At 46.4% G+C, this 144,179-nt stretch overlaps 1 protein-coding gene across 1 annotated transcript; it reads right to left on the bottom strand.

Moving 5' to 3' along the window:
- Positions 1–47,159: 47,159 nt before the first annotated feature.
- LOC146808561 (vomeronasal type-2 receptor 26-like) lies at positions 47,160–105,398 on the bottom strand. The gene is made up of 4 exons (XM_085624009.1): positions 105,366–105,398; positions 98,926–99,046; positions 51,976–52,863; positions 47,160–47,338 (listed from the first exon to the last, which is right to left on the bottom strand). Exons 1-4 carry the CDS (start codon positions 105,396–105,398, stop codon positions 47,160–47,162), a joined length of 1,221 nt encoding a protein of 406 aa, XP_085480135.1.
- Between the last annotated feature and the right edge of the window lie 38,781 nt (positions 105,399–144,179).

Below are 144,179 nucleotides of genomic sequence, written 5' to 3'. Positions count from 1 at the left end.
ATATGGCATTGCCCGCAGTGCTTTTTCTATGTAGTTTAGTATGAATAGAGTTGTCCCTGATGTAAATTTCTGTGTCTAAAAACTGTGTGGACTTGTCGTTTATATCTGCCGTGAAATTCAGGTTTAGATCATTGACGTTTATAGTTTCAACAAATTTGAGAGCTGATTCTTTGTTACCCCTCCATATGACAAACACATCATCTATAAAACGCCACCATCTAATGACATGAGTGTCAAACAGCTCCTTGTGGGTGGCTCTGAGGACACGCTCCTCCCACCAGCCTACGTGGAGACAAGCGTAGCTGGGGGAAAAACATGCCCCCATCGCCACCCCGCGTAGCTGCTGGAACACTCCCTTGTTGAAAATAAAGAAGTTGTTTGTTAAACATATGTTGATCATGTCAAGTAACATAACATTATGTTGATAAAACATACTGGGGCGCTTAGATAAATAATATTGATTGGCAGCTATGCCATCGACATGTCCAATGCTTGTATATAAGGAACTAATGTGCATGACCAAAAAAATATATTCTTGATGCCATTCAATGGTTTGTAGTTTGAATAAGAAATGGTTGGTGTCTCGAATATATGAATCCAATTTTTCCACGTGTTTGTGTAGAAAGAAATCCACATATTTGGACATATTCTCTAGGAGTCCCTTTTGAGCTGATATAATAGGTCTCCCTGGGACTGGATTGATCATTTTATGTACCTTAGGGATAAAATAAATTACCGGGGTAATAGGATGATCATTTTTTTAAAAATCAAATTCATTTTTAGTTAGCAGTCCCATTCTTTTCCAATTGGATAGGTCTTTGAATACTTTTTCTTTGGTTTTTTTCAAGTCATTGAAAGTTGCTTTGACATAGCATTCATTATCTCCCAAATGTCTGTGTGCTTCCGCCATATACATTTGCCGTGGCCATAAGACAATGTTACCACCTTTGTCCGATTTGTTAATGATTAGGTCTTCATGTGCTTGAAGTTTTCGCATCAATTTGGAGTATTGTACTTCCTTATACTTTCTTTGTTTGTTTGTGCGTAAAGTTTTTAAATTCAATTTTTTTAGATCTTCTGTAACGCAGTCATTGAAAATATCAATCGCATCCCGGGGCATCATCGGGATAAATGATGAAGGTGGTCTGAAAGGTGTTGGGATAATTAAATTGTCTTGTATGCCCATTGCTAACATATCTTCTTGTGTTGTTTGTATATATATATATATATCTAAGTCCAAAAAGCACCCCATTTAGAAGAGCCAACTTGCAGGTAGAAAATCTTCGTTTTATTGTGCAGGAAAACAGTGCAGTGCAATGAAACAAAGTCCAAATAAGATTGTGTGCCTGATGCGTTTCATGCTCCTCGAGCATTTCTTCAGAGGCTTCTTTACACACTGCATGGAGCACCGGCCTCATTTAAATCATTAACACCTGCCCCAGTGGGCGTTGGCTCACCCAGAGCCTGCTGGTATTAGTAGTGCCAAATAACGCTACAGTGAGCTGCTCCTGTGCAATGTCAGTATTAAAAAGTTTAAACACCACAGTGGGTCTGGAAACTGTCACAAAGCCTTAGCGCTGCATTTTCAAACCTGCATCACGATCTCCCTGCCCTTGACGCTGCTTGCCAAATATCTGCAGCTCGGTCCACTTCTCTGTGGCAGGGCTCTTCCACGACCGGGATTCAGCCGTATTTAATCCAAGTCCAAAAAGCACCCCATTTGGACTTTGTTTCATTGCACTGCACTGTTTTCCTGCACAATAAAATGAAGATTTTCTACCTGCAAGTTGGCTCTTCTAAATGGGGTGCTTTTTGGACTTGTATATATATATATATATATATATATATATATATATGTTGAAAAAACTCCTGACAATCCCTACTTCACTGGAATCAGGCACGGACTACGGTGAGCTGATCTTTTGAAAGTGCTTTATTGCGGTTTAAGCCTCCAGCATGACAAGTTTCGACCGGGTTTCCCCAGTCTTGATCACATGACGTGCTTGAGTCAGAGACATGTTTTATAGTGACGTGAATCAGAGTAAAACACTCCCCCCATTCATCATAGAACTAGAAAACATTCTGCATTGTATTACAACTGCACAAAAAGATGTCACCATATTTGAATTACCAATGAAGGCTACCTAAATATAAACATTGGTTAATAATATCAAAACATCTCATTAAATGCCAACATGACACAATTTAGTGCAGTTAAAAGTAGATTGGTGTTTCTCTATATGTCTGAGGAGAGTGAGTGCAAATAAAATAAAGTGCTAGTGCAGAACAATTTTAGAACGTCAATAGTTAAAAATTAGCTATTAAAATATCATAGCTAAAAAAAACTAAATAAAATGTCTAAAACAGGTTAATACCAATGTGTAGTATATATATTTTTTCTCTTTTCTGTTTTTCGGATGCAAGTGCACATATATCCTTGAATTACCTAATAGTGAATTTGTCACAATACATTATGATTTGCTACTTTTAACTTTTTGTCCTCTGGGGGTCATCAACGTATATGGTAATAAGTTCAGTACTCTATTACTATATAATAGGTTCATCAATAACAGTCCAATAAAGTGCCTCATTAAACAGTGCATTACTAAGAGATACAGTACAGGGATAGTGATAAGTAAAGTAGTATGTGAATAGTTCCCTAAAACCGTTCAAAAGCTGAGCAATCCCAATAAAAACCAAGTGAAAACCATAATCGTAAAAACTGGTTTAAATATTGGGCTAAAACAAGGTCTTCTAAAATCAGATAAAAAACTAATATAGATACACACAATCAATAATAACGCATTTATGAACTTGCTGGACTAATGATTGAGAAACCAACTCCAATACTTACAGTTTATAAAAAAATTGTACATATCATCCCCTGTGTTTAATCCTTTAGGCATCTTAGTATCTAGTGATAAGATATACTGGGTTTCTTATTGGCGTAGCTTTTTCTCCCTGTTACCGCCCCTAGGTAGCCTCGGCACTGCATCGATGACAAAATATCTGAGGTTATCCAAGTTGTTGTTGTGGACTAACTTAAAGTGCAGTGCAACAGGGTAGCTGGGGTCTGAATTGACTATTGCACTCTGATGCTGCAGGATTTGATTAAATACCTGCAGCTTCGTGCTCCCTACATATTGTAGGTGGCAAGAGCATTCAAGGATGTAGATCGCAGGTAAAGGTTCAAGTTCATTGATATACTCTTGTTTATTGACCCCAAATTTACAAGCTCGGCAAGAACTGCATTTGTAAAAACCTGTTCTGTTGGATTACCAACAGAACACTGATGACATCTCAATACAATTTGTCTTACCTTAAACTGAATAAAAATTGTTTGTATAAAAAACACGGACTTGGGAAGCAGTTAAAGTGTGTGTGGCAGACAGGAGAAGCTCAGTGCTTTTCCTGCACTTGGATCATAAATGGTTGCGTTTACAGAATCTGCAGAACAATAGTAAATACCATTGGTTTTTCCATTGATTCACAACAAACGTAGATGTTTTTATTCGACCAACAAAGTGAAATATAATTCTAACAATATATGTACATTAAGGGCATTTTCGAAAGGGTGTAAAAAATGTGCCCTGTTTATTGCCCCAAAGTACCTCCATATGGCGTCAGCCATCTTATGAATGCCTTATAAAAGGCAGATAGGTCACGCATTAACACCCGCGCAGGGCAGTAAATGCTGATTTTGATTACAGTAAACTGTTCTCCAGACTCCTGGCAGGCCCAAGGACAATACAGACCTCCTTAACTGCACCCAAGCTCCTAGAAATCAGTCAAGCACTGCTTGGATGATGGTGAAATGGTCTGACCTACTGTGTTCTCCTCAGCAATAACAGCTGGCTTGTGGTCTGCTGGTGAGCTCTGGCTTTGGTGAGGATGGAGTCAAGCTAGGAACAGCTGGCAGTGCCCAGGTCAGGAGCTTGCATGCTGTCTTGGAACAGTTCTGGGCTGTTCGTCTCCTTTTGGGGTTGCTTTCTAACTAATGTGCAGAGTCTGTTGGCTCCATGGACTAATGCCAGCAATCAAGGGATCTGTGTTTAAACCCATGGTCACAGGTCTGAATCCTAGAGGGGTAACACAGCCTTTCAGCCAAATTAAACTGCTTCAAACTCAGCAACTACCAACTCATAATATTGTAATATCTTTTAGGAGAAAAGTCAATGAAAAGATGTTTCTTATTGGAAGAGCAGGCAGACTAAAAAAGCAGAAGCAACTCTGGCACAAATACTCAGACCCACCCTCTCTCCTTGTCTCCTTGCTCAAACACTCTCTTTCCAAGCATTCTCTCCTTCTCTCCTCTCTCTTTTCAATCTCTGATCATTTTCTCTCTACCTTCCCCCTCTTCGTCTTTCTCTCTAAGCCCCTCCCACCGGTGCCTGCAGCAAGGCACTTCGAGGAGGTAGGGAAATTGTCAGAGGCATCAATAGGGTCCTGGCCTTTCACAACTGGCCTCTAAGGGCCCCAGCCTCCTGGAGAATGTTTAATGGACTAAAAGGCCTGTGCGGCCACACCTTTCGGAAATAGAGTAGTATTGACAGTGAATACCTACCCACCCATCCTCTGACAGCTGCAAAACACACACCAACACTACTGCACTTTACTTCTTGACAAATAGAAATGCAAGTGTTCAATAGAGGTGAGAATGGACATCAGTTAATCACACCCTCAGGGACATCACTCACAGAGTCCTCACATTCTCTAGTATTATCGTTCATATATAAAATGTGACTTCCTATGCATTGCAAACCAAAGTAATCTTAGATCTCACAGCTGATCCAGTAATAAACTCTTCTAACACCTCACAGGCTATCTGCTGTAACATCTATGTATGTACTGTAATAATCTGTTCGTACCCCTCACAGGATTTGAGCTGTGATACTTCTATACATACTGTAATAAACTATTCGTACACTCACAGGACGTCAGCGCTGACATTTCTATACATACTGTAATAAACTCTTCTCACTCTTCACAGGATATGAGCTGTGACACTTCTATACACACTGTAATAAACTATTTGTACATGCACAGGACATCAGCTGTGATATTTCTATATAGTTTAGCACACTGTTCTAACCTCCCACTTGATATGAGCTGTGTAACCTCTGTATATACTGTTATAAACTATTGTGCTTACAGGATATCATATGTTACAGTACTATATGTTATTTAATAAACTGTTCTAGGTCCTTACAAGCAGGGGCGTACCTTCGGGGGGGTGGTGTTTGGGATGTTACACCCCCTACCAAAGTTATTATGTAGTAATAAATAGTTTGGTGGTCTTACACTCACAAGAGCTCAGCTTTCAAATTACTATACATACTGTAATCAACTGGTCTTAAACTCACAGAATTTCAGATGTGAGATTTTTACGCATCCTGTAATAAACTGGTCTTACACGTACAAAATCTCAGCTGTGACATTTCTATACATTCTTACCCCTCACAGGATATACTGTAATAAACAGTTCATCCTCTCACAAGATATCAGCGTGGCACTTCCATACATACTGTAGTAAACAGTTCATCCTCTCACAGGATACCAGCTGTGACACTTCTATACACACTGTAATAAACCGTTCTTACCCCTCATAGGATGTCAGCTGTGACACTTCTATACATACTGTAATAAGCTGTTGTTACCCCTCATAGGATGTCAGCTGTGACACTTCTGTACATACTGTAATAAACTGGTCTCACACTCACATGGTCTCAGCTGTGACATTTCTATAATACAATATTACATTGTTTGTACCCCTCATAGGATGTCAGCTGTGACACTTCTAAACATACTGTAAGAAACTGTTGTAACACTTCACATGATGTCAGCTGTGACACATCTGTACATACTGTAATAAACTGTTCTAACGCCTCACAGGATGTCAACTACCACACTTTTGTATGTACTAAATCAAGCTGTTCACAGCCATCACAAAATGTCAGCAGTGACATATTTATCCATGAAATAATAGGCTGGTCTTACCCTTCACAGGATATGGGCTGTGGCTCTTCTTTAAAGGTAATCTCAGGAGAAGAATATTCTGAGTGAACAATGAAGACTCCCCCTAAGACGATGTCCCCTTCTTTGGAATATGAGCTCTGCCTCCATGCCTTGAGGTTACACGCAGCTTGTTGAGCCCTCCCCTTGACACAGATGACAAGGAAAAGCACAATATGGGCACAGAGACCCATGGAGCTGATGATCGTCATTTGTCTCTTTAGATGTATATGTATGACAATCAGAAAGCGAGCCCTCTTAAATTACTGTTATTGAAAGATATTAAATAGAGGCCTCTTTCCCCAGAATCCTTTAGAAGGACATTTTTCTGCATCATCTCCGTAAATTGTAGTTAAGTCAAGAAATTTAGTTAGGTGAGTCTTCTGCTGACAAGAACTCCTCACGGGCATCTGAGTAGGCTTCTTGTACTGACTCTGCTGAGAAGCAACATTTGGCTTCACACTAACTTTGAAGGCTTTTTATACTGTGTCTTATGTCACCACTTCCACAGGGGGCTAAAGAAAACTGTATTTTCAGCTCACCGATTCCTACCCATGTCAAGCTCACAATCTGTTCCTTGACTCCCAAGTGAATAGAGCTGTTTTGTTAATAGGTGGGTGTATGTAATTACTACAATTACACGCACATTGTCTATAACTTTGGAAGGCTAAAGAGAACAGCTTTCAAGTATATAATTAAAGCTTATAATGTCCATCCATTTTATGATTTCTGATATTTTTCCATAAAATATGTTATTAGCAAAAAAAATTGCTTTTACACAGATGTTCCAAATATTTTTTCTAATGTTCCTTAGTTTCTAGCCATCCCAAAAATACAAGGGCCAAATCCACAAATCGTTCCCTATGATTAGTTATGTTAACTCCTGTAAATGGTATGAGTTCCACTTGAATATCGAGGTTTGATTCACACAACATTTTCTCTGCAGTTTTCAAGTCTAAGACATAAATACTGAAGGAAACCACGAGTAACTGCCTTACTCCCAGAAATTCATGTGGAAGTCACACCTAAGTCGTGAGTAAGCTTCATCTACTTACATAAAATCCTATGTCGGACCTGGATAGGGAGGTTTGTCTGACATCTAAACCTGGTGTAAGATCCATCTAGTATTAGAAAAAGCTTTGTGAATCGAGCACAATTTACCACATTCTTTGTATGTGGACATGATTTAGCAAAAATTTGGATGCCAGCACTTATTCCTTTACAAATTAATTACTGGAAATTTGCCTCCTTCAGCACATTACAGTTGGTTCTGGCGATCTTATAAAAGGAAAAAATCGAATGTATCATCAAACCAAACTTTTTCCTGCCATTCGTCCATGGTGTGAGAAGCTAAGACTGCCCTCCCAGGAACAAACACTCATAGTGCCTTCTACCTTTTGAAGATGCTTAAAACGTCCTCTATAGACAATTTTAGTCATGCCACACTATTAATGACTGTGAATCCATTCAATGCACTCTTTCTGTGGGGGTATTAATACTTCTCTTGTATTCTGTGTAAAGCATTGAGATATCTACAGGTTTACAGGTCTGCACTAAAGAAATGTATGCCATGCCTCCCACGCAGAAACTGTAACTAAATCACCAAAGAACACCTCACCTTCGCCCTCAGCTGCATTCCTCCCCCACTACGACAGATACCAACACAGCAACAAACAACCTTCACCAATGTATCGCCAACTTTGCCAACACTTGCGCCCCGTCCAGAACTCCGCCAGACGACACAATGCGAAAGCCAGCTGGTTCACCACAGACCTCTGAGAATCCAATCACTCTTGCCTACGACTGGAGAAAACATAGAGAAACATCAAAACCCTAGAAGCCCACTCCGCCTACAAGGCCGCAACCACCTCACACCACCAAATCATCAAATCAACTAAGAGAAAATGTATCTAAGACAGAATCCTCTCCAATGCCCACAATTCCAAGGAACACCATCAAACAATAATTCTCCAGACCAAACAGCGAAACTACCGACGTCCCTCCCTCCCAAGACCTCTGCAACAAACTCAGCTCCTTCTTCCACCACAAGATCAAGATGCTCTATGACCAAGACCACGTCACCAACCCAACACCCCCACCAGGTACACCATCCAGCTGACCCTTCTCACCTGGACCTCACTCACTACAGAACACACCGCAAAGACTATGGAGCACCCACTGACCCCTGCCCGCTACCTATGTTCCACAGCGGTACAAAAGGGGGTGGTGATGGACGGAGCATCAGAACCAATCAAACACTCACACCCAGTCAACAGACCTGGGTTTGATCCATCACCGTTCTTTAGCCCACTCTGCCACCCCAGTTCAGTCATGGCCATGTGCAAATCAGTCTGACCCTGTGCCTCATGGGAACAGTCCAGCCCGAACTGCCAAGCCATGCCTTCCCTGGACCGGAAACAAGCTTCCTAGGACCGGTTTCTGGCATTTCAGCCGTCTTCAGCCAGGCTTGCTTGCATCCAGTGGCAAAGTGAGCAAGGGACTCACGTCTGAGCATACCCTGCCAACTTATGGCGAACAAAGCGGTACAAAAGGGGGTGGTGATGGACGGAGCATCAGAACCAATCAAACACTCACACCCAGTCAACAGATCTGGGTTTGATCCATCACCGTTCTTTAGCCCACTCTGCCACCCCAGTTCAGACATGGCCATATGCAAATCAGTCTGACCCTGTGCCTCATGGGAACAGTCCAGCACGAACTGCCAAGCCATGCCTTCCCTGGACCGGGAACAAGCTTCCTAGGACCGGTTTCTGGCATTTCAGCCGTCTTCAGCCAGGCTTGCTTGCATCCAGTGGCAAAGTGAGCAAGGGACTCACGTCTGAGCATACCCTGCCAACTTATGGCGAACAAAGCGGTAGAAAACAGGGTGGTGATGGACGGAGCATCAGAACCAATCAAACACTCACACCCAGTCAACAGATCTGGGTTTGATCCATCACTGTTCTTTAGCCCACTCTGCCACCCCAGTTCAGACATGGCCATATGCAAATCAGTCTGACCCTGTGCCTCATGGGAACAGTCCAGCACAAACTGTCAAGCCATGCCTTCCCTGGACCGGAAACAAGCTTCCTAGGACCGGTTTCTGGCATTTCAGCCATCTTCAGCCAGGCTTGCTTGCATCCAGTGGCAAAGTGAGCAAGGGACTCACGTCTGAGCATACCCTGCCAACTTATGGCGAACAAAGCGGTACAAAAGGGGGTGGTGATGGACGGAGCATCAGAACCAATCAAACACTCACACCCAGTCAACAGATCTGGGTTTGATCCATCACCGTTCTTTAGCCCACTCTGCCACCCCAGTTCAGACATGGCCATATGCAAATCAGTCTGACCCTGTGCCTCATGGGAACAGTCCAGCACGAACTGCCAAGCCATGCCTTCCCTGGACCGGAAACAACCTTCCTAGGACCGGTTTCTGGCATTTCAGCCGTCTTCAGCCAGGCTTGCTGGCATCTAGTGGCAAAGTGAGCAAGGGACTCACGTCTGAGCATACCCTGCCAACTTATGGCGAACAAAGCGGTACAAAAGGGGGTGGTGATGGACGGAGCATCAGAACCAATCAAACACTCACACCCAGTCAACAGATCTGGGTTTGATCCATCACTGTTGGCAGGGTATGCTCAGACGTGAGTCCCTTGCTCACTTTGCCACTGGATTCAAGCAAGCCTGGCTGAAGACGGCTGAAATGCCAGAAACCGGTCCTAGGAAGCTTGTTTCTGGTCCAGGGAAGGCATGGCTTGGCAGTTCGGGCTGGACTGTTCCCATGAGGCACAGGGTCAGACTGATTTGCATATGGCCATGTCTGAACTGGGGTGGCAGAGTGGGGTAAAGAACGGTGATGGAACAAACCCAGATCTGTTGACTGGGTGTGAGCGTTTGATTGGTTCTGATGCTCCGTCCATCACCACCCCCTTTTGTACCGCTTTGTTCGCCATAAGTTGGCAGGGTATGCTCAGACGTGAGTCCCTTGCTCACTTTACCACTGGATTCAAGCAAGCCTGCCTGAAAACGGCTGAAATGCCAGAAACTGGTCCTAGGAAGCTTGTTTCCGGTCCAGGGAAGGCATGGCTTGGCAGTTCGGGCTGGACTGTTCCCATGAGGCACAGGGTCAGACTGATTTGCATATGGCCATGTCTGAACTGGGGTGGCAGAGTGGGCTAAAGAACGGTGATGGAACAAGCCCAGATCTGTTGACTGGGTGTGAGTGTTTGATTGGTTCTGATGCTCCGTTTATCACCACCCCTTTTTGTACCGCTTTGTTTGCCATAAGTTGGCAGGGTATGCTCAGACGTGAGTCCCTTGCTCACTTTGCCACTGGATTCAAGCAAGCCAGGCTGAAGACGGCTGAAATGCCAGAAACCGGTCCTAGGAAGCTTGTTTCCGGTCCAGGGAAGGCATGCCTTGGCAGTTCGGGCTGGACTGTTCCCATGAGGCACAGGGTCAGACTGATTTGCATATGGCCATGTCTGAACTGGGGTGGCAGAGTGGGCTAAATAACGGTGATGGAACAAACCCAGATCTGTTGACTGGGTGTGAGTGTTTGATTGGTTCTGATGCTCCGTCCATCACCACCCCCTTTTGTACTGCTTTGTTTGCCATAAGTTGGCAGGGTATGCTCAGACGTGAGTCCCTTGCTCACTTTGCCACTGGATTCAAGCAAGCCTGGCTGAAGACGGCTGAAATGCCAGAAACCGGTCCTAGGAAGCTTGTTTCCGGTCCAGGGAAGGCATGGCTTGGCAGTTTGGGCTGGACTGTTCCCATGAGGCACAGGGTCAGACTGATTTGCATATGGCCATGTCTGAACTGGGGTGGCAGAGTGGGCTAAAGAACGGTGATGGAACAAACCCAGATCTGTTGACTGGGTGTGAGTGTTTGATTGGTTCTGATGCTCCGTCCATCACCACCCCCTTTTGTACCGCTTTGTTCGCCATAAGTTGGCAGGGTATGCTCAGACGTGAGTCCGTTGCTCACTTTGCCACTGGATTCAAGCAAGCCTGGCTGAAGACTGCTGAAATGCCAGAAACCGGTCCTAGGAACCTTGTTTCCGGTCCAGGGAAGGCATGGCTTGGCAGTTCGGGCTGGACTGTTCCCATGAGGCACAGGGTCAGACTGATTTGCATATGGCCATGTCTAAACTGGGGTGGCAGAGTGGGCTAAAGAACGGTGATGGAACAAACCCTGATCTGTTGACTGGGTGTGAGTGTTTAATTGGTTCTGATGCTCCGTCCATCACCACCCCCTTTTGTACCGCTTTGTTCGCCATAAGTTGGCAGGGTATGCTCAGACGTGAGTCCGTTGCTCACTTTGCCACTGGATTCAAGCAAGCCTGGCTGAAGACATCTGAAATGCCAGAAACTGGTCCTAGGAAGCTTGTTTCTGGTCCAGGGAAGGCATGGCTTGGCAGTTCGGGCTAGACTGTTCCCATGATGCACAGGGTCAGACTGATTTGCATATGGCCATGTTTGAACTGGGGTGGCAGAGTGGGCTAAAGAACGGTGATGGAACAAACCCAGATCTGTTGACTGGGTGTGAGTGTTTGATTGGTTCTGATGCTCCGTCCATCACCACCCCCTTTTGTACCGCCTATGTTCCACAGGGCCAACATCGCACCCAAACTATGATGAATGATCAACTGCTCCCTCGAAACAGCCACATTCCCCGATGACTGGAAATGCACTGACGTCAAACCCCTCCTCAAGAAGCCCTTCGCAGACCCGACAGACCTCAAGAACTTCAGGGCCATCTCTCTTCTCCCATTCGCCACCAAAGTCATCAATATCCAGCTAGCACAATTCATAGAGACCAGCAACATCCTCGACTCCTCTTAATCCAGATTCCGCAGCAACCACAGCACTGAGACTGCCCTTATAGCCGCCACCGACGACATCAGCATCCTCCTCGACCAAGGCCACATTTTAGCCCTCATCGTCTTGCACTTTTCAGCAGCCTTCGACACCGTCTCCCACCGCACACTAGCTGCCAGACTCCACGACGTCGGCATCCAGGGAACTGCCTTAGACTGGATTCAATCTTTTCTCTCAGGCAGAGCCCAAAGAATAAGACTACGACCCTTCCTCTCTGAACCTACGGAGATCAGATGCGGAGCACCCCAAGGATCCTCCCTCAGCCCCACGCTCTTCAACGTCTACATGAACCCCTCACAACCATCATCAGAAAACATGAACTCAACGTAGTCTCATACACCGATGACACCCAGCCCATCCTCTCCCTCACCAAGGAACACAACATCACCAAGCACAGTTTCCAGGAACAGATGAAGGATGTCGCATTCTGGATTAGCAGCAGCTGCCTGAAGCTGAACTCGGAGAAAACAGAAATCCTCATCTTCGGATCCACCCTCTCCTCATAGAACAACACCCGGTGGCCCACCACCCTGGCAAACCCACCCCCCCTACGGACCATGCTCGCAACCTCGGCATCATACTCAACTCTTCACTCACCATGAACCATCAGATCAACACTGTGTCCACCACATGCTTCAACATCCTCCGCACACTCCGCAAGACCTTCAAATGGATCCCCCGACACCAGGAAGACCGTCACCCATGCACTCATCATCAACAGACTGGCCTACAGGAACACACTCTATGCCAGCCAGACTCGTCCTCATCATCCCACGAAATGACCACATCACCCAACAGCTCTGCAACCTCCACTGGCTCACCGTTGAAAAAAGAATAACCTTCAAACTGCTGACACATGCATATAAAGAGCTCCATAAAACCAGATACCAATACCTCAATGAAAAAATCTTCTTCTATGCCCCCTAGTGAAATCTCCACTCCGCAGACATAGCCCTAGCCACAGTCCCCTGCATCCACAGGGCCAGAGCGGGTGGTAGATCCTTCTCTTACATTGCAGCCAAGACCTGGAACGAAGTCCGCCTCTGCATCAGACGAAGCCCAACACTGCACCTATTCAGAAGGGATCTCAAGACCTGGCTCTTCCGATGACCACGGAGCTGCTCGAACCCCCCCCCCCCCAGGCACCTTGAGACCCTCACGGGTGAGTAGCACACTTTAAAAATTGATTGATTAATTACAATTTTTGTTTTAAGTTCGCAAATCATTTTAACCATAAATACTGCTTGTTTCTTCATTTTGAGAGCTACTGTTAATTTTCTCTTTACTTCTAATTCCTTCTTTGGGAGTGCACCATGCCTGCCTGGGATCCAGGGGACTCCTGGCAATCCAGTAAACTTGTAGAGCACTACTTGTCACCCTTGAGGGTATCCAAGCACTGGCAGGGTCCAGTTGATTAGCTGCTAGCCAGGTCTTTAGGGACTTTTGGAACTTTGGAAGAGATGAGGAGGTTCGTAGATGAAAGTATAGATAGGTAGGCAGGAGAAGGAGCAACATCCGCATCTGCTATATCCGATGCGGGGTGAGAATTAGAGAAAGGAATGCAGCGCTGAGGTGTCTGGTGGACTGATGGAAGTTCAGGTGGTGTCCGCAGTTGTGTATGGCTGGGCATGTGTGGGTCATGAGCTTGCCCTGCCATCTTTTCTGTAGAGAAAGCCAATGGAGTTCCCTGAGGCATGTAGCTTTGTCCAGGGAGATCCAGGTTGAGTCATGCTGCAGCTTTCTGTATGTTCTGTAGTCATTGGAGGAGGTTATCTGCTATCCCTGAGTTGAGAGTGTTGTCGTAGTCCAGTCGACTGGAGGTGAGGGTCTTAGTGATAGTGCACCTTGAGCTTCGAGGGAAGCCACTTAAAATATCTTACAAAGCAGGAGGAGGCGATGATGTTGACCTGAGTAATCATGGTTAGCTTGTTTTCAAAAATTATTCCTAGGTTCTTAGCGTGGTCAGTGGGGGTAGGAGTAGGTCCGAGTTCAGAGAGTCACCAGGATGTGTTCATTGGGGAGCTTTTGTTTAAAAAAATATGTGCCACTGTCTTGTCAATGTTGAGCTTCAGGCAGTTCTCCTTCCTCCTGTTGGCAACGTCTCTCATTCAGTTGTGGAAGTTGGTCTTGGTGCTGGTGGTGTCTTCGGAGAGGGAGAAAGTGAGTTGTGTCATCAGCGTAGGATATGGTGTTGATTCAGTGGGTCGTGGCAAATCTGGCCAGAGATGTCATATAAGTGTTAAAGAGGTTGGGGCTGATCTAGGATCCTTGGGGTACTACACAGATTAATTTCTGGGATTCGCAGGTGAATGGGGGAAGGCAGAGTTTTTTTAATTCTTCTGGTGAGGAAAGAGGCAGTCTATATGAGAGAGGCTCCCTGGATGCCTATGTTGTGCAGCCTAGTGATGGGTGTGTGGTGGGAGACCATACGGAACACCGCAGAGAGGTCAAGAAGGATCAGAGCTACAGTCTCTTCTCGGTCAAGTAGGCATTGGATGTCATCAGTAGCCATGATGAGGGCTGTCTTCATGCTGTGGTTGCTCCGGATTCCAGATTGCAAGGAATCGAGTAGGAGGTTCCATTCAAGATTTTAGGGGAGTTGTTGGTTCTTGGTAAGCCTGGGCGTCATGCTCCGCTTCGCCCACGGAGTGCACGTAGCACTGCCTGCTTCGCCGTTTACGAAGTAGGCATAGCAGGCAGCGCTACGCACACACACCGGCGTAGCAGAGCTGCCCGCTGCCCCCCAACCCTCATTTTAAAATAATTTAAAGGATGTTAAAAGTAAATAAAATACCTTACCTGCAGTGCGGCGTCCCTGGGCTCCCTCTTCCTGCTTGACGGCAACTTCTTCACTCAAATGCGCATGCACGGACGCCCTCGCATGCGCATGCGAAGAAGTTGCCGTCAGGCACGAAGAGGGAGCCCTGGGACACCGCACTGCAGGTAAGGTATTTTATTTACTTTTAACATTCTTTAAATTATTTTAAAATGAGGGCGGGCGGGCTGCGGGCGGCGCGTAGTGGCGCTACTCGGTGGAGCACTGCTCCACGTAGCCCCACTACGCCCACTACGCCCAGGGTTAGTTCCTGGCTTTTTCAAATAATTTGTCCAGGAACGAGAGACGGGAGATTGGTTGGTAGTTGTTGAGTTTGCTAGGGTCTCCCAATGGTTTCTTTAGTTTGGCGTTGACTTCTGCATGTTTCCAATCCTCAGGGGAGGTGAGCGAGGCAATTGAGATGTTGAACAAGGTGGTGAGTATGTGGGTGATTCTGGCATCACCTATCTTGAAGATGTGTTGAGGGCATAGGTCAGTTGGGACCCCTGAGTGGACTGAATTCATGATGAAGGCAGTGTCCTTTGATTTATTTAGTTTTTATATTTTAGTCCACCGTTTCCTTCAAAAAAGCATATAGGGGCTCGGTTAGAAGGATCAAAACAGGCAACCACTTTGCCCTCTCCCTACTGACAGGGGAGCGACCTTCAGCCATGTTGCACTCTGTACCAGCTCCACGACCCCTTTAGCAATTTATCTGAGGTGACTATATGGGATTTTTTTTTTGGGGCCTTCGTATCCCTACTTCCTTCTCAGGAGCTTTGCTAATGATGTGTTAATCATAGGACCTGTTTCTCAATATTCCTAACCTTACCTTAATGTCTCAGAGTTTTTGCAAGTCTTCCCAAATCTCCCAGAAATGTACTCTTTTGACCGGTGAGACCCTGCTATCTAGAAGATTTAGCCTCTGGACAGATAATGTCCAGTTGGTTCTTGTTGGGGGGGATTGGCAGTATCCATTTTAAACATATCTCCCATCTTGCTAACAATATCAACACAAACAATAGAGATTTTTGTTTCTTATAAATATTTACTGATTTATGGTTCCCATCTACTTCAACAAATATCACCATTGTCAGTCTTACCTTGATTTCTTTAACTAGTACTTCAGTGATCACCTTACCTACATCTTGCCAGAAGATCTCTATCAGAGGGCAACGCCAGAGCATATGAATATTGTCCGCCTTCTCTTCTCTGCATTTGAGGCACTTTCTTGCCTCCTGTGTCCTCAACTCTTTACAGCTGCTTCAGTGTCCAGTATGCCCTGTGTACTATGAAAAGATGATTTTTTTGAGAGGACAGATTTTATGGTTGACCAAAAAGAAATTGTTGACACTTGCCAAAAGTCTTCCATCTCCAGATTCAGCAGATCTCCACTAGGATAGAATAAGGTTCTCTCCCTGCCACTATCAGCATCCAGTACCACTTTGCAACTTCCTTCTCCAGATGGGATTTAATTAGTAGTTTTACTTTGCAATCTATACTTCCTTCCACTAAGTTCCCCTGATCTCATGCCCAGCTTGTCAATAATAATAATATGATGATAATGATAATATTTAAATATTAAATATTTAAACTTTGAAAGACATCCTTCTGTTATTCTCACTAAAGTTTCCAACAAAACAAATGTATTTTCCTGCCAAATTTGTCCCCACTTATGTAGTCCTGTTCGGCCAGGGGCACTGCCAACTTATCTAGAAGACATACTGGGTACCTGGGGAGTTTCAAATGGGTGCAGAGGTACAATAATATGTTATTCCAAGGGTCGGTCTTATTTGATGCCATGTTTTACACACAGCCCTCAAAATCTTTAGCCTGACCTTTTAAAAGTATTTGGGGTGGCCAAGTTTAAACAAGAAAAAGTCAGTCATCTCATAGATGTCCATTGTCATGGCTTTAAAGAGTGAAGTGTAGGATAGATTATCTCAAAGTAGAGATCTAAAAGTTGTGACTGGAATGCCAGACAATATAGGAGAAAATCAGGACTTGTAATCCCTCCATATATTTTCGTCCGGTGCAGCTTCCTCAAGCCAATTCTTGCCCCTTTAGCGGACCAAATGAAACTACTTAAATCAACTTGCAATTTTTAAAAAGCATCCAATATAATCTCTAGGGGTATTGAGTTAAAAATAAAAGTACACTTTGGAAGTATGGACATTTTGAATAGATTTGATCTTCCTAAAAATGTGGGCAGGAGGTTGCTTCAAGACTTTAATAATTTCTTGGTTTCGGCTTCTGCCTTATCAAATTTATTTTAACCAGTTTGTCAAGATCTTGTACCACCGGAATCCCTAAGCATATCATCTCCTGTTTCGCAAATCAGCTAGAGCATTGTGTATTCCACTCCATAATTTCCGTCATTTGTTGATTAAAGGAATACCCTGAGACGGTCCCAAACTCCTCTAGAGTATTCAAGATTTCTGGTAGAGACCTTTCCATTTCACTGGTGTAAATCATTAAATCGTCAGCATATAAAGACATCTTTTTTTCTCCCAACCTTTGAATTAAAATGAGCTGATATTTAAGTGTGCTCTTACTTTGTTTGACAGAGGTTCTATATATATTTAAAAACAAAGGTGAGAAAAGGCAACCCTGACGTGTTCCTCTTCTGATTTTTATTTGATCTGTAAGGTTGCCATTTACTAAAATCCTAGTAGCAGTGTTTTTATAAATAGCTATCACTGCTCTAGAAAATGTCTCCCCTTTTGCTTAATAGCCCATTGTAGGAAGGGCCAGCTAACCCTATCAAAGGCCTTAGCTGTGTCAAAAGTGAGACCCGTCAGGGAATTTATTTCGTCAATGACCTTGTCTATTGCTCCGATCAACTCATGTGTTAGACCATGTAATTGTCTCCTTCTAATGAAACCTTTTTGTTCTATATGTATTAGAGGCCCAATAATGCTTTCCAACCACTTTGCTAAAATCTGTTTATGGATCTTATAATCACAATTTAAAAGGGAGATCTGTCTATACGATTCACATAGCTTAGGGTTCTTGTTTGGTTTTAAAATGATACTGATCATAGTCTCCACCCGAGATTGTGGAAGTTCCTTGTCTCCTAAGAAGGCCACATTTATAATCTCACTTAAAAAAGGAGCCAATTCCTCTTTCAAAGCCTTGTATAATTCAGTTGGTTTTCAGGACTAGCGCCCTTCCCTTTTTTCAATTTGCTGATTCTCATTCTCACTTCTTCTATACTTATCTCAGCGCACAGAAATTATTTTGAGGTTACCGTTAAGCTTGGAGTGATTATTCCGCTAAAGTAGCTTTGTGACTGTCACTACAGCATCCTCGGTATACAGATTTTTGAAGAAATACACAAAAGCTTATCCCATTTCTACATCCACCGTGCACAGTTTGCCAGTTTATGGGTCTTGACTTTCTACAATGCTATTTCTGGTGAGTTCTGTTTTGGGTTTCCATGCCAACAATTTGCCACAACCCTCCCCATACTCATAGTGTGATAGCTTACTGGCCTCCCTTTTTTTTAAAATTCCATCCACCAAAAAACCTGCCAAACTATATTTTGCTTTCTGCAAGTGTCATTGGATTAAAGCCTGATTTTGTACATTTATGGAATTCTCTAGTTCCTTTGAGAGCTTTGCTATATTAAATTCAAGTTCCCCGATCGTGACTTTTCGCTCCCTGCTCTGTCTGATAGAGAGACAAATTCTATGTCCCCTTATAAAGGCTTTTTCAGTGTCCCAAACAATATGTAGCAGAGCAGAAAACTTATTAGTCTGAAAAAATTAATTTGTATCTTTTCTTAAAATGTCAATTATTTTCACCTCAGATAATAAGGCTCAATTTAAAGCCATTCTCTTTTGTGTAAGTATTTGGTGTAAGCTAATCTCCAGACTCATGGCTGAATGCTCCATAATATGCTCAACTTTTGTGACTTTATTACCGATCCTGTAATTTACAAGAAAAAAATCTATTCTGGGGGAGTGCCCATATTTTTTGTTATGAAAGGTGGATTTATTATCCTTACTTCATTTTTCCCTCCAAATATCAATCAAACCTATGTCCTCCATTATTCCTTTTATGAGAGCTCTCATCTTAGGGGTATTGACTGTGTCTCTAGAGGAGCATTTGTCCAAAACCGGTTCAATCAAGATATTAAAATCACCCCCCCCCAATATAATAGGGAAGTTTTCATCCAGGAGAAGGTTATATAATTCCACAAGTGGAGCTGGATAGTCAATGTTTTGCCCGTTGTAGCCCTTCACATCAAACCAATTTTCGTACACCTTAACTTCCCATCTCCCCTTTTTATCTGCAATGCATTCCCCATGGTTGCTCAAATATATTTTTTAAAGAGAACCGGCGAGCCTCTGCAAGGATTTGTTTCCGGGGCATACCCGACAGAGCCGGTCCGGTTAGGAGCAGTTTTGGGAGCATTACTCAGGGAAACCTAATCTTCCCAGGCACGAAGAAGCAGTTGTGTTTCACCACGCTTGATTAAACTAATGAAGCTGCATATGAATATGCGAGCTGCATATGAATACGACAAGGAAGAAGGGTGGAAGGAAACCTGTAGAGGCTGCCCCTAGGTCCCCTGCAACAGGAAGAAGATCAGGCAAAATAGGAAAAATCAAACCAGGCATAGAGGTAAGGGAGTCAGAGGTGGATACAGGAGGACAGGCAAATAGATATGCTTTTAGGAACAAACACATTCTAGATATTCCTAAAGGTACAGCTCAGACATTAAAAACACTGCCTCACCAAGATACTCCCATTTCACTGCCTCCAGTAAATAGGGTAAATAACAAACTCTAAGGGTGGACCAGAAGAAATCAGTACCACTACCAACCTCACAGGAGCATAAGGTGGTATGAGCCTTAGAGGGTCAGTACAACCAGGCAGCCATGGCTGACATACTTAGGAGTGAACAAGACGTAAACAAAAATAAAATATTGAAGACCTCAAATAGATTTCAAGTTTTGGCTTATAAGAGTTAGAGGGACAAACTCAGGGTTAGGAACTCATGACACAGCTCGAGGCCTCCCAGTAGGTAGGAAAGGGCTCACACCCAGAAATAGAAAAAATGACAACCTCCCTATTTAGCGAAATGAGGGAAAGGTTCAATACATTGGAGAAGAATCAGGAGAAGATTCAAGAATGTTTGTGAGGGCTTAGAGATCAAGATAAACTCCTTAGTGTTTGAAGTCTCTGTGGAAAAGCCTAACAGGGAGGTCACAATAAATCAAGAGGAAATCTTTTCTGTCAAAATGGGTGAAAAAGACCTATGGGAAAAGATTGAAGTGCTTGAGAATAACGCCTGAACAAACAATATTAGGATTCTAAACATCCCAAAAGGTTTTGAGGGGGACCACATAAAGAGGTCCATGATAGGTCTACTGAACAAATGTATCCCAAATTTTAAGATTGGTATCTTTGATGAGGACATACAATGAATTCATCGAGATCCTTCTCATACATTCCGAGCCAGGAAAGTACCCAGGAAAATGCTGATTCATATCAAAACATATGAACTGACAGAGAAAATACTAGCTGAGGCCATTAAAGCAGGCAGTTACATAAAGGAAGAGTGGTATTTTCGAATCAGATCAGATATCTCAAGAGCCACCCAAGACATGCAATGGGAGCTTGGCAAATACATTAAAGAATTAAGATCATTAGGAGCCACAGCCCAGATGCGCTTCTCTGCCACATTGAGAATAATGTGGAACAACAAAATGCAAAATATTAAGGACCCAAAAGAAGTGGAGATTTTGATTGAGCAAATTAAAGCACAACAAAAATAATTCCTTAAAGAATACCGGAGGGAAAGGAGAGTTTGAAGGGGTAGTTTCTTAGCAGAACTCTTGATGACATGTGGGAGGGTTCTCCAGGGTGGAGTGTGTGGGTCATGATCACAAAGTGTGTTTAATTTTTAGCACTGGGTGTCGGAGTATTTGGTAGAAAAAAAGAAATAATTAAAGTCCTCATTAACTTTGAGATTATTTGTAGGATTTATAGGGATCTAGGTAGGTTCTTCTTACCCTCCACTTTACAACCTAGGATAGAGCGATGATAGAACTAGCCAAAACCTAGGTCCCTCAGAATTGTAACATGGAATGTTAACGGCCTTAGAGTTGCTAGCAGATCACTGAAAATCTTCGAATATTGGAGATTATCAAATAGTGAAACAATAATAATACTTGAAATGCATCTGATGAAAGAGGAGAAGAGATTGTGTCCTTTGAGGTGAACTGGCTCCAATTGGTTAGTTGGATGTCTGTGGTGGTAGCAGGGTCATTGTGTTGCTTGAAGAAGTAGGTGACATTGGGCAGGGGTTTGAAGTTTCTGTAGATGTCGTGAAAGATAGTTGCAAGTTTGTTGCAGAGTTCCTGTAAGGGGTTAATGGTTGTTGCAGGTGTGGGTCTGGAGAATTCATTCACAATGCTGATGAGCTTTTTTGTTGCTATTGGAGCGTAATTTGATGTGTGAAGCTAAGGCCTTTTTCTTTGATTCTCTCAACTGTCTGTGGTAGAGGTTGAGGACCTATCTTGAAGACAGTCTTGACGGTCCTGTCCTTGCTGGTGCGTCATCTCCTTTCCAGTTATTTACACCAATGTTTAGTGGTTCTAAGGTCTTCAGAGTACCAGCTAGCCTGCTTAGTGGACCTTCTGTGCGTTCTGTTCCTGATAGGAGCGATGTCGGTCATGCAGTTGGTGATCCAGTTTTTGAATTTTCTGAAGTTCTTGTAGGTAAATCTTGTTGGAAAATGGCCCTCCTTGAAAGGTCACCCCAAACATTTTGTCTTCCTCCTCCTCTTTTTCTGACCATGTTTTTGTTGGCTTTAAGACTCCGAACATAGCCTTTCAAAACGTTTGCAGGCCTGCCACTGCAAGGCCTGTGAGTGCAGTTCACTGCCACTTCAACTTGGTATTTAAAACTACTTGCCAAGCCTTAAACTCCCCTTTAATTATGAATACGTCACCCCTAAGGTAGGCCGAAGGAAGCCCTAATAGCAGGATCATGTGTAAGTAAAAAGGTAGGACATGTACTTGTGTGTTTTACATTTCCTGATATTGACCAACACCCAAATTCATTCTTCACTACTATGAGGCCTACTCCTCTCATAGGCTAACATTAGCAATTCTTTAAAACACGTTGAAGCTTTAATTCCTGATCATGTTTTATATCCTTGGAATGGTAATGATAAATCCTCTTTATTGGTCAAGTTGGATTTAGCATTACTGTTTTAGAAATGCCATTTTTAAAAATGCTCTCACTGCTCTGTGGGCCTTGTAGCCTGTCTCTAATATACGTCTGGGCTGGGTGACAGCTACACTTTATTCATTCTCTCCAGACAGCCACAAACACAGGAAGGCTAGGTGTGGCTGAGTATCCATCTACATGCATCTGCAATCTGGTGGGCAGGAAAGGAGGATGGTGCTCGCACTTATACTTCAATACGTATTGGCCTGACCCCAAACAAAGGGCTAATTACCTCCCACAGAGAGCCTGGCAGACAAGGGCTGGGTTGGAAGGATATGTGTGCACTTCAAAGACCACTCTTTAAAGTCACCAACACTTCAAAGGCACTTTTGGGTATAAGTACTGGATCTCAGACCCTTTCAAATCAGACATTTCTGGAACTACAACTGCACTTTGTCAGAAGGACTGCTGTGCTGCCTAAATGACTCCTCTTTGGACTGCTGACCTGGAAGGCCTGCTGTTCTCTTGTGTTGCCATGCTGCCTGATATTCTCTGACTTTGCTGAAGTAGAGCTGGACTCTGCCTTTTCTCCAGGTGTGCTCTAAAGGCTTGGTGGCTTGCCTCCTGTTATTGAGACTCAGGGAAATCAAAATCTCTACTCTTGCTCCTGTGACTGGTTCACTGGAAGTGGACCCAGATACTTGCAACAGTAAAATTGATGCATCCCCTGTCTGCTAGAAGCAGAATCAACACATTCACCCTGTTGCAGGAGCGAAAATTGGAGTATTGCCTTAGGGGCCAAAGCAGCGTCACCAGAACTCCCGCCTTGACCAACCCATTGCTTCCACCACAGAAGGACAATTGATGATACCCTTTGACAAGTGTGGAGAAACCCAGCCCATTGGATTTGGAACAAACTTATCGCAGCTATGACATTTGTCTTCAGAAACCAATGCATCGCCATTCAACGTGTGAGTAAAATCAAAGCATCCCCTCGACCGCTGGAGTGATATAGATGCATTGACCCTGGCATCTCGTGTTTCTGACCAGGGTCAAGGTACTCTGTTTCCTGGGCCAGTGTGCCTCCTGTACCAGGCCCGATCTCCATCATGGTCAGCATGAACTGTTGACTTTGCCCCGGTCCAGTGTGACCTCAAGTAACCACTAAAGCGCAATATGTTTATAAATGCTATTTTTCACTTATTCTTTTAAAATTCATATCTCTACTTGTACTTATTGGATTTTTGTCTTTTTAGTCTTGGTTTGTTCATATACAATAGTCTTTTGTTCTAAACATGTGTGGAGTCTTTTTGTGGTGCATTCATTGTGTTACTGTGTGAGTGTGTTGCACACACACTTTACACATTGCCTCTTTAAATAAGCCTGACTGCTCTGTGCCATGCTACCAGAGAGTTAGCACAGGTATCTAGCTTGCCCTGACTAGAGAGGTGGGTCCTGCTTGGACAGGGTGTATACCTCTGCCAACCAGAAACTCCATTTGTAACTGTTCTGGTCTATGTTGTTGGAGGAAATGAGGTGGGTGGTGTTGAGGCCATTGATCCATGTGTCCTTTGAGACTTTGCTGCAGCTCTGAAGGGGGTGTTGGGCAGACTGGGGCTGTGAACTTGTGATGTTGAAGTGGATAATGGGGTGGTTCGTCTAGGTGAGTTCTGTGGTGTGGCTGTACCTGATGTGGTCACTGGAGGTGACGATGGGGTCTAGCGTGTGTCCTGCGATGTGCGTGAGGTTTTGGACTAACTAGGTGAGTCTGATGTTGATCATGCTGTCGAGGAGGTTGGTAGTGTTGATGTCACTGTGGTTCTCAAGATGGAAGTTGAGGTCTCTGAGGAATATGTAGTTGTTGGAGTCTATGGTGAGGGAGATGATAAAGTCAGCATTGAAGTTGCAGAAGGATGGACATGGTCCTGGAACAGGGTAGGCGTGGGTACCCCGATGGTTGTTTTTCTGTCTATTTAGAGCCGGAGGTTGAGGTGTTCCATGGCTAGTGTAATGTCGTCATTTGTGGTGGTGCATTGGATGGATTCCTTGTGTATGATGGCAATCCCTCCACTAGGCTTGTTGATACGGTTGCAGTGGGTGATGCTATATCCTTTGGGTATTGCGATATCGGGCGAGGAAGTTAAAATGCCCCACTTGACCTGCCATAACAGTATGAATGCCATGTTAAAGTCACCATTTTCAAAGATACCTCTAAATTACCACGTAGCAGGACAAACCCTCTTGGTGAAGGGGACTTTCATTAAATAGCTCTTCTTCCCACTGGCCCCACTGGTGCAGCCTCTTGTCATAAGCATTTCAGCAGTGGGGCAGAGACAAGATGGCGCCTGTGTGAATGGTTGAGTTGGCCGCTTCCCTGCCATTCGGGTACCAATGATGAGATTAAGGAGATTTCCCCCTAGAGAAGGATTTGACATTAAGCCCTTATGCAAGACGTGACTTACTGGCAGTGAAGGCCCCAGATCTCAGCTGTGATATAGGCATTGGAAATGGCATTGGCGACTGTGGTGTTGTCTGGTGTGTTGGCTGCTCACTGTGCCCTGCGGCTCACATCAGCATTTGCTTCGGCACCCAGAGGAGGAAGGGCCGGCAGGATCGGGTGGCACGCGTCTAGAGCCAACACCAACAAGAAGATGCCTCCCAAGGCAAACCGTTCAGTGCAAGCAAAGAACGCTGACAACAATGTTACTGCTTTGACAGCATCAGCATTGGGTAATGAACACAACGCAGTTTTTCAGCGCTCCAAGGCTGGGAAATCAGGAGCCAATACCATCAACATTATTAACACTAATATCAGAGCACCTGGGAAAGGGAGGCAGAGTTTGGCAGTTGCTAAATTGGGAGATGGAAAGATAGAAAAAGTCAATACCAAAACACTACAAGGAGAAAGTCAAGACCTCCATAATTGTCAGCAGTACCAACAAAAACAACAGCAGAGTATCACAGAGTTTTTTCCCGCTATCGTGACTACTGTTGGAAATCCTGCAATGGGAATATTAGGAAGCTGCAGCTCAAAGGACCCACAGAGTGACAGAGATAGCTTAGAGAAGACCAAGCTTAGGGGGGAATGCTCTGTAAGCAGTGTGATGTGAAAATGATGGCTGTAGGACACGCTGCACCGGTGAGGCCTCTGGTAAGCCCTATTTTTTAATCTGCTACGGGGGGTTTCTAGATATCCATAATCAAAAATATGTAGCTCCCCCCGCAAATACCACCAACAGATACTCCTAGGCACTGCTGTCTCAAGGGTGATGTTCACCCCTTTCATCATAAAATCACAGAAAGCGGCTTGGAGCAATATGGATGCTAGTGTTTTAGTTGAGGGGGCAACAGGCCTTAAGGGGCTGGAAGACTCTCAGGAGAAGGGGGACAAATTATTCTCACTTACAGATGTTCCCATATTAGCTCTACAGTTTCAGAGACTGGGAGTATTACTCAGTCATCTAGTACAAGCCCAGGTAGCCAGCAGGCTGGCCCTGAGACAGTGATAAGAGAGAAAAGACACTCCAGAAGGAGTAGAGATGTCCAGCCACTGGGATCAGCTGCAGAAAGAGCATCTAAACACGGGTCAAATACTAGCCTTAATTGGGATTATTCAGCCATGTTGAGAGTTTATCCCAAGCCTTTGGTGCAGGAAGATGCTGTTGCGAGACAAAGACAATACAAACGGAAGAGCCATATCTGAAACTGATTCATGAGTCAATGGGGAAAATAATCCACTGACAACTAAAAAATTCAAAGGGGCCGTTAGAAAGATGGCAAAAGCCTGCACAGATATGAATACAAGGCTGATGGCTGCAGAAGAACATACAGATAGTCAAGAAAATTATGTTGTTAGAGCTCAAACCCAGACAGAGGCGCAAGGTGCACAGATTACTAGGGGTGGGCGGAATTTGCGTAGTCGCGCACCGCAAAGCTCCGCAAAACAGTAAAAAATCTCCGCGAGCACGCAGAAATTCTGCGAACACGCGGAATTGCTTGTTCATGATGCTTTTTTGCTGTTCGCGAACGCTGTTTGCGTGCTTGGGGGAAATATCTCGCGAACACGCATTGTGAGAACGCGAACAAGCAAAAAATTCCGCGAAGCCGCGGAACGCAGAATTCGGGCAATTCCGCGTTCTCCGTGGAACCCGAAATTACCCAAATTCCGCAAATTCCGCGAGCGGAACGGAATTTGCCGCACAGGCCTACAGATTACCGATATCCAATGGAAACTAGAAATAGGCAAAGCAGGAACAACTTGAGAATACTAGGCATCAAAGAAGGAGTTGAAGGGAGTGACATTCAGACTTATATGTTGAATCTGATGAAGGGAGCTTTCCCAGGGCTCCAACAATGGAATTGGGACATTGAAATTCAGCCCGCACATCTTGGATAAAATCAAGTCAGACATATGTAGGAGAAGCTCTGAAAACAAGAGCTGTCATAATCTATTTTGGGAACTACCTGCTCCAAGAAGTAGTGTTTGCAAAGGCTCGTCCTGATGCTAAACAGACTTATGAGGGCCAATTCTTCTTTGCAAGACCAGACTTTTGCCATACTACGGTTGCGCTGGGGGCAAAAGTATACTTTATTTTTTAAACAAACTTTATTGAGTTTAGGCATACTCATCTGAAAATTATAAGTGAAGAAACCAACAGCTGCCCAGGACTTTAGAGCTCCATCTGCATTGTTGTTCAACGTCAAGATAAACACGCCTATGGAGAAGACATCGACTGCTGCGAACGTTTGTGGCAGAAAGGCCATGTTTATTATCGGGCTCACTTCCATTGTTATCATCATTGCAACGATAACATGGATTATAGAGAAAGTATTGCTGCTCAAAATCTACCAGCTGTCACTACTCCTGTCCCCATTGAACATCATTATTTCTCCCTTCCCTATCATGAGCAGCAGCACAGAATTTCCTACCTCAATAATACGTTCATTCAGATGTTGCACCACACCCACAATGCTATGAACACTACCAACTGTTGGGTATGTGGAATGATGCCAGCTCATCAGAAAAAAGGAGGAACACCTTTCATTCCTCTGCCTTTTTCACACAATGGTTCTTGTCAGGCTTGATTTGCCTTGTCATGGGCATATGAAGTTGCTAACATTACTTATGCTGATGTAGGGAGACTGAAATTTCAGCTAAATAAGGTGTGCTATCTTGATGAGGAAGGAGATCCACAGGCTAAAGGAACTGTATGGGAAATGGAGGAGAACCGCCGAGGGAATTCCTCCATGTGCTATGTTTTCCCAAACACTCGAACGACCTAAGGAAATGGACCTCCTGTTATAGCTGTTACTAGAGCTCAAGCAGATGTATGTGTGAACAGTATTGGAAGTATTCCCGTGGGGAAGCGCGACTGTACTTTGGTATTGAATATTACTGGGGTAAACATCAGCAGCTTTATGTCATCCCACAATACATTCTTCAGCTGTGGGAATAAAGGATACTATCATCTACCCATTGGTTGGTCAGGAACTGGCTATGTGTCCTTTTTGTTGCCACCTGTGTTTTTGGCTCCCGCATCCTACCATAAAGACTATAAACTATATATTGAAATTTCTAAGAACCGATATAAGAGGACAATAAATCATGATGAGGTGGATCAGACTGACACTGCACTACAGCTATATAATGCTTTCCTTTGTTTCCTTCAAAAACAGAATGGTCCTTCATGTCATGTTGGCTGATCGAGAAGATGCATGTTGCATCACCTGGAGCAGTTGTTATGTTTATATCCCTGATCACGCCCCTTCAGTTTTTAATGCAATCTCTATACTTCATAAAATAGCTGCTGAGATTCCCCCCGATACCGGAACATGGACTTTAACCGGTTGGCTCTGGACACTATTTGTTACCTGGGGCTGGGAACTGTTGACAATACTATGTATCTTCTTTGCGATCCTACTGTTATGCTGCTTTTGTCTACAATGTGGTCCAATGCTTTGTTCCCTTTGTGCCACTGCTTGTATACCTACCAAACGCAACGTTAAGAATGGAGCAGTCCAATAAGTATTAGACCACGAAGTTAATGAGATGACGCAAATTAATGTGCAATATGTTTTATTTGTTCCTTCTAAATCATAGATGTCTTCAGCTAATGCTAAAAGGGTCGTCTGTGGAAACTTGGCAGAGATCACTGTTAGCCTGAGCTGAAACCATTTTGTTTGTGGCATCCATTTTAGTTAGCCATGTGTTTGCCATGTGCGTCCCCGTCTTCACTGTTGCCTGCTTCTCTATTACATCTGAGTCATCATCTATAGTTAACTCCTGCAGCACTGAGGCTGAGCACTGAGCATGCTCAGTAAGGCCTGTAGCTGTTAGAATGCACCTGTTACACACTTAACTGTCAGGCTATTTTAACTAATGTCTGCAATATTGTAACTCCTCCCACTCTGTTGACTGAGCGATTCTTATGTATCCTTATATGTAACTAGCTATGTGTGTGTACACTTGTACTGCTTCTTTTTGAACCTCCATGCTTACAGTGCAACTATCACAGTATATAAGCACCATGGTTTCTGTACTCCATGTGCTGCCTCATACATTGCCTGAGGGTTATGTATTGATCTAGTTCCACTCATGAGTCCTAATAAACTATTTCTTTGATATTACAGCTTCCGTGACAATCTCTATTCTGTCAGTCTAAAAGACTAGTGCAAAAAGAAGGGCGAACCCCTGCACTGATGAACCTCTGAAAAGGCTCACCCCCACAAGTGGTTGTTATTTAAGGTAATACCAACCTATAATCTAAGGGGTTTATTTTTCTGTAGGTATTTACCAAAACTATCCCACAATTTCCTAGACCTATTTAATGAGAGATATTTGGAAAATACAATTTTATCTGCAGTCCAACATAATAAGTCCCACCATTTTTTAAATTAGATCTGTGCTTTAGTTTTCTATTCTGATAGGATTACTGATAGGATTACTTTGCCACCTAGGGTCAGTAACAAATATACAAGATGGAGATGTGTGTGGGGACATGTTTAACTCGTGCAGATAGGAAGAGATACCCAAGGCTATAGTATTTAAGTCTACTTTCCCCTTCTGATTGTGGGATTTAGTTTCTTTGACTCTGAAAGCCTATCCATCCTTTCATAGGGAGGTTTAAATATCCACTTCAAATTATTTCAGTGTAATTAGGAAGATCAGAGAACGTTTTATCTAGGGGTTCCCAAAACTCGAACATCTTGTCTGCAGAGGCATATATATTGACAAGATGAAAAGTCTTGTCATGTTTCTTCGTGTTAACAATGATCCATCTTCCCTCACTATCATGGGAGTGTGATAGGATTGAGATATTGGATTTTTTTTAAATAACTGTTATTACGCTATTTCTTGTGTGTGGAGCCGGGAATATAAATCAATCAGAAGCCCATGAAGCATAAATTTCAATGTTGTTTTGTGAGTCGATTCTTGTCTCTTTCAGCAAGGTTATATCACCCTTGAATCTGTTACAATAGTCTAGAATTGTTTGTCTCCTGACTGGGTGATTTAAGACTTTAGAATTTAGTGAAAATATTTTAGATTCTGGTCTTTCATCGTGCTGGATTATCAAGTAGATTGTTTGGCAAGCTGGGGCCATGAAGAAAGGGAAGTAGATGATGTAAGTTCTCCAAGTTATCCGTTGTGTTGGTTGCAAGTAGTTCGGCAGGATTGGAATAATGGAGATAGTAAAGGATGTATACAAGAGGGTTTAGCATGTGCTTGACTTCCATATTGTGTCTCATGTTAGGGGGACTAATTGTTAGGTGCTTAAAAAGGTGTTGGTTGAAGGCAAAAGATATAAGGAAGGGTAATGGAAAAGATTGAAAGGAACATAACCACCCTAAAAAAACATTAATAATATAAACCCTCTCTTAATCTCACACCTGAGGTGCGTTGAGGAAGAACCTCCACGCTCATCTTTAAACATGAACCTGGAGAGCCATGGCAAGGCACACCAAGGTTCACCATGAATGCTCTAACAATGGTGGAAAAAGAGAGCATACCTTTATGTTTGTCAATAATTGAGCATGAGCATCATCAACAACAAAATGTTGTAGAAGCAAAGTGTCAATATCCTCATATTGGAATTATAACACAACAGAACACCAGGAATTTATAGCGCGCAAACATGCATGGATTCTTGAATTGTGTAGATCAAGTGTGCCATTTTAAGATTACCAGGTCACACAAAGCTGCAGCAATGTCTTAGAGCACGGCTGAGACAGCTTAGTGCAAGATAGATACATTTAGAGCTGTGAGTTAGCACAAGTGCAGCCTCACTTGAGGTAGCACTAGACAGGCATCAGGCCATACGAGGTGACCAGAGTAAAGTCTTGAACCCCTTGATGTAGCGTAAATTGAATTTATTTGTAGGGGTGCATTATGATCACACGTGTAGAGCACACCCGCTTGTAATCCTTTGTTGCATTAACATGAAGTGTTATAATGGTGTAATGTAGTATCCTGAAATGTGATATTGTTTAGGCCATTGAGAAGTATCAGTGAATGTAATTGGTAGAAAATATTAACATGAAGACTTTGTGTTGTGAATTTGACAACTATCCTTGTACTAAATGCGTTTATTAATTGTGTAGTTTTATCTGTAGGTGAATGCATCAATTGAATATGTGTCATTTTCCATGCAAATTCATAAAAGTTCTGTATGATTCGTGTGCCTTAATCATGAAAGCTAGTATGTCACCCCTGGCTGTTAGACCACGCGCAGGCAGGTTCAAGGAGCCTCTGCATTTTCTTCTTCATCTGAGAGGTGCACATTTTGCACAACTCCTCCCGCATTATCTGTGTCTTCCGTCATTGTTTTAGAGATAAAGAACTATTCCAGGAAGTTTAAGATAAGGTGATTGCACAATTTTAGGAACTTGGGGCCAGATGTAGGTGGCCAAATAGCGAGTGCTAAAGCTGAAATTCGCAGAATTTCAGTGTTAGCGCTTGCTTTTAGGCAGTGAGCAATGTAGGTAATGTTGAAACCTACTAGCAAAATAGGGAATCACAAAATTGCGATTCCTTATTTTGCTCTTGCATTTAAGGGATCGCAAATTGCGATTCCTGAAATGTAATGTAAGTAGCAAAAAAGAAAGTGCACTTTAGCCTTAAGGAATCGCTAATTACCACCAAATTCAAATTGGTGGTAATGAGCGATTTCCTTTAAAAATGCACTTTTTTTGCTTTTTTTTAAGTGCCATGTGGCGCACATTCATGCCCTTAGGGCATGAATGTGCACCGCATGTGCACACATGCATATTTCAGGGGTGCAACAGGATGTCCTTTGGAACCCTGGCACCCTTGAAATTGCTCCCGCAATTTGCGAGTGCTTCTTGGTGACTCGCAAATCGCGGGAGCAAATCCTATTTATTCCTATGGGCCTCTTGGTCCATAGGAATGAATGGGAAAGTGTTCCTTAATTGCGAATCGCAATTTGTGATTCACAATTAAGGAATATTAACGAATATTATGGAAAATATTGCGATTCTTACCTACATGGCATTTTGTGATTCCTTAATAGCGATTCCCTAAAAATCGTTATTAAGGAATAGCAAACATGCATTTACCTACATCTGGCCCTTTGTGTCCTTCAAGCTTCATTAACCAACAGCCAATAAATAGGATGTTTGCCTACTCAGCTGCGGCGGAATTTAGCCTACCCACTCCAGACGTCTCTGGTGTTTTGTGAATAGGAATTTCTGAGAATAGCACGAATTAACTACTCAGATTCTACTGTCAAATAAGTACCCAACGAATGTTGGCGGCGCCATGTCGTGTAGTTTCTATAGAAAATATACAGATGCGTACTCCTGTGATGCCTCCCTCTCTGTATGTGCCCAAATGGATCTAGCATGGGTGTAGGTGTTAAGCCAAGAATCCCTCTAGGATCTAGTCAACCCCATTACCTTAAGTGAGACTGTAGGAGCCCTTCTTGGTCTCGGGTTCGACACCCCAAGAGGGATGTTAGACCACTGTGAGCTGGAGCGTCTGCATGCAGGAACCTCAGCATCTCTGGTCAGTGTGTCGGCCAGGAAGTCTCGGTCTCCTCTAGTTATCTTAGCAAGATGTAATGTATATATACCCACAGGTCTCCCCAGGGGTCCTACCTTGCTCTGTTACTGTGTCGGCCTAAGGATGACGTTGGGCCCGAACTTTGTACATAGATTTTATACAGGATATGGTAGTCCTGCTGTGCTTCCAAGAACCCTCATGCATAATGTATGAGATTTCGAACTAGGGAAAACCCGCGTTCTGAATGCAGTGTAATATCTAGGTAAAAGGTCAGTCCATGTAAACCGCAACAAGTGTAATGTAGGGAAAGAATATAGGTGAAGGGTAACAAGTTTACGGAGGCCTATATTATAGTACCTATATGGAATACAAGAGCTGCAGCGTGCAGATCGCTCGTGATCACTTACAAGCAGGAGTTTTTGGAGTTCCTGCTGGAAAGCCTTACAGAATAGAATAGGACAGTAGGAATCACTGTTGTTGGGAGTACGTCTTAGAAAGCTCCTTTATTGGGATGGATGGGAAGGAGCTATGAGATCAGGTAGCCATTTTGATCTTGCTCAAACCACCCCTCCCCTCGGTTGGGGGGTGACCTCGAAGAGTTGGGGGCACCTGTGCATTGCAGATGCTCAGTATAGAGAGGTCTGAATTATGACCCTGACTATGATGTAACTGTCACAGTCACCTTGATAGGAGGTGGCTTGGGTCTGAAGTAGATGAAGCTCTTGGGGAGATGTGTGAGAGCATCATGAAGGAGCCACAAGGAGGGGTGCAAGGCATATTTTGTTGATGCAGAAGTGATAAATGCTGGTACTCAAGTCTGTTTAGATAGGGTTGATGGCCAAATATCAAGTTTATCCTGTGTTTCATGGAAATAAAGAGGGCGTTGCTTCAGTTGGGCTCATTCTTCATTGTTTACCATGCTTAGGTTGAAGAGAAAAAAGAACCACACAAAAGGTGATGAGGGGAATGCTTGCAGTAATTCTAACCACTGGCATTTGCTCTGGGTAGCATTCCAAACCATTATACTTTTGCCCACCATGCCATCTCAGTTGGAACCCAACCATATGCAAATCAGTCTTGCCCCTGCTCAATAGGAACAATCCGGCCTGAACTGCCAGGCCAGGCCCTCGCTGAGCTGGAAAACTCTTTGGCTGGGTACAAACAGAATGGTACAGGGAGCAAAGAAATATGGGTTGGAACAAAAAAACTAGTGATTGCCAATGATTAGTTGAGTTGCAAGCATTCCTCCCATCAGCTTGTGTGTGTTGAAAGTCTTAAAGCTTCTTTCTGCAGAGCAGAGAACACTTACACTTGCTGTAATTGTTTGTTGTATTTTGAACTATTTTTTTTTCTTGGGAGGGCTCACTTCTGGTCAATCAGTGGATGTACTGGTTGGCCACGGTTTCTTGATTACGATTGCATCTAGGTGATATGGAGTGGTGGTGCAGCCGTATCTACAGTGTGATGAACCGAGAGTACACATTGGTGAAAGAGGTATGTGGTATAGCTGTATCCACAGTGTGATGTACCAAGGGCGCACATTGATGGACAGGAGGTGTCCTGTCTGCCTAATGTGTGGGGTGTGAGTGGTTGTGTGTGGAAGGGTAAAGAGGTAGATGGTACAGCTTGATCCACAGTGTGATGCACCAGGAGTGCACATTGATGGGAGGTGGTTTCCTCTACCCAGTGTGTTGGGTGTGAGTAGTGATGTATGGAAGGTGAAAGAGGTGGTTTGTGCAGCTGTATCCACAGTGTGAAGCACAGAGGGTGCACATTGATGGACAGGAGGTGTCCTGTCTGCCCAGTGTGTGGGGTGTGAGTGGTGATATGTGGAAGGTCAAAGAGGTAGATTGTGCAACTGTATCTACAGTGTGATGCATGGAGGGTGCATATGATGGCAGGAGGTGTCCTATCTGCCCAGGACATGGGTTGTGAAAGGTGATATATGGAAGGAGAAAGAGGTGGATGGTGCAGCTGTAGCCACAGTGTGATGCACCAAGAGTGCACATGATGGACATGAGGTTTAGTGTCTGCCCAGTGTGAGGGGTGTGAGTAGTGATGTGTGGAAGGTGAAAGAGGTGGATTTTGAAGCTGTATCCACAGTGTAATGCACAGAAAGTGCACACAGATGAGCAGGTGGTGTCTGGGATGTCCAGTGTGTGGAAGGTGAAAGAGGTAGATTGTGCAATGGTATCCACAGTGTGATGCACTGAGGTTGCACATGATGGCTAGCAGGTTAACTGTCTGCCCAGTGTGTGGGATATGATTAGAGATGTGTGGAAGGTGAAAGAGGTGGATGGTGCAGGTGTATCCACAGTGTGATGCGCCAAGGGTGCATATTGATGGACAGGAGGTGTCATGTCTGCCCAATGTGTGGAGTGTGAGTGGTGATGTGCGGAAGGTGAAAGGGGTGGATGGTGCAGCTGTATCAACAGTGTGAAGCATGTAGAGTGCACACTGATGGACAGGAGGTGTCCTGCCTGCCCAGTGCGGGGGTGTGAGTTGTGATGTGTGGAAGGTGAAAGAGGTGAAAGAGGTGAATTGTGCAACTTTATCCACAGTGTGATGTACCGAGGATGCACATGATGGCTAGCAGGTTAACTGTTTGCCCAGTGTGTGGGGTGTGAGTGGTTATGTGTGGAAGGTGAAAGAGGTGAATTGTGCAACTGCATCCTCAGTGTGCTGCACCAAGGATGCACATGATGGCTAGCAGGTTAACTGTTTGCCCAGTGTGTGAAGTGTGAATAGTGATGTGTGGAAGGTGAAAGAGGTGGATGGTGCAGCTGTGTCTACAGTGTGATGCATCGAGGGTGCACATGATATCTAGGAGGTTAACTGTGTGCCCAGTGTGTGGGGTGTGAGTAGTGATCTGTGGAAGGTGAAAGAGGTGGATGGTGCATCTGTATCCACAGTGTGATACACAGAGATTGGACCTTGATGGGTAGGTGGTGTCCTGTCTGTCCGGTGCATGGTGTGTGAGTAGTGATGTGTAGAAGGTGAAAGAAGTAGATTGTGCAACTGTATCTATAGTGTGATGTACCAAGGGTGCTCATGAGGGACAGAAGCTGTCCTATCTGCCTAGTGAATGGGATGTGAGGGGTGATATATGGAAGGAGAAAGAGGTGGGTGGTGCAGCTGTATCCACAGTTTTATGCACCAAGAGTGCAGATTTATGGACAGGAGGTGTCCTGTCTGCCCAGAGTGTGGGTTGTGAGTGGTGATGTGTGGAATGTGAAAGAGGTAGCCCTACTTGCTGAGCACATTTCAGTGGTTCTGGCGCTTATGCCTTTCCATGCCCTAGAGGAGCTAAAATAGAAATCCCATTTGTTTTCCTTCACCATTGTGCTTCACACTGCTGGGTAAGCACCACTTAGGAGCTTGGTGAATTTCCCTGTTTGTTTCTCTTTCCGTTTTTTGTCATATTTTGTTGTTCTCACGGCTCACCCTACCCTGCTGACCATCATGAGCACAAATGTGGAGCCACACGCATTTCTTGGTACTACTCTTCCTTGGCCTCCGAAGGCACCTGTGATGAAGCGGCCCATAGGAATGAATGGGAAAGTGTTCCTTAATTGCGAATCGCAATTTGTGATTCACAATTAAGGAATATTAAGCAATCGCAATAAATATTGAGATTCTTACCTACATGGCATTTTGCGATTCCTTAATAGCGATCCCCTAAAAATCTTTATTAAGGAATCGCAAACATGCATTTACATACATCTGGCCCTTTGTGTCCTTCAAGCTTGATTAACCAACAGCCAATAAATAGGATGTTTGTCTACTCAGCTGCGGCGGAATTTAGCCTACCCACTCCAGACGTCTCTGGTGTTTTGTGAATAGGGATTTCTGAGAATAGCACAAATGAACTACTCAGATTCTATTGTCAAATAAGTACCCAACGAACGTTGGCGGGGCCATGTCGTGTAGTTTCTATAGAAAATATACAGGATCTGCGCGTTTAGACAACATACACTGTAGGATTGGTGTCAGATGAACTCTGATCACCCCCACCGGGTGTGTTAGCCTTCCTGTATCAGATAGCTCACAGTGCCAGTATAATTTCCTCTTACCAAGGAGAGAATAGTTTCTGGCAACCTCAGAACATCCCTGATCAATCAGGACTGTGAAAACAAGGTACTACTTTTCACTCAGTCACTCGTGCCTACTTAGTTTCTCTCAGAGAGATACACCGAATAAAACAAGCTGGGCGTTTTCAATAATCATGTATTGAACAGTTGTTATTCTGGTGTAAAATAGATGTGTTGCAACAACAGTTAGACAGTATAAGATATAAATGATTAACAGTACTATGAAAGTAAAAGGATGGTATAGTTCTACCATCTTACTAAAATCATGAATATATTCAAGTATATAAAACACATGATAAAAGATGCGTACTCCTGTGATGCCTCCCTCTCTGTATGTACCCAAATGTATCTAGCATGGGTGTAGGTGTTAAGCCAAGAATCCCTCTAGGATCTAGTCAACCCCATTACCTTAAGTGAGACTGTGGGAGCCCTTCTTGGTCTCGGGTTCGACACCCCGAGAGGGATATTAGACCACTGTGAGCTGGAGCGTCTGCATGCAGGAACCTCAGCATCTCTGGTCAGTGTGTCGGCCAGGAAGTCTCGGTCTCCTCTAGTTATCTTAGCAAGATGTAATGTATATATACCCACAGGTCTCCCCAGGGGTCCTACCTTGCTCTGTTACTGTGTCGGCCTAAGGATGACGTTGGGCCTGAACTCTGTACATAGATTTTATACAGGATATGGTAGTCCTGCCGTGCTTCCAAGAACCCTCATGCATAATGTATGAGATTTCGAACTAGGAAAAACCCACGTTCTGAATGCAGTGTAATATCTAGGTAAAAGGTCAGTCCCTGTAAACCGTGACAAGTGTAATGTGGGGAAAGAATATAGGTGAAGAGTAACAAGATTACGGACGCCTATATTATAGTACCTATATGGAATACAACAGCTGCAGCGTGCAGATCGCTCGTGATCACCTACAAGCAGGAGTTTTTGGAGTTCCTGCTGGAAAGCCTTACAGACTAGCATAGGACAATAGGAATCACTGTTGTTGGGAGTACGTCTTAGAAAGCTCCTTTATTGGGATGGATGGGAAGGAGCTATGAGATCAGGTAGCCATTTTGATCTTGCTCAAACTACCCCTCCCCTCGGTTGGGGGGTGACCTCGAAGAGTTGGGGGCACCTGTGCATTGCAGATGCTCAGGCTAGAGAGGTCTGAATTACGACCCTGACTATGATGTAACTGTCACAGTCACCTTGATAGGAGGTGGCTTGGGTCTGAAGTAGATGAAGCTTGTGGGGAGATGTGTGAGAGCATCATGAAGGAGCCACAAGGAGGGGTGCAAGGCATATTTTGTTGAAGCAGAAGTGATAAATGCTGGTACTCAAGTCTGTTTAGATAGGGTTGATGGCCAGATATCAAGTTTTTCCTGTGTTTCATGGAAATAAAGAGGGCGTTGCTTCAGTTGGGCTCATTCTTCATTGTTTACCATGCTTAGGTTGAAGAGAAAAAAGAACCACACAAAAGGTGATGAGGGGAATGCTTGCAGTAATTCTAACCACTGGCAATTGCTCTGGGTAGCATTCCAAACCATTATACTTTTGCCCACCATGCCATCTCAGTTTGAACCCAACCATATGCAAATCAGTATTGCCCCTGCTCCAGTAGGAACAATCCGGCCTGAACTGCCAGGCCAGGCCCTCTTTGAGCTGGAAAACTGTTTGGCTGGGTCCAAACAGAATGGTACAGTGAGCAAAGAAATATGGGTTGGAACAAAAAAACTAGTGATTGCCAGTGATTAGTTGAGTTGCAAGCATTCCTCATATCAGCTTGTGTGTGTTTAAAGTCTTAATACTTCTTTCTGCAGAGCAGAGAACACTCACACTTGCTGTAATTGTTTGTTGTATTTTGAACTATTTTCTTTTCTTGGGAGGGCTCACTTCTGGTCAATCAGTTGATGTACTGGTTGGCCACGACTGCTTGATTACGTATGCATCTAAGTGATATGGAGTGATGGTGAAGCCGTATCTACAGTGTGATGAACCGAGAGTAACCAAAAAGCAATTTTATAAGAGGGTCAAGAAAAGGGGGACTTGGTTTAAGGACTGATACACCTCCAATCCCAACTAGACAATACAAAAAACCAACAGAAGGTGCACAGTCCGTTCAGAACAGAATAGCTAACCAATAGTTATTGTGGAGAAAAGCATGAGATCCTACGAGTAGTTGAGACACCCCCTCGCAGGAGGTAAGAGTCCATCAGCCCACCCTTATTGGCGGAGCATCGTCATTTGGAACTCTAAGGAATCACTGTCTGAGCCCGGGGTCACAGATCACCAAGGACTCTACCTGGTGCGCAGGCCAGTGATACCCAGAAAGAGAATAAACTCCTGCCAGGGTGTGTACCCAAGAAATCGAGGGCTCAAGTGATGTGCAGTGCTAGTGAGTGATGTGAATTTAAAAATGAATACTTGATCGAAAAATGTGTTTAATATGGATCAACCAAGTTTCATATCTAAAAGAACCTATAGTCTGATTTAGATTTTTACAGGCTAATTATTGGTTCGTATTAAAGTGTGGTCGACATGTTTCAGCCGGAATGGTCACTTGACCCGGATTTCTTCAGGACCGAAAAACAAAATGAAAATGCTACTGCCAAATTAATCACAAAGTGAAAAATCAAAACCCATGCAAACCAAATGTGAGTGTTGGGTACGATAGTGGCAATTGCCACCCTACCAGATAGAAAGACTCGTGCTTGAGCGTAAGGACAATGTCTTCATTCCTGGAAAAAAGATTCAAACATGAACCATAGAAAACGGACATCATGCACATCAGAACAGAACTACTGGTCGCTAATCGGCAGAGCTATTACAGCATCGCCTTTAATACAAAAGAAACTCTTATCGATGTTTGCAAACACAATGGTATGTGAACTTAAAAAACATTTTTGAAGAAACTCACCCAGCTTTATGTGGGAGAACTGCCTCTCCTCACCCGGCTGACTGCTCGGAGAAGAAGGCACCGCTCTGTTTAAATGTGGAGAAAGAAGCCAGACAGATTGCGAATTGATACCCATCTGCTCAAAACTCAACATGCATACTTTTAAACATTTCAAAAAGAAACCTACACTATTAAAAAGTCCAAAACCTCGAGACTCCCTAGATGTATCTTATATTGTTTGATGATATCTATTTGCACACCCCTATCAATCATCTGGTGTAGCCAGATAACAAGTAAAACTATGAATAATTATTACCTGTGTGATTAGGGGAGATGTTGTAAATCAGTCAAAGGCTTACTATAGTGACTGAATGTGTCCACAATTCTTGAAAAACTCAGTCTGGAGTGAAATTAAATCCCAAAGAAGCTTACAAGGATATTCAACTAGGGCCCAAAAACCTCCAGCCTTACCTGTCCTTCGATACCTCTGACTGACTCACGAGCTGTCTGGGAGGTACCGACAGGAAGGGAAGGACTCTATTTATAGCGCTCGCGATTGACGAGATCGCCTGCAATCAAAGTCAGCTGTGAGTATTTGTTTAGAAAACACAGCGCGAGCGTGTGAGCAAAAAAGCGCATGCGCCTAATTGAGACGCATTACGTCGAAGACTCAACGAATGTCTAGTGCCCTAGTACGCAGGCGTCAGCAGCGGACACTCTGGGGTAGCGCCGTGTTTATTAGAAACACGTCTGTTGTTGGAAGAGTTGTAATAGAGATAGATGTACAAAGCCAGTTCCAGGTAGCCACGTGGTGAGCACAAAGGCAAAAATACAGCATATAAAACGCCTCAGGTAAACATTTCGTGAACCTAACGCGCACGCGCTAATTAGCAGTGTAGTCGACCCACGCATGCGCGAAGCACCACAGCATTGTAATACGGAATAGACGGCTAGACCCATGATATGGGTCACCATACCAAGGTATAGTAATCGTGATTGGGCACTCAAGTTCAAAGTCAGAAAGTCAGGGGAGGATGAAGTAAAAATGCCAACTCCCAATTAAGTAATAATAGGTAGCGCAGTCTTGTATTGATGATAGCAGACTCGCTGTCGGAACTAGATCTAAGATGATCCAAGGACAAAACATCACAAAAAATGACCACACATGAAAGTAGGACAATCGAGAAACAGATAGTCCTTGCAGAATTTTCTGCTATGTCCATAACCCGAGACTGCAAAGACAGATGTCATGTTAGAAAAATATAGCAACCTCATCAGTATAGATAGTGGCCAGAAGAGCTCGCTAAAAGAACTACTGAAAGATGTTTCGATTTATCCCCTCTAATGCAGATTTAGTACAAAATTGCCATTTCGGTCGTAACAGCGGGGGTAGAAGTAGTGGTGAAAAACATTGGTCGGCCCAGTGCCCAGATTCTGTGCTGGTCAGTTGTGTTCTCATTATGAGACGACCTATCGGGATCCAGAGATTGTCTGAGGACAACAATAGGTCCAGTACAAAAACGGATGAACATCGAGCCTAATATATCAGCACAAAGGTGGGTGCTGTGATAATAACACCCAAGTTTCCGTGTAAGGTATCCATTGGGAAAAATGCGACAACTAAACCAGGGGTTCCCACTAGGGATTGAATATCTAATCACTCAAATTGAGAAATACATCTCGTGATGATCAGAAGCAAAAGGAATAGGTCAAGTTTCAGGGTTCATTCAGATTCGACCGATCTTTAGGGAAGCAGTTTCGCTGACCTAGATCTAAACAGAAGCCCACGGTATGTTGTCATTCAGTCCTTTGGTGTCAGTCTTCAACTTGAAAATCCATTTTTGTTCTTTGGAAAATAAGAACTGGGAGACGTCCGTTATGTGCTGGGGAATAAACGGGCGTTCTAGTACAAGCCACCTGAGGTCCTCAGCCTTGTGTTTCTTGGCTAAAAAGTGCTCAGTCAGACAAGTGGATTGTTTCATGCAGCGGATGGTGCTTTTATGCTCGTTGATACGAAGCTTCACTTTGCGTGTGGTGTATCCTATATAATGTAGGGTACAAGGAATGCAAATAAGGGAGGCAAAATGTTACCAGCCGCTATATTCAGAATCTGCCAAATAACTGTCTGGTGGAACAGTTTCTGCGGATCCGCAGAATCTGTTCCACCAGACAGTTATTTGACAAACATGCTCAAGTACTAGCCACACAGTTACAATCACGACAATATCCAAAACGTCTAGTACGACAAGCCTGGAAACGGGCATCAAATAACAACCGTGATGCTTTACTGGACACCAACGTTTCCAGGACTACTAACGAGAGACTCACGTTTGTCACCACCTTCTGTACTTTGTCTAATCATATACAAAAAACAGTACGGAAGCATTGGTAGATTCTGAATATAGCGGCTGGTAACATTTTGCCTCCCTTATTTGCATTCAAGAGGGGCCCAAGTTTGCGCGACAGCTTAGTCCACACAAGACCGCTGTCACGTCCCCCTTGTGAGACTAACACCTTGTGGTCACTACCTCCAGTTCGAGGCCATTTTCCGTGTGGCACGTGTAGCGTCTGTCCTCAGACCACCAAGACTACATCAGTGGACATAGGCACAGAACGTCCCTGGATATTACGCAACCACACGAATTGTAATTCGGAATGCGTAATTTACAGAATCACATGTCCTTGTACCCTACATTATATAGGATACACCACACGCAAAGTGAAGCTTCGCATCAGCGAGCATAAAAGCACCATCAGCTGCATGAAACAATCCACTTGTCTGACTGAGCACTTTTTAGCCAAGAAACACAAGGCTGAGGACCTCAGGTGGCTTGTACTAGAACGCCCGTTTATTCCCCAGCACATAACGGACGTCTCCCAGTTCTTATTTTCCAAAGAACAAAAATGGATTTTCAAGTTGAAGACTGACACCAAAGGACTGAATGACAACATACCGTGGGCTTCTGTTTAGATCTAGGTCAGCGAAACTGCTTCCCTAAAGATCGGTCGAATCTGAATGAACCCTGAAACTTGACCTATTCCTTTTGCTTCTGATCATCACGAGATGTATTTCTCAATTTGAGTGATTAGATATTCAATCCCTAGTGGGAACCCCTGGTTTAGTTGTCGCATTTTTCCCAATGGACACCTTACACGGAAACTTGGGTGTTATTATCACAGCACCCACCTTTGTGCTGATATATTAGGCTCGATGTTCATCCGTTTTTATACTGGACCTATTGTTGTCCTCAGACAATCTCTGGATCCCGATAGGTCGTCTCATAATGAGAACACAACTGACCAGCACAGAATCTGGGCACTGGGCCGACCAATGTTTTTCACCACTACTTCTACCCCCGCTGTTACAACCGAAATGGCAATTTTGTACTAAATCTGCATTAGAGGGGATAAATCGAAACATCTTTCAGTAGTTCTTTTAGCGAGCTCTTCTGGCCACTATCTATACTGATGAGGTTGCTATATTTTTCTAACATGACATCTGTCTTTGCAGTCTCGGGTTATGGACATAGCAGAAAATTCTGCTAGGACTATCTGTTTCTCAATTGTCCTACTTTCATGTGTGGTCATTTTTTGTGATGTTTTGTCCTTGGATCATCTTAGATCTAGTTCCGACAGCGAGTCTGCTATCATCAATACAAGACTGCGCTACCTATTATTACTTAATTGGGAGTTGGCATTTTTACTTCATCCTCCCCTGACTTTCTGACTTTGAACTTGAGTGCCCAATCACGATTACTATACCTTGGTATGGTGACCCATATCATGGGTCTAGCCGTCTATTCCGTATTACAATGCTGTGGTGCTTCGCGCATGCGTGGGTCGACTACACTGCTAATTAGCGCGTGCGCGTTAGGTTCACGAAATGTTTACCTGAGGCGTTTTATATGCTGTATTTTTGCCTTTGTGCTCACCACGTGGCTACCTGGAACTGGCTTTGTACATCTATCTCTATTACAACTCTTCCAACAACAGACGTGTTTCTAATAAACACGGCGCTACCCCAGAGTGTCCGCTGCTGACGCCTGCGTACTAGGGCACTAGACATTCGTTGAGTCTTCGACGTAATGCGTCTCAATTAGGCGCATGCGCTTTTTTGCTCACACGCTCGCGCTGTGTTTTCTAAACAAATACTCACAGCTGACTTTGATTGCAGGCGATCTCGTCAATCGCGAGCGCTATAAATAGAGTCCTCCCCTTCCTGTCGGTACCTCCCAGACAGCTCGTGAGTCAGTCAGAGGTATCGACGGACAGGTAAGGCTGGAGGTTTTTGGGCCCTAGTTGAATATCCTTGTAAGCTTCTTTGGGATTTAATTTCACTCCAGACTGAGTTTTTCAAGAATTGTGGACACATTCAGTCACTATAGTAAGCCTTTGACTGATTTACAACATCTCCCCTAATCACACAGGTAATAATTATTCATAGTTTTACTTGTTATCTGGGTACACCAGATGATTGATAGGGGTGTGCAAATAGATATCATCAAACAATATAAGATACATCTAGGGAGTCTCGAGGTTTTGGACTTTTTAATAGTGTAGGTTTCTTTTTGAAATGTTTAAAAGTATGCAAGTTGAGTTTTGAGCAGATGGGTATCAATTCGCAATCTGTCTGGCTTCTTTCTCCACATTTAAACAGAGCGGTGCCTCCTTCTCCGAGCAGTCAGCCGGGTGAGGAGAGGCAGTTCTCCCACATAAAGCTGGGTAAGTTTCTTCATAAAATTTTTTTAAGTTCACATACCATTTTGTTTGCAAACATCGATAAGAGTTTCTTTTGTATTAAAGGCGATGCTGTAATAGCTCTGCCGATTAGCGACCAGTAGTTCTGTTCTGATGTGCATGATGTCCGTTTTCTATGGTTCATGTTTGAATCTTTTTTCCAGGAATGAAGACATTGTCCTTACGCTCAAGCACGAGCCTTTCTATCTGGTAGGGTGGCAATTGCCACTATCGTACCCAACACTCACATTTGGTTTGCATGGGTTTTGATTTTTCACTTTGTGATTCATTTGGCAGTAGCATTTTCATTTTGTTTTTCGGTCCTGAAGAAAGCCGGGTCAAGTGACCATTCCGGCTGAAACATGTCGACCACACTTTAATACGAACCAATAATTAGCCTGTAAAAATCTAAATCAGACTATAGGTTCTTTTAGATATGAAACTTGGTTGATCCATATTAAACACATTTTTCGATCAAGTATTCATTTTTAAATTCACATCACTCACTAGCACTGCACATCACTTGAGCCCTCGATTTCTTGGGTACACACCCTGGCAGGAGTTTATTCTCTTTCTGGGTATCACTGGCCTGCGCACCAGGTAGAGTCCTTGGTGATCTGTGACCCCGGGCTCAGACAGTGATTCCTTAGAGTTCCAAATGACGATGCTCCGCCAATAAGGGTGGGCTTATGGACTCTTACCTCCTGCGAGGGGGTGTCTCAACTACTCGTAGGATCTCATGCTTTTCTCCACAATAACTATTGGTTAGCTATTCTGTTCAGAACGGACTGTGCACCTTCTGTTGGTTTTTTGTATGAACCGAGAGTACACATTGGTGAAAGGGGTAGGTGGTGTAGCTGTATCCACAGTGTGATGCACCAAGGGTGCACATTGATGGACAGGAGGTGTCCTGTCTGCCTAATGTATGGGGTGTGAGTGGTTGTGTGTGGACGGGAAAGAGGTAGATGATGCAGCTTGATCCACAGTGTGATGCACCAAGAGTGCACATTGATGGCAGGTGGTGTCCTTTACCCAGTGTGTTGGGTGTGAGTAGTGATGTATGGAAGGTGAAAGAGGTAGTTTGTGCAGCTGTATCCACAGTGTGATGCACAGAGGGTGCACATTGATGGACAGGAGGTGTCCTGTCTGCCCAGTGTGTGGGGTGTGAGTGGTGATATGTGGAAGGTCAAAGAGGTAGATTGTGCAACTGTATCTACAGTGTGATGCATGGAGGGTGCACATGATGGCAGGAGGTGTCCTATCTGCCCAGGACATGGGTTGTGAAAGGTGATATATGGAAGGAGAAAGAGGTGGATGGTGCAGCTGTAGCCACAGTGTTATGCACAGAGGGTGCACATTTATGGACAGGAGGTGCCCTGTCTGCCAAGTGTGTGGGGTGTGAGTGGTGATGTATGGAAGGTGAAAGAGGTGGATGGTGCAACTGTATCCACAGTGTGATGCACCGAGGGTGCACATGATGGACATGAGGTTTACTGTCTGCCCAGTGTGTGGGGTGTGAGTAGTGATGTGTGGAAGGTGAAAGAGGTGGATTTTGAAGCTGTATCCACAGTGTAATGCACAGAATGTGCACAAAGATGAGCAGGTGGTGTCTGGGATGTCCAGTGTGTGGAAGGTGAAAGAGGTAGATTGTGCAATGGTATCCACAGTGTGATGAACCGAGGGTGCACATGATGGCTAGCAGGTTAACTGTCTGCCCAGCGTGTGGGGTATGATTAGAGATGTGTGGAAGGTGAAAGAGGTGGATGGTGCAGGTGTATCCACAGTGTGATGTGCCAAGGATGCACATTGATGGATAGGAGGTGTCCTGTCTGCCCAATGTGTGGAGTGTGAGTGGTGATGTGCGGAAGGTGAAAGGGGTGGATGGTGCAGCTCTATCCACAGTGTGAAGCATGTAGAGTGCACACTGATGGACAGGAGGTGTCCTGCCTGCCCAGTGCGGGGTGTGAGTTGTGATGTGTGGAAGGTGAAAGAGGTGAAAGAGGTGAATTGTGCAACTGTATCCACAGTGTGATGTACAGAGGATGCACATGATGGCTAGCAGGTTAACTGTTTGCCCAGTGTGTGTGGTGTGTGTGGTTATGTGTGGATGGTGAAAGAGGTGAATTGTGCAACTGTATCCACAGTGTGCAGCACCAAGGATGCACATGATGGCTAGCAGGTTAACTGTTTGCCCAGTGTGTGAAGTGTGAATAGTGATGTGTGGAAGGTGAAAGAGGTGTATGGTGCAGCTGTATCTACAGTGGGATGCACCGAGGGTGCACATGATGGTTAGGAGGTATACTTTCTGCCCAGTGTGTGGGGTGTGAGTGGTGATGTGTGGAAGGTGAAAGAGGTAGATGGTGCAGCTGTATCCACAGTGTGATGCACGGTGGGTGCACATGATATCTAGGAGGTTTACTGTGTGCCCAGTGTGTGGGGTGTGAGTAGTGATCTGTGGAAGGTGAAAGAGGTGGATGGTGCATCTGTATCCACAGTGTGATACACAGAGACTGGACCTTGATGGGTAGGTGGTGTCCTGTCTGTCCGGTGCATGGTGCGTGAGTAGTGATGTGTAGAAGGTGAAAGAAGTAGATTGTGCAACTGTATCTATAGTGTGATGTACCAAGGGTGCTCATGAGGGACAGAAGCTGTCCTATCTGCCTAGTGAATGGGATGTGAGGGGTGATATATGGAAGGAGAAAGAGGTGGGTGGTGCAGCTGTATCCACAGTTGTATGCACCAAGAGTGCAAATTTATGGACAGGAGGTGTCCTGTCTGCCCAGAGTGTGGGTTGTGAGTGGTGATGTGTGGAATGTGAAAGAGGTAGCCCTACTTGCTGAGCACATTTCAGTGGTTCTGGCGCTCATGCCTTTCCATGCCCTAGTGGAGCTAAAATAGAAATCCCATTCGTTTTCCTTCACCATTGTGCTTCACACTACTGGGTAAGCACCACTTAGGAGCTTGGTGAATTTCCCTGTTTGTTTCTCTTTCCGTTTTTTGTCATATTTTGTTGTTCTCACGGCTCACCCTACCCTGCTGACCATCATGAGCACAAATGTGGAGCCACACGCATTCCTTGGTACTACTCTTCCTTGGCCTCCAAAGGCCCCTGCTTTGTGGGGTCACCAAATGCTATGCATCTAGTGCTATGTCTAATTTTGCACTTTGTACTTTGTTCTGTATGATCATTTCATGTGTTAAGTATTATGTTTCTCACCCCACTCCCCTGTTTCCTCCTGATTTTTCAATAATGAATTGTGAAACAAAAAAGAAGCTCTGTGAAAAGTGAAGGTTTGGTAGTGAGTGGGGCCAGTGGAGGAGAATAATGCCAGGTGGAGGGTCGGTGGTCACATGACCATCCTGGTGCAGATTTCACTTGTGCTGACAAGTGTGCAAGATGCCTGAGATTGCCCATTTTAACAACCATGGAAGGATGAGGACAAATATGTTTAGGGTCCTAGTGTCTCATAACAAAATTGCTGCTTACTAAGCCAATCCTAGTGGAATGTGGTGGAGGCTAGTACTGGCCCTTTTCAATGGCCCTTGTTAGCAGAAATATTGGGCCTGGCCAGAGGAGAAGAGTGGTGAACAAGGGGCAAGGCCATGTTACCAGCTTCATAGTACTCCGACATGGTGTGGGCGACAACTGGTTGTTGTCGATGGTCCCCAGCAGTGGGAAGGCTGCCTTTGGGCAGGGCCACAGAAGGATGTCCTATAAACAGAGAAGCACATCATTAGTCTGCCACACAGTTCCTCCATGATGCTGGAGTAATTCAGGCAGTGATAGAGTATCTACAGATATATCCTTTCTCTGCATCTAAAGACTTTTTAAACTATTGATTCATAGTATTACAAGGTGAGATGAAGTGGAAAAATACAATCCTGTGCCAGCAGCTAATAAAGGGTAGCTTTGAAAGACAGCTCTAATCAGTTCAGTCCATTTCAATAATATATTTGTACAACAATATTAAGCAAAACTAGTTTCTTTTGGGTTTGTTCATGTACACAATGAACATGGACTCTTTGAGGATGCAATAGTGAACTATGCCAAAGGCTGAACTTAAAAATTATCACATTGTTAAAAAAAACAATTGTTAATTCTTGTGTCTCCAAGTTCAAATTCCCTTCCAGCTGCATACCTATATCCTCCCCATATGTCTGAGATTGTCCATGTAGTTCTTTTTGGGCCATGTTGTAACTCCCTGTGTACTTGTGCTTTTATCGTCTTGAGCCCCCAAAGACTGAAACGCTAACCATCAAGATGGCAGGTCCGCTCTAACAGACGGACACCGCACAACTGGAGTCAGCGGACACCGAAAATGTAAGTGGCGCATTTTTTTTGCTCAGCTTCCTCCTTGATCTGATGATGACGGAAACGGGTCCTGAGCCAGTTCTTCACATCTATCTTTGAATCCTGGCATGTTAACAACAATACTAGTGTAGACATTTGCGAAAAGGGACAGGAAGTGCGTAATGGACCCTTAAAATGCATAAATCATAAAGCAGACAGCACCTAACCTGTTATCCCCGATGTGTCAAGAGAAACACAGTGTACCTAAGCTGTTTCAGGGAAGGGCCCTTTGAAGCCAATTAAATCACTGGGTAGAGTCTGCAGGCCATCCTGCAACGGGAGGGACAACACCTCCTCACACCCAAGGTCCTTTGTCTCTGTCCTGGGAGCAGTTCGCACCTCACCACAGGGGAGCCATCATCTGCCAGGTGACAGTGGGAATATTTACAGAATGGCCTTCAGAGGAATTAGGCAGCAAAGTGGCAACTTCCTAAAATTACATTAGTTAGACAAAAACTAACTTTACCATAGAATTGAATTTTGTTTAACTATAAAAAAGATTAATTGAATTATTATTTCTAGCTGCTACCAACCCAAATTCTATCATTTGGAAGCCTAATAATGTGATACAGTGTTTTCCTATGAAAGCAGCAGCCTCCCTGCAGTGGAAATATGTTTTAGACATTTTCACTGTAAGGTCCCTGCAGTGAAAATAGTTCATAGGCATTTTCACTGTAAGGACATTTGAAACACCACATTATTTAAGTGTCCTACTTTTAAATACCATGCAATCTATTTTATGAGCAATGAGCCCTGCCTTAAGGGTGACTTATTCATACTTAGTAGGATGTTTAAGCCTGTCAAAAGGGTTTATTTTGACAGGTCGAATTGGCAGTTTCAAAAAGCACTGCCAGGACACAATTGTAGGTCTGGGGTCGTGTTTACTGGGTCACTGTACTGAGTGGCACAGCTGGGTGCTGCTGCCCGCTAATGACATTTAAATTACAGGCTCTGGGTATATTGGGTATCATACACTAGAGACTTTGAGGTATGTTAAAGGTAACAATCATGTCAATACTAATTATATCATGTTTAAAGTGGGAGCACAGGCACTTTGCCGCTGGTTAGCAGGAATAAAGTGTTTCAGAAATCTAAGGTCAACAAAAACAGTTAAAGCGAACATCTGGGGGAACACTATACAAATGGTCATTTTCAACAGTAGGCTGGTACACAGAAGACTTTAGAAACTCCAAATAACTCTGCAAACAGATGGAGAGAAAATGGAGAACCAGTCAGGACACCACTGCAAGAAACTCTTACAAATGCACTCTCAAAAAAGACCGCACCCAACTCAAAGAGGCAAGAAAAACAGCCTGAGCTCTCAGACTGGAAAACAGCTCCAACAACTGCAAAGAGCTCTTCAATATTGTCAAAGAATTCTCCAACCACTCAGCAACCACCAACTCCATCACCCCTTTGCAAGACCTCTGCAAGAACCCCTCTAATTTCTTCCATAACAAAATCCTCAACATCTACAACAACGTTGACCCCCAACGCAAAACACAAGAACTTATCAACCAGATGCCTACCACCATCATATCGGACCACCAGATCACAAATTGGAAACCCCTCACCCCAAAAGACACAGCTGAAATGATGAGAACAATCCACTCAGGAGCCCCCATGACCCTTGCCTCCACCACACTTTCAACCTTGGAGGAACTCTGAACAGCTCCCACTTCACCACCATCATCAACACCTCAATCCAATGTGGAAGCTTCCCCGACAGCTGGAAACATGCAGAAATCACAGCTCTCCTAAAAAAACATGGCATACACAAAGGAGCTCAGAAACTACAGAATCATCTCACTCCTGTCCTAGCGATCCATAGTCATGTGGAAAGCAACAAACAACTCTCCAACCATCTCAGATAACACCACCTACTAGACCTCTTGCATTCAGGTTTTCTGAAATAAAGACAACACAGAAACTGCTCTCAGCGCAGCAACTGAAGACATCCAGACCATTATGGTCAAAGGAGAAACTGCCACACTCATACCAATTGACCTCTATGTCTCCCACAGCACCCTTATCACAAGACTCCACAACTCCAGAATACATGATCCTGCCCTGAGCTGGCTGGCCTCCTTCCTCTCTGACCAGACCTAGCAAATCAGACTGCTAAACCAAAGATCCTCATCTGTGAAGTTCTTCAAGATTCAGCACTAAGCCCTACCCTTTTCAACGTCTACATGGCATCACTCGCCACATCACAAGATCCAACAGAATTAACACTGTATCCTACGCAGATGACACCAGGGTCTCCTCTCCCTCAAACACAACTATAACACTACCAGGACCAACTTCAACACCTGCACATCCAATGTAGTTAACTGGATAAAACAGAACTGCCTAAAGCCCACCACAGATAAAACTGAAGTACTGATCTTCAGCAACAAGAAACCAATAGGCCAACCGACCTGGGACCATGCCCACCCCCAACGACCATGCTAAAAACCTCAGAATCATCGTGGATGACAGACTCACAATGGCCAAACAAGTGAAAGCCATCATCTCCTCCTGCTTCTTCATACTACGCACGCTCCACAAAATATCCTACTTGTTTCCCACCAATACCAGATGCACAGTCACCCAGGTCCTCATCACAAGCAGACTGGACTATGACAACACACTCTATGCTGGTATCATGAAACAACTCCTATAAACACTCCAGACCACCCAGAAAGCACCAGCCAGACTCATCCTCAACACCCCAGTGCAACACATACATCATACCCCACCTCAGAGAGCGACACAGCTAATCATTCCAGAAGCAATGGCAATTCAAACTGCTCACCCACACATAGACAGCTTTCTATAATGTCGGACCTAATTACCTCAACCACTGTCTCAACTTCCACCAGTCCATCAGGCAACTGCGCTCTGCTTCACTCCTCCTTGCGCAAACACCCCACATCCGCAGTAGCAAGTCAGGAGATGCTCCTTTTCCTACATGGCCTCCAGATCCTTGAATCACCTTCCACACCACATCAGGACACCCTCATCCCTACTCAAATTCCGCAAGAAACTGATGACTTGGCTATTTGACTAGGAGCCAAATCGGCCTCCACATCTACTCCAGCACCTGGATACCCCTGGGGTGTTAAGGCCCTCTACAAATCCTCATAATATAACATAGCCAGAATTAAGATGGGGTCAGCCAGTCAAGGGGAGAGCAAATAGTGCTACTGTTTTGGAAGAATACAGCATCAGTGACCGCAGACCTATCCAGTGAGTTAAGGCTGTAATGCAGTCTGGGATGCATGCATGAAGGTCAGGTGTGAACTATGGAAATCAGAAGAAAACCTGCTATCATCAGAGTAAAAGTAATATGGGAAATCAAGGAGACTAAAGGACGCCCAGACACTGCTCCTTGTGGGACATCCAATGGATGAAGAGTGGATATAGAATTATGTGGGGTCCAAGTAGCTGCAAAGGAGTGTTTGGAAGTGATAAAAGGTAATTCTGGTGTTCCCTACTGACTGTAAAAGAGTGGTTCAAGAGATGGTGAGTGTGCCTTACCTGCACTAAACAGGTGATGCCAAGTGAGTGAAGGGAGAATAGACGTGTGAGCTGGTTGACAGTATCAAATCAGAATCTTTAAAACTAGACAAAAGAATTTAACAGTGCTAGTTCTAACAGACTCCTGTACTCTCCTTGTTGATATGACAGTATAAGGAGGCACACAGCTTTTAGTCAGTTAGCTTTAATACATCTATCACATACACCTTATAACTGATTTGCATAGGAAGAAATGTATCTTTCTATTTACAAATGTCCACATTCTGTTTCGTGCACTATAAATGACCAACTGTCATAAATGCTGCAATTTCCACAGTGCTCAAAAAGGATTTTAAAAAGAATGGTTTGCAGTCTGCTCTCCATGCTTCTTCTCCTGATAACTATCCCTCAAAAACAAAAAGCATGGTCCTTTTACGGATTTTATGTCATTTGTTTGCTACTGAAAGTTGTTTGTTTGCTACTTAAACTTGTTTTACTAACTAGATGTTCCCTGGTGTTCATCTCCGGTCTTAGCAACATAATGTAACACTTGGGTATAAATATACACCCCAGCAGTCCAGCACTGGAGCTCAAGATTGCAAACACCTCCACCGCCACCATGTACTTGCCCCGTGTGCTCAGGTACGCCGGGATGAAGGAGATCCACACACTGACAAACACCAGCATACTGAAGGTGATCAGCTTGGCCTCGTTGAAGCTTCCAGGCAGATTCCTTGAGAGAAAGGCCACTATAAAGCTGACTGTGGCCAGGAGGCCCATGTATCCCAGCATGAGATAGAAGAAGATGGTATTGCCTTCATTACACTCAAAAATGATCTTCTGAACGTATGAAGAAAAATTCATTTCTGGAATAGGGGGAGATTTCAACAACCAGACAGTACAAATAAGAACTTGAACCATAGAGTTTGAGAAGATTATATAACTTGGTGTCTTTGATCCCAGCCATTTCCTTGCTGAGCTGTTTGGATTTGTTGCCCTGAATGCGATGACAACAACTATCGTTTTTGCTAGAATAGCGGAGACACTGAGGGTAAAAATGACCCCAAATACAGTTTGTTGTAATAAGCAGGTGAGTTCCCTAGGCCGACCGATGAATATGAAGGAGCAGAGGAAGCAGAGTATCAGTGCGACGAGGAGCAGGTAACTGAGTCCCCGGTTGTTGGCTTTGACAATGGGAGTGTTTCGGTACTTGATGAAAATACAAAGGACAGACGCATTGAGGAAGGTCAACAGACTAGCTGTAATTGCAAGTGTTAGACCCAGCGGCTCTTCGTATGAGAGGAACTCAATCTCTTTTTGGATGCATTGATCGTGTTTCTCATTTGACCACTTGTGAGCAGGGCATTTTATACATTCATGTGTACCTGAACAGGGAAAGAAAGTCAAGAATTTCAACAGAAATACAATGTCTCAAAAATAGAATTAACTAATTCATTGAAACAGACCATAATCTTATTTAAAAAGTATCAGTAGTATTTTATTTTTCTTTCATCTAATGATTTAGGAGTTTCCCACCTTATGACACATAGGTCTATAAACTACACTAGAGACCATGGGTTCTCCTTCCTCTTACAGGGACAATTCCTGTGCCTCGCACCCAAAGCACTGAGGGCTCGATATGCCGTTGGCATATTTTTTCTCCGCACTGTTCCTCATTCATTTCCATTATGAGGTTAGTATAACTTTTTCCCACAGGTCCATATTTATTTCTAGGGGTTACTTTCTAAGATTTCCCCTTTCAGTCTTGAACCCTGTGGAAGGAACAACCTAAAATGATTGCTTCAGGTAAAGTAAACTTAAGATGTCGTTAAATCCACATCTCTATGATAGAAGGTAATGAGTTCAGAAGCTGTTCTAAATACATCTTATTCAATATTTCCTCCATAGCAGAACTATCTGAATTCAACCACTAATCTCAGTATTCTGAAAGTCTGTAAAACGGAACATGTGGGGTTACTTTCATCACTCATTTTTTCCATTTAAATTTTATTCTATAGTTCTGTGCTGTTTATAAGTCCCCTGATAAAAATGGAGCAATGACTGTCCCCATTTCTTAGAGAGCCAATGAGCAGTTTGAGCAACCCTGTCACAGTCTGTAAGAAGCAATTAGAGTCTTCACCAGGATTACACTCTTGAAGGACATCTGACGGAACATTTAGGGGGGAAACATTGTTTACATCGCATGCCATTACAATGCGGTTGTTACAACAACTGTGTGGTTACATCGCAAACCATTACAGCACAAGTCGTTACACTGACTTGCGGTAGGGGGCAGAAGGTGTTGGATTTACAATCCAACACTTTCCCTACTGTAGCACAGACTGGAGTTGGAATAGTTAATTATACTATTCCAACACACAGCTCCCCCTACAACAAGTTGTTGTAACGACTTAAGTTGTAATAGTATGCGATGTAACAACACGGTAATTGTAGCGACCACGTTGTAAAAGCATGCGATGTATCGCATGCGCTGTAACGTGGCCTATTCACATTTGGTAATACCAGGGCATATGTTAATGCTTCAGCTAATATGACCATAGCATTATCCTGTGAGACAGTGATCTACACCAGCCAATCATTCTGAGTCTATAGGATGCGCTGTAAGTGTGGATTCTCTTGTTGAGATGTTCAAACAACTGTTCTGCAGCCACTTGTAAACTCCTCTGTATATCACCCACTTGTAAACACCTCTGTCCATCACCCACTTGTAAACACTTCTGTCCATCAGCCACTTGTAAACTCCTCTGTCAATCAACCACTTGTAATTCCTCTGTCCATCAACCACTTGTGAATACCTCCATCCACCAACCACTTATGAACTCATCTGTCCATCAACCACTTGTAAACTCTTCTGTTCATCATCAACTTGTAAACTCCTCTGTCCATTAGCCACCTTAAACTCCTCTGTCCATCAGCCACCTTAAACTCCTCTATCCATCAGCCACTTGTGAACTCCTCTGTCCATCCACTGCTTGCAGAATTAAGGCTTTAATGACTGAAGAATATATTGCACTTTCCCTGCCACTTTGAGGTTGGGCATTTAGTAGGTTAAAAATGGTTAGTTTTTATTATTTCCTGTTTTCTTATTTTTTAAATGCCTACATGTCATTTTATTTTTTCTTTCTTTTTCAGTAAACCTTTCCGCTTATCTTCTTTCTATCCTATTGCAGTTCTTTCCTTCTTGCCTTCTACGTTTTATGATACTTTGCTTTTTCCAAACACCCAAAGGAGTTATGTCATAAAAACATACATTTATTCATAGGTTTTTTATTTATTATTGGTCCCCACAACGGGGTTGATCATATTTTAGATATGCCCCTCATTTATAAACCAACCTGCCAGCCCAACACCATTCCCCGAAGGCTTCTTTGGTCCACTGCTTGTCTTCCAGCCATGGGAATGGTCTGGCGGCCTCTCCTGGTGGAGAGAAAGTGTACCACCAGTTGTCTTCTGCTGGCTCATCCTCAATGTGAGACTCCTTTGGTGTCACCCCTTTTCTTGTTGCTGAATGTGGTCTTCCTTTGGGGTTTTTGTGTGCTAGGCTCATGCCACTTCCTTGCTCTTTTGCACCGGTGTTGCTGAGTCATACAGGAGAGGTCGAGTTCTACAACAGCTCTTCGGTCACCAGGGTATCCTCTCAGAGTTCTCTGGTTTTCCGGATCACGACTGTGGGGCTCTGTTCTTCCTCCATGCCTTTAGTCTCTAGATTCTTCACCTTTTGAGTGAACTTTCCTCTGTGGCCCAAGCCAAGTCTGCTTTTACTTTCTTACTTTTTAACCCCTTCATCATTCTAGTCTTTCTTCAGTTTCGCTGGTCACCTGAGCCCACAGTCCTGGTCCTTCCTGCATCTCCTGTTTGAGGTATTCTTCGCAGGTGTCTCACCTCATCACGGAAACTCAAAATTATGGAACCATGAACATAACATCATTACTTCCAATGGGAAAGGGTTAAGAGTACGTTATATATGTTCTAGAAAAATGCACGGCAGACAGTGCATTTCTCTGACACATATTATGCAATCTTAACCCCTATCTCATTGAAAGTAATTCATAAATGATCCAGGAAGATTGCCATTAAATTCTTGCCAGGTTTTGTGAAATTCCTTTAAAATGTCACACTATTAAACTTTTGTTGTTGGAAGTGAATTGCTGGTATTGCATCATCTAAATTTTTTAATTTTTTATTTTTATTTTTACTTTTCAGACACTAACCCCCAGTCACATTCAAGTTAGCCTGGCTGATGAAGGGTGTTATCCAGATACCTGTCCCATGATGCTTGTTTTCAGTCCAGGGAGGACCTGGCTTGGCAGTTCAGGCTGAACTGTTCCCATGAGCACAGGGTCTAGACTGATTTGCATATAGCTGGGTCCTAACTGAGGTGGCGAAGTGAGCTAAAGAATGATGATGGATTCAACCCTGATCTGTGACTGGGGGTGAGTGTCTGAAATAATTCAGCGCTCCGTCCATCATTTCCTTGTGCTTGCTTTGTTCACCCCAAGTTGGCAGGGTATGCCCAGACGTGGGTCCCTTGCTCACTTTGCCACCGGATTCAAGCTAGCCTGGCTGATGAAGGGTGTTACCCAGAAACCGGTCACAGGATGCTTGTTTTTGGTTCAGGGAAGACCTGGCTTGGCAGTTCAGGCTGGACTGTTCCCATGAGGCACAGTGTCAAGACTGATTTGCATATAGCTGGGTCCGAACTGAGGTGGCGAAGTGAGCTAAAGAATGATGATGGATTCAACCCAGATCTGTGACTGGGGGTGAGTGTCTGAAAAGTTTCAGCGCTCCATCTATCATCTCCTTGTGTTTGCTTTGTTCGCCCTAAGTTGACAGGGTATGCCCAGACGAGGGTCCCTTGCTCACTCTACCGCTGAATTCAAGCTAGCCTGGCTGATGAGGGCTGTTAGCCTGAAACCGGTCCCAGAATTATTGTTTCCGGTCCAGCGAAGACCTTGCTTAGCAGTTCGGGCTGGACTGTTCCCATGAGGCACAGGGTCAAGACTGATTTCCAAACTGAGGTGGCGAAGTGAGCTAAAGAATGATGATGGATTCAACCCAGATCTGTGACTGTGGTGATATTCCATTGCTTGCTTGTGCCCAATGCATTTCGGTTTCATGTTGGGAACAGATATCAAGTGTATATTTAGTTACAGAATAATTTTTGTTCACACATCCCTGCCCATTGATTTCATGTTATATCATAAACATGTTTGTATTGTTTATAGATTCCAGTCTCTGAAGAAGGGCCACAAGGGCCCGAAATGCATTGGGCATAAGCAAGCAATGGAATATCACCTATTCTTTGAACAGCATTTTCTGTGGCAACAACAAACTAAATGATGTTTTCTCAATGAGATATAATTCATGTCAATTCTTTTTTTTTTTTTTTTTATAAATATTTCAAACACAAGGCAACGTACATTAGCATTTAGTCCAGCAGTATAACAACCAATCAGGTGTGCAACAAGGTTCTAGAAGCAGCTTCAGAAGGCATTGGTACATTTGTGGCATCTGATAGCACTAGAGCCCTCAGTTTTCAAACAATCCATAACGCTAAACCGTCTAGTCTTGGTCACTTAATTCGGAGTCTGAGGTGTCCCGCGGGGGTTCACATATGTTTCCTCTATACACATCCCACCCTCCCCATATCTGGGTCCATTTTTTGGGGCAGCCTCTGTGAATGTACACTGTTTTTTCAACAATCATTACGGAGTCCATATCTCTGGCCATTGGGCGAGGGTAGGCGTCTGTCTAGAACCCCATCCCTGGGCTATATTACGCTTCGCCAACATGAGACCCAATGTTACCCAGAGTCGCGCCACTCTGCTAAGGTCTGTAGGCTTCCAGACGTTGAGGAGACATCTCCTCGGTTCAGGCAGCGTCGAAACTTTGGACACCTGGGAGAGTGTGCATAGTATTGCCTTCCAGTATAGGGCTATTGCAGGGCATTCCCAGAGGATGTGGAAAAATGTACCTTCCATACCACATTGCCTGAGACATAGCGGGGATTCAGCCCGTTTAAGTTTGAATAAGAGTTTGCGGGTGTAGTACGTGCGGTGTAAAATGTTTAGTTAAACCAGCCGCAGTCTGGACGATACTCCCACCTCCCTAGGGGAGGAAAGCGCCGCCTGCCAGTCCGTCTCGTCAAATTCCCCCAGTTCTGTCTCCCATCTAGCCTTAAGGGCCGAAAATGGGTCTGGTTGGTTGTTTATCATCTTCCGGTATGTCAGGGACGTCGCTCTTTTAGTCAGATGTTCCGTGAGGAGTCGGTCTTCCAATGGGGACGACTCCGCAAGCCGGGCCCCAGGTGGGACCGCCGCCCGGAGCGCGTGTCGGATTTGTAGGTATCTGAACCGTTCTGTGTCAGCCAGGTCGAAGTCCGCTTGTAATTGGGCAAATGTGACCAGTTCCCCTTTTTTCCAGAGGTCACCGACCCTAGAGATGCCGATCAAATCCCATTGTTGGAACCCTTTAGTGGTGCGCACTCTGCGCTGCAAACCATATCTGGAGGGTATGTGCCGTGGGTCCCGTGGGGCAGCGGCCTCTCGTGTGGTTGTAGAGCGCTCCCAGGACCCCCCCGGCCCCTAGCAGCTGTCGATCCATACGGTACGCCGGATCATCCCCAGGCACATGAAGCCACTGGTTTATTACCATAAGCTGAGATGCCCAATAGTACAACTTTATGTCAGGGAGGGCGATACCGCCGTCGTACCAACCTCTGGTCAGCTTATGAAGCGCTATACGCGGCGCCTTATCTTCCCATAGTAGGCTGGTCACCTCTGCGTTTATGGCGGTGAAGTATGTAGGCGCAACCGGGAAGGGCGTGTTTTGAAGTAAGTAGAGAAATCTAGGGAGAGCCATCATTTTGAAGAGGGCGGTCCGTCCCAGTAGTGTCAGGGGTAGAGAACTCCAGTGCTTGACGTCGCTGCGAAACCTATTCAGGGGCTTCGCCAGATTTTCGGCAACAAATTTCTCCATGTCCGCGGTCACATAGATTCCTAAGTATTTGAACCCGTCCTCCACCACCCGAACCTCACACCCCCTCTGGAGCCGAGGCGGGGAGCCTCGAAGCATGTACACATTAGTCTTCTCCCAGTTTATCTTATAGCCGGACACCCTCCCGTACGACGCACAGATGTCCAGGAAGCAAGTAATCGAGCGCGCCGGCGAGGCTAGGTACAGCAGGACGTCATCAGCATACAAGGAGATACGGTCCTCCCATCCCATAGTCCACTTCAGGCCCCGGATCACTGGGTCCTGCCGCACCCAGGCCGCGAGCGGCTCCAGAGCCAGAGCAAATAGGAGCGGGGAAAGGGGGCAGCCCTGTAGCGTCCCCCGTCCCAACGGAAAGGGGTCCGAGATATGCCCATTTACTACCACCTGTGCCAGTGGCTCAGTATACAGAAGCTGGATCCAGGCACACATCTTGGGGCCAAAACCCACGTGACGAAGAACGGCAAAGAGGAAGGGCCACTCCACCCGGTCGAACGCTATCCGAGCGTCCAGCGAGAGGGTGGCCGCGTCCTCCTCTATCGATGAGCGGCGGGCGAGGACCCCGTGTAGCCGCCGTATATTCAGGGCAGTATTGCGGTTAGGCATAAACCCAGACTGGTCAGGGTGTATCAAGGCCGCAAGGTGGGGCTGCAGCCTTGTCGCCAACACCTTTGCCAGAATGTTAGCCTCGGCGTTAAGCAAAGAGATTGGGCGATAGGAGGCGCAGCCGTGCGCTGGTTTGTTAGGCTTGGGGATGGCCACTATGGTAGCCAATCTCTGGTCCTGGGGTAGAATCCCTATCGACAGGCTGTCTGTATACATGGCCAAAAGGTGCGGGACGATGTGAGTGGCATTTTTCTTATAGAATTCCACTGGAATTCCATTTAGTCCCAGCGCCTTCCCGGCACGGAGGGCTGCTATGGCAAGCGTGAGCTCGTCCATAGTCAGGTCTGCCTCTAGGGCCGCCACCCCTGACTGGGCCAACATCGGCATTGCGATGTCCTTAAGGAAGGCCAGATTGTCCACAACAGTGGCCAAAGCCTCCGGTGTGTAAATCTTTTTGTAGTGGGCCGCTAGGGCCTCCGCGATTTGTCGCGGCTCCGACGTGAAATCTCCCGAGTCTAGCCGGATCCGCGCCAACCACCGCGCCGCACGCTCCCCCTTCTCGAGCCAGGCCAGTAGTCTACCTGCCTTATCCCCTAGTTCATAAATCATATGCTGTGTTGTAACCTGTCTAGCTCGTGCCGCCTCCCACAGATAGGACTTATATTCCTGCTGCGCCATGAGTACTCTGTGTGTGGTGTCGTCATCTGTATGCGTGGCATGGTCGGCCTCTGCCTCAGTCACCCCCTGTTCAAGCTGGAGTACCACTAGTCATTGGGTTTTCTTGTGGTCGGCTCCATCGAAATCGCCTGTCCGCGGAGGACTGTTTTGTACGCCTCCCACAACGTCGTCGGACTTGTCACCGAGCCGTTGTTTTCAGTGAAATACTGTTTGGTTGTCCCCTGAAGGGCTTTACTAATTTTAGGAACTTTGAGATAGCCTGGGTGAATTGGGAATACCCTACGTCTTTGCGGGGCGAAGGTTGCAAACGTAATGAGTACTGGAGAATGGTCCGAAATGCCCCTGGGCAAGTGTGAGACTTCCGTCATTCCCCTCAATCCTGTGGTTGGTGCAAAAATGTAGTCTATGCGAGAGAGAGTGTTGTGGGCCCCCGAGTGAAATGTGTATTGTCTCTCCTCCGGACAGCGCGTTCTCCAGGTATCTATGAGGCCGAGTGCCTCCGTAAATTCACGCAATTTGGGAGTGGCGCTACCGTGATCCCTGGAGGATGACCTATCCTTCGACGGATCCATAGTGGCATTGAAGTCCCCTCCCATGATTAACTCCCCTTGTGGTAACGCCAGCAGGAAATCACCCAGTGCCCAAAAAGTATCCGGGTGGAGTGTCGGTGGGATGTATACTGACACTAAGTTATACAGTTTCCCTTCCCATTGGCAGGTCAATGCCGCAAAGCGACCCTGGTCCTCTCTACGGGAGTCAACAATGATCAGGGGGAAGTGCTTATTAACTAGTATGCCCACCCCGCGGGAGCCAGACGTAAATTCAGAGTGTACCGCCATTTTAAATCCCCATCTGTCCAGTGCTCTCGTAGTCGTGCCTACCAGATGCGTTTCCTGCAAGAGTGCCACCGCCGGTCCCCTACGCTTGAGATATTGTAGGACCAGCCCCCTTTTAATTCTATCTCCCAATCCATTCACGTTCCAGGACAATATGCTGAACAAGGGGTTGGAGTGTTGCGCCTTTCCCTCAGTTGAGCTAGCGGTGGCCTCCGAGGTGGATTTACACGTTTCCTGGTCATGTAGAGTAGTTAAAATTGGGCGAACCTGTACACCCCTCCCTCGGTCTATGACAGGCCTATCTTGTAGAAACCGCCAATGTGTAGTTGCAAAACTTAGAACATAACACAAACCAACTTCCCCGTGGTAACCCCGTCCCCCCACCCCCCTCCCTGCCTCCCTGCCCAGCGGATTTAAAACTACCCGCCACCGCAACTTAGCAGAGTGCTTAGTTCCCATAACTTGGTACTTGCGTATGGGGGAGGAGCTGCTCTCTGTCCTTCGCCCGCTCCCTGCACCATGTGTCCGTATATGCGAAAAACCAGTTATTAAGGGCAGCAAAGTTAAAAAAACACAGCACCCCTACAGTGTCCGGGCCTCCTGTGACCGCCGGGGCCCACTCGGCACCTCACGCCGCCCTGCCATCCGAAGTCCGGTCGCTCCCTCTCTGCTTCAGTCCCGCAGCGTGCAGTCTCCACCTCCCAAACCAGTTTCTTCCAGAGTCTCGGGGGATTCAGAATGGCTTCACCGAGCCCGCCCCGCGCGGCCCGAATCTCTCGCCGGGCGCCATCCCTCCAACCACTCCGTGGCCTCCTTTGGTGTGGAGAAGAACCAAGTGCGTCCCTCAGCTTCCACCCGTAGTTTTGCCGGATAGAGCATCGCGTACTTGAGTTCACGGGCGCGCATCTCCTTCTTGACCCCCAGGAAGTCGCGGCGTTGCTTCATCACCGCTGTGGTGTAGTCCGGATAGAGAGTAACCGTGCAATTGTCTACCTTCAATGGGGGGGCGGTACGTGCCGCCTGCAGGATTGCGTCTCTGTCCCGGAAGTTGAAAATGCGGGCCAGGATCGGGCGCGGGGGGGCCCCGGGCCTCGGCCGTCCTCCAGGCACCCGATGCGCTCTTTCCACTGAGAAAAATTTCGACAGCCCACGTGGCTGTAGCTGGTCCGTGATAAGTTTTTCAATGAAGAGGTCTAATGCCGGCCCCCGTTCGCTCTCTGGCACCCCCACAAGGCGTACATTGTTCCGTCTGGACCTGCCTTCCTGGTCATCAAGCTTGACCATCAGCTGCTGTTGGACCAGTTCCAGCGTCCGTATCCTTTTCTTACTCTCTGCCGCTTCGCTTGTAAGGGTCGCCGTGGTCGATTCAACCTCTGACAGTCTCGTGTTTATTTTAGCGACGTCGGCTCTCAGTAACGTTACGTCTGTGGAGATCGTGCCTATTGAGACCTGCATCTGGGTCAGCGTGGCCATGACGTCCCCCAGGGTGATCTCCTTAGGTTTGTCGGGGGGGGGGGAGCCAGCCCAATCGTTCTGGAATGCATATTTCTCAAGCTTGGCCTGCGCCCCCCCGGTGTCCCTTGCCTCCCATAGTGGCCGATGCGGGTGGACTCCGAATCCCGCGGTCCAGGTCCACAGGAGGAGAAATGAAGCAGTAATCCGGCGGGCACCGCCACCTGCCACGGGAAAACCTACGTGTGGCCTGCCTGTTGCACCGGGGGCATGCCGCTGTCTCCAGGTAAGCAAGACCCTCCGCAGGTCTCTCGCCACGCTCTGGTCCGATGCCAGGACCCGCGCTGCCAACTCTGCTCCGAGGATGCCCCCAGGGACAGTCGTACGTTTGTCAATCAGAGCTCACCAGAGGGCCTCAACGAGGCTCCAGGGGAAGTCCGGGCCCCCCCCAAGATCTCCACAGATGGGGCGGCTCCTCCTCACACGTTTGGTGGCCCTCAGCGTCCTCAGCGCACTGTGGCGCTGCCGTCTGCCTCCGCTTCCGTTCCCAGGATCACGCCGCCATTGCCCCTCCTCCGCTCCCGAAGTGGCACAAATCAATGCTGGGGCCTCTGTGAAGGGAAGTGCAGGGTCCGCCGGGCGACAGGGCAAGCCCGGCTCCAGAGCACTTTACCTCGCGCCCGGGGTCTCCTGTCCGGCGATAGGGCTTCGACACTGTGAAGTCCTGGCCGCACCCCTCCAGGCCCGCCAGGGCAGGCCGGCCGCCACCCGAGGCCCCGGCGCCGCTCTCGTATGCAGGCCAAGCACCCGTAGTTAGGCGGCTCTCCGCCCCTATGGTCTCCGTTGGGCGTCTGTCGCTCTCATCCGGTGCCTCAGGCACTCAGGGCATGCCGCTGCTCATTTTTCGCCGGTTTCAGCCAGGATGGATGTCAGGATGGGTGCGGGATCGGGCGTTCGGCTCCGGAGCCGCACTAGGTTCAGGCCATCTTAGTCGGCTGCAAGCCACGCCCCCATGTCAATTCTTTTTTAAATCATTGAATTGTTCAAATGTGATATGCATGTATATTTTTTTAAAGTGTTTTTCAGAGAATATTGTGTGGCAAGAGCACACTAGACACAGTGCACAGACGTCAAGTAGTTGTACTTGAAGTAGGGTTTGGTTTCTGAAGGAATGATTAGACAGCATACCTGCCTCTGTAGCACGCTGAATTAATAGTATTTACACAGTTAGTATAATTATTTTGAACTCAAGGAGTGCTCCTCTTTTTTGCATTAGTGTAGGGGGGATTTTAACTACCATTGGGATCAGCAACCGAGAGAGGCACAGGCCCGGCAGCTAGAGGAAATTATGTTCACACTCGGGCTGCAGCAGCTCGTAGACACCCCCTCCCACAAGAAAGGTCACATTTTAGACCTCATCTGATCCACTCAGTCATAGGTTTAATTGATGGATATTAAACCCTGTGGCTGGTCAGACCACTACTTGATTAACCTCCAGATCTCCCAGGCTAGCCGCCCCATGCGCCCCCCTCCAGAATGGGGAATGGTGTGTAGCTGGAACAAAATTGAGGAGGATAGCCTGGAGGATGCTCTGTGAGGCGACTCGTTAAGGAGTCCTAGGCCAGAGAATCTCGAGGAGAAGAGTGAACCCATCTCCAGCCAACTGAGAGTAGCCATCAACAGGCTAACACCAGCCTGTAAAGTAAGAGTGAAAAACAAGGGTGAGGGAGCCCCCTGGTTCACGGAAGAACTAAGGGGACTGAAACGGACCCTCCATCAGTACGAAAGACAGTGGCATAAATCCTATGATCCGCAGGTGCTTATAGAGTATAGGACTAGACTAACCACCTACAAAAAATCTATCCTTATAAGAAAGGCCGAATTCTACGAATCTAGGATTATGGAGGCCGACAACAAACAAAAAGAAACCTTTAGAATCCTGAAGGAGCTTAGCCGAGAGCAGATGAAAGAAGCTCCCACCATCCAGGGACATTGTAACAGGTTCCTGACCTTCTTCCTAGACAAATTAAATGACATCCTAACAGACATACACAACACCCCCATCAACCAGCGTGCCTTGGCTAGGACGGAGCCACTCGAGGACATTGAAGAGTCTATCAACTCCTTCCCACGGCTTGACCATGAGACTTTTCACATTGCGACCGGAATTAAGTCAGGCTCACCCGTAGACCCATGTCCACCAAGGATATTCAAGTTGGCCCTCCCTGCGATTGAGTGAGAAGTCCTCATCCTGATCTTTGCATTTTAGTTAACCCTTGGGAAGTTGTAGGTATTGTTACAGATTTCCAGGTGGCAAGAATTAATGATCTTGCAACCAAAGTAGAAATAAAAATAAATTGGGGTTGAGTCAAAGTGAGTTCACCTCGAGCTTCTACTCGGCCTCGAAGGGCTGCAGAGGCCTCGGGGGGGGGGGGGGGGGGGGGGGGAAGACCAGCTGTCAACCTTCTTTCGACTTCTGAGAAAACTTGTTTCCAAAGTTCATGACAGGGGTGCATGAAAATGCCACATGTAGCCAATCTCCTATTGCCTTTTGACATCTAAAAAATCGAGTGTCTACTCGACGATAACTTTTATTGAGTTTGGCCAGAGTATAATAAATCATCCATTTGCTGAAGAATGCCGTCCTCTTCAAATTAGCTGCTCTTACCGCTTACAGCACATTTTGTTAACACCCTGCCAGTGCTGGAAATTGAGGCAACAGCCAATTGATTAATAAACTTCTTTCTAGATAGCTTAACACCATTCGTTCATTCTGAGTAGGTTTAAGAAAGTTATACCAGTTCCTAGTTCCTCTGATTGTAAGTACAAAATGAGTTTTGCTCAATAGAGAGCCTTCACAGCTGTCTGTCTGTTTATTAACCTGAGCAGAATTTCTTTATCTGAAAATAACAAAAAAAAGAGACATCTTTATACTACTGTTGCGTTCTCTAATTTCCTGACTGGTTAGCAGGCTTTTGTTTAAAAAAAAATCCTGAAGCTTAAGAAACCCGAATTTTGCCCAAAGTTCACAAGTCCGAACAGACATGCGAAGCCCCAGGTGGAGGCCTCCCGAACCTTTTTAAACTGGGAGGATATAATCCTGTTCATTTTATTCCGTCATTTTTTCGAGAGTTTGGGAATGCACAAGAAGGTAGCAGGGGCAATCTCAGTTTCCCCAGCATTACCGTCAAGAAACAGTTAGCTGAAGACATCTCTTCTGAATCGTTATCACTCAGCCAGTTGATAAGTGAGGCTTGGTACTATAATCGAAAATTAGGTAAGGCTAGGCCTCCATCTTCCACATTCAGTTGTAATGTTTCTAGTTTCAATCTAGGTTTTTTACCTTGCCATATGAAGCGCCCTATTTCAGAGTTAATCCGGTCAGAAAAGGACTCTGGGACCTTGACCATCAGATTGGAAAAAAAAAAAAAAAAGGGGTAGTATATTCATTTTAATAAGCGCCACGTGTCCAATGATTGTTAAGGGGAGGTCCTTCCATTGATCAAGCAGGTGACACATCTTAATACATAAAGGAATAAAATTGAGCGAGAATACGTGTTCCAGGTTAGAGGTGACAAACACTCCTAAATACCTTAAAGGATGGGTCATTAGCTATTGATGTCCAACATTGAAAGAGGTCATATATCCGAGGAGCAATTCGAAAGCGGGGTCTCTGACTTTGCGGGGTTTATTTTATATCCCCCAATAGCTGTAAATTTGCTTGTTTTAGTAAGGGGGCGCTAGATGCTACCTGCCTCGGAAGCTACATACAGGGCCATGTTATCTGCAGACAGCTTCAGTTCAGCAGAGCCAGTGACCGGGGGTGAGTAGTATATTCCTGCCTTATTGCACATGCTAGTGGTTCAAGAAATAAAGAGAGGTGCGTTGGAGAGAGGGGGCAGCCCTGGCGCGTCCCCCGGCTAATAGAGATGTTACTGACCTTGTTCCCATTTATAATGATGGACGCCTGAGCACCTGAGTTCAGCTGAAACCGCAAATGTATTCAAAATAGCGAATAATACATTCCACTGAACTCTGTTGAATGCCTTTTCAGAGTCTAACATTAAAACTACTGTTTTTATTTTAATATTATTAAAGTAGTCGATTGATTGACATAAGTAGTGAGTATAAGTGGCTTGAAGTCTGCCGGGGACAGACCCATTCCGGTCCCTATTCATAAGAGATTAGGTCGCCTGAGCTAATAATCTACAAGGATCTTCGAAAAGATCTTGTAGCCGCTGTCTAGTAAACTTATCGGGCGATACGAATTGACCGCCTCCTCTGATTTTCCTTTTTTGACAAAGCTGAGTACTTCAGCTCGCGTGAAAGTAGCGGAGACCGTTTCACCTTTCAGAATTCAATTAAATAATAATCTAAAAAAACTGCTAAGCTCAGGTAAAAAATACTTATAACCCTCGATTGGGATCCCGACAAGCCCGCTTGCTTTTGCTGATGGTGATAACATCACTTTTCGATTAACTTAAAAAGGGGCAGATCTGCAAGGAAGTGCCGCAGCGTGGCACCGCAAGCCCTTCGGCTGCGCCATGCTGCGGCACTTCCTAAGCACAGGGATGCAACATATTTGGAAGAATATGTTGCATCTCTGTGCTTCTCCCTGCTCTGGCGCACAAACTGCAGCCATGCGTTGGCGCAGGCAACCTTGCACCATGGTGCAAGGATGCCTGCGTCGAGGGGAGATTGTTTTTGTGCAGCACCTTCCTGCACAAAAACAATCACTACAGGCATTTTTCTTGCAATGCATGCTGTAGAATGCAGCATGCATTGAAAGAGGAAAAAACGAGGAGAAATTAAAACATTTCTCCCCGTTGCGCCTTGCTAGACAACCTCTAGGGTGGCGGAGCATTTAGGCGCATCTCCAGATTTACGATTTCTTGGAAATGTGTTTTGGTCCATGGGTGTTGCGTGGGAACTATCTATGGGCCCAATTCACAGAACTAAACTTACTACTTTTGGTATTCACAGAAGTTAAGTCTGTCTTAAGTCTGTCCTAAATTTGTCTTAAATTTGTCTTAAGTCTGTCTTAAGTCTGTCTTAAGTTTGTCTTAAGACAAACTTAAGACAAAATCCTAACTTCTGTGAATACCAAAAGTAGGAAGTTTAGGATTTTGTCTTAAATTGGTTCTGTGAATTGGGCCCATAGATCTCACAGTAATTTTGTCTGCCCAAGCAAGGTACCTACCAATATGATCATTTTCTTCGTACACTTTTTGCAGTACAGCATCGTGTATTAGAGTCTCCTTAGAGGTATAGAGATCTTGTAGATTGTATTTTGTTTGGTGAAGCTTATTTTTACTTTCCAGGAAGGTTCTACTAATTAGACAGCCGTGGCTGTCGAAAGATGTTTTTCTAATAGAGACCTTTTGTCATACTCTTTTTTCCTCTTGTACGATTTATAAGTTATTACTTCCCCTCGAAAAAAATGCCTTAAGAGCCCCTCATACTGCAAATAGGGAAGCTGTGGCCACACTACGTTTAAAAAATTCTTCCAATGCCAAGCGCATATAGGCAACCAACTGCTCATCAACTAAGCTCGATTTGCGCTTGAGTTTAAATATATGAATTTGCACTGAAATTAGCACATGGTCAGAAAAGGGATTTTCGATGATCTTGGATATGGTATTTTAAAGCACATTGAAAATAAGGAAGAAATGACTCCGAAATGAAGAATCTCTTTGAATGACATGTGAACTCTTCTCACGGGGAAATTTGTCTGTCCAGCAATCCACCAGCCTAACGTCCCGTATTAGATCCTGACAGACCCTGATTGATTTAGGTTTTGTCTGTGTTTTCTGAGGTCGTCAGGAGTCGATAGCTGGATCAATTAATAATTTAAAATCACCCCCATCACCATAGACCATGTTTGAACTGTAGCAAAATCATATAAAGACTGTAACGTCTCAGGTGAATCTTCAATAGGGCCAGAAAAACTTACAAAATTAAATAGTTGATTAAAGTTCCTCAATTGCATCCAGAGCCACCTAGCACTATTGTCCCTTTGGACAATTATGTTATCACCCTGCACTTTTTTACTCACTAATATGGCTACCCCCTACTAGCCCCATTTGTGGAATAACCTGCCTACATGTTTTGAGGAAGCATAAAATTCATGCTGGACAATGGAGAGGGTTTTGTCCCTTAACGACCCTTTGTTGTTATGAGTCTCCTGGAGGAAAATTATATTGCTTGTAAAGTTTTAAACCAAGCCAGCATTCAGCGCTGCTTCAGTCTATTATTGAAGCCATTTAAATTGTAGGAAATAACCTTTAGTGATCTAGCTGACATTTAGATACTATATAAAGAAAAAAATATTTTGATCTCTTGCATTACTGCCAAAGTTCCGCTATATTTTATTTTGTTACTCCCTTAGTCCCCCTGAATCCATCCCCACTTACTGCCACCTACCCTCCGTGAACCCTTATCCTCCTCCCATGGGCCCCCTTGGTGTCGGAGGCTCCTCCGTCTGGGGCTCCCTGGGTGATCCCCCCTCTACCCCGGATGACCCTACCGCCCTCCATCCTGCTCCATGTGCCCCCTTCCTGACCCCCCCACATTGGGTTGCTGTGACATGGCACATGACACTGTCTAAAAAAAAGAAAAAAATTGGCAGGTCACAGGAGCTCCCGTCATGCTCTGTGGGTGAAGTTGGGAGGAGCTGAGCGGCTGGCTGTGGCTCTGATGTTTGGCTGAGATTTTGGAGCGACAGTTAGGGTGGGTTATGCCCAAGCAAGGGTGAGAGACGCTGCTGTTTAGATGCCGGAGATGGGACACCTATTGTGTGCTCCAAGTGTGCCTATTGTGGAACGTGCGGAGAGACGGGATCCAAGTGTGCCTATTGTGGAACTTTCAGAGAGACGGGATCCAAGTGTGCCTATTGTGGAACTTTCAGAGAGACATGATCCAAGTGTGGCTATTGTGGAACGTGCGGAGAGACGGGATCCAAGTGTGCCTATTGTGGAACTTTCAGAGAGACGGGATCCAAGTGTGCCTATTGTGGAACTTTCAGAGAGACATGATCCAAGTGTGGCTATTGTGGAACGTGCGGAGAGACGGGATCCAAGTGTGCCTATTGTGGAACTTTCAGAGAGACGTGATCCAAGTGTGCCTATTGTGGAACATGTGGAGAGACGGGATCCAAGTGTGCCTATTGTGGAACGTGTGGAGAGATGGGATCCAAGTGTGCCTATTGTGGAACGTGTGGAGAGACGGGATCCAAGTGTGCCTATTGTGGAACGTGTGGAGAGACGGGATCCAAGTGTGCCTATTGTGGAACGTGCGGAGAGACGGGATCCAAGTGTGCCTATTGTGGAACGTGCGGAGAGACGTGATCCAAGTGTGCCTATTGTGGAACGTGTGGAGAGACAGGATCCAAGTGTGCCTATTGTGGAACGTGGGGAGAAACATTATCCGAGTGTGCCTATTGTGGAACATGGGGAGAGACGTGATCCAAGTGTGCCTATTGTGGAACGTGTGGAGAGACGTGATCCAAGTGTGCCTATTGTGGGACGTGTGGAGAGACGGGATCCAAGTGTGCCTATTGTGGAACGTGTGGAGAGACGTGATCCAAGTGTGCCTATTGTGGAATGTGTGGAGAGACATGATCCAAGTGTGACTATTGTGGAACGTGCGGAGAGACGGGATCCAAGTGTGCCTATTGTGGAACTTTCAGAGAGACATGATCCAAGTGTGCCTATTGTGGAACGTGGGGAGAGACGTGATCCAAGTGTGGCTATTGTGGAACGTGTGGAGAGACTGGATCCAAGTGTGCCTATTGTGGAACGTGTGGAGAGATGGGATCCAAGTGTGCCTATTGTGGAACGTGTGGAGAGACGGGATCCAAGTGTGCCTATTGTGGAACGTGTGGAGAGACGTGATCCAAGTGTGCCTATTGTGGAACGTGCGGAGAGACGGGATCCAAGTGTGCCTATTGTGGAACGTGCGGAGAGACGTGATCCAAGTGTGCCTATTGTGGAACGTGTGGAGAGACAGGATCCAAGTGTGCCTATTGTGGAACGTGGGGAGAGACGTTATCCGAGTGTGCCTATTGTGGAACGTGGGGAGAGACGTGATCCAAGTGTGCCTATTGTGGAAAGTGTGGAGAGACGTGATCCAAGTGTGCCTATTGTGGGACGTGTGGAGATACGGGATCCAAGTGTGCCTATTGTGGAACGTGTGGAGAGACGTGATCCAAGTGTGCCTATTGTGGAATGTGTGGAGAGACATGATCCAAGTGTGACTATTGTGGAACGTGCGGAGAGACGGGATCCAAGTGTGCCTATTGTGGAACTTTCAGAGAGACATGATCCAAGTGTGCCTATTGTGGAACGTGGGGAGAGACGTGATCCAAGTGTGGCTATTGTGGAACTTTCAGAGAGACGTGATCTAAGTGTGCCTGTTGTGGAACGTGCGGAGAGACATGATCCAAGTGTGCCTATTGTGGAACGTGGGGAGAGACGTGATCCAAGTGTGCCTATTGTGGAACGTGCGGAGAGACGTGATCCAAGTGTGCCTATTGTGGAACTTTCAGAGAGACGTGATCCAAGTGTGCCTATTGTGGAACGTGCGGAGAGACGGGATCTAAGTGTGCCTATTGTGGAACGTGCGGAGAGACGGGATCCAAGTGTGCCTATTGTGGAACGTGTGGAGAGACGTGATCCAAGTGTGCCTATTGTGGAACGTACGGAGAGACGTGATCCAAGTGTGCCTATTGTGGAACTTTCAGAGAGACGTGATCCAAGTGTGGCTATTGTGGAACGTGTGGAGAGACGGGATCCAAGTGTGCCTATTGTGGAACGTGTGGAGAGACGGGATCCAAGTGTGCCTATTGTGGAATGTGTGGAGAGACGGGATCCAAGTGTGCCTATTGTGGAATGTGCGGAGAGACGGTATCCAAGTGTGCCTATTGTGGAACGTGCGGAGAGACGTGATCCAAGTGTGCCTATTGTGGAACATGTGGAGAGACAGGATCCAAGTGTGCCTATTGTGGAACGTGGGGAGAGACGTGATCCAAGTGTGCCTTTTGTGGAACGTGGGGAGAGACGTGATCCAAGTGTGCCTATTGTGGAACGTGTGGAGAGACGTGATCCAAGTGTGCCTATTGTGGAACGTGTGGAGAGACGGGATCCAAGTGTGCCTATTGTGGAACGTGTGGAGAGACGTGATCCAAGTGTGCCTATTGTGGAACGTGTGGAGAGACATGATCCAAGTGTGACTATTGTGGAACGTGCGGAGAGACGGGATCCAAGTGTGCCTATTGTGGAACTTTCAGAGAGACGTGATCCAAGTGTGCCTATTGTGGAACGTGGGGAGAGACGTGATCCAAGTGTGGCTATTGTGGAACTTTCAGAGAGACGTGATCCAAGTGTGCCTATTGTGCAACGTGCGGAGAGACATGATCCAAGTGTGCCTATTGTGGAACGTGGGGAGAGACGTGATCCAAGTGTGCCTATTGTGGAACGTGCGGAGAGACGTGATCCAAGTGTGCCTATTGTGGAACTTTCAGAGACGTGATCCAAGTGTGCCTATTGTGGAACGTGCCGAGAGACGGGATCCAAGTGTGCCTATTGTGGAATGTGCGGAGAGACGGGATCCAAGTGTGCCTATTGTGGAACGTGTGGAGAGACGGGATCCAAGTGTGCCTATTGTGGAATGTGTGGAGAGACGGGATCCAAGTGTGCCTATTGTGGAATGTGCGGAGAGACGGTATCCAAGTGTGCCTATTGTGGAACGTGCGGAGAGACGTGATCCAAGTGTGCCTATTGTGGAACATGTGGAGAGACAGGATCCAAGTGTGCCTATTGTGGAACGTGGGGAGAGACGTGATCCAAGTGTGCCTTTTGTGGAACGTGGGGAGAGACGTGATCCAAGTGTGCCTATTGTGGAACGTGTGGAGAGACGTGATCCAAGTGTGCCTATTGTGGAACGTGTGGAGAGACGGGATCCAAGTGTGCCTATTGTGGAACGTGTGGAGAGACGTGATCCAAGTGTGCCTATTGTGGAACGTGTGGAGAGACATGATCCAAGTGTGACTATTGTGGAACGTGCGGAGAGACGGGATCCAAGTGTGCCTATTGTGGAACTTTCAGAGAGACGTGATCCAAGTGTGCCTATTGTGGAACGTGGGGAGAGACGTGATCCAAGTGTGGCTATTGTGGAACTTTCAGAGAGACGTGATCCAAGTGTGCCTATTGTGCAACGTGCGGAGAGACATGATCCAAGTGTGCCTATTGTGGAACGTGGGGAGAGACATGATCCAAGTGTGCCTATTGTGGAACGTGCGGAGAGACGTGATCCAAGTGTGCCTATTGTGGAACTTTCAGAGACGTGATCCAAGTGTGCCTATTGTGGAACGTGCCGAGAGACGGGATCCAAGTGTGCCTATTGTGGAATGTGCGGAGAGACGGGATCCAAGTGTGCCTATTGTGGAACGTGCGGAGAGACGTGATCCAAGTGTGCCTATTGTGGAACTTTCAGAGAGACGTGATCCAAGTGTGGCTATTGTGGAACGTGGGGAGAGACGTGATCCAAGTGTGGCTATTGTGGAACTTTCAGAGAGACGGGATCCAAGTGTGCCTATTGTGGAATGTGGGGAGAGACGTGATCCAAGTGTGCCTATTGTGGAACTTTCAGAGAGACGTGATCCAAGTGTGCCTATTGTGGAACGTGGGGAGAGACGTGATCCAAGTGGCCTATTGTGGAACGTGTGGAGAGACATGATCCAAGTGTGCCTATTGTGGAATGTGGGGAGAGACGTGATCCAAGTGTGCCTATTGTGGAACTTTCAGAGAGACGTGATCCAAGTGTGCCTATTGTGGAACTTTCAGAGAGACGTGGTCCAAGTGTGCCTATTGTGGAACTTTCAGAGAGACGGGATCCAAGTGTGCCTATTGTGGAACGTGGGGAGAGACAGTTGCTGGGAGCTGGAGCTGGGTTGTGGAGGGGGGCGCCTCTGGACTGTCATACTGAGGGGCTGTGTTGAGATTGAGGCTGTAGGAGTGCTCGGGAACATTGGGGAACTCTGTTTCATCCTGCCCTTTTCCTTGGGGGGGGGATTTTGGCGATCGCTGAGGTTACGGCTGGGCTGCTTAGGCTTGGGTGCTCCCGGTGGAGGTATGCTGAGGGAGGGGTGCTGCAGTATTTCAGGAGGCACTCTGTGCATGCTGACGCCGACTGAGGAGGTAAGACGAAGGAGTGGCCTGCACTGGGAGGCGGACGCATTGACGGAAAAAACAAAAACGTGAGTTCAACTACAAAATAGTCTGATTGGCTATTCCTTATTTAACTTCCTAGAAACTGTTGTATTCACACCAAGCGCTCCATAAAAACTCTTTGAGGGGGTACATGGACTGCGGAAGGAAGGAGCGCTAAGATATCCCAGTAGAAAAAGATAGGCGGGAATAGGGTGCAGAAGCGGCCTAACTAGGATCAGAGCAGCTTGCACTCTTCCCATAAGCCTCCCTATACCTGCCACAATCATAAGGATTAATCAATATCAAAAGAATTTCTCGATATTCCACTGTGAAACCTCGTCTGGTGGCAAACTCTGTAAAAGGGGTGAGCACCCGACGTACCTTCCAAGCTCCCAAAGACATCGAGTTCAGACTATTTAGTGGAGACTGAAGGAAAGATTCTCCCAATGTGTCTGTAGGTCCACTAGGTCTGGGAGGGTCCGACACTCATCAGGAACCCGATCCACAGAAGGGATTTGAGGCTCTGCAGGGATTCAATCGGACCAAATCATTAAACTACAACCTGAGTTAGCTAACTTACAAATTAAGGTAGATGATGCGGAAAATCGCGCCCGAAGATGCAATCTACCCATAAGAGGGATTCCAGAGGGCCATGAGAATGGACAGTCAGTGCTCAAAGTAATTTCGGACCTGATCAGCAAATACGTCTGCCCAGAGGCTATAGCTCAGAAGACGATCTTACAGGCACACCACGTGCCAGCTATTCGATATCCAAATGCCAAATATCCCAAAACTATTATCGTGAACTTTGGAGACTTTCAAATTAAGGAAAGGATTCTACCATGTGCAATCCGTGACAAAGGGTACCAGACAAGTGATAACTTTTCCTTTAAAAAAATTTCAGACGTCTGCCAAGAGAAGAAATGAATTTAGAGGCATGCTGAATTGTTTTCAACAAGTAGGGGCCCCAGCTGTGATAGTCCAACCATCTAAATTGACGGTCTTTTGTAAGGGGAGAGCTCATATTTTTCAGACAGTTTAAGCGGTGCAAGAGTTCCTTCACTCCCTACAACTTTGGGGGGGGGCGGAAATAAATGAATGATAGATTCAAATTGAACAGCTTATAGCGATAAGACTAGTTTATCCTGTTGGTGTATGGTTGTTCACTGTTCCATCCTCAGTGCTTAATTTGAGCCGGAGCTTTCCGGTGCTGAGCACCAACACCTAATTGTCAACACCACACTTAGGGCAGTCTGCCACAAGGTGGCGCTGCTCATGTAATTTAGAGATGAGCAGAATAAGAGTTGTTTAGGGAAACAATACACATAAAAAAATTACTAATACCTGCCTCCCCAGCCATTCTTTTAGCTTTGGGGACCTGGAATAATCTGAACTGTCGCATTTACATGCAATAGAGATGGTTAGTAGTTGTTTTAGAAGTGATGGCAGGGGCGATGGGTGGTGCAAGCTGCAGTGGCCTCCTGGTCAGAGCCCTGGCACTTAATATTTTACAAATTAAGCACTGTCCATCCTGATGGCTCCTGATGGTGAAGGTGTACAAAAAACCCTTTTGTGACATTGAGGATGACAAAGAAAGCTTCTGGGGAGAATAAAAACAGAAGCCAAGTATTAGCTCCAGGCTCTACCTTTAACCTCCAAGCTGCTGGAGGAAAGTGAATTCCCCCCGGACCACTGGCAATCACTGAAGGAAACTGACTTGTATTATTTTGATCGATGAAGTAGGGGAGAGGTAGTTGAGAGAGAGAGGCGTCAAAGAGCCTTCATTAGGGTGCTTATCTAGTGTTGTCCATACTCCAGTGATGTTTCATATTGGACAAGTGCAAAACAGCACCAATAAACACTCACATTGGAGTGTTGCTTTATTGACTACTGGGTTCACCTGTCTGCTACTAATACCTCCCACTTAACGGCACTCAAAGGAACCACACGGCACAGCAAATACAACAAGCCAACATCACGGGACCATAGGATGCATGTCCACGTGAACGGAGTCACTTTGCCCAATGCTCTCTTTTTCGGGGGTGCTAAAGTTGTTCATTCTGGCACCTTTGACTGGTTAGTCTTTTGATGAAGCGTGTTGGGTTTTGATTCATTGGGTTAGCTGTAAACTTTGACTTATTACTCACTCTTGTTCTATGTGATCACAGCCCAAAGTACCAAGGCTTTGGAATATCAGGTGAGCTGTCAATCTTAATACTTATTAAAGTGTATCTTGGCTTCTTCTTTCAGTTTCAAGTGTGCCCTGTTATATATAGGGGTCTGTGCCCTGAAGGTGGAGGTGCCCAGGACTGTGATGAAATTAGCCCCTGTGGTATCAGGACATTTCTAAATGGATTAGGGGACCTTTCCTATGAATCACTGTCTTCCTTCCACTGCGGTGCACAACATAGGGCGAGGGGCTGTACTGCTTCAGTCATTGGATGCTTTCAATTTGGATGGCAGCATTTTGCTGCTGCTCAGGCAGACATCCACCTACAAAGTAGTTACCCTCATTCAGATATTTGAGAGTAGGGTCTTGTACCTACCAGTTACTGACAGTACCTACGTATGCTAGGGTCATCACTCTCTTCCATAACAATCAAGGTAGTTATCATAAACTCAACATCCTAGATGCTGAGGCTTCTATGTGGGACAGCGCCACCTGCCAGTGTTACCTCTATTGTTGTAGAAATCACAGCGATTGGATCCACCTCACCCATTGATGCCCCTTGGTTGCTTCAGCGTTGGCATCCATGCCACACTCAGGAAGGTAAATACGTCCTGAGGGGACTCTACCACTTTTGGGAGTTCCAATATTTATTGTCTGGCTAAGTGTGGGCATCTGGCTATACTACACATGTCTATGACTGTACCTAAAAGATATCCTTTTTATTGAGAGGGTACCCATACAAAGAGCACAAAATAGATGAACCAATTAAAAGAACACCATCATCATTAACACAACAAAACATTCCAATTTTAAAATTAAACCACCCTATAAAAGTTATCCTACTTAAAACATACAGTAAAATACATCTTGTGAATCAATACATGTATAGATATAGGAACTACCATAGACAAAATAAATTGTAACTCAGGGAACCATTGGACTTGCCCTAACAATTTGCGCAGCAATATCTTAACTGGACAAAGTCACAGTGCTTATTAATTCTGGCATCTCAGTGCAAGGAAGTGTATAAAGTGCCAGTGCTCTGGAGTTATTTATCTAGCATGCAGCTCTGTGCAAGGAAGTGTATAAAGTGCCAGTGCGATGATAGAAAGACACACAAACCCAAAACCAATGAGCTTCAAGTATAACACGAAGCTTCAGAATATAACCTTGAAAAGGGTAATCTTGCAACCCCTGACAGGAAGATCAAGATGATAAAAAGATAATAAGTTTCCACACCTGCGCATCCGTGACGCACAGACCGAACACTTAACACAAGGTAGCCCATTCAAGGGTACCACCAGACATATAAGTCTGAGAAGCCTCCAAATAAGGATCTTCTTACGTGCGCACCCATAACGCACAGACCGACACCTCACACGAGGTAACCACCAACTCAAAGGTAAAACCAGACAGATAAGTCTGAGAAGCCTTAAAACAAAGGTCTTCTTACGTGCGCACCCATAACACACAGACCAACACCTCACACGAGGTAACCACCAACTCAATGGTAAATCCAGACTGGTAAGTCTGAGAAGCCTCCAAATAAAGAGTCTTCTTTATTCTTCTTACGTGCGCACCCATAACGCACAGACCAACATCTCACACGAGGTAACCGCTAACTCAATGGTAAAACCAGACTGGTAAGTTTGAGAAGCATCCAAATAAAGATTCTTCGAACGTGCGCACCCATAACGCACAGACCAACACCTCACACGAGGTAACCAACAACTCATGGGTAAAACCAGACAGGTAAGTCTCCTTATGTGCTCACTCGTAACACACAGTAGGGTAATAACTCAACGTACACTAACAAGACCAGGCCACTACACTCTCTCTCTCTCTGTATTTATACATACACAAGAAATGTGACTAAGGACAAACCCTCTTGATCACAAGCTCGCAGGACTGGGGACACTAGATACCACCCCTATACCACCCATTTACGCATGCACTACAGTGCAGTTACATTTGCAGGACTTAGAAAGTAACACAACCACCTCCCTCTTCTGCATAAACCAAGGACTTAGGACATACATAATCCTTCACACCTAACACCATATGCAGGTGATGCCATACATAAGACAACATTCACATCACTTCAAATATTCTTAAAAGAACATAGCAAAAGCTCATAAGCGTGGAAAACAAAAACGAAAGTATAAGTATGGCGTTAAACATTACAGCAAAAACATAGACTTCACATTAGAGATTTACAAACAGTCAAAATAACCGGTGAGCGACTTCTCACCCGAGGCTCACAGGTGCCTTATGACAGCAAATCCAAAGGAATTCCTTCAAGTCACTTTTGCGTTCCCTTTGGAACGCGTGGAAAAAAAAATCGCTGCAACTCCAAACAAAAGGAACTCTTCCATGCCACTCCGCGTCTCGCCGCTCCTTAAAAGTGAATCTTGCATGCGACTCTGGGTTAACCCTGGTAACCACGGAAAAGTCTCCACACCTCCAATTGAGCCCTGAATCAAAAAATTGTGGCACGTAAATGACAGCGCGTCGGGTGGCTCCCGGCACGTTGTTGCATGCAGGTTACGAACAGGCATCAACAGCGCTCGTCGAAGAGGATCCATGGCAACCTCACCATTCACTGCGAACAGGTACTTCTGCGCGCGCTATCCACCGCACGAGCATTATTTTGAAAGTTCAACGCCACGGTTAACTGTCAGATGAATTAAAGTAACGCTTGAAATTTTTGGAAATGTACATGTACACCATGTAAATTTAACAAAACAGACCCCAGTTTACACACGCTCCAGTTCTCTTGAAACACTGTTGGACAGCAAGCCAAACAGCTGAGCCGCTCTCCCAACCTTGCGTGTGACTCAAACACCGGGTTGCTTGTGATTGAAAAACCGGGACTTGCTCTGTGCCTCTGAACCAACAGCTTTTAGACCCATAATATCCAATGTACAACGAGGCAGATCATGTCAGCAAGTAGCAGAAAATCGAGCAGAGCTCCTCAACAATGCAGCACGATAAAAACAGCTTTCAGAGATTTGGCATCCTCAGCATCATTAAATTGATATCACACTAGTTAGGAGTGTCAGTCTTCCACAGCAATGTTAGAGAGAGTGTGGTACATCACAGCAGAGCAATGTAGGAGAAAGTAGACAGGCAAACAGAAACTGGCACAATCATGTTGTGGGCGACCGTTGACAGGGTCACTGGTGGGGCATTAGGGGTGCCAGGTTTCTTCGAATACAAATAATTCACTTACTGAAATTGATTTCTTTAGTTTTAAAAGTCCAATCAGCACGCAGGTTCTTAAAAATCGTTGCCAGTGTTACAAACCAAAGAAAGCAAGGTAGTCCAGGGATGTGGTTCAAGATCTCAGCTTTATTCTTCAAGCAGGATCCACAACAAGTTCATGCTAGGCCTTGATCCATGTCCAGCAATGCCCCACCAGGAGCAGCCTCCCTGCTGCTCAGCCCATCTCACCAACTGATCTTTGCTTCCACTCAAACACACTCAACATTCCGATTACATCACACAGACTGAGCAGCAAGGCAAGGACAGCAACAGAGAGGATGCATCATTTACTTCCTAGATTATAACAGATTTCATTCATGCGCCAATAGTTTTATGACCCAGCCGTCTCTCCCATTAATGCCTCCTTTCCAAACATAATTCTGCCCTTCTGTCCTCGCGTGCTGGGGCCATGGCTTCCTGAGAAAAAGATTTCTTCTATTTCTGCTAAGTGTTTTCTGACATTCTTCTTTTTCTCCCTAGGTTTTCCTTGGTAATGCCCTGATTACTTACCGGTAATCTTCATTACTCCGAGATAATCTTCCTCGCCACATGACTAACAAAGTGAGCTTCAGCTCCACACCAGAACTCTCCAAAGGAAAAAAAAGTCAGCTTTCCATGTCTCCCATCCCTTCCCAATATGGCCAACCCATTACACTCCATGACCACTATAAGAGGAGGGCCGGCCCAACCCCAAAGCCTGAAACTACCAAGCCCAAACATGAAGCTGATAGCCAGACAGGGAGGGAGGGATGGGAACTCATGTGGCGAGGAAGACTATCTCGGAGTAATGAAGATTACCAGTAAGTAATCAGGGCATTACCTCCTTGTTAGTCTTCCTCGCCACATGACTAACAAAGTGAGCACATACCAAAGCCAAGCGGCTTCATGGAAACTCACAAGAAACCAACAGGCCAGAAGGGGGCGCCCACGAAAGAGGGCAACCCAACAGACCAGTACGAGTGGAATGTTCACCCAGGAGAGAGGCAACCACGAGCAGGAAGAACCAGCCCGGGACCGAAAGACACCGGGAAGGACGAAAACCCGGACCCCAGATACACAAAGAGCCGCCAGGAAATACGCCCCAAGCAAAAGCCGAAGGAGGACAGAGAAAGGCATGGGACCAGACCGCACGTAGCCAAAGGTATCAGCAAACAGGGCCCAGAACAGAAAAGCGCAAGCCCGACCAAACACACCAGGACTGCCCAACGGACAGCCCAAAAGCGAGAGGGGAGCAAAAGTCCAGAGAGAGGAACCAATGGAACAGAGGGCATCCCCACCACAGCGACCCAACAAAAAAGCCACAGCAGAAAGAGAGACACAGTCAGACAAACACAGCAACACCACAAGTCCATGCCACGCCAAGACTCCCAGGGAGCCACCAGAGCCAAAAGGCCCCAGGACCCCAAACCAGGGACAAAAAACGAGGACACAACCCACACCGAAAGCGCAGGGACCCCGCCAGGGAGATGAGAAACAGGAGACCCAGCACCCCCAGACACCCAACAGCCCTGCAGGAAACCAAACCCAGCAAGTGAAAGAGAAAGCAGGGTGAAGGACACAAAACCCGTGCCCCCACAGGCAAGAAACAAGGACCAATGAGCAACAGGGCCCAAGTCAAACACCGCAGAAGCAGGCGCCAATGGAGATGCAGCCAGGTGAGCACCACCAACAGGACAAAAGCCCTGGCCAGGTCATGCCAAACATGCCCAGAATCCCCTGAAGAAGAAGGACCCCAGGAAAGCGCAAAGCCGGAGCCCGGACGAGAAGGCCGAAGAGCCAACACCGGGGACCCCAAGGAAGCAGACAGCACCAGACGCTCCCAGGAGCACTCCCATCCAGGCACTAATAAGGCCCAACCCACAAATCCCTGCATGAGAGCCAATGAGAACATGAGCACTCGGGCGGTACGGCCGGAGCCAAAAGCAACCCAGGCAAGGACAGCACCATTGTGCCAAAAAGTCAACAGGGGCAAACCCCGCAAACACCCTGGAGCACGAGGCAGGGGACAAACCTTCCAGAATAGCAACAAAGAAGCCCCAGAAAGGCAGGGGAAAACCCCAGAGAAGCCAAGGAACGGCAAACAGAAGCCAGGCGGGAAACCCGCCATCAGAGGAACCCACCGACCCAGTACAGATCGGGAACCCAAGCATGCCCCCCAGGATGGCAAAAGCCTCCAACACTCAGGAAGGAGGCATCAGAACAGAAAGACCACAGGCCTCACCAGGATACAGGATGGGAAGCGAGTCACCGGAGCAATAGAAAGGAACCAAGGAAGGGCCAGAGGCACCGAGACCAACAAGAAGGGGAGGACCCGCAAAGGACAGACAGGGGAAACACCACCAGTTAACAAGACCCAAAAAACGTCCCGAGGAAGGCCCCTACCAAGGCAGACAACCCCAACCGGAACACCCGGGAGGCCAAATGAAACCCGATGAACATGACCCGCCATAGAAGGACCAGCGAGAAAAAGCGACCCTGCGATAAAAGGCCAGCACGCACACCCCAGTAGAGGCGGGCGCTGAACCCCCGGCCCGACCAAGCAGGCACGACCGAAAGGTAGCAGAGCAACCAAAAAGCCACAGCACCATGGACAGGAGCAGGGGACCCCAGTATCCGACAACCGGAGAGGCCTGGCAGAGGGCAGGACCGAAGGAACCGCGCCATCCAGGAAGAGAGGAGAGGCAACAGAAAGGACCACAACAAAGCCCTGACCCCCAGGAGGCGAGAAGAATCATGGCGACAGCAGGAAGCCGTCAAGAAGGGGGTGCAGGAGCCACCCGCCGAGACAGAGAGCAGGAGGTGGAGGGAGCGTCAAAGCCGCGGCCCTGGACAAGACAGGGCGAGCCCACCAGGAGTAGAAACAGAAGCAAGAGACCACCAGGAGACCACCGACGCAGACCAGAGACGGACGGACAGGTGCCAACCGCAGCCTGCCCCCATCAGACACGCCGTAGCCCACAGCCCCCGGAAACCCCCAGAAGAAGGCCAACAAGGTATCGACCGGGACAGACCCCGCACAACAACGGAAAGCAGGCGGGAAGAGGAGTCCACTGGACGTAAGGACCGCAGGCCCATATCCCGGGAGGGACAAAGGAGACAGGGACAACACAGCAAACAATGACGCTGTGGTCTTGCAACACCCAAATAGTCGAAGCATGGACCATCACCAGCACGTACATGAAAGGCAATCAAAGATGCCCCCCTACAAATGGGCAGTACAACAAAGTGTATCAGGAAAGAGCAAGTCCACCCATGAGCAACTCAGCGCTGAATAACAGATGTCTCCAGTCACCCAACACAATGGCACACCTCATCACGACCCCAAAAGGATGTAAAGGCTGAGCAGACCTGCTGGGAGTAGAACCCGTGACCAAGAGGTCAAACACAGGTGCCCGCAGTGGACGCAATAAAACACCAAGACACCAGCCCAATGGAACCCAACAACGCACACCCAGAACAAAGAAAGAGGGAGAAGGACCCAATGTAGCGACATGAATCGCACGGAACAGTGAACATACGGCATCCTGAAGCCGCTGCACAAACTGACGGAGTAACCACAGCCCATGAACACCAAGGTGTAGGAACACACAACCGTAGGAGCATGAGTCAGCACCCCTAACCACCAGGCCATGGTGACTGGGCATAGACGCAGTACCGAAACCACTAGGTCACACAAGGGAAAACCAAGACCCAACATAATCAAAAGAGAGGCCAGAAAAGCAACCCCAGGTTCACCAAGAAACAACATGACAGGCAGGTGTCAACTCAACCTGCCCCCCCACACTGCTGTAAACCATGTGAATAGCACCGTAGTGCGATAAGAACCTAGCACGCATGCATGTGTGCAAGACACCGCAAACCACCAACCACCCCGAAAGCCACATGCAGGAAAGTAAGCCCACCAAGGACCGTCGCCACTCCCAGGAACGGGTGAGTGCATGCAACCATGGGACCGGAATTGCCGGAGGCAAAGGCAGCAGTCCGCGGATATCATTATATCTTAAGCTGAGCCAAGAAGGACCATTCCCTGGGCTCCAACGCGCAGCACACTTGCACCCGGCCCCTGGTGCCGGGACCACGCTCAGCAGGCAGCTGCAGGCCTTCAATAGAGATCTTACAAACGCCGCCCCGACTGCATTTGAGAGCCGTGAGATTTAAATAATCCAACCTCCGGCGTGTAGCACTGCTGTCACCCGCAGCAACGCCTCGAGGGGCAGGCGGGCGGCCACAAACCAGGCAGAGCCAAAGGACTGTCCGTATAGGGAGCCCAACGAGAGGAGGCACGGCAGAGCACCGCCCTCCTACCAATCGAGAAGGAATGATCAGGGCAGGGTGCGCTGATCAAATCATTATAATTTAAGCGGAGCCGAGCAGGACCATCCCATCAGCTCCAACGCGCATCCCTCTCGCACCCGGCCCTGTGGGCCGGGACAACGATCAGCAGGCAGCCCACCGAGGTCTGCTAGGTAATCAAAAGGACCTGAGCGGGGCATCTATCCAGTCTCACAAACGCCGCCCTGAATACATGTGAAAGCCGAGAGATGGAAACAATCCAACCTCCGGCGCGTAGCACTGCCATTGCCCACCGCAACGCCACAAGGGGCAGGCGGGCGGCGCAATCAAAGAGCGAGCATAAACAATTAAGCATAGCTACCACCCGCCGCAGCGCCACGGAAGGCAGGCGGGTGGCGACAAACCGGGCACAGGGTAGAGGGCGCTCCATCCCAATCCGTACCCCGGCCAACCCCCCGTATACCCTTGGCCCGCTGGAGCAGAGCCCAACTGGCCAGAACACCGGGGGAAAGGTGGGGAAAAAGAGCCCAAGATCCTAGGGTCTGCTAGAGCAGGACCTCCAACCTGAGACCCACGTATCTACCCTGCATGCACCACTTACCTGACGCATCTGGAGAGACGTGCGCAGAACTAAAAAAACTGGCTTTGGGGTTGGGCCGGCCCTCCTCTTATAGTGGTCATGGAGTGTAATGGGTCGGCCATATTGGGAAAGGATGGGAGGCATGGGAAGTTGACCTTTTTTTGCTTTGGAGGGTTCTGGTGTGGAGCTGAAGCTCACTTTGTTAGTCATGTGGCGAGGAAGACTAACGAGGAGGTAATGCATCCCCAGTCTCCCACCTTCCTACACTCCCTCTCCCGCCTTTTCCCCCACCTGTGGTGGAGCCAACCATGAGAGGCGCCATTAGTCTCCAGCAGTCACCTGTTTCTTTCCTACTGTGCTGGTGAGTTTATTATGCCTGTCCTCACATTCCCTAGCTTGTTTTTCCTTGTCTATCCTTGTGTCTGATATTATTTTACCCTGGTCACAGGCTGGGTAGAATGTCCTGGATGTGTGTGTATGTGTGAAAATTATGCTTTACAGGACCTCCTTCGCTGATGTTTGTAGTGATGCTGTGACACTAAGGCGTTGATTTACTAACCTGTGACTCAACACAATGCAGCAAGGCAACTAGCGGCTCCTCTTTGCTTGAAAGGGAGAGACCAGGGGTGTAACACAGGCCCCCGCAGCCCCCACGGTGCAGGGGGGCCCCAAGTTCCAGGGGGGCCCCTCCGTACAGCACTCGGTCTGCAGAGCTCCTGAATGAGCCCGGAGGGGGCCCCTCCATGTGCCTTGCAGGAAGGCCCCCTCGAGTTTCGTTACGCCAGTGGGAGAGACCACTAAGATATGATGCACTTCTACTCTCTCACGGTGCAGGCTCTGAAGCAGGTACCCTTGCGCTATGGTGCACAGGTGCCTTTGTTGCAGGCAGGATTCACCTCTCCTACACACACCAATCCTTAGAAGCATATTCCTCCCTCTATGTGGGCTGCAGAAAAGAAAGGAGGAAGTAACAAGGAGAATGAAAGATATTTCTCTTTGTTAAGTCTCTCTTAGTTAGGGGCACCATTTTGCTTCAAACCCAGGTTTACTACTTTTAGTAAATCCGGGTTTGCATCAAGATATATGGGGGATGCATTCAAAAGCCCTGTTCGCCCAAGTAACACCTACCTGAGACAGTGCGATGCAACACAGGGCAAGGCTCTGAATTTGTGACAGCCTTCGAGTCAAAGATCCTCTCACCTTTTTTCTGCTTTGTCCTGTCTTTGATGTGTGGTGGAGACAGCACTGACCATGTCAATGATGACATTAGTCATGCTTCAAAACTCCTGAGATGCCGTAGAATATTTGCTGCACCTCAGACACCCACGGAAGGTAAATCTATGGGTGAACATTTCCTGCACATAGATGTATTCCCACATCTAGGCATACATCTCCCCCTAAATGTAATTCTGTATTCAGGAGATTGAACCTAGTAGTGAGAGTATCCACCTACCCATCCACCCTGTGTAAGCAGGTGGGGATAGAAACAATTCAAAGTACAACTATGGAATCACCACAGGGCCTACCTTACCCCTCATAGATTGGACAAAATGTATCCGCAAACACAACACCATTGCCCTAGATGCTACACAGTTGGCGCTGAGCTAGCACACATGTTGTGGTCCTGCCCTCATATAAGGGGTTTTTGGGACTCGGTCAGAAGGCTCATTTCTGCAGCCATACAGAGGGACATAGCCAATACTATGGAGGAACGTATCCTGGGCCTACATAAGTCCCCCTCGAACCACAAGGTACAATACAGATTTGCGAACCTGTCGTTCATTCTAGCGATACAAGCCATCACTATGCGGTGGAAGTCCAAGAAACCACCCCCATACATATGTGGCATAGCGAAGTGATAAGGTGAGTGTAGGAGAGTAGGGTCTGCTATCCTATGGTCACCCCAAATTTTTGCTTTTTGCTTCACTGGTTTTTGACATATTGAGGCTGTGGGCCTGCCAATCAGACCCCCAGCCTGCTGTTCTCTCTACTAAATTAAAACTATGCACCCTAGGTGCATAACCAATTGGAAGTGGATCACCCTGTCAGCCCCTGTACCAGTGTACACTAGGTACCCAGGGCATTGGTGTACCCAAGGCCTGCCAGGGGCTGCAGCATGCATTATGCCACCCCAGGCTTGGCCTAACAATCTGACACAACTGGCTGATCACTCAGCTGGGGTAAGTTGGTGTAATCACCTCTTACTTAGGTGTAGTATACCTATACCTAACCTTAAATGGGACACCTGGTAACCTATAAGTCACTCCTATGGCAGGCCTTAACAATCCTGAAGGCAGAGTGCTTGGTTCCATGTGAGATGGTGCTCTGGCATGAGCTGAGCCTGTCTGCAGTGGTCGGAACAACTTCCTTCTACTGTTTCCAGATATCGTCATACCATATACTCTTAAGTGCATTATGAACCTCGCGGTTAAATGCTATCTTTGGTTTGGCTTTATCAAAACATGTCGAGTAAGGTGTCATACGAATTGGAATACTAACCCCTCGCCAATTCTGGCGACGGGGTTAGCATTCCACCCTTCTAGAGGGACACGACATGTACAGTACCTGAAACCCGGGTAAAATCAGACATAGCCTCAGCTCCACAAAATGGATGCTGCCACCACAGACACAAGTCTGCCCTCCTGCTGCTGGGAGTCCTTCCAGCTTGGGAGGTGTGGACAAAGGGTTTCCTGCCAGGGGGAGGTGCGAGCACCACCCCAGACAGGATTTTGTGTATTGGTCAGGTAGGGCTTGAAAGAAACCAGACATGCCTGTGGCTCACAAGGAGCCTCGGGGCATATGCCAGTTCAAACCGGTCCTGGGGCACACCAGTCCCGGGCCTGGGGCGAGCTGGACAAAGGATTGGGGGTGTAACCACCCCCCTTCCTGGTCCCACCCATAGGGAGGGACCTAGCAGGTAGTCCGGCCCCTAGAATCCGAATAAAGGTAGGAGCTGTGTCCTAAGACTTCAGACATCCTGGAATCAACTTGAAACTAAGAAGAAGACGGGAACTTCGACATTCTGCTGCACAGAAGACTGAAGAAAATCTCCCCTGTGGTCAGGGAGTGACCACCTTGCTAACGCAAGCACCATCCAGCGAATCACCGTCTGCTTTGCCGCCGCCTCCCGCCGGAGCCCGAGCCCAGAGACTGACAAGACCTGGACCTCCAGACCTCTCACCGCCCGATCCACAGTCCCTGCAAAGAGGAGACCCGTGGAGGCACCGAGACACGTGGAGCCAGCCATCTTGGAACGACTACGACAAGCTGACAAGTGCAACAACCGAGGCTCCCTCCAAGTTGTGCTTTGGGTCCTGAGAAGCCCAACCCTCGAGCAGCATCTGCACCAAAGGTGAGCCCTCCAGCATCTCCACGATCTGCGTGGGGCCCTTCTGCATTTTGCCACTCGACGCGCCTAACCGGTTGCTGGCCCGCTGGCTAGTGGCCATCTTGGCAACGAAATCTACGACAAACACCGCTGGTCTGGTTGCTCCAGACTGGCCCTTGCTCCCCTCCAAAGGAGCAATCCCTCTGACCTTGCTGGTCAGAACCAACAGCTGATTTCCGAATCCTTCTACAATTGCTTTTGCCAAGGCTTGTTTGCTTCGATCAAGTCGCCGACACCGCCGACAGCGAGAGCCTGCGTGGGACAGCTCGTGAGCCGACTCCTGGACGTCGTCGACCTTCAGGGACCACGTGGCTGCGGAGACAAGCTACCCCTCATCACCTGTTTGCACCCGACATCGCCTGGTACCCACCTGGTGCCACGCTGGTCACTGGCTAGTGACTGTGAACACTGTCCCCTCTGCTTACAGGTCTTCAACATCTCCGATCCACTCTTGGATCCACTGCATCTCTTCCCGACCGACCGCCTGCAGCATCTTTGTCCCAGGCTCAACGGAACAGATAGAAGAAACCCGACGCACTTTGAGGCCTATGCACCCGCTTCCTGTGGGTGAGGTAAAGCTGGTACTCCGGTGCCCATGTGTAGTAATACATCTCTAGTGCCTGTGTTCCAAATCTTAAGTTCCTAGGTCATCCGGAAGATTCCTTTTGCAGTAACTTTGTACTTTTTACGCACCCATTGAAACCTATGGGAGCCCGCGTGTGACTATTTGCTCTGCACACGCCACCCGTGGACCTCCTGGTCACTAACTGACGTTAGCTCCTTGTAGGCCCAGCGATTCTAGAGGCCCTAGGCCTTTTCCCTTTTCTGTTCGTGGTACTTATACCACTATTTTAGTATATGGTTCGAGTGGCCACCAGGGCCTATCCATATAAAGTGCAACTTCTGTGTATTCTGTGATAATCTTGTTTGACGATTTGTGCTCCTGTGCTCATAAAGAGACTAGGGGTTACTTTGAGAAATAAATACATATATATTTTGAATATATATCTGTGTGGTGTCCTTTCATTGGTATAAAAGGGGGTTACTATTGGTAAAACAGCTTGCTTAACACGCATCACGAGTTTAGCCTCAAAGACTGCTTAGCCTACGCTACCACTAGGGCAGCTAGTCTGAAAAGGTTGACTTACAACCACACCATAAGGGTTGCTTGGCATGGTACAAGGTGATCACTTTAACTAGTGAGCATCATATACCAGGCCAACTTCTCACATTGGTGAGCAGCGGTTGGATTTGAGCTTGCTGTGTTTTACCATTGTAATCTCTTGGTTACCAATTGAAAGATCACATAGGTACCGGTAGGTACATATAAAACAAGATTAGATATACATAAGTTCTACTGAACTTAGTTGTTGTAGAGCAAAGGGAGTAGCACACCCTGACTACAACTACTAGATAGGTTTAGTAGGTAAACCCAAGTGTAGGTAGATTGCAACACATCCACCCACACTTAAGAGCAATGGCCGGGGCAGAGGGGTCCACTGTACCCATCTCTGTTGAGAGTGACCCCCAGAGGGCACCATCCAGCTTTGCTACCCTTAATCAGAATGAGCTCAGGCATTTGGCAACTCTTAGAGGCCTTAAACAGCCCAAGAACCCAAACTCTGCTGAGCTCAGAGAGCTCTTACAGAATGATGAGAATCAGAGAGCACTCAAGAAAGCTTCCCAGTTAGCCCCCTTAGGGACAGGAACAGGAGGCCCCCCTTCTAAAGATGCCACTGAAGTACCCCTTCCCAATAGTCACCCCTTAGATGGGATGCCTACCACAGAGGATGAGAGTGAAAAGGATACTGACAGTAGTGAGGATGAAGGGAGAACTAGCCCAGTGCCAAGTGTTATACTTGGCCCAGCTAAACCAAGGCTATTGGGGACTGACAGTGGGTTCAACCCACTGGATCTCCCCAGTGGACTTAACACAGGGCTGGGAAGGCAAAGGAATCGCTCAGGTGACTCCAATGCTTCCCATGGCTCTAGAGGCTCTCAAGGTCACTCCAGGAGAAGGATGACCACCCCTCAGAGGAGGGAACATGAGGCCAAGATGCAAGAGGCCCAGCTGAGGATCAGGAAGCAGGAGCTAGAAGTAGCCCTGATGGAAGAGAAACTTAGCAAGGCTAGACAGCATAAAGAGAGTGGGTCTATACCCACTGGTGGCAGCATTGTCCCTAAGGACAAAGATAGGGTCTTTGATAATAGGAACCTGTCTAAGGTTGTGCCCCCCTACAAAAGTGGGGATGACATCCACAAATGGATAACTGCTCTTGAGAGAGCCTGCAAAGTACAGCAGGTTCCTGAAGACCAGTGGGCAGCAATCCTCTGGCTCTCCTTTGAAGGAAGAGGCAGAGACAGACTCCTCACTGTTAGAGAAGAGGATGTCAGAAACTACAGAGTCCTGAAGAGTGTTCTGGTAGATGGGTTAGGCTTAACCACTGAACAGTACAGGTTAATGTTCAGAGACACCCAAAAGACACAGACTCAGGACTGGTCTGAATACATTGAATGTGCCACTAAGGCTTTGGAGGGTTGGTTGCTGGGAAGTAAGGTATCTGATTTTACAGGATTGTATAATTTGATGATGAGAGAACAGATTTTAAATAACTGTCAAAACCAGCAACTGCATCAACACTTGGTTGACTCTGATCTGACCTCTCCCCAAGAATTGGGAAAGAAGGCAGACAAATGGGTCAGAACCAGGGTTAAGCAAAAGAACCAGAACCAGGGCCAAGGGGGTGATCAGAAGAAAACAGACCAAAAGGGTGGAGATCAGAAACCTAAAGACCAGAAGTCTTCAACAGGGCCCCAAACTACTGCTAAGGAGGGTGGGTCCCAACAGTCCAAGAAGAAGAAAGAAGGTCAGAAGAAACCCTGGTGCAATCATTGTAAAAATACAACTCACTGGACTAGTGATTGCAAAAAGGGTGGAGCCCCCAACACTGTTGCCCCTAAGGCACCTGCTCCCAGTACTACTGTTAGCAGTGTTGGTCCCCAGACAAAGGGTGTAGTGGGAATCACTATGGGAACTGAAGGAGATTCTGACTTAGACAGAACCCTTACACAGGCAGTCTTGATCTGTGATGGGGACATTGATTTGTCCCTGACTGTGAGCCCCAGTAACCTGGGCAAGTACAGACAGACTCCTTTAATTAATGACAAAGTGGCTCAAGCCTACAGGGACACATGTGCCAGTGTCACTATGGTGACACCAGGCTTTGTGGATCCTGGACAGTACATACCAGGTGAGAACTACCTGGTGACCAATGCCAGCAATGCCACTACTTCACATAGTGTGGCAGTTGTTAACTTCTCATGGGGAGGGGTAACTGGCCTCAAAAGGGTTGTGGTTAGTGCAGACCTCCCAGTAGAATGTTTGTTGGGCAATGACCTAGAGAGTTCTCTATGGTCAGAAGTGGAGTACAGGACTCATGCAGAGATGTTAGGTATATCATCACATGTCCTTGCTGTGACCAGGTCACAGGCCAAAAAGTGCCTCACTGAACCTCAGGTCTTGGATCCTGGAACAATGGACCAAGTACCTACCAAGAAGAAGAACAGGAGGGTCAAGGCTGTGCCTTCCCCCCTGCCTCAGAGTGATGATCAGCCTTCCCAGGAAGCTGATCTAGAGGACCCTGAAGGAACTGTCCCTGAAGAGCTTGAACCTGATCAGGTTGAGTTTCTGGGGACAGGGGGACCTTCAAGGGCTGACTTGAGGCAGGCTCAGTTATCCTGTCCCTCTCTTGAACCCCTCAGACAGCTGGCTGCTGCTGAGGCTGCTGGGAATGCTCAAGGTACCCATAAAGTGTATTGGGATGAAGGGCTCCTTTATTCAGAGGCTAGAGACCCCAAGCCTGGTGCAACCAGGAGGTTGGTTATACCTCTGCAATTTAGGGGCTTCCTTCTTACCTTGGCCCATGATATTCCTTTAGCAGGACACCTAGGCCAGAACAAGACCTGGGACAGACTTGTCCCTCACTTTCACTGGCCTCATATGAATGAAGATACAAAGGAGTTTTGTCGCTCCTGTGTTACCTGCCAAGCCAGTGGCAAATCAGGTGGCACAACAAAGGCCCCCCTGATACCACTACCTGTGGTGGGGGTTCCCTTTGAAAGAGTGGGAATAGACATAGTGGGTCCCATGGATCCTCCCACTGCATCTGGGCACAGATTTATACTGGTGGTAGTGGATCATGCCACCAGGTATCCAGAGGCAATTCCCCTTAGGACCACTACAGCTCCTGTTGTGGCCAGGGCCCTGCTGGGAGTATTCTCCAGAGTGGGGTTTCCTAAGGAGGTAGTATCTGACAGAGGTACCAACTTTATGTCAGGATACTTGACAGCTATGTGGAAGGAATGTGGTGTCAACTACAAGTTCACCACCCCTTATCACCCACAATGCAATGGGCTTGTTGAGAGATTCAACAAGACCCTAAAGGGTATGATCAAAGGATTACCTGAAAAGCTCAGGCGAAGATGGGATATCCTTCTACCCTGCCTTCTGTTTGCTTACAGAGAGGTCCCACAAAAAGGAGTTGGCTACAGCCCCTTTGAATTGTTGTTTGGGCACCCTGTGAGAGGCCCACTGTGTTTGGTGAAGGAAGGATGGGAGTTACCTCTCAAAAAGCCTAAGCTAGACATAGTGGACTATGTACTTGGTCTCCGCTCCAGGATGGCTGAGTATATGGAGAAGGCATCTAAAAACCTTGAGGCAAGCCAGGCCTTACAGAAAGCTTGGCATGACCAAAAGGCTGTCTTGGTTGAGTATCAGCCAGGACAGAAGGTATGGGTGTTGGAGCCAGTGGCCCCAGCAGCACTCCAAGACAAATGGTCTGGACCCCATACAATCCTGGAAAAGAAGGGAGAGGTCACCTACTTGGTGGACCTAGGAACTCCCAGGAGTCCCCACAGGGTACTCCATGTTAACAGGCTTAAAGCATATGTTGACAGGGCAGACATGGGCTTGCTCATGGCTACAGATGAGGGACAGGAGGAAGAGAGTGACCCTCTCCCAGACCTGTTGTCTCAGAACCCTGAAGATGGCTCAGTTGAAGGAGTGACCCTTGGAGGCAACCTCACTGCCCATCAGCAGACTGAATGTAGACAGGTTCTACAATCATTTTCACATATGTTTTCCTTGATACCTAGTCAAACTGACTGGTGTACCCATGTTGTGGACACTGGTGACAGTCTGCCTGTAAAGAACAAACTTTACAGACAACCTGACCACGTCAGGGACTGTATAAAGGCTGAGGTACATAAAATGCTGGAATTAGGTGTCATTGAACCCTCAGAGAGCCCCTGGGCTAGCCCAGTGGTTCTGGTCCCCAAACCTCACACCAAAGATGGCAAGAGAGAGATGAGGTTCTGTGTGGACTACAGAGGACTCAATGCTGTCACCAGGACAGATGCACACCCTATTCCAAGGGCAGATGAGCTCATAGACAGACTAGCTTCTGCAAAGTTTTTGAGCACATTTGACTTGACAGCTGGCTATTGGCAAATCAGGTTAGCTGAGGAGTCTAAGGCCAAAACAGCATTCTCAACCCCAGGTGGGCATTATCAGTTTGTGGTGATGCCCTTTGGTCTGAAGAATGCACCTGCCACCTTCCAAAGGCTGGTGAACCAAGTCCTTACTGGGTTGGATGACTTTTGCGCAGCATATCTTGATGACATTGCTGTCTTTAGTTCCACCTGGGAGGATCACCTGATCCACCTGAAGAAGGCTCTTGAGGCTCTGCAAAGGGCAGGCCTCACTATCAAGGCTACTAAGTGCCAGATAGGGCAGGCAGAGTAAGGTTGTGTATTTGGGCCACCTTGTAGGTGGGGGCCAAGTTCAACCACTGGAGAGTAAGATACAGTCCATCAAGGATTGGTCCCCTCCAACCACCCAGACTCAAGTTCGAGCTTTCTTGGGCTTGACTGGGTATTACAGGAAGTTTGTTAAGAACTATGGGTCCATTGTGACTCCTCTTAATGATCTGACATCCAAGAAGATGCCCAAAAAGGTTCAGTGGACAGTAAGCTGTCAAAAGGCATTTGATGACCTGAAGGAGGCCATGTGCTCTGCACCTATCCTGAAAAGTCCTGACTACTCCAAAGAGTTTATTGTCCAAACAGATGCTTCTGAGTTGGGTGTGGGAGCTGTGCTGTCACAACTTAATGTAGATGGTCAAGACCAACCCATTGCTTTTATTAGCAGAAGGTTGACCCCCAGAGAGAAGAATTGGTCAGCTATTGAGAGGGAGGCCTTTGCTGTGGTGTGGGCCCTGAAGAAGCTGAGGCCATACTTGTTTGGCACTCACTTCAAGATTCAGACCGACCATAAGCCCCTCTTGTGGCTAAATCAGATGAAGGGTGAAAACCCCAAACTGCTTAGGTGGTCCATTTCCCTACAGGGGATGGACTTTACAGTGGAGCACCGGCCAGGTACTGACCATGGGAATGCAGATGGTCTCTCCAGGTACTTCCACTTAGGACATGAAGACGAGACTGGTCAAGGCTAGTTTAATGTCCCAGCGTTTGGGGGGGGGTTGTGTAGGAGAGTAGGGTCTGCTATCCTATGGTCACCCCAAATTTTTGCTTTTTGCTTCACTGGTTTTTGACATATTGAGGCTGTGGGCCTGCCAATCAGACCCCCAGCCTGCTGTTCTCTCTACTAAATTAAAACTATGCACCCTAGGTGCATAACCAATTGGAAGTGGATCACCCTGTCAGCCCCTGTACCAGTGTACACTAGGTACCCAGGGCATTGGTGTACCCAAGGCCTGCCAGGGGCTGCAGCATGCATTATGCCACCCCAGGCTTGGCCTAACAATCTGACACAACTGGCTGATCACTCAGCTGGGGTAAGTTGGTGTAATCACCTCTTACTTAGGTGTAGTATACCTATACCTAACCTTAAATGGGACACCTGGTAACCTATAAGTCACTCCTATGGCAGGCCTTAACAATCCTGAAGGCAGAGTGCTTGGTTCCATGTGAGATGGTGCTCTGGCATGAGCTGAGCCTGTCTGCAGTGGTCGGAACAACTTCCTTCTACTGTTTCCAGATATCGTCATACCATATACTCTTAAGTGCATTATGAACCTCGCGGTTAAATGCTATCTTTGGTTTGGCTTTATCAAAACATGTCGAGTAAGGTGTCATACGAATTGGAATACTAACCCCTCGCCAATTCTGGCGACGGGGTTAGCATTCCACCCTTCTAGAGGGACACGACATGTACAGTACCTGAAACCCGGGTAAAATCAGACATAGCCTCAGCTCCACAAAATGGATGCTGCCACCACAGACACAAGTCTGCCCTCCTGCTGCTGGGAGTCCTTCCAGCTTGGGAGGTGTGGACAAAGGGTTTCCTGCCAGGGGGAGGTGCGAGCACCACCCCAGACAGGATTTTGTGTATTGGTCAGGTAGGGCTTGAAAGAAACCAGACATGCCTGTGGCTCACAAGGAGCCTCGGGGCATATGCCAGTTCAAACCGGTCCTGGGGCACACCAGTCCCGGGCCTGGGGCGAGCTGGACAAAGGATTGGGGGTGTAACCACCCCCCTTCCTGGTCCCACCCATAGGGAGGGACCTAGCAGGTAGTCCGGCCCCTAGAATCCGAATAAAGGTAGGAGCTGTGTCCTAAGACTTCAGACATCCTGGAATCAACTTGAAACTAAGAAGAAGACGGGAACTTCGACATTCTGCTGCACAGAAGACTGAAGAAAATCTCCCCTGTGGTCAGGGAGTGACCACCTTGCTAACGCAAGCACCATCCAGCGAATCACCGTCTGCTTTGCCGCCGCCTCCCGCCGGAGCCCGAGCCCAGAGACTGACAAGACCTGGACCTCCAGACCTCTCACCGCCCGATCCACAGTCCCTGCAAAGAGGAGACCCGTGGAGGCACCGAGACACGTGGAGCCAGCCATCTTGGAACGACTACGACAAGCTGACAAGTGCAACAACCGAGGCTCCCTCCAAGTTGTGCTTTGGGTCCTGAGAAGCCCAACCCTCGAGCAGCATCTGCACCAAAGGTGAGCCCTCCAGCATCTCCACGATCTGCGTGGGGCCCTTCTGCATTTTGCCACTCGACGCGCCTAACCGGTTGCTGGCCCGCTGGCTAGTGGCCATCTTGGCGACGAAATCTACGACAAACACCGCTGGTCTGGTTGCTCCAGACTGGCCCTTGCTCCCCTCCAAAGGAGCAATCCCTCTGACCTTGCTGGTCAGAACCAACAGCTGATTTCCGAATCCTTCTACAATTGCTTTTGCCAAGGCTTGTTTGCTTCGATCAAGTCGCCGACACCGCCGACAGCGAGAGCCTGCGTGGGACAGCTCGTGAGCCGACTCCTGGACGTCGTCGACCTTCAGGGACCACGTGGCTGCGGAGACAAGCTACCCCTCATCACCTGTTTGCACCCGACATCGCCTGGTACCCACCTGGTGCCACGCTGGTCACTGGCTAGTGACTGTGAACACTGTCCCCTCTGCTTACAGGTCTTCAACATCTCCGATCCACTCTTGGATCCACTGCATCTCTTCCCGACCGACCGCCTGCAGCATCTTTGTCCCAGGCTCAACGGAACAGATAGAAGAAACCCGACGCACTTTGAGGCCTATGCACCCGCTTCCTGTGGGTGAGGTAAAGCTGGTACTCCGGTGCCCATGTGTAGTAATACATCTCTAGTGCCTGTGTTCCAAATCTTAAGTTCCTAGGTCATCCGGAAGATTCCTTTTGCAGTAACTTTGTACTTTTTACGCACCCATTGAAACCTATGGGAGCCCGCGTGTGACTATTTGCTCTGCACACGCCACCCGTGGACCTCCTGGTCACTAACTGACGTTAGCTCCTTGTAGGCCCAGCGATTCTAGAGGCCCTAGGCCTTTTCCCTTTTCTGTTCGTGGTACTTATACCACTATTTTAGTATATGGTTCGAGTGGCCACCAGGGCCTATCCATATAAAGTGCAACTTCTGTGTATTCTGTGATAATCTTGTTTGACGATTTGTGCTCCTGTGCTCATAAAGAGACTAGGGGTTACTTTGAGAAATAAATACATATATATTTTGAATATATATCTGTGTGGTGTCCTTTCATTGGTATAAAAGGGGGTTACTATTGGTAAAACAGCTTGCTTAACACGCATCACGAGTTTAGCCTCAAAGACTGCTTAGCCTACGCTACCACTAGGGCAGCTAGTCTGAAAAGGTTGACTTACAACCACACCATAAGGGTTGCTTGGCATGGTACAAGGTGATCACTTTAACTAGTGAGCATCATATACCAGGCCAACTTCTCACAGTGAGGTAGTGCAGAAAGTGCGTCGCTAAGGCGAGAAGAGGCCAGGGGATTACGTAAAACCCCGATAGCATTAGAGTGGGATACAATGTTAGAATCCTTAAAAACGCAGGAGGTGGATGTATTGGAATCTCGCAGCAACTCACAATAATGCCTGCAGATCCCAAGAACCTGTATTGTACACGTTACTACTACCCCGATGATTGTATTTCACTGACTGAGGTTGAATAGTGCGAAGTATTGTTTCATTATTGACATCGTTTTATAAATGGAAATGTCAGTTGGACTTTGTGTGGACAACCACTCTAAAGGTTATATTTACATGTATATAAAGAACTGTAGGGAGGGCGGAGGGTAATTTGGTTGGGAAAGTTATGTTCTATTATCGCAGACTGTGACACGATGGGACGAGAAATGCATACCCGGCTGGGTAGACATGGTCACCCAGACAATGATATGGATGTGTTTTTCCTTGCTTGGCTGAATTATCCACAAACTGTTAGGATAGTAGGTAAAAAATGCTAATGACACCCGTTTAAGATGCACAACAGTTTATTGCACATGCCACAATTACTATGACTACAATGCTGAGTATAACGTCCCATATGTCTAAAGCATAATAGTACTTGTATTGTATAACATGAAAAACTGCTAATAAAATTGCATTTTTTTTAAAAAAAACTATGGAATCACCACTAGTAACAGAGTAGGCATTTCTAGGCATGAATCAACCAAATGTAGACCTACACAGCAAAGACAGAGATCTCCACCTGGGCTGTGTAGAACTACACATGGAAAAGAATAGGGAACTAGACATCATCTGAGGAAAAGACTAAACACCTGCAAAACATACTATGGGGAACACATAAATAGAGCTGGAACCCTATGCTCTGGTGTCTTATCTTTGAACTGCAAGAGGGTGTGGAGTCCAACACCTTCTTCAACTGTGTTGGGTGTGTCTTAGCGCTAGACTTGGAATGAATCATTTTAATTCTCTCTCCTTAGCAATTGTCAAATTTCTAATTATCTATATGTGTGCATCTATTATATATATATTTTTATTATGATGATTTGCATAGCTGTCAACAGTCAGGGACAAGGGAATATGACCACATGTCCCCATTGTTGACCACACTCAAGTAGATATAGATTGAAGAAAGTGAAATACTGAAGCAAACATGTACGACCTACAGAACTCTGCCAAAGGCACCCAAAATATCCAGCACAGAAGCCAAAGACATCTGGTGGCCAACACACCCTCAGACACTCACATAAACTCCGACTGGAAAGCACAGCTTTCAAGCAGCGCTTAATCTGAGCCGGTGCTTGCAGGTGGGTCTCTAAAAATATTCATTGTTGGAGACCCGGACTTATGTTTTCAACCTAGTCCTTGACCCAGAACTACAGACAAAACAAGTAGAAAAAGGGTGAAAGGGGAGGAAAGCGACAAAAAACGGGTAACATAAGGAGAAGGAAGGGTGAAAAAGAATCTGCATTAGTGAAATAAAGAGGCTGAAAGTGTGTGCTGGTGTATGGAAGAGGCATGAAAAAGACTGGAATTCAGAAGCGAGCTTCTGGGAAAATGTTTGGGCCTGTGCACTTATTTCCTTTTAACAAATGAAGAACTGCTTTCAAGAAAGAAAAACTATGAACCAACCATTCTCAGGAAGTCACTTAAGATATGCCACTCACTCTTAGGGGCATATCAGCAACACACGGCGATAATTATCGCTCAGCGCTCTTAGCGTGAGGATGCTTATCGCCGGGTAACGTGGATTTTTATCGCTGAGATAGCGTGCTCTTAGCAACGCTTAGCTCCTCAGCGATACAAATCCTCACGCTAACTGCCTAACGTGAGATTATCGCTGGAAACCCAGTGATAATCTCACATAGTGTGGCGTTAGCTTGCTGACAGGGACTCACAAACCTAGCCATGATATCCATCTTCCATAGGATATCATGGCTAAGTCAGTCCTGAAGTAGGCGCAAGGATAGTAGCGATAACAGGGGTTATCGCTACTTTTCCTGCCGCTATGCTTCATAGCATGGAGCTTGATGATAGGAGACATGTCGCTTAGCGACATTTCTCCTGTCATGTTAGGTCAGGAACGCCCACTTTGCATCTCATTAGAGATGCAAAGCTGGGCGTTAGGAATCCCCACGCTAATGCAAGGTTTCACGCGTTAGCGTGACCTTGCTAATTAGGCGATAAAATTATCACCGCTTTTCGGCCGAAAACGGCCGCAAAAGCGGCGATAATTTTTCATCGCCAGCTTGTAAATATGCCCCTTACAGTCACTCAGACCTACGAGCTTCTTCAAGCCTCCGAGAAGTAATTAAAGTCCTTTCTGTTCCAACCTTACTCTCCCCCAGCTGGCTCCACTTCCCAGATTATCCTATCGTCTCATCACTAAGGGCATGTGTGTGCTTTTATAAATATAGCGCCTCGTTCTGCTCATCTCCCTTCCACCCACCTTCCTTACAAGAAGCATCTATGTAAGTCAGGTTCGCAACTTATAAAACTGCTGATAAAAAGAAAGAAATAGAATTGATTTTAGAACCACATTTATTTGAGCAAGAGGCAATTATAATTTAAAGCTGATTCTTCTGTTTTTAATGCCATATCATTTATACATGATTTTTTAAGTGTTGTGAACAAGCCATCTCACCAGGGTCAGTGACCTCGCCTTCAGAGCAGAGAATGCACTCGAAGCAGCACACGGGCTTCCCTTCCTTCGCTGCCTTTCTGTGCCCAGGAAGACACGTTTCACTGCACACGGAGTGTGGGACCTGCACAAGGAACAGATAGAGAATGTTGCTGTAAAGGATCACAGGTGAGATGCAAAGGTGCACGGAGAGAACATTACTACGAAGCTTTGTCCCTGTGGAATCTCCATTCAAGGCTGAACATTCAAGACAAGGTTTACTCTTGGAGAGTGGTGTAGAGTAGACAATCACACACTTAAATGACACATAATGACTGGTTGCCCTAATAGCACTATTACTTTAGAGAGTGTAGGACTTTTATTTTCTGAACAAAAACAAGACAGTGGCACTGCGCGCGAATGCTTCTACCCACACGGCAGTGTGCGCTCTGCATCAGGTCCTGGTGTAAATAGTGAGGCTTCTACCCAGCGCGGGAGTGTGCGCTCTGCATCAGGTCTTGGTGTAGATTGTGAGGCTTCTACCCAGCGTGGGAGTGTGCGCTCTGCATCTGGTCTTGGTGTAAATTGTGAAGCTTCTACCCAGCACTGGAGTGTGCCTCTGTATCAGGTCTTGGTGTAAATTGTGAGGCTTCTACCCAGCACGGGAGTGTGCGCTCTGCATCAGGTCTTGGTGTAAATTGTGAGGCTTCTACCCAGCACGGGAGTGTGCCTCTGCATCAGGTCTTGGTGTAAAGTGTGAGGCTTCTACCCAGCACGGGAATGTCACTCTGCATCAGGTCCTGGTGTAAATTGTGAGGCTTCTACCCACACGGCAGTGTGCGCTCTGCATCAGGTCCTGGTGTAAATAGTGAGGCTTCTACCCAGCGCGGGAGTGTGCGCTCTGCATCAGGTCTTGGTGTAGATTGTGAGGCTTCTACCCAGCGTGGGAGTGTGCGCTCTGCATCTGGTCTTGGTGTAAATTGTGAAGCTTCTACCCAGCACTGGAGTGTGCCTCTGTATCAGGTCTTGGTGTAAATTGTGAGGCTTCTACCCAGCACGGGAGTGTGCGCTCTGCATCAGGTCTTGGTGTAAATTGTGAGGCTTCTACCCAGCACGGGAGTGTGCCTCTGCATCAGGTCTTGGTGTAAATTGTGAGGCTTCTACCCAGCACGGGAGTGTGCCTCTGCATCAGGTCTTGGTGTAAATTGTGAGGCTTCTACCCAGAATGGGAGTGTGCCTCTGCATCAGGTCTTTATGCAAATTTTGAGGCTTCTACCCAGCATGCGAGTGTGTCTCTGCATCAGGTCCTGGTGTAAATTGTGAGGCTTCTACCCAGCGTGGGAGTGTGCGCTCTGCATCAGGTCTTGGTGTAAATTGTGAGGCTTCTACCCAGCACGGGAGTGTGCCTCTGGATCAGGTCTTGGTGTAAATTGTGAGGCTTCTACCCAGCGCGGGAGTGTGCGCTCTGCATCAGGTCTTGGTGTAAATTGTGAGGCTTCTACCCAGCACGGGAGTGTTTCTCTGCATCAGGTCTTGGTGCAAAGTGTGAGGCTTCTACCCAGCATGGGAGTGTGCGCTCTGCATCAGGTCTTTGTGTAAATTGTGAGGCTTCTACCCAGCGCGGGAGTGTGCGCTCTGCATCAGGTCTTGGTGTAAATTGTGAGGCTTCTACCCAGCGCGGGAGTGTGCGCTCTGCATCAGGTCTTGGTGTAAATTGTGAGGCTTCTACCCAGCGCGGGAGTGTGCGCTCTGCATCAGGTCTTGGTGTAAATTGTGAGGCTTCCGCCCAGCACGGGATTGTGCCTCTGCATCAGGTCTTGGTGTAAATTGTGAGGCTTCTGCCCAGCAGGGGAGTGTGCGCTCTGCATCAGGTCTTGGTGTAAATTGTGAGGCTTCTACCCACACGGCAGTGTGTGCTCTGCATCAGTTCTTGGTGTAAATTGTGAGGCTTCTGCCAAGCACGGGAGTGTGCGCTCTGCATCAGGTCTTGGTGTAAATTGTGAGGCTTCTACCCAGCGCGGGAGTGTGCGCTCTGCATCAGGTCTTGGTGTAAATTGTGAGGCTTCTACCCAGCACGGGAGTGTGCCTCTGCATCAGTTCTTGGTGTAAATTGTGAGGCTTCTGCCCAGCAGGGGAGTGTGCGCTCTGCATCAGGTCTTGGTGTAAATTGTGAGGCTTCTACCCACACGGCAGTGTGCGCTCTGTATCAGTTCTTGGTGTAAATTGTGAGGCTTCTGCCCAGCAGGGGAGTGTGTGCTCTGCATCAGGTCTTGGTGTAAATTGTGAGGCTTCTTCCCAGCACGGGAGTGTGCGCCCTGCATCAGGTCTTGGTGTAAATTGTGAGGCTTCTGCCCAGCAGGGGAGTGTGCTCTCTGCATCAGGTCTTGGTGTAAATTGTGAGGCTTCTACCCACACGGCAGTGTGCGCTCTGCATCAGTTCCTGGTGTAAATTGTGAGGCTTCTGCCCAGCAGGGGAGTGTGCGCTCTGCATCAGGTCTTGGTGTAAATTGTGAGGCTTCTTCCCAGCACGGGAGTGTGTGCCCTGCATCAGGTCTTGGTGTAAATTGTGAGGCTTCTTCCCAGCACGGGAGCGTGCGCTCTGCATCAGGTCTTGGTGTAAATTGTGAGGCTTCTACCCAGCATGGGAGTGTGCGCTCTGCATCAGGTCTTGGTGTAAATTGTGAGGCTTCTGCCCAGCAGGAGAGTGTGCGCTCTGCATCAGGTCTTGGTGTAAATTGTGAGGCTTCTACCCAGCACGGGAGTGTGCGCTCTGCATCAGGTCTTGGTGTAAATTGTGAGGCTTCTACCCACACGGCAGTGTGCGCTCTGCATCAGTTCTTGGTGTAAATTTTGAGGCTTCTGCCCAGCAGGGGAGTGTGCGCTCTGCATCAGGTCTTGGTGTAAATTGTGAGGCTTCTACCCAGCACGGGAGTGTGCGCTCTACATCAGGTCTTGGTGTAAATTGTGAGGCTTCTACCCACACGGCAGTGTGCGCTCTGCATCAGTTCTTGGTGTAAATTGTGAGGCTTCTGCCCAGCAGGGGAGTGTGCGCTCTGCATCAGGTCTTGGTGTAAATTGTGAGGCTTCTTCCCAGCACGGGAGTGTGCGCCCTGCATCAGGTCTTGGTGTAAATTGTGAGGCTTCTTCCCACCACGGGAGTGTGCGCTCTGCATCAGGTCTTGGTGTAAATTGTGAGGCTTCTACCCAGCATGGGAGTGTGCGCTCTGCATCAGGTCTTGGTGTAAATTGTGAGGCTTCTGCCCAGCAGGAGAGTGTGCGCTCTGCATCAGATCTTGGTGTAAATTGTGAGGCTTCTACCCAGCACGGGAGTGTGCGCTCTGCATCAGGTCTTGATGCAAATTGTGAGGCTTCTACCCACACGGGAGTGTGCGCTCTGCATCAGGTCTTGGTGTAAATTGTGAGGCTTCTACCCAGCATGGGACTGTGCGCTCTGCATCAGGTCTTGATGTAAATTATGAGGTTTCTACACAGCACGGGAATGCGCGCTCTGCATCAGGTCTTGATGCAAATTGTGAGGCTTCTACCCAGCATGGGAGTGTGCGCTCTGCATCAGGTCTTGATGTAAATTGTGAGGCTTCTAACCAGCACGGGAGTGTGCGCTCTGCATCAGGTCCTGGTGTAAATTGTGAGGCTTCTATCCAGCACGGGAGTGTGCGCTCTGCATCAGGTCCTGGTGTAAATTGTGAAGCTTCTACCCAGCACGGGAGTGTGCCTCTGCAACAGGTCTTGGTGTAAATTAATTGTGAGGCTTCTACCCAGCACGGGAGTGTGCGCTCTGCATCAGGTCTTGGTGTAAATTGTGAGGCTTCTACCCAGCACGGGAGTGTTTCTCTGCATCAGGTATGGATGCAAATTGTGAGGCTTCTACCCAGCACAGGAGTGTGCGCTCTGCATCAGGTCTTTGTGTAAATTGTGAGGCTTCTACCCAGCATGGGAGTGTGCCTCTGCATCAGGTCTTTATGCAAATGTTGAGGCTTCTACCCAGCATGCGAGTGTGTCTCTGCATCAGGTCTTGGTGTAAATTGTGAGGCTTCTACCCACATGGGTGTGTGCGCTCTGCATCAGGTCTTGGTGTAAATTGTGAGGCTTCTACCCAGCACGGGAGTGTGCCTCTGCATCAGGTCTTGGTGTAAATTGTGAGGCTTCTACCCAGCATGGGAGTGTGCCTCTGCATCAGGTCTTGGTGTAAATTGTGAGGCTTCTACCCAGCACGGGAGTGGGCGCTCTGCATCAGATCTTGGTGTAAATTGTGAGTTCTCTGTGTTTGCTCATAAAGTGTTGTCTCTTAAGGGCTCTTTTTTCTGGTGCTCGGATATGTCACTTCCTTTGCTGAGCCTCGAAGCAGCCTCACATTCAGCTAGCGCTTGGCCTACTGTGCTTGGTATGGGGCAGGGAGAGGAAGATGACCAAGGTGGCGCTTGGCAGTGGTTGCCACACGAGCACAGAGGCAGTGTCACAGTGCTCACAAAGGGATGAAAGCGGCTGGTGACCGATGGCCCATGAGAGCAGGAATGCCAGCGTCCCTACCGGGTATTGCAGAGGATCAAAAGGCCTTGAAAAACTCCCAAGAAGCCAAGATTTCTCTCTCTAGGCAGCAGTCCCCAAAGCTGTGCTTGTTAGAGCTGGATGGCAGCAATACTCCTTGTGAGTCCAGTCTCATCTCGCCAGGGAGGCTACTTTCTCTTCAGATGCAAGGTTGTCTGTCTGTCCTTTGTTACTCGTAGAGTAAAGACCCTACTCTTTCAGTACGGCCACACCCTCGCCCTGTCCCAGCTCTTCCCACTCTGGTGGTGCACACAGCCACTACAGTCTAACATGTGAACAAGAGAGCCTGGCTCCCAGGGCCCGCTAATACTTCTGTATTGGCCATTCAGACATAATGGTGCCCCCCAACTTTTCAATGGATCCAATCTGCCCAAAGGACCTCATTTACGGTATTTTGGCGTAGGACAGCGCAGCAAGGCACCTTACTGTGCTGTCCTACACCAAAATGAGGGGGTAGGAATGCACTCTGTTTATGCAACACAGCACATTCTTGTCCTTTCTCCCTGGGCTGGCACCACTGCAGTAGCCTAGCTCCAACGCAGGCACCCTTGCATCGTAGGACATGAGTGCGGCCACTGCAGACAAGATTGTTTTTTGTGCAGGAAGGGGCACCTTTCTGCACAAAAATCAATTCTCAGGCATTTTCCTCTTTCTACATGTGCTGAAGAATGCAGCACATGAAGCAAACAGGAAATAGCAAGAAGAAATAGGGATATTTCTCCTCGTTACACCCCTGTCAGGAATGCAAAGCATTTTGACGCATTCCTATGTTATGTTGTAAAGACTTAATATAGCACAACAAATCACCCCCACACACACATTCCCAAGTTAAAAGAGGGCAAGAGGCCTGATCTTTCGTAGCTTCTTGGTCAGAAAAGCAAAGTTTTAAGCAGCTTCTTGAAAGATGCAGAATCAGAGCATATGCGAATGTGAAGTGGAAGCCTGTTCCAATGAAGAGGGTCAGATGAGAAAAGGATCTACCACCCTGCCTAACTGTGTGAATACAACGTGGGCAGAGCAAGAATTGATCCTTAGAGCTCAGAATTCTGGTGGAGTAGAAAATTGACAGTATGGTTGGGAGATACATCGGTCCTTTTTTTTTCCAGAGTTTTATATAGGGTGAACTAGACCTGAGACATCGGGTATCAGAGCACTTTACATGAGCACCAGTTTAGTTACAGAAGACCACATTCATTTTTGTTAGGCACAGGGAAATTAAGTGATTTGCCCAGAATCACAGGATGTTGAGCGTTGTTGCCAAGACTCAAACCCGGTTCCCCAGCTTCGTCCGCTCTGTCCTCTCCCTGACAAAGCTCTGTGTAATAGTCACAGAAGGTTGAAAGTCACTCACTTTCTAATGGGAAGCCAATGCAGTGCTTTAAGCGTTGGTACAGAAGGTGTGCGTGAAGGAAGTTTAAGGACAAGTCGGGCCACGGTGTTCGGGATAACTGAAGTCTAGACAGGAGAGAGTCATTGGCCACTGCCATGAGCTCATTGCCATATCTAAGCAGCTCACCACTAGTGCCTGCGTGAGAGTCTTTCTTGTGTGTAGAGACAGGCATTGAAATACTAGTCTTAGTAAATATGGGAATGCACCAAAATCCATGGGTGGATGTGTGCTGCCTTGTGTCACTCCAGATTTACTAAGCAACGCAATGTGCCTCTGAATGTCTTAGTAAATCTGATTTAAGTCCTTGTGTTGCCCTCTGTCACCTGCATGACGCAACAGCAAAGCAAGGGATTTGTAACTCTGGCCCCAGGTGAGCAGCTGCATTCAAGGTAAACCTAAAGGGGACAATGGAGGAGTCTAAAATGTCTGTCAACAGCCCAAGGCCCCCTTGACACAGGAGAATAGAAGAGTTTGTATGGTAGAGCAGTGGTTTAACAATAGCCCTTACATCCTCCACAGTATGGGGGCCACTGTGCTCCATGGGGGCCCCTCTAGCACTGTGCACAGACAGCAGGCTTGAATGGGTCCGAAGCATAGGGGGCCCCTCCATTTAACTTGCAGGGGGTCCCCCTCAAGTTTCGTTATGCCATTGTGGTATAGCCAATTTAATTAACCCTGGGCGTAGTTCGCGAAGTAGCACTTCGCGAAGCTACGCAAAGTGCAGTTCGCACTTCGCGAGCTACGCGTAGCACTTCGCGAATTGCGTAGTACCTTGTTCGCACTGTGCCAGATGTCGTTTTCAATGATTGCACAGTGCGGACAAACAACCGGCACTGTGCAATCATTGAAAATGGCATCTTGCACAGTGCGAGCTGTCGTTTTCTGCTGCTCGAGTAGATTTTTACTCGAGCGGCAGCTTTCTCAACGCGAACTGGTAGTTTCTCATCGCGAGCGGTCGCGAGCATACGCGACCACTCGCAATGAGAAACCTGACCTCCTCGCGTTGAGAATCTCGCCGGGAGGTTTATTTTCCATGCTCGCGATCGCCAACTTGATGTTGCTGATCGCGAACAAGGAAAAAGTCTCGCCGGGATGTCATTTTGCTTGCTCGCGGTCGCCAACTTGACGTTGAGGACCGCGAGCAAGCAAAAAATGACCGCAGCACTACGCAACACTACGCTACGCGTGTTCGCACTGTGCTACGTGCAGTTCGCGCAGTGCGAAATAGCGCGAACTTCGCAAACTACGCGAGCGTAGCGTAGTGCTCTGCCCAGGCTTAAATTTAATAGGGTTGGGTGCATTGTTTTATACATTGTAGGAGGCTCATCTGGTACAGTTATCCTGGGTTTGCTTGATATGACCTTGGAAAGTGAATTGTGGTTGTGGAGACTTGTCATCGGCGAGAAGATTAAGGGTCAAGCTGTCATTCTGCTTGGAGATCAGCCATCTTTAGGGGGTATTTAAGTGTGTCCCTGCTAAATAAAAAGTTAGTACTTGTTGAGTATAAAACACACTGGACATCAGTTCTCAATGACAACCTAAGGTAAAGCTGAGTTTACCATTAGCATCTTGATTCAGAGTGAGGCAGTGACTTCCCAAAGAGGATATTTTTGTAAACTATATTTTGGAAATGTCGTTTGTGTCATACAATATTTTGTGCACAATTCGGTGACATACAAGAATAAAATCTTCTTGAGGTTGAACCTGCACCATCTGAACCAACCTTGTACTCTTTGCCACCAATGATAGGCTAGGTACCAGATGGCACAACAAAGTCTAACAAAATCAAATATGTTATTGGATTCCTCCAGTTTCACTCCAGCTTTTTCTGTGAGAATCCATTGTTTGCCACTTCCTCATTATTTGGAACTGAACTTTTCCACAAGACCCCTCTGAAACTTTTACAATTGGTTAAGTATAAACGCAGTTATATTATTTAATTGAAGAAATACTCCAGCAATGACATCTTTGTGGTCCTGAGTTTGTTTAATGAAGGTGGTATCATGTTCTGAGCAGCCTCCTGGACAGCGCTCTGTGGCATACTCTTCTGTTTCCTGATTTTATATAAAAACTTTACCTTCATCAGACTCTTCACTTGAGCCTGCTGCCATGTCTTTTCCAGTGGCCCAGCTCTAGCCAGAAGACATCATCATACATGGTATGTGAAATTCTGGTATTTCAGTAGGTTGGTGGCAGTGCTTAATTTGTAAAGAGATAAGTGCCAGGGGCCTTGTCAGGACTAGGGGTGGGCTGAATTTGCAAAATTCACTTTCACAAATTATCGCGGAAATTTTAAAAATCTCCGCAAACACGCGCAAATATCGCGAAGATGCAGATGTTTTTTTCTTGCCCGTTCGCGGTATTTTCTGCGTGGTCGCGGCTCGCCAACTTACCCATGCGGTTGCTCGCGAGCACGGCCATCTTGTTTTCACTTGTCTCGCGGTGCATGATCGCGAGAAGAAAGACGTGATCGCGCGAAGAATGACGTTACTGCGGGCGCGAACTGTCGCGAGACAGCGCGAATGGCTACTAACAATCCAACATCTCATGGAGAACGCGACCGGATCGGGAAAACTTGTCGGCGAACGCGGGGATTCAGGTAAGGCGATCCAGCGCACGCGAGAATGTATTATTTTACAGCGCGAGCAAGCAAAAAATTTCCGGGAAAATGCGGATTGCGGAAATTTTGACATTTTCGCGCTCTCCGCGGAACGCGAAAATGTCAAATTATCGCAATTTCCGTGAGCGGAACGGAATTTTAGCCAAGGCCTAGTCAGAACACAACAGCAGCTTGCACCATCCATTGCGCTACTAATGACAGTTCACACTTTTTATACATTAAACATGACTAATACCCGCCACCCAAGCTATCTTTATTACTTTGGTTGGAAGATATTAGCAGTGGTGTAGCAATAGCGGGTAGTCCGCCCCAGGTGGCAAAGAATTTGGGGAGCGTCACAGGGCGGCAAATGCAGGGGCTGCCACGGTCAGCAACATTTCTAGATAAGGCACTGGGTATTAGTCATTTTTTAATGCATATAGAATTAACAACTGTTGTTGTGTTCAACACAAAGTTGGGCAAACAGCGCCACCATGTGGCTGGCTGTCATAAATACCGGTATTGACAATTAAGTGCTGAGCACTGCAAACCACCGGCCCAAGTTAAGCGCTGGCTTGGTGGTGTGATATCTCTGAATATAGGAAACAGATTTCAACAGTCCACAACACTTATACACTGCTCCCTATGCTGAGCTTTACCTCAGCCAAGGTACTCTGGTCAGTTACATGATATACCATTTCAGTCGAGCTGCATAAACAGGTCCTTTCCTCTATTTCCTATCCTGATACAAAGGGTATTTCATGTTCTTAAAGTATTTTTTTAACTTCTGAACACTCTGAACTATGTATGACTTATGATTATGATCTTTCCAGCTAATGGGAATTTTAATTTCTCCCCAGTAAAAGCCTATTTTATTTCATGGCTTATATCTTTTAAAGTATGCTTGGTCCCATGTCTGTGCTAGGTATTAATTAACACTGGTTGGTAACATTTTGTGCATTCTCTGGGTGACAAATATATGTGAGAATTCAAGTGCGACTGCTCGCTTGAGTTTAAGCATCTGAGGGGATATGAATGCTCATAATTGAGAATCACGAATGACGGATGTCCCGCATGGAGCAGATGTTCACCATGTGTGAGTGTAACAGGGTGCTATAAAGGAACAGAATCTTTTGTGGGATTCCATAATGGGGACACTATTTTAATTTGATTTTAATGTTGTGACAGGCATCCACAATTTCTCAGTGATGTGCCTTGATGTATTTTTAATACACTTCCAAATCCACACACCAGCCCTGTCTGTCTTTCCTATGCACCTTTCTGATGTGTAGTGAGACATATTTATTAAGAAATTGTGATTGGCCCTTATGTGCCATAGGGCATATTTATTAAGATTTTGCATTGGGGTTGCTTCACTTTTGTGACGTAGCCCCAATGCAAAATTATTGTTTCCATTTTGTGTAATCCACCCAAATCCACTTTGCATGATTTCTTAAATGCAAAGAAATGAAAGGCAACGCATAGTGCTGCCTTGCGTAACTTTGTGTTGCGAGGGGCTCCATGGGTAGAGCATGGGTGGAGCATGGGTGGAGCATGGGTGGAACATGGGCATTGCTCTGCATCCACAGATGGATTTTGATACCATCCCAGGATTACCAAGTCTATAAACCTGGGTTTGCGTTCTCCTTGTTATTTCCTTTTGCTTTGTGTGATGCACTTAGCCTCTAAGGATTGTTATATGCAGTAAGGGGTTCCTTGTTGCACAATACAATCCTGCTCTTCACGCAGGCACCCTTGCAGCATGACACCAAGGAGCCTGCATTGGCGCTAGGCAGCCTCAAGCGGAGACAGCGGAAGTGCAACATATCTTAACCATTATGCCCAATTATGTCCTTTTTTATCGCCTTCTTTCCATCGTATGACCTGTAGGTATCCTACAATTTACTAAAGAAATCGATCAAAATTTGGATCAAGAGATTGTGAATGTCATTAGCTGGAGTGAAATAAACATTTACCAGAACATACGGAACACATGTCTGGCTGCCAGGTGTTCCACCAAACAGCTAGAAAGCTGAACCGGAACATCCGGCTGAGGACTGTTCATGATCATATGCCCCCTTCAGGTGTCCATCATTAGGGGGGTCCTTTTTAGGTCTCGTAGCCAATAGGTCTCGCTTTTGGGACCTTATAAGTATTTAGTTATGCAACTGTTGCATGGCTAAACACTTATAAGGTCCTAAAGGCGAGACCTATTGGCCATGCCAATGCCTGTTCTTATTGTAAATAATATATCCATCAAAGGAGAAGCGTGTTGTTAGATTCATATTTATGTGACTAAATTATGCTATTGAATAATGTTTTTAGAATGGATCCAATACGTAAATGCTGAATTAATATGATTACAGTTGAAAAGAGTTTAACATGGCATACAAAAGTGCATTATTTAATGTAATGTCATTATGCCACAATTTACTGAAAACTCAATTTTTGTTACCATAGTTGCTGTTTCTTGTTCACTCCTGCACTTTCCCCTCTCATCTTGTTCTTCTGTGTAATTTTACTTTCTACGGCTCTGCAGAAGCAAAGACAAGTGATATGATGGGATTTTTCCAAATTCTTGTGTATGGCAGACAAACTTTCTAGTGTTCCTAACTGTTGCAAATCTCAAGGTTCTTCTGTTGTAGATCTATTGATGAACCTAGGCATATTCACTGGTGAAAGACTTATGGTTGAAATTTTACAATATTGCAGAAGATGTTAGGCGCTATCTCAAGGATGGGATTGTGTTATGGACTTAAATGTGATCTATGATTCGCTGATTTATCTAAAACGTGTTACATTTAAGGTGGGAATCGGTGGAATTTTGGTCACTACGTGATACTCTTTAACGCTAAGTTCTGGCCAAATTCTGCCAATCGCTAGTGGTGGAATTTTGTCTCCTGTGAGAATCCACAATATGCGAGCGGATGAGCACGACTGAGATTTAGCGTTCCCTACCACGATTTCCTCACCTGGGGGCAGCAGCGGCCCGTGGAGGGAGTTCCGTGGGGCAGTAAGGCGGGGCGGGGGAGGGGCAGGGTGGGGGGATCTAAAAACCGGAATATGGATAATTACAGGTAAGTAAACAATTAAATAAATAAAACAAATTTCGTAGCGCGTGCTGCATCGCATTTTGCGAAGCAGCACGCGCTACGAAATTCGTTTTATTTATTTAATTGTTTACTTACCTGCAATTATAACTACGTTTATCATGGAGGGTTCGATTATGATGATTTTGCATTGACTTGCTGGATTAGTTTAAGATAAACATCGTGTTTAAATATGTGAGTATAGATTACATTTTATTAAGACCACTAAATGATAATCCTATCGATTGTATAGAAACCATTATTTCCATTACACTGTCCATTTGTGTTCATATGTTCTAAAGAGTGTTAATCAAGCAGATTCACTAGATTGAATAAGATTGTGGAGACAAGACTGATGAGGAAATACTAAGTAGATTGACCTAATAGGTAAATATTTACCTTATCTCAATTTCTAGTAAACCTGATAGTAAAGAAATTCGAATAAGAGTTTTATGGAATGCAAAGTATTCTAGGTGCAAATGTAAGAGGTGCATATGTAAGAGGTGTTTAATCTCTAGGTTTGACGAACATTATGGCGCCGATTACGATCCTGTAAAAACCGGGTACGAACCGTCGGACGGAGCATATTCTCCGTCCGACGCGTACCCGGTCGTCAAAATTTACAAACATGGAATTACGATTCGCACGGAAACACCATTTCCGTACGAATCGTAAAAAACCCCGACCGAACAAAATAAACCTACAAATGCGATCCGGGAAAGCGCCGACCTGACGTCGGGACGCTCGCAGCCTGCCATTCACGAACCAGGAATTACGATTCGCACCGATGTCATCCCGCACGGTGAATATTTTCCGGCAGCCAAAAACTGCCGGGAAATCAGGACGACGCGAACAAGGACTACCAGTACGCGACGGACAGACAGGACGACGCGAACAAGGAGGACCAGTACGCGACAGGACGACGCGAACAAGGAGTACCAGTACGCGACGGACAGACAGGACGACGCGAACAAGGAAAACCAGTACGCGACAGGACGACGCGAACAAGGAGGACCAGTACGCGACGGACAGACATGGACCCGAACCTACGAGTCATCCCGGCCCTCATAGCAGTCGACCTCCTCTACAGGTTCGGACGCAGATGCCGCAGTAGGTCAGAACAACTAAGGGAGGGGGGAAAGTGGGGTGGGGTGGGGGTGGCAGGACCAGGGCAGGCCACAAACCCCCCACCAAAGTCACACAGCACACATGCCCTGGACATACCTGACTCCCATGCCCTGGTCACTACGAGGGGGTGGGGGCGTGTCCAGATAAGCCAGCGACCGCCACAACGGAAGTCCGTCACGACGCGAACAGGCAACACAACCAGACAGGTACGTCCCGTACCCACGCCTCAAGAGCGTGGGTACGAGTCGAACCACGCCCACACCCACGTCACCCCAACAATGGCGGGACGGCTCGTACCCACGTGGCAAAGGCCTGGGTATGGCCCGCACAAGCATCACATAGCGTGGGGACGGATATGTACGCACCCTACCCCCACCCCGTATGCATGGAGCGTACCCACACGCCAACAGTGTAAGTACGACTCGTACCCCCACCCGCGTACGTATGGAGCCTAGCCCCACCCCAACAGTGTAAGTACGACCCGTACCCACCCACGTACGTATGGAGCGTACCCCCACCCCAACAGTGTAAGTACGACCCGTACCCACCCGCGTACGTATGGAGCGTACCCCCACCCCAACAGTGTAAGTACGACCCGTACCCACCCGCATACGTATGGAGCGTAGCCCCACCCCAACAGTGTAAGTACGACCCGTACCCACCCGCATAAGTATGGAGCATACCCCCACCCCAACAGTGTAAGTACGACTCGTACCCCCACCCGCATACGTATGGAGCGTACCCCCCCAACAATGTAAGTACGACCCGTACCCTCACCCGCGTACGTATGGAGCGTACCCCCACCCCAACAGTGTAAGTACGACTCGTACCCCCACCCGCGTACGTATGGAGCCTAGCCCCACCCCAACAGTGTAAGTACGACCCGTACCCACCCGTGTACGTATGGAGCGTACCCCCACCCCAACAGTGTAAGTACGACTCGTACCCCCACCCGCGTACGTATGGAGCCTAGCCCCACCCCAACAGTGTAATTACGACCCGTACCCACCCGCGTACGTATGGAGCGTACCCCCACCTCAACAGTGTAAGTACGACTCGTACCCCCACCCGCGTATGTATGGAGCCTAGCCCCACCCCAACAGTGTAAGTACGACCCGTACCCACCCGCGTACGTATGGAGCGTACCCCCACCCCAACAGTGTAAGTACGACTCGTACCCCCACCCGCGTACGTATGGAGCGTAGCCCCACCCCAACAGTGTAAGTACGACCCGTACCCACCCGCGTACGTATGGAGCGTACCCCCACCCCAACAGTGTAAGTACGACCCGTACCCACCCGCGTACGTATGGAGCGTACCCCCACCCCAACAGTGTAAGTACGATACGTACCCCCACCTCGAATGCATGGAGCGTACCCACATCCGTGTATGTCATGAGCATACATATTGTGAAATTGGAGAGGTGGGTGCAGAGTCCTCCCAGCAGTGCCCTGAGACAGGAGGGGTGTGTGCAGAGTCCTCCCAGCAGTGCCCAGACACAGGAGGGGTGGGTGCCCATCACTCCCATCAGTGCCCAGACACAGGAGGGGTGGGTGCCTAACACTCCCAGCAGTGCCCAGAGTCAGGAGGGGTGTGTGCAGAGTCCTCCCAGCAGTGCCCAGACACAGGAGGGGTGGGTGCCTATCACTCCCAGCAGTGCCCAGAGTCAGGAGGGGTGTGTGCAGAGTCCTCCCAGCAGTGCCCAGACACAGGAGGGGTGGGTGCAGAGTCCTCCCAGCAGTGCCCAGACACAGGAGGGGTGGGTGCCTATCACTCCCAGCAGTGCCCAGAGTCAGGAGGGGTGTGTGCAGAGTCGTCCCAGCAGTGCCCAGACACAGGAGGGGTGTGTGCCTATCACTCCCAGCAGTGCCCTGAGACAGGAGGGGTGGGTGCCTATCAATCCCAGCAGTGCCCTGAGACAGGAGGGGTGGGTGCCTCTCACTCCCAGCAGTGCCCTGAGACAGGAGGGGTGGGTGCCTATCACTCCCAGCAGTGCCCAGAGTCAGGAGGGGTGTGTGCAGAGTCCTCCCAGCAGTGCCCTGAGACAGGAGGGGTGGGTGCCTATCACTCCTAGCAGTGCCCAGAGTCAGGAGGGGTGTGCAGAGTCCTCCCAGCAGTGCCCAGAGACAGGAGGGGTGGGTGCCTTTCACTCCCAGCAGTGCCCAGAGTCAGGAGGGGTGTGTGCAGAGTCGTCCCAGCAGTGCCCTGAGACAGGAGGGGTGGGTGCCTATCACTCCCAGCAGTGCCCTGAGACAGGAGGGGTGGGTGCCTATCACTCCCAGCAGTGCCCAGAGTCAGGAGGGGTGGGTGCAGAGTCCTCCCAGCAGTGCCCAGACACAGGAGGGGTGGGTGCCTATCACTCCCAGCAGTGCCCAGAGTCAGGAGGGGTGTGTGCAGAGTCGTCCCAGCAGTGCCCAGACACAGGAGGGGTGGGTGCCTATCACTCCCAGCAGTGCCCAGAGACAGGAGGGGTGGGTGCCTATCACTCCCAGCAGTGCCCAGAGTCAGGAGGGGTGTGTGCAGAGTCCTCCCAGCAGTGCCCAGACACAGGAGGGGTGGGTGCCTATCACTCCCAGCAGTGCCCTGAGACAGGAGGGGTGGGTGCCTATCACTCCCAGCAGTGCCTAGAGTCAGGAGGGGTGTGTGCAGAGTCCTCCCAGCAGTGCCCAGACACAGGAGGGGTGTGTGCAGAGTCCTCCCAGCAGTGCCCTGAGACAGGAGGGGTGGGGGCCCATCACTCCCAGCAGTGCCCATGGAACGCAAAGGGAGGAGTAGTCACAGATACCATGCCCACAAATGTCAGTCAGGTGCACAAAGACCCTGCAGTACATGTACCACATGTGTTCGAGGCTGGGAGTATACGCATGCATAGCGCAGAAAAGAAAACATGTACACATGAAGTCATGTCAATAGGCCACATACACAAGTACAATGACTAGCAAGGATGCCACGAATGATGGAGGTGGAGACATCGCTCAGCATGCATGTGCAAAGGTGAAGGACTACGTCACACACCCAGCTAATGGACACACAGCTCTGTGCCAAAGTCAGGGGACACCCTGCAGGGAAGAAGTCAGGGTACACAGAGGAAGGAATACACCTTGGGACAATTGCAACATGCAGCAACTGCTTACATGAATGGACAAAGGTAGCTAACACCGTGTGATGGCACACAGATCCCAGGGTCCCCCCTATGAGCAGCACACTACTACATTTCCCACACACCCAACACCTGACCAACACCCACAACCATGTAGCAGCCCCACCAACAGCAATGCCAGCAATGCAGGAGTGTTCCATGGGCAAAAATAAATAGCTTTATTCAGCATGAGAAAAAAACTAGTATGACGTGAGTCCAATTTCAACAAAGGCCATAGGGCAGTCCAGGAGTCCCAGCTGGATTGGGGACACAGTGGGATGCGTGTCCCCTAGCTTGCCTGCACAGTTACAATCCGTTGTCTTCCACAGGGGTGAGGGCATCATGTGGGGGGGAAGAAACAGGCACCGCAGGGACAGGAGGGTGAAGGGTAGGCGTCGTGGGTGCAGGGATGGAGGACTCCACCACAGGGGGTGGGGCAGGGCCAAAGGCGGAGGCCAGGATCTCGCTGCACACCTTAGCAAGGTCCTCCAGGGACTCCCCTGCACCCGAAGGAACCACAGGCCCCAAGGAGGGGGGGGATCAGAGGGATGGGTCGTGCGCCACTGGGGGAGGGTGTGGACAGGGGGGGGGACTCAAGCACCCTGACCATGGACGTCCTTGACCGCTTGCGGGGTGGTGTCACTGTGGGGCTCAGGGACAGAGCGGCCATGAAGGAGTCTTTGGGGGAGATGTGGCCAGGAGAGCTGAGGGGAGGGGATTTGGAGGGAGTGGACTGGGTGGAATGCGGACTCCCACTCTGGCTGCGTGTCACACGTTTGCCCCCCGACCCAGTGGGTGTGCCTACTGCACCCTGTGTGTGCGTGTCAGGAGGTGTGCGGCGGACCTTTCCTGCTGGTGTGGTGCCTGTGTCTGTTGTGGTGGGTGCATGCTTACGTCTGGGTGTATGTTGGACAGGCATGGGAGTGGGAAGTGTGGAAGGAGCAGGGGTAGGGGGTGGGACATATCGCTGCAGGAGACCCACTGCTGCAGTCAGTGTGGAGTCTATGGACCTCAGCAATATGCGTTGGTCAGCCTGCGATGAATGAATGCCCTCCAAGTATGCCTCCATGTTGTTGAGGACCTGGCTGTGGCCATGGAGGACATTAAGGATCGCAGTCTGACCAATCTGCAACTGCCGCTGGATGTCCACAGACTCAGCATTGGCGGCAGCAGTGGAGACAGGGGCAGGGGGTGCGGTGCCTGGCAGGAAGGAGACATGTGGTGACCGGGCACGTTGGGAAGGGACACGAGCACGTGGGAGGCGGCCGATGCCAATGGAGGGGGCGGTGCCAGATGTAGGGCTGCTGTCAGATGGTGGTGCACCCACCGCCCACTCGGAGTGATCATCCTCGGACCCGTCAGCTTCATAGTCTGTTGTGCCAGTCGACAGGTCCCCGGGGTCACTCTCCACCGCCTCTGTCCCACTCGAAGTGCCAGCCCGGATGTCACCGCTGGCACTGGTGCTCGGTCCCTCCGCGCCGTCTGTGTCCATGTCTCCCTCCGTGTCCCCCGACGATGCTGTGGGCAGGGTGAAGAGACAGGAAGTTATCATACACCTTGTATACATATGTCACATGAGTCAAATCTACGTAGGTTACAGTGCATAGCCTGAAACAAAGGAAGCGTTACATCTACATAACAAGGTACATATGTAGGGCATGCAAGACACAGTTTTTTGACCCACCATGCCATTGAAAATCCATGGAGAGCATGACACAATAGCAAATGAGCTGATATGGAATTTTGACTGAGGAGCATGGCCCTGGGGACAATCCAGCACTGCATCTGCACCACACAGCGTGGCAGGAAATTGGGATGAGCAGGGACCAAATCCAGGAACTAGAGGCACATGCAGCATAGGTAATACTGAGAACATGCCCACCCTGACTGGCACACTGCACCTTGAGTGTATGTCCAGGCAAACATCACACACTGGCCAGTCCTAGCAAGGAGATATCAGGTCCTGACATGTCGGACATGCCCGCACCACCCACCCCCTACATGAGACAAATCAATGGAGACACAGGTAGCACGTACATCTCTTAGTCAGGGTGAAATACACATGGGATGCTAAACTTCTATATTGCACATAAACTACCCAAGGTGCAGCAGTGCAAATTATCATGTACAAATGGGCAGCATCAGATGATTGCAACAAGACACAAAGGCAATGGCCACCGTGAGTATGTAATAGGAAAATCAGGTCAGGCTGTACAGTGGACACTTGTAATACATCTCACGTCAATATACATGTTTGCAGGGGACAATGGCACAGAGCACAACCTATGCTGTAGACACAGAGATTGTCGACATTCTCGGATTACACACATGATACCAAGGAAAAAATGACCATGGGGACAGTAGTGGCCACACAACTCCATGCTCCTGAATGGGAATGACTGCGACACACGCTAACATCCCTGCACTATGCCTAACACACAATCATGCACATCATGTCACAGGCCACCACATGGGACATGCCTGCTGGAAGGCCTGGCACACGAGAGATTAACTCCCATGTCTGGACTCCGCATTAGTGCCAACTGACATGGAACCCACAAGTCCAGAACTGGACAGGGCACAGGCAAGGTCACACAACCTGTTACACACCACCCCCACACATGATGCTGCAGGCATTGTACACTTGGAGAAGGTGTCAGGCTACATAACCTTGTGATGGAGTGACTACACACAGACCAGGGAACACATTGCAAGGAGGGGAAGGGAGGAAGAAGAACACTGCAATACTTTGGGGAACATGATCTGCACAGCACCATAAACCCTGGAAGTGTATCCATGGAACAGTGCACTTACAAATGCTGGTGAAACACAACAAACACACACAAGTACCTACCCCCTTCCGGCTGCTGCATCTCCTGTAGACGCCTGTCCAAGTCAGGAAAGACCACCGCCAGCACACGTTTCTGGATGTGGGAGAGACGGCGGCGCCCGCGGTTCTTGTGGCTCTCAGGTGAGTCCCCCAGCAGGACCCGTGCGATCCTCCGCGTCCAGCACCGGATATCCTGCCAGCGTTTCCTCACCTGGGACAGGTGCCTCCTCCGACCATCCGCACTCCTCACGGCGCTGACGGCGTCCAGCCATATCTGCTCCTTGGCAGAGGCGTCTACCTGTGAGGATGAACAAGTGACACTACATCAATACACCTGGCACATGTCACGGGGACACAGATTAGAACACATTTGCTGTTTACAACAAGGCATAGTGTGCATCCAACGCATTGCAACTTTGTCATAGGGACATGATCCTGTGGGGGAAGGCCAAAATCAGTACGTGCCATTGAAAGGACACAGGTGGAATGAGGGCAACTACACAATCAATGATCCAGGCTCACACTGTGCATCACACCCACCCCTCCTGTCTCAGGGCACTGCTGGGAGTGATAGGCCCCCACCCCTCCTGTCTCAGGGCACTGCTGGGAGTGATAGGCCCTCACCCCTCCTGTCTCAGGGCACTGCTGGGAGTGATAGGCCCCCACCCCTCCTGTCTCAGGGCACTGCTGGGAGTGATAGGCCCCCACCCCTCCTGTCTCAGGGCACTGCTGGGAGTGATAGGCCCCCACCCCTCCTGTCTCAGGGCACTGCTGGGAGACATCAGGCATTCCCCCCCCTTGGGACCCCCCCTACAGTCCATAGCATGTGTGTCACACCTGGACACAATGGCAGAAGTCACAGTCACAACAAAGGGACACAGTCTGTGGCAGTGGACACTGCACTCACCTGATAACCTGGTCGCCCATACAGCATGGGGTACCGTGGGAGGATCACATCCACCAAAGCCATGTTCTCCTCCAGGGTGAATGGCTGTGACCTCTCCACAGCCCTTGACATGGTTCCAGGGAATCAGTAGCAGCAGCTGGGTCGTGGAATACAGAGATGTGCAGGCAAGAGCTCCCTCATGGGACCTGGCTGCCTTATATCTGCCTTGCTGGCCCATCTCATGCACAGGGGTACAGAGTGATTGGTCACTCACATTTGCATCCTATGTTTCCTCCAATCCCTTCAAACCTAGCAGTCTGTGGGTTCTCTATCGGTTTCATTCTCCTGCATGATGTCAGCCCCACAAACACATTGCAACAAAGTAGAAGAATACCAACTGACTTCTGCTGTGCACCTTCCAGAACAATTTCGAAATTTGAACTTGGTCTCCATGACAACCAGCATGCATGTAGGCCTTAATACTTGTCCCTCATGTGTCCCCAATGTAATTTGGAGCGTCACACACAGGTATGGTACGTTTCGGGGCCCTAGGGCACCCCAAATGCATTGCAACGGCCCGTACATGCGTGCCTACATTCACTATCACTATGGGTGTCCTGGCGTATGCGTACTCGTAGTGGTACGGGCCGTACACACGCATGTACGCTCACTATCACTACGAGTACGCATACGCGGGGAGACCCATAGTGATAGTGAGCGTACATGCGTGTGTACGGCCGTACCACTACGAGTACGCATACGCCAGGACACCCATAGTGATAGTGAGCGTACATGCGTGCGTACGGACCTACCACTATGGGTGTTCTTGCGTATGCGTACTCGTAGTGGTACGGGCCGTACACACGCATGTACGCTCACTATCACTATGGGTCTCCCCGCGTATGCGTACTCGTAGTGATAGTGAGCGTACATGCGTGTGTACGGCCCGTACCACTACGAGTACCCATACGCCAGGACACCCATAGTGATAGTGAGCGTACATGCGTGCGTACGGACCTACTACTATGGGTGTTCTTGCGTATGCGTACTCGTAGTGGTACGGGCCGTACACACGCATGTACGCTCACTATCACTATGGGTCTCCCCGCGTATGCGTACTCGTAGTGGTACGGGCCGTACACACGCATGTACGCTCACTATCACTATGGGTGTCCTGGCGTATGCGTACTCGTAGTGGTACGGACCGTACAAATGCCTGTACGCTCGCCATCACGATGGGTACACATACGGCAGCACTCCCATAGTGATATGGGAACGTACACAGGCCCTCTTCGCAGCAGTACAGCGGTTTTCACACATCACAGTGGTGACAGGCGGCACACAGGTAGGGATAGGGCAGACATACTTGTCCATGGATGGACATACTTGTCCATGGATGGACATACTTGTCCATGAATGGACATACTTGTCCAATAATTGACATCAAGGCATCGTCTGTGCATTACTACATGTGTGGGGCACAGGTGTGACGGCCTGTGATGTGGAACATTACTCCTGAGTGGAGAAGGCACCAGATGTATGATGAGATGTCTACAGATGTACTGTGTGATGGTGCAATGTGTGCCAGGCATGCCCTTGACTCCTTTGACATGTGTGCATGTCGTACTGCACACTTGGGGTGAGCGTCACTGGCATGGCACGGACACCAACACACGGAAGTGTCCCCTGATGCCCGGTACAGGGGTTATCACACCTGACTTGTCACTACCCACGGTGCACAATGTGACTATGTCATGTATGTGTGGAGGCTTCCCATCAGGTTGATGTTGGAGCACCCTCAAAAGCTGCAGCCGTTGCAGCAACCAACATGTGTCTGTGTGTAGATTGTCATTGCACACTGTTCCGCACACCATGCCACATGTGGTATCGGATGTGAGGTGCACATGTATGCATGGGACACGGAGTAGCGTGACAAGGACATGTCTGCATCCTCACAATGAATGTGTGGTGAGTCATGACATGTGCACCTTCATGGCAAGGTGTGTGGGCTGTCCTAGTGTAATGTCATGTGACCTGTGGCTCTAGTGTTCCGCTACCAGTCTCTGCAATCGGCATCCTACTTCTGCTGATGTGTGGGCGTATGTCACTCCTGTCTTGCGTCTGGCTGTTCACTTGCACTGGGACACAGCTATTCCCATGGCATGGCATGGGGAGGTTCTCAATCTCCGTGTGTAGCTGGATCTTGGTAGGAGTGTCACCTTGCATCCATACGTGTCCTGGGCATGTAGCACATACCTGACTCCCTATGTAGCATATGTGTATTGACAGATTAACATGTGCTCAGTACATGGGAATTGTTGTCGTAGTGCACTCACTCTTCCTTGTCACTTCCAAATTACTGCAGAGCGCCGCCTCTTGCCTGACCAATTCCGGACTTGGCTGCCATGCGGGAGAATGACAGCATCCGGCTCTACCGCTTCACCCAACCGTTGATTCTGGAGTTGACGGCGAGACTGGCACCACACCTGCAACCGCAGCACAGGTATCCTACGGCACTGACACCCCAGCTGAAGGTAATGGCTGCCCTACATTTTCTTGCCACGGGTACCTTTCAAAATACCATAGCTCATGTTGGTGGCATGTCCCAGAGCATGTTCTGCCGTGTGCTGCATGATTTCTTAGAGGCCATGTTGATTCACCTGGATGACTTCATCAAGTTCCCAACCCCTGAACAGTTGACTGCGGTCAAGCGTGGATTCTATGCCCTGGGAGGGATGCCCCATGTCATTGGGTCCATAGATGGTACACATGTAGCTTTGGTACCACCACACGCACGGGAGGTGGCGTACCGCAATCGAAAGCACTACCACTCCATCAATACCCTTGTGGTGTGTCAGTCCAACATGGTGATTTCACATGTCTGTGCTCGTTTTCCAGGATCAGCACACGATGCCTACATCATGAGGCGTAGCAGGATGCCTGAAATGATGATGCAGCTGCGCAACGAAAGAGCATGTGTTGTTGGTGGGTACAGTCTGTCTGTCCTGTAATTTGCATAGCCTAGCAGCACGACCGCTTCACCAGTTCTAACGATGTCCTTGTGCTTCCCATGTAGGGGACGCTGACTATCCCAACATGCCATGGCTGCTCACACCTCTCCGCAACCCCATCACGCCGGCCCAGCTCGGCTACAACACCGCCCATGGCCGGACAAGGCGAGTGATAGAGAGGACGTTTGGCCTGCTGAAGAGCCGATTTAGGTGCCTCCACAAGACCGGCGGCACGCTCCCATATGCCCCTGCGAAGGTCTGAAAAATCTTCATGGTCTGCTGCATGCTGCACAACATGGCAGTTGAGAGAGCTGTGCCACTCATCCTGGATCAACATGACGAGGACCATCCACCCGTGGAGGACGAAGGTCTTGGCAATGGGGCTAGTGATGTGGAGGATGTGGAGCCGCAAGAGGACATCTGGACTCGGCTCATACGCGACTTCTTTGCTTAGTGGTGCGTGCCAGTGTCTGAGTGTGCACGCATTGTTCCCCGTGTGTCATGTGTTGTGATGTGTGTCTCCACCTGCATGTATGGCACGTGAGTCAGAGGTGTGTGTGGGTGTGTCACTGGAGTGATGTTGGCAGTGATGGTTGTATTTCCCCAGTCATAATTGTGACCTAGCATGTTGTCATCCATACATGTGTCGAGTAAATGCACATGCAAGTGGCTGTGCTTTTTGTGGCTGACTTCTTGTGTGTCTCTCTTCCCCAGGTACTTGCGCATGCCGTCTGCTGCTTGCATTGTTGTGGCACTGCTATTCCTCATGGACACGTCATCGTGGGCTGACTCAGCGTTACAGGCACGGACACGTTTGGAAGTCTCCATAGGGTAAGGGATGCATCAGGGGTGTATTGGGTGTGGCAGTTGTTCACGATGTATGCACACTGCCCCTGTCGATGTTTGGTTCCTCTGCAGCCATGTAGCATCCCCATGGGACACGACATGCAGCTGTGTACACCTGAATAGATGGTCTGCCTGGTTGACAGTCATCAGTGATGGGATAGTGGATTGTGATGATGGCATCAATGTGTGTGACACTGCCCTCGGACACATACGGTTAGCATTGGCTTGACATGGTGTGGGACTTCCACATCAGCGGATCAATGGTGTATGGCATTCTCTCCGTGAGCAGCTGTGGGTGTTTAGATGTTAGCCGACAACTGTGTGCCAGTTCCATGGCTATCACGCATTTGTGCTGCAGAAGGGGGGTGCCAGTGTTGGACCCACATGTTACTCCACAAGATGTGTTCATGTGTACTTCAAGTTGCCTCTGCAATCCCGAAAACATGACTAATAAAGGTGTGGGTATTGTCATATGTGCCATCCCCATGCATCCACCGTTGGGCAGGCCCCCATTCTCTGCATCCACCGGACTCAAGCTTGCAGGACATGGTTCTGCCACCTGTCTACACATACCTGGGTGCCCCCCAGGACACTCCACATGATCCCTGACCTCTGCGCATGACTGTTTCTGTACTCAATGTGTCTGTCAGCACGGTTGTGCGGCCACCCCCTCAGCTGGTTGGGCCCATCACGGGTGTGTATGGTGCTCCATGTCTGTCTTGCCTAATACACTGTGACCCGTGTGTCCTGTGCCAGACTCAGGGCCCAGGGTGTGGATGGTTGTAGTCAAAAGAGAACTCAGGCATGTTTAGACTTTACAACACACATGTAAGGTAATAATGCAACCAGCAGGCATCTTCTCTTCATGGTGTGATATTATATTTGGTGGGGGGGGGGGTAAAGTGAGGGGCTTTCCGGGAGTTTGGAATCCAAAGTTCAGTAGGGGAGTTGGTGTCCTTGCCATTTGAAATCCTCAGAGTCCATGCCACAGTCTTTGTCAACATTGGTCAGACAGTGACCAGCAGGGCCATGTGGCAGGGAATGTCTCTTGATGCTGTGATGCTGTTGCTCCAGTGGGCCAGGTGCCAGGCCAGGTGTCCTCGGAGATGGTGATGTTGCGCCGACCCTCACGGTCTTTTCCGTGGACGACCCGCCCTCCTACGGGGACCCTCAGGAGCAGGCCGTGACGACGTCTGGGATGCTCCATCGGATGTTTCCTCCTCCTCCTGATCCCTCCCTGTGGGTGGTGATGTTCTCCGCCTTCTGGCACAGGGAGGGTCGGCCATGTTGTCGGCCATCCGACGGAGTGTATCGTGAATTCCCGTGTACGCCGTCACGAGCTCAGCCTGTCCGTCCTCCATCCTCCGTTGGTGTTGCAGTAGACAGGCATGTAGCTCCGCATGTTGCTGGGCCTGCTGGGTCTTGATCCCCTCGAGGACAGACACAACCTGGGCCAGGCCCGTGGTGTCCTGCCGGTATGTGTCCAGGATGTTACGGACATGGGAAAATACCGGTTCCCCAGCCAACTGGTCAGGCACGCGCCTCCGCCGTCCTCCACTCCCACCACCCCTGCCCACTTGCACCTGGCCTGCCCTTGTGGGTACATCGGGTCTCCGGGACCCCTGAGGGGTGGCATTGGCGTTGTCGCCTGCCTCCTCCTGGGTGCCCGGGACACCGTGTCCCTCCTGGCCAGCCTGGCTGCATTGTGGTGGTGGGGCAGGGATCCTGGGTGTCTCCTGGGATGTGGCAGGAGTGGGGGTGGTGGTTGGCACAGTTGTACCTGACGCAGGTGCTGCAGGTGGTTGGACACCAGAGGGGCCAGGTCGGTCGGGGTGGTCCACAGAGTGGTGAGAGTCGTCGCTGCCGGTGGGATCGGGCTCCCGCAGATCCGGGTCCTGTGAGTCTTCCCCCCCAGTGTTGGGGGGTGAACCACGACGTTGACCTGTGTGTGAGAGAGACAATGTTAATTTTGGTCCATGCAACATCCATGTTTCATCAGTTTCAACGTTGGCACATTTCCTCTTGGAATTAGGATCTGTCTTGCATTCCACTCACAGTGCACTTGTGCATGGGTGTGTCCCTTGGGCACCACTTCGGCCCCTTTAACTATGTGTGGCACAGTCTTACTTGCTGCGTCAAGTGTGACTGCAGTCAGCAGTGGAGTGGGCAGGTGTGGCGAGCCATGCATTGGCGCCTTCCGTGTAGCACTGTACATGTGCACATGGAGTGGATCCACACACTTATATAATGCAGGTAGCTGTCGTTGTGCTCGTGAACAGGTTGTGACATGGCCCTGTGTTTTGCCATGGTGAAGAGGGGGGTTCTGGCACTGGCCACCCTTGGCTACTGGCACGCAGTCTGCCTGCTGACGAGCAGACATTCCCACACACCACACGGCTGATTTGCTCTCCCTGTGTCTCCCTCCCTCTCTGTCCCCCTCTCCCTCCCTCTCTGTCCCCCTCTCCCTCCCTCTCTGTCCCGCTCTCCCTCCCTCTGTGTCCCCCTCTCCCTCCCTCTGTGTGTCACCCTCTGTCACCTCAGCCCAGCTTCCTGGGCACACACTGTTAGCAGATCTTTGAATGGCCCTTGGCTTGTTGATGTGAGTTTGTTTCTGATCTCCAGGCACCCATTGGGTGTAGTGTGTGTCTCTGCGCTGCTGCTGTGGTGGTGTGTGCTGCCACTCTTTCACAATGTTGGCTGTTCATTAGCTGCTGTCATGTGCAAAACAGTGCCTTCACCCCCATGTGTTGATGCAAGGCGTCCGCCATTTGCTGGCGAGTCTTTCCTGTGTGGGGACACACTGTTTGTCTGGCTGTGACCTGGGCCATATGGGCAGAGGGCATTGTTGTCTGATTCTGAGTTGCACTATGTGATTTTTGGGGCCCACCCTCCCGCCATCCGGGTTACCGTGTCATGTGTTGGTGTCTTCTGTGGCCTGTGACTTGACATTGTCCAGCTGGGTGCATGGGGCATGGTGGCGGCAGTGGCATGTGCGTGTTCATGGAGTGTGGTTGAGTCATGCGATAGGTTGGGGTGGTTGCGTGCCTGTTAGTGATTTTGGTTGTGGATGAGGTCCCCCCCATGTGAGGTGCGTTGTTCGTGTACTCACCCGGGTCTCGGAGTCCTCCTAATCCTTCGACTGCCTCCACCGGCTGTATGGCCATCACCCTCTCCTCCCAGGGCTGGTAGTGTACGGGTCTGCGGGAGGGCCCTCCTCCAGTGGCGTTGGCCTGGTTGTGTTCCTCCAGCATCTTGGCTCGGACCCTCCTCCGCAGATCGTACCACCTGGCTTGGCATTCCTGCCTGGTCCTTCTGGTGTCCGCAACAGCATTCACAGCATCGACGATGGTCTGCCACATGGCTGTTTTTGCTGCCATGCTGGTGTTTCTGACCAATGTTCCAAAGAGCTGTGGCTCGACTCTGAGGATTTCATCAACAAGGACCTCCAACTCTCGGTTACTGAACTTTGGATTCTTATTAGTGGGCATGGTGAGGGGTGTGGGTGTGGATGGTGGGGGGTGTGTGTGGATGGTTGTGGGTGTGTGGGTGTGGTTGTGCAGGTGTGTGTATGTGAATGTGATGAGGGGGTGTTTGTGGAGGTGGTTGTGTGAAGGTGTGCAAGTGTAAGGTGTGGTGTAGCTTGTAGTATGGTTCTGTGGTGTCTGGCAGCAGTGAGTCTGTTGCAAAGGCTCATGGTTTGTGTGTGTGGGCCCTTTTTATTGGTCCATGGGTGGGTGTGGCTGTGTTTGAAGTTTGGGTGGGTGTGTTATAAGGAGTGGTGGTGTTTTGGGCCTCTGTTTGTTTTTGGCAGTTGCAGGTCAGTGGATGTGTTTTTTTTAGTGTTTGTTGGCCATGTTTAGTGGCTTTGTGCCATTCGAATAGTGTATTCTTGTGTTGTTTTGTTTTGTCCTGGTTGTGTCCGTGCGTTTTGAGCGTGTGTACGGTGTGTACATGGGCCATTTGGTTGTACGGTGCTGTCCTTGTGTGTGGCTTGGTACGACTCGTACATGCGGTTGGGATGTTGGGGCCTGGGGTGCGCTCCGTACTTAGGAGGTTGTGTTGGGGGTGCGACTGGAACGTACTGGGGTGTACATAGACGGTGGTACGACTCGTACAGGGGTGGGGGGGTGTACATAGACGGTGGTACGACACGTACAGGGGTGGGGGTGTACATAGACGGTGGTACGACACGTACAGGGGTGGGGGTACGACTCGAACGTACTGGGGTGTAGGTACACGGTGGTACGACACGTACAGGGGTGGGGGTACGACTCGAACGTACTGGGGTGTAGGTACACGGTGGTACGAGACGTACAGGGGTGGGGGTACGACTCGGACGTACTGGGGTGTACATACACGGTGGTACAACACGTACAGGGGTGGGGGTACGACTCGGACGTACTGGGGTGTACATACACGGTGGTACGACACGTACAGGGGTGGGGGTACGAGTCGAACGTACTGGGGTGTACATAGACGGTGGTACGACACGTACAGGGGTGGGGGTACGACTCGGACGTACTGGGGTGTACATACACGGTGGTACGACACGTACAGGGGTGGGGGTACAACTCGGACGTACTGGGGTGTACATAGACGGTGGTACAACACGTACAGGGGTGGGGGTACGACTCGGACGTACTGGGGTGTACATACACGGTGGTACGACACGTACAGGGGTGTACATACACGGGTGGGGGTGTACATACACGGGGGGTACGTGTCGGACGTACGGGGGCTGGGGGGATTGTTGGGCGCATATGCGGGCACATGTCTCCATGGTTGCTATGGGAGTTCGGTGCGGACGGTGTTTTTTCCATACGGTTGTTGCCTCGGACGCACGGGATGGATCGTGATTCCTCGGTCGGACTTCACCTTTCACATTTGTACGGTAAATCGTCCGAGGACGTGTCGGACACATTTTCCGACCCGAGGACGTGTGGGGAAATATTCCCAATGCGGTTCGTATGGACTTTTTACCATGCGAATCGTGATTGCCAGTTCGTACGGCACTTGTACGATTCGTACGGTAAAAAGACCGGATACGAGTCGCACGGGGAATTTTTTTACCGGATCGTAATTGGCACCTATGTATCATGTTTTGAGTTATATTATTGTATTTTTGTTGTGATTCAAGGTGATGAACTTTGAGATATGGTTTCTGTGTCTAACAGCCCTGAAGAAGTGCAAATGTGTGTGAAACAAGTGTTGGCTGTATTGCTGAATTCACTGAGTCATCAAGGCAGTATTGCTGTATTCATTTAGTCATCAAAAGAAAGAATAACGCAAGAGATAAAAGAAACGATGCAAGATTTAGCATTATATTTTGTGTGGTGGTTTTCTCAGAACAGTGATTTATGTATTGTAATTACCATACTGGTTGGGACCAGTAACTGAGACATATAGCGCTGGGCAACATTCCTATATTCCTATTACCCAAAAGGAACTGTATATATATATATATATTCAGTGAAAAAACCATGGGTTTCACACACGTTATAGTTAGGAATTAGCTTTTAAAAAACCTTGCAAATTCAGTGAAAAAGCCATAGGTTTCACACACGTTACTGATGTCATTTGAGATGTCATCAGTGATGTCATGAGTGATGTCATTGACCATGTCATGAGTGATGTAATATGTTACGTCATCAGCAGTGGATTGCGGGTGCGCGAGTTATAGTTAGCTTAACTAACTATAACGGGGGAATTTCATTGGTTTTTTATGAGTAAAATGTCCGCTAACTATAACGTGTGTGAAACCTATGGTTTTTTCACTGAATTTGCAAGGTTTTTTAAAAGCTAATTCCTAACTATAACGTGTGTGAAACCCATGGTTTTTTCACTGAATTTGCAAGGTTTTTTAAAAGCTAATTCCTAACTATAACGTGTGTGAAACCCATGGTTTTTTCAGTGAATTTGTATGGTTTTTTAAATGCTAATTCTTATATTTAACGTGTTTTTTTTTATTTGCAAGCTTTTTTTTTTTTTTCTTCGTTATATTCTCTTAAAACACTATACTTAATTTTTAAAAATTCTGCATTATATTATTTTTTCTCATTTTTTTTTAACAAACAGGTAAGATATATTAGTATAACATAGTGGGTTTTTTTTTATTTTTTTTTATTACGCGTACGGTAAGCTTACGGTAAGCGTACGGTTTGCGTAATGTCCGTAATATTTCTACTCTTTTTGTGTATGGTTACGCAATTTGCGTAGCCGTGCGTACTGCGTACGTGGCGCGTAAGCGTGTACGCTACACGCGCACGTTACGCGGAAGTGTTGGGGCGTGCCCGTTATGCGCATGGGCACGAGCGCATGTCTTTTTTACGCGCATGCGTACTTTTACCGTAACCGCTCCGTAAGCGCTCCGTAAGCGCACCGTAGGCGTAACGTACGCGCACGGTGGGTCATGTGATCAAGAAACAAAACTTTTGATTGGTTAAAAGTAGTTTCAGTTCTAGAACTCTCCTACACCACACCCATTCCCCTCATTTCTGCTTGTGATCCCTTAGGAGAAGGAGCTGACTTGTCTTTGTGATACGATGGCAGACCAGCACTCTTCTGCTGAGAGTGAGGCTAGCAGCACTACCATCAGGCAGAGAAAGAGGAAACAGAAGAGCTCTTTTATATGGGAGTATTTTTCTTTTCCTGAGGGCGAGAAAAAAGTCAATGCTGCCTTGGTGACTTGCGAGCTGTGCCAGCGTGTACTTTCGAGAGGTAATCCCAACAAGAAGTATTCCTTCGGGAATCACACTATGTTGAGACACCTTGAGGATGTACATCCTAGGACACATGCAAGACATACTAGAGGCAACCCTTCAGTAAGTCGAGCAAGCACATCCACAGCAGCTCAGCCGAGTCCTTCTTCGGAAGCTCAGCAGAGCCCTTCATCTGTGGGGGCAGATTCACCTCTTTCTGGTCCTGTGGAAACAAACCATCGGTTTGCGAGGGTTACTATGCGGTGTTCATTTTGCCATGGTCTAATTGTTCATAGGGAGACCAGTCTTCCTCTCATTAACAACAAAATAGACCAGCACATTTTTCCTACCAGCTAATGTTCCCATTCTTCCTTTCCTCTGTCCCTGCATTAACACAACGGCTCTTTTAAGAGCCAACCTTACCTTTCAGCTTTTTTAAATTTTTTCTTAAAAACTTTTTTTTTTTTTTTTTACCGTAAGCGTATTTTTTTTTTTTTTTTTAAAAACACTAAAAAACAATTATCACATTACAAGGTCCTTGAGGGATTAATAACTAAATACTGAAAATCTGTTTGAGGAGAAGTGGAAGAAAGGGACCATCTAATTTCTGACTTACCTGACCCACCCAAAAATTTAATTATAATTTTAAATTTAATTGAAATTGCTTATAAAAATGGTTTTATTTTTCGAAAATTTTCTTTCTCAATCTGAAAAAAAAGAAAAAAGTATTAATATTTAATAAAACATTTTATAATACAGTACACGTATTTACATATTTTTTGCTGTTTTCAGAATATATTGCATTTCACTATAAATCGTGAAAGCAATTGCATTCATCACTTAACAGCGGGCAAAAAAAAATTAACAATCTCAAAGATTGTTTTAAAAATGCCCAGAATCTCTTCTCACTAAAACATAACATTATAGAAATGCAAAATATTCAAAAAAAATATCATCTAATAACAATAACTATTTCTTTAAAATACCGTCTGACAATTTTGTTTCAGAAGCATAATCACAAAAATAATATATCTCAAATAACTCCACAATACATCTGGGTATATTTCCTTTAGGCCAAATGGTAATTTTAAAATTCTTTTTTGATTAAATTTCCAATGGTAATCTAATAAAATTCCAAAATTTAAATTGTACAGATGTTACCGATTCTCTCTAAAATTTTGGTTTCCGAAAGATTAATTAGTAATTAAATAAGTCCACAATACAATTGGTTACCTTTCCTTATGGCCAAATGGTAATTTTAAAAATCTTTTTTGATTAAATTTCCAATGGTAATCCAATAAAATTCCAAAATTTAAATTGTACAGACGTTACCGATTCTCTCCAAATTTTTGGTTTCTGAAAGATTCATTAGGAATTAAATAAGTCCACAATACAATTGGATACCTTTCCTTTAGGCCAAATAGTAATTTGAAAAATCTTTTTTTTTGAAAATTCCAATGGTAATCCAATAAAATGGAAAAATTGTTTTTTACAGATCTTGCCAATTCTCTCTAAAATTTAGGTTTTAGAAAGATTAGATAGGAATTTGCTAAATCAAAAGGCAAACATTGCTTGAAAATCAATTGGGAATCATTACACAGTGTCCAGCCTTTTTCACATTTAAGATAAACTGTGTAATGTCCAGAAGTTACAGTAGGTCCTTCATGGAAAATTATTGCAACTGTTACAAAAGTTTTTCCTGAAATTGATAATTGCTGTCCTATAAACTTCTTTATTAAAGTATCCAATTTTGAACCATCAGCTCTACATCGTTGCATCATTAAAATTACATACTGTCCGTATTCCTTTAAAATTAACGTTGAAAACATGTCAGATTTACACTCACCGCATTCCATGCTATGATTAGCATCTTTAACTAATTTAGCAAATGTGACTGTTTTACTGTCTGGCAATGTTAAATAAATAAACCTTTCAGTATCAACATTAGAGCCACATGTATTGAAACAGTTTTCACAACTATGTTCCCATTTATAAGAGACACCAAACATATTTTCAATGGGTACCCCTTCTTCTTCCAGTACCTGAAGAAAATACATCAAGAATTCCTGTGCGTCTTGCTGTACATTTTGAGAAAACTGTGTTCGTCCTGAACATACATCTAAAAGTTTTCTTATTTCAGTAGCACTTTCTATTTGAGTTTTATCATTACTCAGCTTTTGAAACAGGAGACTCAACTCAGAACAGAATCTTTTTCTGTGATTTACTATTATCTGCTCTTGCAAATTTTCCAGATAAAATGCAACATTCAGCACTACATTAGCGTAGCAGTTGACACCAGAGCTATTTTCAAAATGACAACCAACAACCTCTTCAACATTTTCCTTTTTCTTTTTGCTTGCAATTACATCACTCCTCTTTTTTTTTCTCCTCTCTACATCCTCATTACAGATATTCTCAATTCTCCTTTTTCGAGAAACTACACGTTTCTCCAACACAAGATACTGACCTAAATGAGGAGCATAGGTTCTTCTTAATCTATTATACTCCTTTACACAGTTTGCATCAGCACTAACTTTTGAGTCATCAAAGTCTATCATAAATAAACCAGATAATGTTTTCACTCGTGACAAAGCTACATAAGCCATACCTTCTTTGAACACAGTTGAACCAATGTTTACAAATGCACAATCTACAGTTAATCCTTGAGACTTGTGAATAGTTACAGCATATGCTAGAGAAAACGGAAACTGTTTCCTACGTACATATAAGTCTTTCACAAGCATGAAACGAACTGTACAACGACAAATGTCTATAACTTCTTCTATCTGATCAAATTTTATTTTTAAACATTCAATTCCATCTTTTTTCTGATAATTAATAAAACCCACAACTCTTCCCATAGCTCCATTTACTAAACCTTTTTCAACATCCAAATTTCTCCTTAAAAATACTCTACAGTTCATGCAAACATATAGATTTTTTTCTAATCCAGCAGTTTTTGAAATGTTCTTCTCTAGTGAATCCAATTTATTTTTCAGTTTGCCTGTTAATGTAATAGTAATTCTTTCATCCTGAATTTTGTCCACTGCTTCCAATTTCTTAATCTCTTCCTTTTCCAATTTCAAAAGCTCCTCATTGAATATTGAGCATTCACGTAGAGTTGGCATTAAGCAGATGACACTTTTTTTTTCTGCAATGTTCTTGTATATCTTCTCTGCAACTATTTCTTCCTTTGGAAATAAATTATGTAGCAACCGACTCTGTAATGCTTTCGTGCCAGCTTCTGTGAGTAGTCCAACTCTGATATCTTTCAGAATACTTCCATATTCTTCATCGTTTGCTTGCCTCATATTAGTAGTAAGTTCCTTGTACTCAAAGAAGGACCAAATATTTGCATTACCAATGCTTCCCAATGACTTCTTTGTGTCTTCATGCGTCACAGTATTAAACACTGGTTGTCCTTTAACTGGAGTAAGCTGTAGAAGATCCCCAAAAACTAGTACATGTTTTCCACCAAATAACACGTCATAGTCTGTCCTTAGAATTTGCTGCATTCTTAAATGCACAAAGGCAAGCATTAAGTTTGATACCATGCTCACCTCATCAATAATGAGAACTTGCATCTTCTTCAATACTCTTGAAACTTCCAAGCATGCTTCTCCAGTTAGCTTGTGGTATTGTATTTTGTTCTCATGCTCCACTGGTAACATTAGCAAACGATGTAAGCTGATTCCTTTTATGTTATATGCTGCTAACCCAGTTGGAGCAGTAACCACACAAGACAAAGTTGAATCCGTTTTTTGCTGTAGGTAGCTTCTGATGACTTTTATTAAGAAACTTTTTCCAGTTCCAGCTTGTCCGCTTACATACATCCTGATTGGTTGAAATGATGTGCATGAGCACTCTTTTTTTTCATGTAATAATCCGTGATCAATTTCGTTTCTGATCTCTTCATAAATTTGTTGCTGCTCTTCATTCAGTTGTCTTTCCAAATTTTGTAAGTCTATAAATTCTTCTTGAGCTTGATTCATAGCCATTTCCACTTCAGTCATAGCTATTGCAGCTTCATTTTCAACAATAGGTTGTCCTAGGGGATCTTGACTGAGTGTTCCAGAACTTTGGCTGTCTTGAGAACTGTCTCTAGCTACTTCAGCTGCAATTTTAGTTTCCTGCTCAATTTCTTCATTTAACATTTGCACATAATTTGTGAATGTACTGCATTCTATACTGTCTTTGCAAGCATTAAAGGAATCTTCATAGCTTTGAAATTCTCCAAGTAGTTCATCCTCTGTACGCCATGGTTTAAACAGCTGTAAAAGAGCCAAGTACTAAAATTCCTTTTTGTCAGTAGTGTCGCAACTCAGCTTCCTGTGATTTATCAAACTTCCTTTTGTTTGCTTCACCAAACATCCTTCCTCACCAATGACTTTATATTTTCCATTGTTGATGTCTTCTGTGGCTTTCCGTGAATAAATGTAGTTCTGCAGCACTTCATAGAGACACATGTTCTCAAGATGAAGACTTCTCTTTGGATAATATGTGTCCAACATGTTTGATGTCAAAATATCTGTACTTTCTGGGTCATTCTCGGCCAAATATTCAATTTCTCCAACAGATTTCAGTACCCGATTTCTCATTGCTGCAAGGCCTAAACTTGCCCAAATTATTCTTCGTGATTTCGAGTAGAGACTTGCAGAAGATAACCTATCTGAACATTCGTAGGATCCAATTTGTCGATGTGATAACATCTTTAAACTGAAACTGTACAGCTTCTTACTGACAGTCTTCTCGTGAGAAATCTCTTCCCACATTTCTTTCAATTCAGTTTTTTCTGATTTAGTAATGTAAGACGTTACATATCGAGCAACAGCAATGGAATTGTCAGCTACATACTGTATATCCATGTTAGCATTCCACATGGATAAAATGACTGGGTTGTAGTCATTTATATTTTTTGATTCTTCTTTTCTTTTAAGGTTGTAGGTATTCTTAGGTGATTTTCTTGTAATAGTATGTCTCACAGATGACATAAAACTGTTTACTCTTCCATTTGAAAGAACAGGTCTATGAAATCCAAATCGACATTTAGTGTAGTATTTATCTTTGCTCTTGTATTTCCGTCGACAGTATTTTCCACACCGATGACTTTGGAAACGTAAAACTTGCTCCTTTAACTTTTTCTCTTCTGTGCTTTTTGGTATAGCACATGTTGCATATTCTTCAATGAAAGATAACACTGCTTCATCAGTATCTGTTCCAAACTTTGGGGCATCCTTGATCCACAACAGCATATGAATATGAGGAGCACCTCTTGCCTGGTACTCTTTTCTCCAAAAGAAATCCACTACTTCTCCAAGAGGTGGATTTTTTTTATTGCAGATGAAGGACATCATAGCCTCAAATCTATGATTGAAATATCTGCAAACATTAACCGGATCCAATGAGCACAGTTCTCCTGCTGTCTTGTATTCGATGTTTTTAATGTTTGAATTTGCCTCTCGTAGAAAATCCAGTAAATCATCCCAAGCGTACTCAGCACAGCTTAGGGTAAGGAACCATGTTGGTGTTCCTAAATTCCGTAACATGCATTTTAATTCACCATGGCGTCGGTACCAATATTCATTTGTCCCACGCTGACAAGCCATCAGATTGATCAGTTGTGTTTCCAAATGATCATCTCGGTGCTGCACTTTCTCCATAAAATCCTTAGCAGACACATTTTGTAAATGTACTCCACTTTTTAAAATGTGATTTACTGCATATGATAATGCAGACAAGTCGCTTTCAAATAAAAGATGGAACAAATAAGGAATACTTTGTCGAAATCTTGGATCTTCTGCATATAGTCTTGTAGTTCGATACTCAGAAGCTGGAATCTGTTCTGGACGTTCGTCTTATCGTCCTCCTTTTCCTGTAGGAAACAGCTGGGGAAAACATCGAGCTTCCAAGCTCTCCTCCCATACACTCACAGGAGTTCCTTTTGCTTTCTTCATCTGAAACAGATCAATATTGTCTCCCATAACTTCTTTTGAATGAAGAGGATGTATGCTAAAATGTTCATAAATTTCTTCTTCCTTTGACTTGTCCACTTTTTCAATTTGTCCAGTTGGTGTTTCTGTGTCTTCTTGTAAATCTTCTTCTTCTTCTTCTATATAAATTGATTCATACCATTTGTTATTCCTTTTCAAATACAAATTTGCTCTTTGTACTTTCCGTACATCTACCAGCTCCTGCCAAATCTTCTTATTCTTTGTAGGTACACCATTAACCAGAATAACTAATGGTTCAGTTTCCAAAGTATCTACATCAATAGTTTCCATATTTTTTTTCAAATCCAAGGGCAAATACACCACTCTACCTTTTAAACCTCTCAGTAAATCTGAAGGAGGTAATTTACCAGTTTTGGGCTCCATACGTGCTATGGTCTGGAACGGATGAACACATTGAATAAGTATAGACTCATATGTATTTAATTCAGAAAGTTCGGCAGGAATAGCATCCAATTCTAAATTATTATGTACAGCTCTGGTCGGCATTCTATTTTCTTCTAACTTGTTGTAACAGTATTTACAAATACGCTGATCTTCACCCAAGTCAAAACAATTTTCAAGAAATATATATGTGGCAAAATCCTTCCACTTATAATTATCTTCATTTTCACTTTTTCTGTAGAGATCAACATTCCTGGTTTGTTTTCTATAATGAGTTCTGCGGCAACAAATACAAGTAATATTTGGTCTTTCATTAGAGATTATTCCAAATTTTGTTATGTGATCATTAAATTTCTTACTCACAGAGGGTTCTACATTCTCTTCCACTTCTTCCTCATTTACTGTGTCCTTTTCTGCACTTTCTTGTTCTGGACCAAAGTAACAAAACTGAATTTCATCAGTAACCTTCTCTACATCTGATACCGATCCACGGAACAGAGCCCTATTCAATTCATCTAACTTTATTGCTGGACTTTTAGCAAAATACAATCGTCTCACAAACTTTCTCATTTCAGTATGATGAACAGCCAGCATCCTAAAATGATGAAAAACACTTTTACACACTTTTCTAGATAGACAAGCCAGAGAATGTCCCTGCAAACCAGTATTCTCTCTCACTCTGCATGGATCTAGACTTTGAAGTACCTTAATCTTCTGTTTAACACTTTTTTTACTATATTCTCTTAGAAACTCACGAAATGTATCAATAGATTCCTGACGCACAGTGCAAATACTACTACAATTCCAAGTGTACACTGGGGCTTTAGGACGTCTCCCCATAGCCTCATCCGCCATCACTTGTTCCTCATCTCTTGGAACCATTTTCTCCTTCTCCATTATACAACCATGTTTCACTTCATAAGCACGACCTCTGGTGTCAACTGCATGCAGCAAACTATTACTTTGAAAATAACTCTCTTCATTAAAAAAAGGTTCACTACTTGAACTATGCATCCATTCTCCTAAAAACACTTTACCAAAGTTTGTTCTTTTCACTAGTCTTTTCCTTTTGCTTTGTGATTTCAGTACATTGACCATTTTATCTAATGTACGCATCCTGTTCAAAATTAAAATGAATAGTTTCCTTTTTAATTCTAAAGCCTTTGCTGCAATGGCTTCAATTTCTTTTTTTCTCTTATAAAATTTAGCTTTTTTCTTATATTTCTTCACATCCTTTATCAAATTTGACATAAGTCTTCTCTGAAACATTTTTCTACGAATCTCTTTAAACGCTGTTTTTCTTTTTAAGTTAATCTTTATTGTTTCTGAAGGTATATTTGCATTAACTAAATTCTCAATTTTTTCCTGTTGTTTTCTATTTAAAACATTCCTTCCAGTACAGACATTTTGTAAATTTTTCTTTTTTTTTGAAGAGATTGTTTAAAAAATCTTTTGTCTGCTTACCAGAAGACTTTCTCTTTTTCCCAACATGAGCATCTCCAACTAACTTAGGTCCTCCAGTTGTCTTCAAATATAAAACATTTTTGTGGTTTTTCCTTAGTCTGGATTTTGTAGGCATCTTTAATTTTGTTCACTGCTCTTCAGCAATATCTGAAAAAAACTAAAAAAAAATACCTTTATTTTATTTAAATATATTACTACATTTTTTATGATCTTTTCAAATATTAAAATACTATGTACCCCTTTCCTACAAGTGAAAATCACAATAACATCATCACAAATTAAATATTTAAAAACAATTCCTCTTTGCACACAGAGTCATGGTTTGAAATTAGGCAGAAAACGAAATTTCTTTGCCAATTTGAAAGCACACTTACTACTCTTTTTTTGGCAAGTGATAAGTACTTTTACAGTCTGACACATTTTGAATCCACTTTTCAGATTCTGAAAACAGCACATGTCCAAACAGCTTTTTGAGACCAGCAACATGGATAACCTGGGTGACTGACTACACTCCAGCAAGGGCAACCAGCCTTAGTCATGCTGAATGTATTTGCATTACTGACTGCAACCTCAAACCCCACTCGGTTGTGAATACTATCCATGATTCTACAGGATAAGCAGCTGGGTGTGTGCTAAGAGTCTGCTTCTGCTGAAAAAATAGCTCCCCCATTTTTCCTACTAATGCAAATGTAAAATTACCAGAGTAATACGCAATAAATCTCTGTCTATAATTCCTCTTTGCACACAGAGTCACGGTTTGAAATTAGGCAGAACACGAAATTTCTTTGCCAATTTGAAAGCACACTTACTACTCTTTTTTTGGCAAGTGATAATTACTTTTACAGTCTGACACATTTTCAATCCACTTTTCAGATTCTGAAAACAGCACATGTCCAAACAGCTTTTTGAGACCAGCAACATGGGTAACCTGGGTGACTGACTACACTCCAACAAGGGCAACCAGCCTTAGTCATGCTGAATGTATTTGCATTACTGACTGCAACCTCAAACCCCACTCGGTTGTGAATACTATGCATGATTCCACAGGATAAGAAGCTGGGTGTGTGCTAAGAGTCTGCTTCTGCAGAAAAAATAGCTCCCCCTTTTTCCTACTAATGCAAATGTAAAATTACCAAAGTAATACGCAATAAATCTCTGTCTATAATTCCTCTTTGCACACAGAGTCATGGTTTGAAATTAGGCAGAAAACGAAATTTCTTTGCCAATTTGAAAGCACACTTACTACTCTTTTTTTGGCAAGTGATAATTACTTTTACAGTCTGACACATTTTCAATCCACTTTTCACATTCTGAAAACAGCACATGTCCAAACAGCTTTTTGAGACCAGCAACATGTGTAACCTGGGTGACTGACTACACTCCAGCAAGGGCAACCAGCCTTAGTCATGCTGAATGTATTTGCATTACTGACTGCAAGCTCAAACCCCACTCGGTTGTGAATACTATGCATGATTCTACAGGATAAGCAGCTGGGTGTGTGCTAAGAGTCTGCTTCTGCTGAAAAAATAGCTCCCCCATTTTTCCTACTAATGCAAATGTAAAATTACCAGAGTAATACGCAATAAATCTCGGTCTATAATTCCTCTTTGCACACAGAGTCATGGTTTGAAATTAGGCAGAAAACGAAATTTCTTTGCCAATTTGAAAGCACACTTACTACTCTTTTTTTGGCAAGTGATAATTACTTTTACAGTCTGACACATTTTCAATCCACTTTTCAGATTCTGAAAACAGCACATGTCCAAACAGCTTTTTGAGACCAGCAACATGTGTAACCTGGGTGACTGACTACACTCCAGCAAGGGCAACCAGCCTTAGTCATGCTGAATGTATTTGCATTACTGACTGCAACCTCAAACCCCACTCGGTTGTGAATACTATGCATGATTCTACAGGATAAGCAGCTGGGTGTGTGCTAAGAGTCTGCTTCTGCTGAAAAAATAGCTCCCCCATTTTTCCTACTAATACAAATGTAAAATTACCAGAGTAATACGCAATAAATCTCTGTCTATAATTCCTCTTTGCACACAGAGTCACGGTTTGTAATTAGGCAGAAAATGAAATTTCTTTGCCAATTTGAAAGCACACTTACTACTCTTTTTTTGGCAAGTGATAAGTACTTTTACAGTCTTACACATTTTCAATCCACTTTTCAGATTCTGAAAACAGCACATGTCCAAACAGCTTTTTGAGACCAGCAACATGTGTAACCTGGGTGACTGACTACACTCCAGCAAGGGCAACCAGCCTTAGTCATGCTGAATGTATTTGCATTACTGACTGCAACCTCAAACCCCACTCGGTTGTGAATACTATGCATGATTCTACAGGATAAGCAGATGGGTGTGTGCTAAGAGTCTGCTTCTGCTGAAAAAAAAGCTCCCCCATTTTTCCTACTAATGCAAATGTAAAATTACCAGAGTAATACGCAATAAATCTCTGTCTATAATTCCTCTTTGCACACAGAGTCATGGTTTGAAATTAGGCAGAAAACAAAATTTCTTTGCCAATTTGAAAGCACACTTACTACTCTTTTTTTGGCAAGTGATAAGTACTTTTACAGTCTGACACATTTTGAATCCACTTTTCAGATTCTGAAAACAGCACATGTGCAAACAGCTTTTTGAGACCAGGCAACATGTGTAACCTGGGTGACTGACTACACTCCAGCAAGGGCAACCAGCCTTAGTGATGCTGAATGTATTTGCATTACTGACTGCAACCTCAAACCCTAAAAGTATTCCTCATTTATACCAGTACACCTTAATGTATGGTGAAAACATAGTCCATATTATTTTACATGTTCCTTACATTTAAATTTCTCCCAAAACACAAAATGATAAACACAACTTCAACAAAAGGAATTCCAATTCTATTATTCATTTCTTAATTTACCACATACATCCCCTCTCAAACTCATAACTCACCTTTAAAATTAGTTAGTTGTGAAAGAAATGTGGCACTCAAACAGCAGATTATCAGAGCCAGGATCTCTGTTCTGTACACCTCTCTCCTCTCAGCAGAACCAGATAATGGCAAAGTTTCCCTCTCTTTTTCCACACATATACATGTTAATTTCAAATCTCAGTGCTTCCCCCTTTTTTCAAATGTAATCACACATTTCTATTGGTTGAAAACCAACCCTTTTCCAAAAGTACCCTTCCCCCAACTTGACTTCTGCCTAGTACCCTTCCCCCAACTTGACTTCTGCCTGCTACCATAGCAACAGCTCATGGAACACTGCTGTGTGGAGTTAGGTCAGAAGTTCGCCACACAATGTTTCATTTCCTTAGAGCAAGAGTGCTTGACTTTTCAAACCTAACAGCAAATCCATAGTACTGTTCTTTGGTAACACATTTTTCTGTACCAATACAAAAAATGCTTCTATAAATTGACACATACAGCCTAGCTTTTAGTGTAGAATGGTATGAAACAGCCAATGAGTTCTTTTTATTTAAAAAAAATATGTATGCCTCCATTTCCAAAATGTGTTTCATTTCTTTCTCCCATTCTACTGAAATACACCTCCTGAGTGCATCCAGTTCTCCTTTGAAGATGTTCACAGTGTGGATTGTAGGGCACAGCTATGTCTTCTGGAGTGAAAAGTATGCAGAGAAAACAGGTATGGTGAGAGACCTTGCTTTGCCAAATGTAGACATTAAATGGATTGGTCAGAGAGGGTTAAAGTGGCACCAATTGATGCCATTGGTGAAATCCTTCATGCAAATCCAACACCCTGACCTCATAATAGTGCACTGTGGTGGCAATGACCTAGACACTTTGACTGGGGTAGGTCTGGAAATGCTTATGAAGGAGACCTTTGCACAACTGTTTTCACTTTTCCCTAAAACTGCCTTTGTGTATTCTAACATATGCCAAAGGCAAAAATGGAACTGGTCCAATCATTTTTGTCCGCAGATTGACAAAACAAGAAAGCACGTCAACAAATCTGTTTCTGCTTTCCTCCGAGACTATGGTATGGGTTCCATTTACCACAACAACTTGCGTTACGACATGCAAGACATTTATAGAGGAGATGGTGTACACTTCACTGATGAAGGGAACAGAGTCTTCCTCTTGAACCTTAGACTCTGCATCGGTACTTACTTGTAGGTACCACTAAAAAATCACTTCATAAACACAACAGCTCTTTTTAGAGCCCCCTGATATCTAAACACTTAAATCTGAATTTTATTTCTTTTTTGAATTTTTTTTTTCTACCGTACGCGTACGGTAAGCTTACCGTAAGCTTACCGTACGCGTACCCCGCGATTTTTTTTTTAAATTAATAAATGTTGTTTTTGAACTTTTCTGTCCTTCTTTGACCCCCTTTCAAATGTTAGGGGGTCTGTAACTCTCTTCCTTGCCCCCTTTTCAAGTTATCTCCCTTTTTTTTTCTGTGTGAAACACACGAAATGGCGGCCGACACTTCCTGATTTCGTCCGATTCGAATGTTTACAGTCATGTGACAACCAATCAGATTTGAGCTCGCGCACGGCACCGTACGCGTACGGTAAGCTTACCGTAAGCGCACGGTAAGCGCACCGTAAGCTGCCACAGATATATATATTGATTTAAATGCTATTTTCTAAGGAACTACTGAACAGATTTACACCAGACCTACAAAAGGCACTTCCTTGACCTGTAGACTACCTCTCTGCCAAATTTCAAGTAACTCTGTTCAGCCGTTCGGGCTGTAGCTGTGTCTAAAGGTCCTATGGAAAAATGCATGGGAAAAACGCGTTTTGGGACCCCCCTTTTTTCTCAGCCCCCGCTTGACGAATCCGCCAGAGACTTTCAGGGTAGGAGCGGAGCGTAGCGCCCCATTAGTTTTGAAAATTTCGCGAGGATTCGTCGACCGGCGCCAAAGTTATTCAAAATAGAATGTTGCGGTTTTCCTATGGAAACAGGGTCCTAACTATAACTACCTACTGGCGACCGCCAGTAGGTAATTCACTGAAAAAAACATAGGTTTCAGGCCTGATATAGTTAGGAATTAGCATTTAAAAAACCTTAGAAATTCACTGAAAATACAATAGGTTTTAGGGGTGTTATAGTTAGCTGGACATTTCACTCGAACAAAACCATTGAAATTCCTCTGATATAGTTAGTTGTACTAACTACATCTCGCGCGCCCGTAATCCACTGCTGATTATGTCACATGACATGGTCAGTGACATCACTGATGACATCTCAAATGACATCACTGATGACATCACTGATGACATCATCCAGTGAATGTGGTTTGGTTCGTTATTTAAATATGTATTATATATATAGCATTTGGCATTGAAGAATGAGTGGATATATAAATATCTGGATGGAGGATTTAGTAGCAGTGTGATTGACTGTTTACTTGACTAATTTATAGAGTCTCACTAAATATATTGGATAGTGACTAAACTGTGTGAATATCTGTATCACGTTGTCAGTTGTTGTGTAAACTGCTGCACCAGTTGGTTTCTAGCTACGTGAAAGTCTATATTATTTATTGATTAGTTAACTGAGTATTTGTATGGGAGAGTGAATGTGTGTGTGGTTCAGTGGGGGGGGGGGGTGACAGCCCAAAGAAGTGTGAATAGTTGATTCAGTAGGTATATGAAGTTAAAACTTCATGTTATAACAGTTGTTTGGGTGAGTGAATATCTTTATGGGTGAGGAGATGTGCAAATATATGTCTCAATGGTACATGTCCAACAAAATAGAAAAATAAAAGCCAGTGTATGTGTCAGTTGTATATAAATAAGTATACATAAGACTCAGTGATTGTATGAGTGACTGTATGGATAGTTGTAATAGTGATTTTATAACGCACTAAGTATGAGCTATTATCTATATGAATAGATGAAGTGGTGTTTTTCTAAGTGTATAGCTAAGTAAAAGTAAGTATGATCCATTGTTTGCATAAGTGAGTAGGATGACTTCATAAGTGATTAGGATGTGTGCTGGTGTGTAATGTTGATATAGGTGTATACGTATATTTGATAGTGTTCTATTGATCATTGACAGCATGTATGAGTGAATCTATAGGTAAGTGATTAGATGTGTGTATAGATCTAGGAATCACTGAGTGGGTGTTTAGAAACTTGTATTGGTGTGTAAATGGTTTTAAATCTGGCACTCTGTATTTTATAGTGAGTGATGAAAGGTTATACTAATGTATGATGAGGTTATCTGATTGCCACATCGATGATGTCATCAGTGATGTCATTTGAGATGTCATTTGAGATGTCATCAGTGATGTCACTGACCATGTCATGAATGATGTAATATGTGACATCATCAGCAGTGGATTGCGGGCGCGCGAGATGTAGTTAGTACAACTAACTATATCGGAGGAATTTCAATGGTTTTGTTCGAGTGAAATGTCCCGCTAACTATAACACCCCTAAAACCTATTGTATTTTCAGTGAATTTCTAAGGTTTTTAAAATGCTAATTCCTAACTATATCAGGCCTGAAACCTATGTTTTTTTCAGTGAATTTCAAAGGTTTTTTAAATGCTAATTCCTAACTATATCAGGCCTGAAACCTATGGTTTTTTCAGTGAATTTCAAAGGTTGTGTAAATGACAATTTTTAATATATTAATTGTTCTACTGATTTTTTTTAATACTGATTTACTACATTTTTTTAAACTGTTTATTTTTAGATATTTTATTTTTTTAATTACATTATACATTACAATACAAAATATACTTTCTCCAAATGAATTACTTTAGTTTAAATACTTTGCAAATAGGCAATAGACTTTTAAGTACAGTAGTTACAGTTGTTGCAATGGGCAATACAATTTCAAACACAATGCAACATTGAGCTTAATGTGAATTTCTAGTCAAATGCAATTAGTTACTTTATGGATTAATTTTCTAACCACAGGACTGGATCCTAGATTCAGTCCTTGGACATCTCCTGTAAACAGTTGAGTAAAAGCGTTTTGGTTACAGTAGTGATTTTTAAGGAATATTATTGTATTTTAAAAGTTGACGGAAGTATTTTTACATAGAATCACCAATGTTATCCTATGGCAGAAAATTCACTTAGCAGGTAAGTAGTGTTATCGTTACTTTTTCTTACTCAGTGGTGGATCCTGGATCCAGCACAGGTGAATCTCCTGTAAACAGTTGAAAGAATGTGTTTAAGTCATACAGACGACTTTTTAGGAATATTTTTAATTTGTGAAAATAGACACAAACTTTTCTGCTTAAAAGCACACAATGG

This window comes from Triturus cristatus, chromosome 8 (assembly GCF_964204655.1).
Source record: "Triturus cristatus chromosome 8, aTriCri1.1, whole genome shotgun sequence".
In the NCBI taxonomy this organism is placed as follows: domain Eukaryota; kingdom Metazoa; phylum Chordata; class Amphibia; order Caudata; family Salamandridae; genus Triturus; species Triturus cristatus.
The sequence above is the reverse complement of the archived record's forward strand: the minus strand, read 5'-3'. Positions and strand labels throughout refer to the sequence as shown.

Coding starts and splice junctions, on each gene's coding strand:
- LOC146808561 (XM_085624009.1), bottom strand. CDS start 105,398: ATGGAGCACAGTGGCCCCCATACTGTGGAGGAT. Junction 52,864..98,925: donor AGGCGAGGTCACTGACCCTG/GTGAGATGGCTT, acceptor TTCCCTGTTCAG/GTACACATGAATGTATAAAA. Junction 47,339..51,975: donor CACCAGGGAACATCTAGTTA/GTAAAACAAGTT, acceptor CTCTGTTTATAG/GACATCCTTCTGTGGCCCTG.